Here is a 113,943-nt window from a genome sequence, read left to right on the forward strand (position 1 = left end):
TGCATGGTATTGATAAGTGCTATTTCAATGCACAACCTCATCAAAACCAACCAGAACTGCTTTATTATGCTCTTTCTGGGCTGAGAAATCACTGCCTCTGCCTAAATCAGCAACAATACAGTATAAATGTTACAAGTTCTGCTATTACCTTCAACGTTTTATTTGACATGGGTGGATGCATAGGGGTTACAGTTTAATATCTAGCAAGTTAACAACAAGCAAGATTGTTTCTCGCTCCTCTATGCAAAACGAGCAGTTTTCATAAACATCCAGACCTGGCGCATGTGCAGCAGCAGCCGTCAAGGAGTGACGTCACCGACGCCATATTAAAGATTTGCTGCTGTTTTCTCCGTGTCGCTGTTGCCATCTTTCTGTTTCCAGCTGGACTCAGAGAGACCAGAGAGTAGCAAACATACCTCCACAATGGAAATCGACACACTTCTGGGAGCATTTAGAGGTACCGCTATCAAATAACGAATGACAGAAAAGGTTTGGCAAATTCGTTAGCTTGTAAGCTAAGCTAGGAAATCAAACTAGCAGCCAATGCTAGGTGCTGGTCATGCCGGAAAAGCATTAAATATAACTTATAATCGATATCGATTGATTCTCAACAATACCCAGAGAATGTGTTTGAGTTGATCTTGGAGATGTACCACGTCGGAAGTTGATAAAGTCCTCTGCTACCCGGGAACAGATAGAAAGCCGGTTAGCTGTAAGCTACACTGCTGTTACTATGCGAGCACAGAATACACTGGTGTAGTCGCTTATTTACTGTCTGAAACTTCTTACTTGCATTAACTTAGCTGCACAGTCAGCAAAAAAGTTAGTCGGGGCACTTATATGTGTGACTTAACTTTGTAGAGGTGTCTGCAGAAGAGAAATGTCAGTTTCAAAGTGCTTCATTGACATTTTTTGGCTCATGAATGCACATCAAAAAGCAATGACAGGCAATAACAATAAAACTAAATGGCAGACATTTTGACAAACACTACAGAATGAAATGAACATTCCACAAGACATTAATGAAGCAATATTGTTTACTGTGTTGTTCACTGTAGATTTCGAGAAGAAAGGAGAAAAAGAAACCTGCCCTATTTTGGATCAGTTTCTATCGCATGTTGCAAGAACAGGAGAGACCATGTAAGTCCAGCACTCTCACAGACCGATTCCAAGTCAAATGCACTTAAGTTTATTCTAATGTAAAGAGAATATTGCTTTATTCACAAGTATTTTAAAGTCAGCGTGAAATTTGAAGTTCTATTCTGGGGCGGTTCCTCCACCTACCGATGCCTGCACTATTTTTTTGTTTTGTTTTTTACTTTAAACGGTACATGACACTCGCAGTTTCTGTCAGTCTCTTGTTAACCTTGAGTACCTTTCGAGTAGTATTGCATCCTTCATATCTCCGAAGAGTCTTTAGTTTTATCATATTTATAAAAGACAGATACGCTGTACTGATTCTTTCCGAAAACAGCCGAGCTTGTGAAGGCGTGCAGTGGGTATATTCACTATATAAACTTTTAAAAACAGTAAAAAGTATTGTGATTATTTTATTGAGTGATAGGCAGTATCAGTGACATTATTAAAAGATTTGCTATCCAGTGTCTTTTTGTCATCCCCTCAACCTGCTTCCCTAGGTATTTTTACACATATTTATAAACTATAATCATTGGCTTCCCGTAACGGTCGTATGAGAGTAGAGTTATGCCGGAAGAGTGACCTCTGACCCAATCGCAGCAATTAGCAAACAACAACACTCCAACCTTGATAGACAAAATTAACTCTCGCCCGATGTTTCTTCTCATTCGAGAAGCCGTTTCACTCAGATATACAGATAATAGAGAGGAAAAGGTGATCATAATTTTCTTTTCATGCTGCAATTTTACCCATTCAGACTGTGTTGTTAGAGTAAACTGTTAGAATAGATTCTAATTCCCTATATTGAATTGCCTATTTCATCATCTTTATTGAATCATTTACATCATTCCTCAGCATTCAGTGGTCTCAGTTTAAAAACTACTTCCTCTTCAAACTGGAGAAAGTGATGGATGATTTTAAAGCCTCATGTCCAGAGCTACGGGGACCTGCCAATCCAAACGTTGAGTACATTCCCTTCGAGGAGATGAAGCAGAGGATCCTCAAAATCGTCAATGGATACAACGGGTAAGAGACAACAGACATATTCCACAGTTCAGGTGGGGGAAAACATTGCTACAGCATAGTATCTTGATATTTTGAGTAGGGCTATTTTATTGATAAATGGAGGCCGAGTATGAATTGATTCTGGGCCTGAATTTTAGCTCAGGATTGCGATTGTTGTGCATAAATGAGGGAAATAATTATAATTTCAAATCTTTCTCGCAGCTGTAATTTCACAATCAGCACAAGCAAATCATTTCTCTATCGGACACGCACCGTGAAAGCTTTAAGACACCACATTATCACATAAAATGTATTGTAAAAACAAATACATTGGCTTGAAATGTGAGACATTTAATTTGACAACTAATTTCTACTAAAATGTGTAAAACATGAGGAAGGAAAATATTGAATGAAGGAGATGGATGTGAAGATGTGAAATGAACAGACTGAGAACTTTATCTTATTAGATAAAAACGTACATGGACAAAGTTTGGGAACATTTGCAGTTGAAAAAAGGTAATCGCAATGCATTTTATTGCAATACTCCGCATATTGCAAAATGTTTCAAATCACAATATTGTATTGTGGCTTAAGAATCGTGATAATGTTTTGTCATGGGGCCTCTGGTGATTCCCACCCCTAGTTGTTTAGTCCCTGTGGGAAAATATTAACATTTAAAATGATTTTTTCTTTAGGATTCCTTTCACTATTCAGCGTCTTTGTGAGCTTCTCACTGAGCCAAAAAGAAACTACACAGGAACAGACAAGTTCCTCAGGGGTGTGGAGAAGGTATGTTGCGTTTAAGGAAATGAACAATTCTTTGGGAACAGATTATTGTATTTGATAATTGAGGCAGATCATATAATTTTTTATTTTTTTTTATTTTAGAATGTAATGGTGGTCAGTTGTGTGTATCCTACCTCAGAGTGAGTCAAACTTTCTTTCTGCTCTTTTATGGTTTTGTGAGTGGGCAGCTTTCAATATCCGCTTAAAAAAAACACTCTGCTGTCCCTAATATGCATCTTTTATTTTTAAAGGAAAAAAGGGTCCGGTTGTGTTAACAGAATGAATGGTGTCATGTTCCCTGGAAACACTTCAGCCTTCCCAGATAGGTGAGTTTATAATTTGAACCACTATTGTGAAAACTTTTGAAAATAGCCGTGTGAATGTTAGTGCTCACTGTAAAGAGAGACTAGTATTTTACTGTCCGATGGTTTGATCTGTTTTTGATTGTCTGTGATAGAAATGTGAATGGTCCAGGAACACCCAGGCCACTGAACAGACCAAAACTCTCCCTGTCCAGCAGTGTAGCTACCAACGGCCTTCCTGACAGCACAGAAAGCAAAGAACAGGCCTCTGAGCAATCAGAGAGAACAGTCAGGTAAGCCTAGTGTGTGAATGTTTTCACATTCAGCGCTTCACAGCCGTTACATATCACACACCCCGCATTTGATTGGTCCTGGTCAACTACTTCACTAAAACGCTCCCAAACGGTACTTTTTTTGTCTTATTTTTAAAGGGGCTATATGCAACTTTTTCCCCAAAATAAACGTAACAATAGCCTTTTTATTTTACCATTATGACTCAAACATCTCCTGATGAGCATACTGACACCTTGTCCGCTCACAGTGGGTGCACCTATAAGCCTGTATCCTATTTTTCCTATTTTCTGGTGGGTCGTCTTTTCCCGCGCTGTCTGCGGACGTGACGTCACCACCGCTGTGAGAGCGAGCAGAAAATGAGAGCAGTTCTGTTTTTTGGCCACAGGTGTCAGTCGCGAGTTTAAATTTCAGAAAAACGCATATAGCCCCTTTAATTCTTCTTTTTGAAAATTCTCTCTGATTTGTTTTGCCTCCATTGCTGCTAAAACAACCGGAGCCCGCAACTGTGTAGCTTAATGAGAGTCTGCAAATTAGTGCTTGATGGAAAAATGAAGCTTTAAACACATTAATATTTCCATCATGTTGGAAAACACTTAGAATAATTTCTGTTAAGCTTGTGTATATTTTTAGTTAAAGCTGTTAAGTTATTAAAGGGATAGTTCACCCCAAAATGAAAAGTCTGTCATCATTTACTCACCCTCAAGTTGTTCTAAACCTGCATGAGTTTCTTTGTTCTGCTGAACACAAAAGAAGATATTTTATAGAATGTTGGTAATCGAACAGTTGCTGGTTCCCATTGACTTTCTATAGTAGGGGGAAAAAAAATACTATGGAAGTCAATGGGGACCAGAAGCAACAAATTTCAAAATTGTGTAATTTGAGGGTGAGTAAATGCTGATAATTTTAATTTTTGGGTGAAATATCGCTTTAATCAATATATCTTGCATTGTTTTATATAATGACCACTAGGAGGTGTCCTAGGCATATGTTTTTCTTGAAGAGATATATTGGTTGTTGTTGTTGTTGAAGAAAATGGAAGTAAAAGAGTGAGTCCTGTTCGTTGCGTTTCACCGTGTAATAACACATTAAAGGAGTAGTTCACTTCAGAATTAACATTTCCTGATAATTTACTCACCCCTACGTCATCCAAGATGTTCATGTCTTTCTTTCTTCAGTTGAAAAGAAATTAAGGTTTTTGTGGGTAACATTCCAGAATTTTACTCCATACAATGGACTTCAATGTGGTACAACGAGTTAAAGGTCCAAATTGCAGTCTCAATGCAGCTTCAAAGGGCTTGACACGATCCCAGCTGAGGAATAAGGGTCTTATCTAGCGAAACGATTGGCCATTTTCTAAAAAAAGAATAAAAGTGTATATACTTTTTAACCACAAATGTTTGTCTTGCTCTGCTCTGCGATGCGCCACATATTACGTAATCCCGTTGGAAAGGTCACGTGACCTGGGGGTGAGTACATTTATCAGGAAATTAATTCTGAAGTGAACTACTCCTTTACTGATATCTCTCGTCCACCCACAATTAATTGAAATGTAATTTTTTTTAATTACTTGGCCACCCGACCCACAGATTATTTGTGGATTATAACCGCAATCCATGCATCACTAGTTTGCATGTGACTAGGGATGAAACGATTACCGGTTTCACGATAAACCACGATAAAATGTAGTGACGGTTAGTAATATCGCTTAATTTAATTATCATTAAAACCGCGTGTGATTATAACGATTTTGAAAACTGGCGGTAAATCCTGTCGAGTCAGCATCAGTCTGGCGCAGCTCTGTTTTTTGATTGAGAAGAAATGGCAGAAGGCAGTGACAGCGCCGGGGAGATTTTTCAGACTTCTAAAAGGACCAAATCTGAGGCGTGGTTAGGGCTGTAACGATTTGCCCAAAAATAAAAACCTCGATTAATTGAACATTTTACCTCGATTACGATTAATGAACGATTATTTTGCTCTTTTTTTTTTTGCCCTCATAAAGGTTTTTGAGTAAGTTCACTGATAAGGTTTGTACTGTAAATATGTTCTACATATTTATATATAGAACAGGTGGATTTTTTTTTTCTAATGAAAAAGTGCATTTCTTTGTGATTTTAAAATACTTGAAGGAAACGGTTCACTTTCAGCAGTTATTGTCTATGGGGCAGATTCCTGCTTGTTGTACATCAGATACAGATAAATTAACACAGTAGGCCTACATTACATTTATTTGAATGCATTAATGAGAGAGTGATTTGTGTGTGTGAATTACTCATACCGTCTCTATTCATTATGAAGCTGTGGTTTGTACTTCAAAGGTATTCAACTATATGACTATAACGGTTGAGTTTCTAAGCTCCTTTAGTGACTTTACTTTAGTCACAGGACAGCGTTGAGACTGCGTTTTTTGCGCGCGTGATGTGCGAGCTTCTGTCTGAGTGTTCGTTTGTCACAATATATCAGGCATTAGTTCAACACAATACACATCTGATGGCCGAAACTTTAATGTTCAAACTGGCAGGGCTTAAACCACATACAAATGACAAGCTCTGTGAGGACGCAGGTGACAGAGGTCTGCCTTCAGGGCGCGCGCGTGTTGTCAGAGACGCGACACGGCTCGGCTCGGCTCTCTCTGTCACAGAAAAAAGCTGAGCACTGAACGGATACGTTTTCCGTATTGTTGTTTTTGAATAGTGCACAAAAAATCGCTTTAAATGTTGAAACTGGCAAGCCTTTAAATGCATGTACTTGACAAACTTTATGAGCACGAAAGTGAAAGCGATCTGGCTTCGGGGCTTGCACGCGCCGTCTTTGTGTGTGTGTGTGTGTGTGTGTGTGTGTGTGTGTGCGCGCGTCAGCGGTAGGCTATATGAAGAACAGCAATAAACTGACCTGTATAAACTGTGTAAAACATGCAGCTACTATAGTGATTCTGGGCATCTATAAACACAGATAACTGCTCCTGCATCTCTGTGTGCCTGAAAACTGCACTTGATGTGACTGACGGGGCGGAGTCACGTGAAAACCGAAATAACCGACATGGGAAAAATACGTCGGTTAGAGGTTCTGAATGTCGGTTTTGGTTATTTTTCGATTAATCGTACAGCCCTAGGCGTGGTCATATTTTGGCTTTTACAAAAGTCCTGAGGGAAACTTAATCGAAGATGGTCACCCTGTCTGCAGAACATGCCAGAAGAAAGTCAAAGTAATAGGGGCAAACACTTCAAATCTGCGAACCCAAGGCAAGTGGACTTTGACCTCAATACCAAAACTATGTCTTGGAAATAATAACATGAAGCGAACGAACAAATTCAGTCAAGACTAGGGTGATAATCAGGGCTTGACATTAACAACCGCCATTTGCGGGTGTAACGTTATTTCGTATGCACACTTTGGCGGTTGAACTTATTATAGTCTTCTCAAAAGCCATCTGTTATAATCGCGTTGCGCATTATAACCACTCACATGTGTTTCTATTGAGTTTATGAATGAAATGTCTCATAATCAGATCAGCCAGACTCAATTATGTTCAGAGCGCACTCTCACTCGCTGAAATCTGCACTCAAAGCAGAGATAAACGTGCGATGTACGCAGGAGATTCACTCATCATACAGTGGTTGACTGTTTTTGTTCTATTTCAGCAGCGAAAATGGTTTCAAACAAACACAGCAGAACTACAGCACATCTGATATGACTGGCATAACGCTGGCGAATTAAAGAGCACCTATCATGGAATTTTGAAATTTACCTTTCATGTAGTGTGTAACATAGATCTAAGTGAACAAAAACATCCTGTGATAGCTTGAAATATGACAGTGCACCGTATATATAGTTATTTTCTTTCAAAAGTAAGAGTCGACTCGGAGTCATTTTTAAGAATCGTTAGAAGACCGAAGCTTTTTCTCTGACTAGATGACGTCAACTTGTCAAGTTATTTGAATACGATACGCCCACTTATTGCGCTCCAAGACGCCAGTGAAAACTAGAAAACATCATGGCGACGAGACGCTGTGTTCTGAAGTGCGACTCAAAAGCAAACTTTTTTCATCTGCCCAAGGATGAGCATTTGAAGACTAAGTGGCTTGAAGACAAACCATACATCGTCGCGATTGAGTGTTTATTATTAGTCGTCAAATGTATGTTTCGCGATCTCAGGAAGCTTTTATTATGGACTTTTATTATGGCACATGGTATCTTCTTCGTCTGTCTGTACCATATATGGACTACATGTGCACAGAGCGCCCTCCGGCTGCCAGGATGAATTGAAAACAACACATAAGAGACTCAATCGCTCATGATTAGGCTATTTCTGCCCATTTTGAGGAAGTATTGAATAAAAAAATACTCCTCTGTTTAGAAATTTGACACAGACATATGAGAATCTATCAATATGTCTCCTCATCTGCACACTTTTGAACTAAAAGCCCTGAGGGATGTTGATTTGTCGCGAGTCTTCGTGAGGAGTTTTTTTATGAATGAGATCAGCTGAGGCTCATATTACAATCAAACAGTACCGACGCGGTTTTCATATTCATAACTCCTGACACATATTAACAAATTACTGTCATTATAAGACTTTGATGGGCGTTCCGTTTCCGAGAATATCTGCACAGACTATACCAATCACAACTGACTGGGTCATCTGACCAATCACCGCAGATTAGCGTCACGTAAAGGCGGGGTTTTGAAAAGTGAATCACTAAAGGAATCATTTGAGAATCGCTGTCAAAACAGGTAAAAATAAATGCATATTATAAGAAAACTAAAGTCTTTTTTGTCATTGCATGCATGCAAAACTGTTGTTGGGGACTTCTAAAACAATATTTGGAACATTTTAAATGCCATGATAGGTGCTCTTTAAGGGACCGTCTCTAAAGTTACATACAACATTGGTAACGTTATACACGTTTCAAACTTCAATAGCATTTGAAGAGAATGACCTTCATAAAACTGTAAAATGTTCATCTAGGTGTCAGGTATGATGCACACATTTTGATATTTAATAAAATAAACTGTCAAATCATATGGAAATATGGATATGCATCATTTCACCAGGATACTGTTTGGGCTCTTACACAAAATATGCTGATTTAAGTGCATCATTGCTGAACACTGATGAGAATATTGCTTGAGAATATATTTACAGAGATGATATTAGAGATTATATTTCCACAAAATGATTATTATTTATGCGTTGCTATTGACGACGTCCATTATAAGGAAGGAAATCTCACAGAATAGAATCTAGCTTAAAAAAGTGCATAGAGCTGCTTTAGTTATTTGTTGTTAACTTGTTGAAATGTTTTAAGTGTGTGCATCTGTTCTTTTTGAACACTTTCATCTCATTTGAACAAAACCGTGATAATATTGATAACCGTGATAATTTGGACCACTATAATCGTGATGTGAAATTTCCATACCGTTTCATCCCTACATGTGACCCTCTTGATCAAACCGTGTAGCCCCACTTTTTAAAGACCATATGGAAGATTTGATGAATGCAGTGTTTTTTGTTGTACTAATTTCACTTATCGTTTTACGTATTTACATTTGCACACTTTTTGCATAATTTGACAATTTAAAGTGACAAAATAATAGTCAGTTTAACTGAAAAGATATTTACCTTTCTCATTGACTGCCACTTTCAGGGATGTTTATTTATTTATTTATTTATTTTTTCTTTCTTCGAATTTAAACTGATTTCCATATTTTCCACCCTGAAAAGTATAAATAAACCTGCATAAATCAGAGGGGAAAAAAATGGTTTTGGGGGGGAATGCTGATAACCGTATGATGATTGAAATCTACTTTAACAATAACAATAAACTGCAAAATGTTAAGTTTCCTATTACATTTATTTACTGCATGGATTGCTCCTGACAGCGCGGGACATTATTAGCATGGTTTCAAAGCGCCAAATCTGAGTCAGCCTTGAAGTGGTGTTACTCGCCAGTTGCCCGGAAACTTTTTTTTTTTCTAATGACTTTTGACACTGCATGGTGATGAGAATGTGATATGGCTTAATGTGATCATCAAATCGCAACGGTTGTGATGTAATTATAAATATGTAATCTGACACATAAGTTGCTTATTTCCATTTGGGAACGCAACATTCATCATGAGAATAGTTTATAAATCTGTTGTTTTTCAACAAAGAGAAGCGATAAGCTCAATGGGTTAACGATTCAAAACCATAAATGTTTATAAACCTCAAATTAATAATTGTTACATCAATAACAATTTTATTTATACGTTTATTACAGCTCATACTTTTATTATAAATTCATGCATACCAGGTCACTTTGTGTTTTCTCTAAACGGATAGCTATCCAATTTTTAAAAGGCTGAAAGAGGGGGCATTTTTTTCGCATCTGGTTGTTGAAGACACAAATTTTACTCCTCCAAAAATAACTACATATACGAGAGCGTGTTATAACAGCTCCCGGCCCAGTGAAACAGTCAGAAACTTAAAAATGACACTTGACCCCTGTTTTAGATTATCATGGTTTTAGATGTGCAATAATTTTTAGGATAGATTTTCATTGTTTAAGATTCAAGTTTGGTAAAACAAAGGTATAACAAAATCAACACTTAAAGCATTTGAAAGTTACTAACAAAAATAAAATGAAGGCATAATGAAAAGTTTTCAAGTTTAAATGGCACCTTTTATATATATATAAAAAAAAGCTGAAATCTGTTAGTTGTAATGCAAAAAATGAGCCCTTTGATATCAATAAATGCATGACTTAGGCAGTTAACTTGCCAAATAAAAGCAGTGAAACTTGCATCGTAATTTCATGGATCTGTAACTGTGTGCATTTGGAGTCTTAAACTTTTTCCTTTTCTTTGTTTTTTTAGTGAGTCGTCATCAGAAGCAGAAGGTTCACACAGTGGTCCAGTGAAAAGTAAACATTGTGAAGATGAGGACGCAACGAATGCTGAAATGCAGAAAGCAAAGAGGCTCAAGTTTGAAGAAGAAGAAGATGAGGAGGAGGAGGATGAAGATGGAATGGAGAAAGAACCAGATGAAAAGCAGTTGTCCTGCATATCAATAGCAGAGAGCTCATCGGATCTACCGCAGTCCTCATCAGACGTCACTGCAGAGGTGAAGGATAATAAACCTGACGAATTAGTCGCTGAAGACCAAGGTATGTCCTTTTTACACTTTCAGAACCTAACCTTGTTTTGACTTCTCTAAGAAACCACAAGCAGAATTACCTAGAAAGGGTCTTCGGAGCACATTGGCATATACTCACAGACTTATTGCATCTAACATCCTGTATAGACCGTAGGGGTGTAACGGTTAAAATTTCCCACTTTTTTTGGGGACACGGTTTTTACCGTACCTTTAGCAATGGCTTCCACAGACAGCGTCCCGGTTTCAGCTCGCTCAGCGCCCTTACTTCGTATCAGTGCGACCATCCGCCTCGGTTATTCCACCGTAGATTATCGGTCTTTACCCACACAAAAGTAATCCAGGGAGCACCTTCACGACACGCTGAAAACAACACCTCACTTTCCTCCTTGACTTTTCCGCACGCTGCTTCCAAAACTTCCCCACCATGTCTCAACAATAATGATGGAAGACGAACCTGACAGAAGTGACTGTCTCATGCATAATAACTAAATTATATTTTATGCATACTACAGCGCAGTGATTGGATTGAATGAGCTTTGTCGAGAATCGCTCGAAACGGTCGACGTCAGCATGTTCGAGCAGCCCCATACTTGGGCCTACGGTACACGCTGACGTCAGCTTCTGTGACGTTGCTCCGACTCAGCTTTTCAAACCGGAAGACAGAAATCGCTCTGAAAAATAACTATTTTTCTCATATGAATAACATTAATGAGTACCTTTAGTGTTTTCGATGATGTGCAGCCTACACATATCTGTTTACATCTCAAAAAAAGTGTTTTGGGGTTTCATGACCCTTTAATGTTATGAAGCGACAAGAATACTTTTAAGACTTTATTCAACAATTTCTTCTTGTCTGTGCCAGTCTCCTACGCAGTTTATGTTGTAAATACAGTACAAAGCTATGGCGGAAAGCTATTGGGCTTGTTTTTGGCTAGTTTTGAATAGCAATTGGGCGGGTTTTGTCGTAAAACTTGGCAACCCTGTCTGCACGCACGCTGGAATAAGTAAGATGAGTGTAAACAGTCTTTGCCGGTGTTGTAAAAAAGGATACACAGAGTACTACACGACAACACGATCATTTCTGAGAGAAATAGTAAAGGTGACTGCATATACGAACAAGTTCTCCGTTAAGGGTTAGAACAAATTCAACCCAAGCGCTCTTTAGTGACTTGGATTATTACGTTACTGTTGATCATCTGTCAATCATCGTATAAAGCCCGCCCTGACAATTTCATTGGTCCGAACAGTTTCTTTTTGGGCATAATTACTCCCCTATGGAAAAAGTCCAGACCGAACTGCCCGAGCAGGAAGTGCTTACATTTTCATACCCCTAAACATGACGACGCGGAACAAAACAAACTGTGTTTGTTTTCTTTACATGTCAGTCAAACGTCCTTTTGGGGCGGTCCTTGACCAATGAAAGCTGCAATTGAGTCCAGACTTGAAGATCTGGCTATGCTAGACTAGCCCTGGGCTATCGGGCAGTCCTTATTGTTGAGTCCTGCCCAACGCTTTCATTATGGTTTTGTGCCTGTCTGAATTAGTGCCTGTTTAAACAAAAGGTGATTGTGTGCTGATTCGATCAACACCCAGGACAGGTAATGATGACCTAAATGACTGGTCAAATAAGAGCATACGTCCCTCGCATCAAACACAAAGTTTACAAAGATTAACTGTTTTGTCCACGTTTTTTTGACCATCGCTGTTGTAACAGATTGGCAAGCCAGAATATTTCCAGACAGGAGATTTCTATGATGCAGGCAGCAGCTCTATCAGCAGCTTGTCTCTTTGCTTGCCATGCTGAACTGCAAAACACACCCCAACATGTGAGGAACCGTGAGTTCAGCAACAGATTTACATGCCAACAATTGATTGATCAGCCACTGGCATGTGAAGCGCACGCAGAGTGTATCCATCGACAGAGACATACATCAGCCGAACTGTCTGTTTTACGTGCATTCCAAACCGTGAGTGGAGAACGGTACGGTTAGTGTGTTTTTTACACTGTTACACCCCTAATAGACAGAGATTGAGAATGTCAGGTCAATTTTAATTGAAGCATCTACACTGCTTTATTGCTGTTGGATTATTAGCGTATGAAACTGTCTTAGGCTGTTTTCAAATTTGGTTTGATTGTTTGGTCCAAACCCGAGTCTCATTTCCCCCGAAGGTCTTTTGAATATTGCATTATGTGGCTCAGATCCACAATGCATTTGTATTATCAACATGAGTACTAGCAGCAGCTGTTTACCACTGTAGCTAGGTAACCGTTCATGCCAAAAATGGAAAGTGCTATTTGGTTCATTTTTTTTTCTTTGCTAGCAAAACTAAATCCTGACATGCATAGCAAAAGCAATTTCTGCAGAAAATGCATTATACTATAATAGGCTTCCACATAACAAACCAGATTACTTTGATGCCATTTGCTAACAGTATTGGAGTTCACATGAACCCTCTGCAGCCTCATTCAGAAAGCATACTTGTCTGGTGGGGTTTATACTGGACATTTAAAGGAGTAGTTCACTTCAAAATGAGTTTCCTGAAAATCTACTCACCCCCCCATCTCATCCAAGATATATATATATATTTCTTTACTTTGGAGGTCTAAAAGCAGAGAAGCCCCCTCCTTCAACAAAAGGAGAGATGCTCTGCAATTATACACAAACGGAAAAAATGACACATTATGAATTATTACTATTACCGGTGTTATACACATTTTACAATCTTAGAAAGTTTGTTAAAACTAAGAAATTACACGCATGAAAGTATGGGAATACAATTTTGAATATTTATAATATTTGTATTTATTATGATTATTGATGCTGGGGCTGAAAATCGGCTTTGCCATCACAGGGATAAAATGCATTTTAAAATATATTTCACAATATTACCCTTTAAAATAACTCCTTTTTATTTAAATAAATGCAGCTTTCATGAGCATAAGAGACTATAAAATCTTGAATATTCCAAACTTTTGAAATGTATATTCATAGTATTTGGGCGCAAACCGTGTAAAATAAGTCCCTAATGTTGGTCATGTGAGTAACCGCTGTGCTAATATTATCTTTGCATATCAGCAGCTGTTGAGCATGTATTTGCATACTTGACATTTCCTGCTCCTCTCTCTACAGAACCCTCTAGTACACAGTCAGAGGTCGTAGAAAACGGGGTGGACAAATCCGCTTCGGAAGATTCACCCGACCCTTCCCACAATCAGGCGGCCGTCAGGGACTCGGACCTATCCGAGCAGCAGTCGGAGAGAGAAGAGAGCTCCGAGGCTCAGGAAGCGGAGGAGAAAAACGACCCAGTCAGCAGTAGCAGCAATAACAGCAGTGACGAGGGAGTGTCCAGTGCAGAGACTCTATCTGCATGTCCCAGCAGTTCCACAGAGCCGGCAGTAGAGGGCAGTACCACTGCAGAAATCAGTTCAGACAGCACAGAGACTGCGGACGACACCATGGAGCAAGACTGAAGTGGGGCACCACGCTGTTGATTTTTACTCTACTGTACAAACACCCCAAAAATCACTTATCCTGCAAGTTTAGCAGATCCTTTATAGACCAGGAGAGGAGGGTGACGTCCCTAAAGACCTCTCGTGAAACATCTCCTCCTCATGACCCTTCTCAGGGCGTCTTCACTTAATATGGGTTCTTCAAAAACTGGAAGCTCAACTTTCTGGTGGTTTAGTGGAGCATTTGCCATTGAATAACAAGAGAGCCTTGTGTACATGGCATTTTTTTTTTTTTTCCCTTTCTGTAATTCTGTTCTAATCATGAGCGTCTTTCACTTCACATCTCTCCCCTGCTCTTCTAAGAGTGAAAATGTGGCAAATCTTTGGTTGAATTTGTGTGAATGTGTGCATATATTTGTAGGGGAAAGGGGGTGCGTGCGCACTTCCTTTAGTTTTGATTAGTCAACGAATGATCTCAGGATTCCCGTTGACCAGCAGACCAGTGTCTAAACATTCCAGGAGAACACCCCTTTTCTCCCAAATTGCCTTCTGTATTCATCTGCTCAGCAGCAGAATTCGACAGATTTTCTTTCTTTCCTTTCTTTTTTATTTTTTAGATCCTTTGATTTTTAACTGCCTTCCCAGCATAGCACCGAAATGTATTAATCCACTGATGCTGGTAAATAGATTCTAAAACGGACTAATGTGATTTTCCATGCACTAGATACTCGAGTGCTGTTGGTTGCAATGTGTAACTTAATATAGTGAGCTTGTCTCTTCAAACGACATAATGTGCTTAACCACTATCGAGCCATCCTTATTTGTCATGTGCTTTTCATTTTGTTTTATCAAACAATGGCAAACCGTTGTATGAAGGTTTAAACGAGCAACACTGTCAACGCCCACATCTCTTAAACTGTACTTTACATGCTTCCCACAGACATGTATACAGGCTGTCCTACCCATACTTATTTCCACAGCTCCTTTTTGATATGTAGAATTTTTAAATTAGATTTTGTAGATTATGATAAATGTTCACTGCTTTTGTGAAAAGTGAAATTGTATGAACTCCATGTGAACTGAATGCTTGGGCTTTCAACAGTATTCCTGAAGAGCAATAAAAGTTCACGTTAAAAGCAGCGATATGCTTAATCTGAGGCATTTCTAACCTTTTATCTGAATAAAACTCTTTGGAATAATCAGGTCATAGACACACAGTTCATTTGCACTACAATATTTGGTGAGGGGGGGAAACCTACAACTGATAGCCATCACATTTGAATAAGATTTGCATCAGTTCTTAAATAAACTATGATCAGTCGTTCAATGAAATTTCATCTTATAAACTGATGTGAATTTTTGCTGCGGCCTCAAGTTTAAGATAGGAAATCTGTACTTAGTTTTTTGCTATAGATTAAAGTCCTTAAATGACCCACCTCCTTAAATGAGGCAAGAATTCCCACACCAACCTGCACACAATTTTACACGGTAAACTAGTAAAGTGCCCTAAACCCCAAAAATCCCTTATACTGTAGTCACAGAAAGAAAGGAATTGTATAGTCTAGTCCCATCTGTGGGCTTTGTGCCATGTGTCAGCAGCTCCTGAATGGTCATCCAGTTGTCAAATATCCTCTTGTTCCTCCTTTTCATCATCTTTTTATGGCCAAGCTGGATAATATCAGGCTCCTCCTTGTTCATTGCTCCTGTTAGTCCCTTGTTCTCCATGTGGCACTGCTTCATGAGTTCCCTCCGTTGACGCTGTTCCTTGGCTTGTGCCACATGTTGTTTGCGCTCCTCTTTGTTCCAGTATCGACCCAGCTTTAGTTCACTTGCTGCGTCGTCATCTGTAGTTGCGCTGCAGCGTTCCTCTCGAATGCGCGAAGCGCGCTCCTTCAGCAGCTGATCCCTGATGGGCCTTTTGGTGATGTACCTTGTTCCATCGCTACGGATCTTTACCTTCCACCCCATCTTGGGCCTGGCATTAGTGGCAGTGGTTTCGGGGTTCTTGCACAGGCTGGCCAAGCTGACTTGACTTTGGATGTACTCCACAGCCGACTTCTGCTGGATGAGTTGCATGTAGCTTTGGTAGTGTTGTGCATGGGCTGGGATGTAGGTGTTCTTGTATGAAGAATGGTGTAAGGAAGTCAAAAGACTCTTCCTTGGGTTCTTTTTCTTACTCTGCTTTCTTTTCCCCTGATTTGTGACCTCTGGATCTCCAGGTAAACTCTTGGTGGGGCTGATCTCCTGAATAGGGGAGAGTTGATGTTTGGAGCATGCGGTTGTTGAGTTGCGTCTATGCAAGGGAGATCCTTTAGTCTTGTCTCCAGGAACCATCCTTTGGGAGTCAGGAGAATCGGACTCCAGAGCGGGATGTAAGCTCCAACAGCTCTCTCCAGTGTTGTAAGCACTAGTGGAGCCTTCGTTCTCCACCTGGTTATGGATGAGGTCCTGATGGACTTTAGTATTTATTTGCTCCGTTAAGTGCTTGGCTTGTTGATCATCACCTTCAGTATGAAGCCTGTGTGCTCGTATGATACTCAGGCACTCCAGCTCAATGTTCAGCAACTCCTCATTAAGCATCTGAACCTCCTGGTCATCACAGTCTAAACCAACCAACTTTCCGTATAGTGTGTCGTCGTGCTCCTGAAATCCCTGAAGACCATTACCATTGACCAGGTATTTCAGCTCAAGCTGTTTCTGGAAACGTTCACATGCCGTTCCAGGTATACCAAGGAAGTTTCCACTCTCTCCATGGTCAACTGAAAGGAAGGAGTCGTTGCTTAAGTGCATGTCCCTACTTTCAAAAGTGCCTTGACTATACTTGTGGTTTTCTGGGAGAGTGTCACAAAGGGAATTCTGGTCATCTCCCAAGATGTCCTGCTCTGAGCTTTCATCGTTACGAGTGCTTTCATCAGTGCGGCCAACGCCACTGTCTTTCTCGTGATGGTTGGACGGCAAGGTTGCCGTATCAGTTGTGCCTCCATCTTCTTCATGTGTGCTCTGTTAAAGTGAGTGGGAAGACATGTTAATAGGTTGCAAATCACTTTTATAGTGATGTTAGCACCTTTTAATTGGATCAAGGAAGCAATTTCTTGTTGACTTGACCCTCATTAACTTATATGCTGTGTGAACTCCCTGACCTTATGCTGTTGCTCCAGCTCCTCCATGTGCAAGTCATCTGCCAGGTTGTTTCTATCCTCCTCCAACCAGCCAACATCCTGTAATCCAAACCAAAATGCAATGTCATTCTTTTACTCAAATCAGGAGTCTCCAAACCTGCTCCTGGAGGGCCACCTTCCTCTTGAGTTTTGGTCCAGTGGGTTCTGGCGTGTTTAAGGGTGTGTTTGCACTTGGCATGTTTGGTTCGATTAAAATGAACTCTGTTGCAATTGCTCTGTTAGTGCGGTTCATTTTGAATAAGTGTGAACACTGCAATCCAGACCCTGGTGCCCACCAAGCAAGCAGACTGAGAACGCTGAAAAGATCGGCCTTGGTTCGCAAACAAACTCTGGTGCGCTTCAAATTATATATGAATGCAATACGGACCAAATACATGTAAATGAACCAAAAACGGGACAAGATGTGACCCTACAAAGGACCGAATGCTCAAGCAAACCTTCACAGTCCGGTACAGGCATCAGAACCGCGTTTCCTCGCAGCAGATCTTGGTTTGTGTGTGTGTGATGGAGGGATTCCACTACAATTGTTTTGACTCTTTTACATATTTTATAAGGTCTTTACGAGTTCTCAGCTGGTAAAAATACCATCATATGTAGGCTACATACATACAACAAGTGCATTTAGCCCGGCACACAGCACTGTTTTGGATGTCCGGTAAGTTCCGTCATGAAAAATATGTCATAAAAGCTGACCAATCAGGTTGTGAACATATCCCTGTGCCTTAAGGTTCGGTATCTTTAGGTTTGGTGTTAAAATGCCAATGTGAACGCTAAGCGGACCAGGACTAAATGGGTTTTTTTTTTGGGTCCGGCCAAACAAACCGAACTACAAGTGTGAACACACCCTAAATTGGATTGCTAAACCTTGTAGAAAGGTGGTCCTAGAGGAGCAGGATTGGAAACCCCTGACATAAATCAAATGAAATTGATCAAAATCATCATCTGCAAGTTCACAGAACCGTTAGCAGACCTGACTTTCTGGTCGAGCCACTAGCAGGGTCACATTCTTACTCTCCATTTTGGTCAGAAGTGTCACTGCCTCCTCATGGCTCTGGATGTCCACTCCATTGATCTTCAACATGTGAAAAGTAATATCAATTTTATGTTTTAGTCCAAATATTCCGAAAAACAATATGGAATCAATTCTACCTGGATAATCTGGTCTCCTTCCTGGACTCTGCCATCCTTTGCTGCAATTCCTTCTGGATCAATCTAAGCAGGGACAGAACCGTTTAGCATAAACATTTGATCTGTAAAACACTGGAATCCTAAAGCTGAGCAAGTCTGGTAAATATATACTGAGTGTATAGTAAATCAAAGATGTAATTTGACATTGCCTGATCAATTACTGTCCTCCATTTAAGAACACTACCTCATTAATATAGATGGCAGTCGTCTCGTCTTGTCTCGTATTGTAACATAACATCAGGCCAAGCTTATCCTGACTAGTTTTCCTCTGCAGATCCACTTCCTATGAAAACACAGATTGATTTTGATGACAAAGATTTAGCATTTTAATTGTTAACATAAAACATAAGCCAAAGCATGTCTGAGAGTGTACAGTGCTTGATGTAATTACATACTATACATACTATAATTTGCAAGGTAAATCCATGTGCAATTAAAGAGGTCTAAAGAGGAAAGTATATGAAATCAAAATTAAAATGACCTCAGGAGACAGAGAACATGATTTAAACATGCATCGTTCAGCAGCGTGAGTGCCAACACAATACCTCATATTCCAGTCCTCTACTCTCAATGTCTTTCTGTACGCCATCATGTAAGTCTGTGGGGTAAGGGGATTCACATCTTGCCATTTGACACCTTCAGTATAATGTAAAAATGAACATTAACTGAAGCCTCTTTGACAGCAAATCTGATTTTAATATGAAAATTGCTCTCAAGTTTCACTGTTATGATAAATGCTGACTAGCACTTACTGTGAGGGTGAATGGAAACTGTCCAGCACAGCCATACACAGTGGTGATGGTAACTTAGCCATAGTCTCCATGTGTTTTAAATATTTCAGAGTAATGTTAGTCTGAGTACTGTTCTCCACTCCGCGGGCCGGTTCATGAGGATTGCGAGTCTTGTGTGCCACCCTGCGCAGTACCTCAACCTCAATGGGGTCTTTGGCAGCTTGGAAGGCCTCTACTGCTTGGTCATGGGTTGCGACGGAAAGGCTCCTTCCATTTACCTATGCAAAATTGAAGTTTAAATGAAAAAAGGTGAGACGTTTGGAACATTGTTTTCAGAATAATAATGTATAGTGCAGTGTTGGGTGTAATGCATTGCTAAGTGATTAAAGGGATAGTTCACCCAAAAATTTTAATTATGCCATACTCGCCCTCAAGCCATCCTAAATGTATATGACATTCTTCTTTCAGACGAATACAATCTGAGTTATATTTAAAAAAATGTAATGTCCTGGCTCTTCCAAGCATTATAATGGCCGCCAAAAATGTTATGTTATGAAGTAAAATATCTAGCTTCCGGCTGACTGCCTTCCGTATTCAACTTACGAAGAAAGTGTAACGCCTCTCGCAGTTCAAAGCGCTAATGCTACGCCCGACGTCATCGTCGCGCCATGAACACTTTTTTCAGAAGTTGAATACGGAAGGCGGTCTGCCAGAAGCTAGATATTTTACTTTATAACGTGCTAAATATTGATATTTTTCAAAAACCCATCGATACGCTTCAGAAGGCCTTTATTAACCCTCCGGAGCCGTGTGGAGCACTTTTATAATGGATTGATGCACTTTTTTGGGCTTCAAATTTTGGGCTGCCATTCACTGCCATTATAATGCTTGGAAGAGCCAGGACATTTTTTAATTCAACTCTGATTGTATTCGTCTGAAAGAAGAATGTCATATACACCTACACTGTAAAAAAATTAAAATGGAAAATGTACTGGTAATTTTCTGCCAGGACATCATCCAGTAATTTTATGGAAATTTCCGTTAACCATTAAAACGCAATGCAATGTGTAAAACACCTGTAAAAAACCAATACACAAAATTCCTTCATATTTTATAGAGCACATTGTGCCCTATTTTTAAGGACTTTTTTACAGTGAAGGATGGCTTGAGGGTGAGTAAATCATGGCATAATTGTAATTTTTCGGTGAACCATCCCTTTAATTACTGTCATTTCATTACTTTTCCCCTTGAAAAGTAAAGGATTACTCTTTATTTTTTCTGTAATTTAATTACAATTACTTCTGATGAAATTGCATTAAATACTGTAAACTATTGAACAATTAAATAAACCAATTTAACATCAAAATGTTAAAATGAATGTTTTTCATGTAACCTCTCTTTATACTTTGGTCAGTTCAAGAATAATTTATGCAATGTTTTATTTGAATTAATTAAAAGAGTATTTCATGTCTGTCTTTGTATTGTTCAAATGGTCGAGGATGATATGGGTATGATATCCCCGATTTTGGATATGAAAGGGAATTTTTTTTAGGACAGTAATCTGATTAGACTGTTAAAGATGTAATTAGAAGCTAGCAATGAATTACTCTTTTAACCAACACTGCTGACAGGTCCTCATTAACTTTTACTTACAATAGTATTTTTGGAACCTTATTAGTGATATTGTAACTTCTTTTGTGGGTCAGTTTGTGTTTATTTATGTGTAAATAAACTGAACCCAAAGCATATTGAGTTTTCCCTGGGATTCGTACCCATGACTTTGGCATAGCTTCTGCCAAACTCCACCAGTTGAGCTACTGTACAAAAGCAGACTTTGCATTCTGCATGAGCTCTGCTTTTGCCAGGTTCCCTTCATATTATAGTCTTCTACAAGCTGACATGTTCATAACGTATAAGGACTCAGGAGAAAACACATTTTATATATTTCTATGAAATTCATTCTGAGCATTTCATTATATTTTAGAGAATACATTTAAAATATGACTTTAAAAACTCTTAATCTTATGCACTGCGCTTGTATGTATTGTCATCCCTCCTTTACAATATTATACACTGAACTTGAGTGCCATGGATGGCTGTACATTAACCTCAAAACCAGATGTGAGGTCAAAATCCAAAAACCTGTCTGACTCGATCTATATTTTGATCATTGTTCTGAATCCAATCCGGACGTAGTCTCAGCTTCTTGTTTTTTTTACTGAAACTAACACACATTCAAGTGTTGATAAAAACAAAAATGCATGAAGCTATATTTTGATATATTGCAAGTTCAGATAGTCAACCAACAAAATATTCTGGGGGCCATGACATTTTTGTGAAAACATTTTGCCACTGACTGGCAACTTAAAAAAAAACAGAACACAGGTGAGGAGTACAGTTAAAGGTATATTTCAAGTGTAAAAATTAATACCTATATAGGAACATAGTAGTATACTTAAAGTGCAAAAATAATATACAAATAGTAAACTATAAGTATGACGTTAAATTCACTTAAAGAAAACTTACAAGTTTACTTGCAGTATAAAACTACCACACTAGTAGTTTACTGAGAGTATACATAAAGTGTACTTTCATAAACTGAAAATGTGATTCAAATATTTAACTAGTAAACTATCAGTATACCTATAAGTTCACTTGTAGTACAGATGTACAAATTAAAAATCTAGTTGTGTACTCAAACTTTACTGCTGTAACACTTAAAGTATACACTTTTATACACTAAAAAGTGGGCAAATTTAGTCCCAAGTAGTATTTAAATAGTATACTTACAATTATACTACTAGTACATTGATATCATTATACTTACTAAAGTATACTTAAAAATATACTTGAACTTTACTTAAGTATTGAAGTATACTTATTTTTTGTGGTACAGAAAGACAATGCAGACAATGCATTTAATAGGCATATACATATTTATTTTGAAATGATTCAACTAGCTGACTGGAATGAGAAAAGGTTGTTCGAGTTGCAAAACAACCTGCAAGACACAAGTTAATGATTTGGTGACCAAGAACGAAAGACTCGGGACAAACGTTGTCATATGAAACACTGACTTCTTGACCTAAAACCGTTCATTAGGCTAAACATTGCAAAGTCGGTCCTGAATGTGCAAGGGCAATACACCGAGATATTTATGTCCGGAAGCTGAGTTTTAACATTATCACACAGTTAGTGAGATTTCATTCATTGATTGAAGTCCAACAGGGTGTGTAAAAGCTTTTAAATCACACAAGGAAATGGCTATGTGCCAGACAGCTAATGGGAGAGAACTTCATTTATCAAAGCGCTGTAAGACTCAAATCTCCAAGCTAATGTCCTCGGGGACCTCGACTCAATCTGCTGTCTGTTCTGGAATCTTGCAGTGGCAATAACACACATGGGAACTTTGTCAGTGTGTCCATTCATGTGTGAGCTGACAAACTACTTTAAATTCACTCACTCACACTGTTTCTCTTAGGCCTTTTGGCACACGAGGCAGAAAATTCACTGAATATACGTGAGATTAATTCAACGAGACACGCTTTGTCTGACTATAGCGACTTTTAAAGTTGCAGTGAAGCACGTTCTGGTTGTAGAGTTGTAGTTGGATAACTGATTAACCTGTTATTAATGAATTCATCAAACTCAAACTTTCAAAATTTATTTCCAACGTTTTATTTAAAAGTATGACATTCTGTATCTTGTCCAATTGAGGGGCTATAAACCAAAAATGTACGCAATTGTTTGAATAAAAAAATTTACGCATAAAAGGCTTATTTTTGTTATAAATTTAATTGATTGGGAGCTGCAGCACTAGCACATTAAAAATGTATAGATGGAAAAACATTTTTTTTTTTTTGTTACATCTTATTTACAACCGGTATTGCTAGGAAATTTCACAAATAATTACAAAGAAATGCATTGAATTAAATATTACATTTTGAAGTAGAAAGACTAAAATAGCATTTTCGTGTTGTACACTGTACATTTTTTGGAATACAATTTACAAGAAAATGCTATTTCAGTCATTCTACTTCAAAATTTCATATTTAATTCAATGCATTTCTTTGTAATTATTTGTGTAATTTACTAGCAATACCAGTAGCAAATAAGATATTTTAGTTTCTCCACAACTTTTTGTTTGCTTACCGTATAAAAAATTCATATTTCTATTTTTACCATCTGTTCATGTTGCCTAATTTGGCTAGTTTCTGCAAAGTGATGCACCAAAATATAATAAAGTTTGTTTTGCTGCACTGCCTGTGATATGAAGTTAATAAGCATATTCATTTTGTCATCATAACTATGTGCAAATATAAGTTTTATTATTATTATTTGCATTTAGCATTTTGGGCAACACTTTACTTAAAGCCTTTATATACAATGCATTACAAAAGTATTTTTAATGCATGAATTATGCCATGTAAAGCACCTTTTAATGCATTGTAAGGTCTCATTAATACTTAATAATTGTAACCACAGTTATAACACACCTTTTAAATAAGTATAATGCATTAAAACACATGACAAACAACACATTTCAGCTATAACAAGGAATCGGCTAATATTACAATGCATTATAACGTACATTATGAATACCTTCATAATGCATTATACATAAAGGCTTTAAGTAAAATGTTAGTGTGTCACATATAGGTCACACTTTCAGCCATAGGAGGTCAGCTGGAGGTTAAACTACAGTGGAAGCTAAGCACACAGGGATTGTGGGAATGCTACTGATCTATATTAAACCAAACCACATAAACAAACAAATAAACACACAGTCTGTAAGCATTTTGACGGGACCTCAAACATTTCTCGCTCTTCTTCAGTAGAGTGTGACCCTCTCGTGACCCTGCCAAATGCACACAGTCTCCAAAACACATTCCTTCCTTCGGCAAAATAACCTTTCGCAACCTTTTTAGCATGCAAAACAACCTGCGTAACCTCAAAGGCATTTGAAATGTGTTCATTCAATCAAATTATAATGAATGCAATAAATATGAATGACATTTCTTAAATCACTTTAAATTTAATCAGGCATCCAGGGTATGTTAATGAAGAATAAACAAACCAAAATGACAGCGTGACAAGTCAACTGCAACACAATGTAGCTTCACTACTCTATTTGTACTATGTCTTTTTTTCTTTGCTTTTTTTTTACCTGACATGTGGCTTGAAGTAGTTTGTAGTGCTCATCTGACCGCTGTATAGTACAGAGACTGCACCCCATGGTGGAAACACATCAGAAAATAATACACCGGCTCCAAAACGGGATCATAAGAAAGTATCTACAGAGACTGAAGCTACAGACACAACAACAGCAGCGTGAGACTCTGTTTGTGTCTGTAAGCTGGACGCATGTGAGAGCTTGTTCCCTCCTCCCATTCAGTGCAACCATCTCTCTCTCTCTCTCTCTCTCCCCCTCTCTTTAAAGGAGTGCGTTTTCTATATCTTCAACTATGTTGTTTTTATCATCATAAAAATAATTCAACCCCATAATCAACAAGCCACCACATTACCAAAGATGATAATAACCACGTTCCTCAGGTCTGTTTCGTAATGTGCGGAAACAAGTCGTGAAAATGTTTTGTTGCAGGCCAATTAAAAAGCTCACTTCTCCAATTACTGGCACGAGCACACCGATAGGAAAATTCTTGCAATAAAATGAGCAGCTCCAGTTATGTCAGCCAGCTCAACAGCAGTACAAGCACGACCGGAGGGTGTTGCTATTTGTTATTCCTCCGAAAGTGCACGAATGCTCAGCCTGTGGGCTCCAGCCTGTGATGTAATCTGACATGTCACAGACAGGGGAAAGGTTACTGAGGAACACCATGGGCCCTATCATACACTCCGGCGCAATGCGGCGCCAGGCAAGTGTTTTTTGCTAGTTTCAGCCCGACGCAGTTATCCAGTCCTTCCAGAAAAATGCGGCTTCTTTTTGTGATTGTTGCGGGCAAAAATCCTTGATTATGTGGCACATTTTCTTAAAAAATGCGATGGAAAATGCTGGATATTTATGCAATTTTATGCGATGAAATTGTGGGAACTTGCAAAAACTGCGGTTTGATGAAAAAGAGAAAAAAAGCACTACATCACAAAGTGCTGGGAATATTTAAGTTCTCATCTTGTTTTATTGAAGAACTTAATAAACACATGGCTCAAATTTACAAAATATTGAGTCAAACAAGTTCTGTAGCTTTACAAAAGGAATATGCTACAACTTCTGAAAAAATGTATAAATAACTTCCTGTTTTACAGAGGTAGCTATACAAAACAGACATTTGAGTGCTTCCAATGCACAAAGTGCAATCTCTTAAAGGGTTAGTTCACCCAAAAATGAAAATTCTGTCATTAATGACTTCCCCTCATGTCGTGGGACACCCGTAAGACCTCCGTTCATCTTCGGAACACAAATGAAGATATTTTAGTTGAAATCTGATGGCTCAGAAAGGCCTCCATTGGCACAATGCACTGTTCACTCTCAAGACCCATAAAAGGTACTAAAGACGTCGTTACAAAGTCCATCTCACTACAGTGGTTCTACAATAACTTTATGAATCGGCGAGAATAGTTTTTGTGCGCAAAAAAAACCTAAATTATTACTTATATAGTGATGACCGATTTCAAAACACAGCATCATGAAGCTTCGAAGCGTTATGAATCAGCGAGTCGATTCATGATTTGGATCGCGTGTCAAACAGCTGAAATCACGTGACTTTGGCGATCCAAACCGCTGAATCGACTCACTGATTCACAACGCTTCATGATGCTGTGTTTTGAAATCGGTCAACACACCGGGAAACTGCTTTGCGCGGTCTTTGCCTGTTATTTTTGTTGGCAAATGGGAATTTGAAAAAATGCGGCCCCCGCATAAATATGCGGACTTTGGCTGATTATGCATTAAATCATGCGATCGCGTTTTTCTGGAGGGACTGGTTATCATTTTCACTTCCTGCGTCACGTTGTTTAAATAGCAAATGCATTTGCACCCATTTGTGCGCCCAAGGGTGTGCTGGTCTGAAAACGAGGTATGTTCAGGCGCATTGTTGGCGTGTTGATATTTTGAGGCAACTGAAAACGACTGCGTCATTGACCAACAAAAACCTGGTCTAAAGTCAAAGGCACAATATTTTTTTTTGTTATTATGCATTAGTAATATGTGACCCTGGACCACAAAACCATTACATTTTTTGATCTTGAGATTTATACATCATCTGAAAGCTGAATAAATAAGCTTTACATTGATTTATGGTTTGTTAGAATAGGTCAATATTTGGTCTAGAGACAACTATTTGAAAATCTGGAATCTGAGGGTGCAAAAAAATCTAAATATTGAGAAAATCGCCTTAGCAACATCCTTAGCAACGCATATTACTACTAATAATACATTTTTGATATATTTATGGTAGAAAATTCACAAAATATCTTCATGGAACATGATCTTTACTTAATATCCTAATGATTTTTGGCATAAAAGAAAAATAGATCATTTTGACCCATACAATGTATTGTTGGCTATTGCCACAAATATGACTGGTTTTGTGCTCCAGGGTCACATACAAATAGTATGGCACCTAGGCACAAATAGGTGCCTAGGTGGGTCCACAATGCGCATAAACTCTGATTATTACACATGCAGCAGCACACAAACATTTTTAAATATGAAAAATAAAAGGATTCCTCTCTTGAGAAGCGTTCAGTCTTTCCGCTTGCAAATTCCTCAGATTCGTAAATAGCAAATCCGCCATGGTGCAAGCACAACTGGCTTTTGAAGGGAATGGGACAAGGGCCCATGTGTAAAAATAGGGCCCCATGTGTTCATTCATTTGGACCATTACACCAGAAATTAACAGGACTTAAATTATTTATTATATTATTATGAATCAAAATTTCCTTTATCTTGTCACATAAGAGAGCATTTGTCTATTGAAACCAAGCTGTAAAAATGAAAGTGAGATTTTTTTTTTTTTTTAAGAAATTAATACTTTTATTAAGCAAGGACACATTTTATTATGGAAGCTTGTTTCCGACACGGAATAAAAAGTGAAAAAGATAATTGCAACTTTTCCCCTCAGAATTGGACTTTATAACTCGCAAATGCGAGTTTATATCTCACAATTCTGAGAAAAAAATGTCCGAATTGTGAGATAAAAAGTCGCAATTATCTTTTAAATCGTTTTTAAACATTCGTTTAAACATAAACAGTAAAAACATTTATAATATTGTTACATAATAAGATTTTGTAATATAATTTGTTACAAAAGATTTCAAACAAATGCTGTTCTTCTGAACTTCATGTTCATCGAAGAATACTAAACAATTATGTCATGGTCTCCACAAAAATATGAAGCAGCACAACTGTTTTCAACACTGATAATAATAATAATAAATGTTTCTTGAGCAGCGAATCAGCATATTAGAAGGATCATGTGACACTGAAGACCACAGGGATAAATAATGTTTTAAAAATATATTACAATAGAAAACTTATTTTAAATCATAATAATATTTCATAAGATTACAGATTTAACTGTATTTTTGATAATGCAGCCTTGGTGAGCACAAGAGACTTGCAAAAACCCTTAATTTTTTGAAAGGTTGTGTTTTTTAAAATAATTATATTTGAATAGGCTATAGAAACTTATATTTTTCATTAAATAGTTTTCTTCACAGTTGTTTTTCTCAGATTGATTCACCGCCCTGACTGAATCACTGCGTTCAGTTCAGTTCAGTCAGTGAAAAATTCATCTGACTGATTCAAACCAGTAACCAGTCGTCTTGAATGATTCGTTAAAAGATCCGACTCATTTGCATCGATCAGATGTCACTGGTGGTTCTGTACACTTGTTTTTGAGTACGGCCTGCAAGAACAAATCAGCAGAAAGATGTGTATTTGTGACATTTTTTGATCTTTATCACATTCAGACTGCAAACTCACATTGACCACTGGAGTAAAATTTCATTTTTCTTGCAATGGCACTGAAGATTCAGCGGCGGTTGGAGATTCACACTGAGCTCTGGTGCTCATCTGGGTGATGATCTAACATGGGATGTTTACAGATTATGTTCCCCCTCATCATTTCCTGTCTCATCTCATTATGCTACAACTAAAAAAAGGTGAAAATGCATATTTACAATTTTACATATGAAAATACGATGTTCCACGCAACATCAAGCCCCTTCCAGATCCGTGACTGCACACAGTATGTTTGAGGGACGTACTTGATACGTATGTAAACACTGAGGCAGCACATGGTAAAAGCCACGGTAAAGGGCTGAAGGTCCCTTCACACTTATGCGTACTGATATCCAGATATCATTAAGCTGTTCCTCAGGGTCTATATAATCCCCTCATATGGTTCAGTGCTCCGTCAGGCTAATGAAAATCTCAGCTCGAGGTTGTGTATCACTGAGCTGCAGTGTCTTCCGCAGTGCATACGGCCAACTTACAGCTGAAGTGTGCTATTTAATGTGCACTTTCCTCAACCAATGGCGTTAGTCATTATTTCTGCCATTACGTTTGCTAATGCAAGTGGTGCAGAAATTAAACATTCCACTTATAATTTAGTGGCAGGAACCTCCAGTGTGGAATCAATATAAAACATTTGTCATGAAACTCACAGCACTGGCTTGTAATTGAACCGATTTCTTACAGAAATAGAGAGCTTTTTCTGCTCTACCGAGATTCATAATGTCTTTGGACAGCGGTGTCGGTGCTACAGTTTAGTGTGCTCATACATCTTCTATTTCTGCCTGTAAACTGAGGAGAGATGATTCAGTTTGTGGAAGAACACAGTGTCAGGACTGAGTCAGCTTTCGTGCTTAGAGAAGCTCTGTCTCTTTTGGACATCTTAGGAAAACCGTGACTCACACACTGACTGCTCGGCTCTGCTCCGCTTTGTTCTATTCTAATCCATCTGGATGTTTATATAAATGTGTACAAAAGCCTGTTGCGGTATCTGTTAGGAGTTATTAAGTAATAAAGCACACGAGACAGGAGTAGCGAATGTCATCTATTTGGTTTACTACTTTAGGTCCGTTCTAGGCCGTGAGGTCACGACTCGCAGTAAGCATTAGTCAGTTGGGGTTCATGAGCGTAAATAAATCAATCTATATTCATTCAGTAGTTGTCTTAACTGGGGTGGCAGATCAGCTAACCTGGCAGTGGAGGGTGGCAGGTCATGTGAACTGCCAGCTGAAGACTGACTAATGCGAGTCGGGGTTCAGTTGAACACCGGTGACTGCTATAAGCCATATTAGCCATACATTGTACACAAACAAATAACTTAATAACTCAAGGTTGTGTGATATTCATCACATAGCGTTCCAGTATATCAAACAGTAGTGCATGGCGCAAGCAATGCCAAGGTCATGGGTTTTATTCCCATAATGTGTAAATATAAACACATTATGTATCCGATTTTACCATGTCTTTTTACTCTTAACTAGAGCTGCATGATTAATCGTCAAAAGATCGCAATCTCATTCCTAAATGACAAAGAGTCGCCGGTGTGTATTAAACATTTGACAAAATCACAGCGGAACATTCAAATATGTGTTTGCGTAACTTCGTGCTGCTGCTGAGCCAGAGAGAGCAGTTGTCATGTACAGAGTAGACATGAAACAGCTTCATATGCAGTCTTTGCCACGACACAGTTTCGTTATTTCTGTGTTACAAATATTCATATTATCACAGAAGTACTGGGACGATTATAGTTCTGATAGAAACACTGATGTCTACGGAAGCGATCAAAATCAAATCACCTTTTGAAAGTAACTTTGCGCTTCAAATAACGATTGTATCATTTACAATCAATCATTTACAATGTATGTCATTGAATCATTGCGTCAAGAGATGCGTTCACTTGTTTCATCACTGGATTAATCAGCGGCTGTGCCCAAAATCACAACCTATACCCTTAAAGGAACACGCGACTTTTTGGGACTTTAGCTTATTCACCGTATCCCCCAGAGTTAGATAAGTCCATACCATTCTCATCTCTGTGCGTGCCATAACTCTGTCTGACGCACCCACCGCTAGCCTAGCTTAGCACAAAGACTGGAGGTAAACGGCTCCAGCTAGCCTACTGCTCAATAAGGGCGTTTTCACACCTACCTTGTTTGGTCCGGATTTTCGGACTTTTCAGTTTGGTCCGAATAAAAACACGGTCCGGACCAAACAGACGAAATTTGGTCCGGCGAAAAGAGGTGGTCTCGGTCCGGATCAAACTGATCAAAGGTTCGGTTCGTTGTTAGTGTGAAATAATTTTCTGTATGGTTCGGACTTTCAGACCATTTACAGGAAGTTTCTGTTTATGTTTAAATATTATAACGTTATTTTTAAATTCAATCTAGGCTACATTGATTATGAAAAGTGAAAATATGCGCAATATGTCAGTAGACAGAAAGTCAGAAATAATTTTGAACGAAATTTTGTATGATTTTGCTTAGAAAGCATTTCTTTAATGGGAATTTCGTTCTGTATAAATTGTATCTTAATTTTAATCAACGTTTAATCAGATAATTGCCTGGATTTAATAAATAAGAAGCAAATAGTATATAGCAATAATCACGGGAGCGATCACATGCTTTGCACATGAACTGGACCGCATCTTAAATAAACCCAAACTCAGCAGCTACTTGCCTCACAAACATGAGAAATATGTGTATATAAAGCTTGAAATGTCATTTTTTAAACGTAACGAATAAAAAAATAGTCAAGCGATGTGCACTGTTCACTAGTGGCAACGATATGCGTCCGTTCATTCAACTTGTCAAAGACGCTGACGTCAGACGCACGTCCGTTTACAAACCAATCAATGTCCAGATGCAGCCCACATAGATGATGACGAGTGGACGCAAGTGCGTCATGTAAAGTTCTTTAGTCCGCTCACATAATTGCAATGTGAAACCAAACCAAAACTAACCGAATATATAAAAAGTATCAAAACATGAACTTCGGTTCGGACCTTGGTGCGGACTTTCAGGTGTGAAAACGCCCTAAGTGACAAAATAACGCCAACATTTTCCTATTTACAAGGTGTGATGTGTATAGTTACATCGTGTACTAAGACCAACGGAAAATGAAAAGTTGTGATTTTCTAGACCGATATGGCTATGAACTATACTCTCATTCTTGCATAGTAATCAAGGAACTTTGTGCCGTACCATGAGTGCAGCGGCGCAATGATATTACACAGCGCCTGAAAATAGTCCCCAGCACGCTCTCTCACGCTCAGTCTTTGTGCTAAGCTAGGCTAGCGGTGGGTGCGTCAGACAGAGTTATGGCACGCACGGAGATGAGAATGGTATGTATTGACTTACCTAACTCTGGGGGATACGCCGAATAAGTCCCAAAAAGTCGGTGTGTTCCTTTAAATACGACACTATTTGAGGGGACAGCCATTTATAGTGGTGTCCGAAACCATAGTGGACATAGTTATCGAGTTCACTCATTCAATCCCATAATGCACCGCAATAATGAGTGTACAACCGATGTATGCTCAATGGCTAGAAAATACCCATAATGCACTGTGAAGGTCATGCTAAATGAATTCCCGCATCTTGCTAGAAGATGCCGTCCGCAGCTGAATCAATCCATCCATTTTCCAAAACCTGTAATATCATACAGGAATAAATTCCTTTTTAATTGATTATTAAATAGTTTAATTGCGGTTTATACATGCTAGTTTCCATGGCAGAGTTCAAGATAAATCTTTACTACTGGAGCTGCCAGTTTGCTACGTTTCAAATGATAATTAAACGGCAAGCACAAACTATGCAAAAGTGGCACACTCAGTGTCTGAATTCACTCACTCGTTTTCATTCAATCCTTCCAGTGGACTATATTAGTGGAGTAATGTAGGGAATAGGGAATGAGGGTATAGGGGGCGATTTCGAACACAGTAAGTGTTTTAGAAGTATTTATGAGTGAGTCATTGAATCATTCATTCAAATTGTTATTTTTTTTAAATAATTCATTCAGATTGATTAAACATTTTAAATAGACTGCAGCAATGAATATTTGTCAGAACCTCTAGTAAAGTGCATGCATTTTGTTTAGTTGTCGGTTTAGAATCGTGGGCGAATCATGATCTCTGTTTGAAAGCAAACAATTGTGATTCTCAATTTAACCAGCTGCAGCTCTACTCTTAACTGTGGTAAAATCATTGTAACACTTGTGCTCTCATGGTTTATTGCTTTTATTCTAATGAATCATGATTCAAACAGTGACTAATCTTCCTTGCAAAGGAGCTGCACTCTCCACAATCACTTTCTCCCTCACCACCATACTCTCTCATCACACCAACACAATTATCATAATTACACAGTCGCACAGGATTTCCACAGAAGACAAGCCAGTAAACCTGTTTTCAACATCTTGACATGAAAGCACTTGCCAAACTGACACCTTGTTGTGCACTTTTAGGACAACTTGTACAAAAACAACCACAAATAAACCCTTCAAACTCCTGGGGTCAGGAGTCGCGCGGCTTTAGGCTGCATAGCTTCCTTGCAGAATTAAGCATCAATATTTTTGGAAATGAAACACAGAGCTTATGAAATAAAAAAAACAGTGTTCAAAACACTGACAGCTGACCCTTAGTACAAACCCAACAGACGGCGAAACAAACTGAGGTGTAATAACATTCTGCTCTTTGCATTTGTCTTTCTGGTTTATCACGACAACATTTCAAATGCTAATTCTACTTCTGTTAAAGGGAAATAATATCTGCAGCAAATGAAAAGCAGCAGTTTGGGATCTCAAAAAGGCGGACAAAACGAAAGAAATGATATATAGTATCTCACTGAATATTTTCCATTGAAGGGATGGTTCAAAATGCTTATTTTTGGGTGAAATATCCCTTTAATATTCGCTCCAATTTATTTTCAATTTTATATTCAGGCATTACATTATACTGAGTAGAATGTGCAAATCTCCAAATACGTACATACACATACAAATCACTGCTGTTTCCAGCTGAAATGAGCACCAGAGGCAGTAAAACACCAACAACTTGTATTCCTTTATACCTTATGATAACAGAGGCAGATTATCGATTAATGAAGACTTATTTTCACACGGTTTCTCACAAAGTTATGTTATGAGCGATCGGTATGTTAATGGTTTAATGTAGGTGGTACATTATTTTCAAACGCGATTAAGCATTAACCTTCCCAACAAGCAATTTTGCATTTAAAAGGCGTCTAATAGGCGTCCAATCACAGCCCTGACGTCTAGGCTAAAACAATCAAAATTTGGGCTGTCTGTGAAAATTTTACAGACGTCTAACCACAGCCCAAGATTAGACTAGTCATCATGAACATGAACATGAACATGTCAAAGAAATGAAACCAAACACCTTGTAATCACTTTGCTTACATGATGGAATATCATACATCAAGTTATTTGGGCAAAAACGACATGTAACCAAATTCAAGGTAATTTTGGCTAGAAGTGGGTTACTCATAGCTGGACTACTATTGAACACCTGTTCAATTTCTCATTACTGCAATTATCTAATCAACCAATCACATTGCAGTTGCTTCAATGCATTTAGGGGTGTGGTCGTGGTCAAGACAATCTCCTGAACTCCAAACTGAATGTCAGAATGGGAAAGCAATTTTGAGTGTGGCATGGTTGTTGGTGCCAGACGGGCCGGTCTGAGTATTTCACAATCTGCTCAGTTACTGGGATTTTCACGCACAACCATTTCAAGGGTTTACAAAGAATGGTGTGAAAAGGGAAAAACATCCAGTATGCGGCAGTCCTGTGGGCGAAAATGCCTTGTTGATGCTAGAGGTCAGAGGAGAATGGGCCGACTGATTCAAGCTGATAGAAGAGCAACTTTGACTGAAATAACCACTCGTTACAACCGAGGTATGCAGTAAAGCATTTGTGAAGCCACAACACGCACAACCTTGAGGCGGATGGACTACAACAGCAGAAGACCCCACCGGGTACCACTCATCTCCACTACAAATAGGAAAAAGAGGCTACAATTTGCACAAGCTCACCAAAATTGGACAGTTGAAGACTGGAAAAATGTTGCCTGGTCTGATGAGTCTCGATTTCTGTTGAGACATTCAGATGGTAGAGTCAGAATTTGGCGTAAACAGAATGAGAACATGGATCCATCATGCCTTGTTACCACTGTGCAGGCTGGTGGTGGTGGTGTAATGGTGTGGGGGATGTTTTCTTGGCACACTTTAGGCCCCTTAGTGCCAATTGGGCATCGTTTAAATGCCACGGCCTACCTGAGCATTGTTTCTGACCATGTCCATCCCTTTATGACCACCATGTACCCATCCTCTGATGGCTACTTCCAGCAGGATAATGCACCATGTCACAAAGCTCGAATCATTTCAAATTGGTTTCTTGAACATGACAATGAGTTCACTGTACTAAAATGGCCCCCACAGTCACCAGATCTCAACCCAATAGAGCATCTTTGGGATGTGGTGGAACGGGAGCTTCGTGCCCTGGATGTGTATCCAACAAATCTCCATCAACTGCAAGATGCTATCCTATCAATATGGGCCAACATTTCTAAAGAATGCTTTCAGCACCTTGTTGAATCAATACCACGTAGAATTAAGGCGGTTCTGAAGGCGAAAGGGGGTCAAACACAATATTAGTATGGTGTTCCTAATAATCCTTTAGGTGAGTGTATATCGGGTCTATAGTTAACCGACGGTAAAATGACGGCTATTGCTTGCTGGGTTTTTGTGCCGCTTAACGTACATTACATTTCTGAACTGCCTCAATATGTACAACAACCAATTTCATGTTCATCTTTTCAGATAAAATTGAACACGGGCGTCGGATATTACCTGGATATTTTCATTTCCTAATAAAATTTCACAATGAATGTCAGATGAAATGTAAAGTTAGTGTATTGGCTGAATAACTCATTGACTGACTACATTTTGTATACAAAAAAGTAAAGACTATCTAAGGTCTCACGGTCCCACCCATTGCTAATGCGCCAAATGGTTTAGTGCATCTGCACGCATTTTGTTTATGCTAGTTAGTTGAGCATCTGGTGGAGCGCAAACCTCTGCTGTAGAAATGTCTTTCTCAAAGAAAGCCAAATCAGGCCACCAAAAAGAAAGGAAAGACAAGAGAAGGAAAGAAAACAAAATGAGGGGAAACAATTGGTAACTGACTTCTTTTCAAAGAAAGGTGATCAGCTTAGTGCTAAAAATGAACTGAGACAACCCATTGTTTACAAGTCCCCCAAATAATTAGAAATGGACAAATTGTCCCCTCCCTCAATATTTGAAATTATTGTACTGCTCTCCTTCACTCCATTACGCAGCGCTCTGTATGTTAGGATGACAAAAAGGTTTAAAAGTTACATTTTTTGTCTGGACTGCCCCAGGTCTAAAGGCGCTCGTCAATGTCAAAATGATTAAGATGGCCAATCAAATCAAAGTAGGTGGGGTTTACGTTCTCTTTTGGCTCGTTCACAGTCTTCACACAGACAAGCACGTCAATCTATCGCTTAATGCCGTTGCAGGGACTCTATTCTTTCCGGTGAAATCACAAAACAAAATGCACACAAACGTATCCCGGCTCTTAATATACAATCATTGAACATCTTTGATTTTTAATGAAGAAAAAAAACTATATGAGGGCGGATTAGAACCTGCAACTTTCGACAAGGTTTACAAAAACTCTACCACCTGACCACTAAGGAACTTAAGTGATAGCAGCGGATCTATGCATTTATTCACTAACGGGAGGAATCTCGAGACTAGCGATATTTGACACAAATTAATGCAAATATTATTTGCAAATAGTCCCAAAATGATTATTTCCCAACTAGAATTAGACCTAGATTTTCGTTCACTGTTCTGTTTCTGTATGCTTTACAAAAATAAAAATTGGTCCCCCCAATACATAGTTACAGCCTTGGGTAAAAGCTAAATAAATAAACTGTACATAAGTGCCTAATTTGAAACATGTTTAATTTTTAATTAATAGGCTATAATATCTAAAATTAGCAATAAGACTAATCAGTGTCATAGGTGGCTTGGTAGCTCATCGTTAGCAACATATCATGTCAACATTATATTTATGTCAGATATGGCATTAATAGGCTACCTTCAGTTACATTTTCTCGGGGCGGTTGGGGGGGTTGGTGTTTTGACTGGCCCCTGGCACCACTCACTTTGACATTTCACTTTGATACTGTCAAAAAACCAAATATCATTTTGCCATGTTTTTCCAATGAGCCTGGGTTATGTTTATAAGGATTTTATTTCGATAAGACACGTGGCACAGGGCACCTGAATCTACAAAAAGATCTTTGAAATCACAGCGATATGAAATTACAAGGCTTCTTGTGGTTACTGTCATGAAGGAAGGAGCATCAAGCACTGTGTAAACAACTTGCTGTCCAACTCTATTCCCCTCAGATTCATAGACTGCGGCTCAGGAGATGCCTATCGCTTTTGATTTGACCCTCATCACGTTTGATGACAGATAAAACCGTTTGGAACAACACGATGGATAGTAAATGATGTATTTTCAGTACTGAATGATGTGCATTATATGCGAGTCATCATTTGTTAACACCAGTGAATTCAGATAATGCTGTAGTTAAACAGGTTTGGTCTGTTTTCTGGCTATTTATATAAGATGACCTTACAAGCTGTAAGAAGGAAAAGAGGTGCTTCGTGTTTTTATTAAACCATGAAAGCATGGCTTTATTACTTGAAATGACTTGCAGAGAAGCGCTGTAACGGTTTGCTTTGCCTTTCCGTTCAGTGCTCCTATAAAAATAACGCACATTCACAGAATTCAAAAGAAGTACACGGTTTCAGGCGGAAATGGGCTACTTTTAAACTGTTGCTGTGGGTTGACTTTTTTTCTCCCACAGGTTAAAGGTTTGACATGTTATATCTGACTGAAATACTTGAAATATTTTATATTCTACCACTGATAAAACAGTGCTAGATATTAAGTAGGGCCATTAGTAGGGAGCCTTTGAGCTGTGTTTGTGATCACTACAATATAGTGGTTTTCTATTCGCATAACAGTGACTGTAAAATATGTATTTTAGGATTGGGGCATATTTTGAGTTTTGATATTTAAGATATGGCCATTGGGCTACTTTTGATTGGCCATTGGGCTAGTTTTGTTACGCAGTCCTGGTAACACTGCTTCATTTGAGACTAATCGCGTGCTCAAGTTTTAAAATGGGCAGAAAGGAACAATAAGAATTAACAATTGGGCAATTGTTCAGCCTCCTTTCCACAAGAGAACAGAGGATGCCAAAAAAAGCAGACCTGAACTTAAGACTAGTGTCACATTTCACAGGAGGTGAATGAAGGCCACTTGAACCTGTAAATGGATGATCTATACAGGGGTCATTTGCAACTCTCCATACCTCTATTTATCCAAAGAAAACAGATTTATAACAGCTTTCAAGATGCACTCAGAACGTGGGTTACCATTCATTGACGACGGTAATGATGCTCACAGAAATAAATTATATTTTAAAGTATATTAAAAAAGAAAACAAATTATTTTAAATTGTAATAATATTTCACAATATTATTCATCAGATCATCTCGATCATCAGTGAATATAACCACGAACCGTACACACACACACACACGCGCATGCGCCCGTCGGCTGGCCGGTGATAGCCCGTCTGAAAAACACATAGCCCCAGGGCTTTGCGAGCTGGCGTTACAAGTCCAAGTCTGATCACAAATGAACCAATAACACCTTCTCCAGCCTGTGACAGCGTGCTAAGGTATGTAATCAATAGATATCAAACGATTTGTAACAATGCAATACTAACACATATAAAAACATGTTTTACTCACATAAGTGTGTTGCACCGTTCCTGTCGGATCCAATATAGAAGGCACAGCATTGTGTTTTAATCTCAATATGTCTGCAAATCCAGTCTCGACCTCTATCTTGTTTACAATCGATTCCACATCGTTTAAACGATGATATCGTAAAACTTTTGATATATATATATATATATGGGTGGGATATATTAGGCAGCAAGTGAACATTTTGTCCTCAAAGTTGATGTGTTAGAAGCAGGAAAAATGGGCAAGCGTAAGGATTTGAGCGAGTTTGACAAGCGCCAAATTGTGATGGCTAGACGACTGGGTCAGAGCATCTCCAAAACTGCAGCTCTTGTGGGGTGTTCCCGGTTTGCAGTGGTCAGTATCTGTCAAAAGTGCTCCAAGGAAGGAACAGTGGTGAACCAGCGACAAGGGGCATGGACGGCCAAGGCTCATTGATGCACGTTGGGAGTGAAGGCTGGCCTGTGTAGTCCAATCAAACAGACAAGCTACTGTAGCTCAAATTGCTCAAGAAGTAATTAAAAGAAAGGTGTCAGAATACACAGTGCATTTGTTGCGTATGGGGCTGCATAGCCGCAGACCAGTCAGGGTGCCCATGCTGACCCCTGTCCACCAACGAATGCGCCAACAGTGGCATGTGAACATCAGAACTGGACCATGGAGCAATGGAAGAAGGTAGCCTGGTCTAATGAGGATGGCCGGGTGCATGTGTGTCTCTTACCTGGGGAACACATGGCACCAGGATGCACTATGGGAAGAAGGCAAGCCGGCGAAGGCAGTGTAAAGCTTTGGGCAATGTTCTGCTGGGAAACCTTGGGATACCTGTCATAGAAACGGTATTCCCTGGTGGCTGTGGCTTCTTTCAGAAGGATAATGTGCCCTGCCTTAAAGCCAAAATGGTTCAGGAATGGTTTGAGGAGCACAACGAGTTTGAGGTGTTGACTTGGCCTCCAAATTCCCCAGATCTCAATCCAATCGAGCATCTGTGGGATGTGCTGAACAAACAAGTCCGATATGGAGGCCCCACCTCGCAACTTACAGGACTTACAGGATCTGCTGCTAACATCTTGGTGCCAGATATGACAGCACACCTTCAGGGGTCTAGTGGAGTCCATGCCTCGATGGGTCAGGGCTGTTTTGGCAGTAAAAGGGGGACCAACACAATATTAGGACATAATGTTATGCCTGATCATTGTATATACTATACATACAATTTGTTCGATAGTTCTAGGTTAGTTCATTGTTCTATAGTTCCATCAATATCATCTAATATATATTGTCCAACATAATTTCTGGAAAATCATATGTTGTATGATAACATGTTTGTAGGTAATCCATGCTAAGTGAAATTCAATTAAAATAATGGATTTTTGAAGCACAAGTATTCTGATTGCTAGCTCAGTTCAAAATCACAAAGTGATTCTCTGTTCATTTCAGAATGGCGCTGAACCCTCATTCCATACTGTTTGTGCAATCAGTGACACCTTACTGACACACTTTAATTGTTGTATCCTTGGCATCATTATTAGTAAAGCAAAGACTAAATTACTTAAAATAGGATTATATGATTAAAGCAATGCCTTAATATAACTATTTGAGTAGTCCAACCAAAAGCAAGGAAGGCATGTGACATTTGAACTCATGCACACACACACACACACACACACACACACACACACACACACACACACACACACACACACACACACACACACACACACACACACACACACACACACACACACACACACACACACACACACACACACACACACACACACACACACACACACACACACACACACACACACACACTAATGCAAATTAATGGCTGGCTGCCCAATACACTACAGTATGAAACTTTTTATTCAAACTCTCTCTGAGAGGCACAAGCAGTCAAATCTGTGGAGCACAAGAGCTTCTCTGTGCCAGACTTTTCAAAGTGAGCGTGCCAAGCCTACAGTTTTGGCCCTATAAACGCATGTCTAAAATAATCATCATTCCACCAAGTTTTTTAGTATCTAGGTATAAAATTTTGTAGTGCTTATATGTTTAACATTATGTGAATCATCCAAATGTATTTTATACACATACAGAACAATATTCTAGGGCAATGTTTTTCAAGGTTTTGGGTTAAGACAGTTTAATAATATGCTGTTATTTCTGTTTGTATACACTTTGTTCACAAAAGTAGCCAATGTGCTTTGATTTTCTTGACAGTTTATTTTTTAAAATATCTTTCATATCTTCTGCCAACTATACTGCTATTATTGTTACGAATGTAAAAAAAACATTCAAATGACTGTTGTGTTCCAGTTTAACACAGTTGTATTGCAATAACAAGGAATTATGGTATTTTTGGCAGAAATTATGGTTACCATGGTAAATTCCTGAAGGCAACATATTTTGACATAATTTCAGTTGACTTCAGTTTTAGTTCAATTACTGTTTAATCAGTTTCTAACATAGACTTGTATCTTCATATCCATGATGTGTGAGCATATTTGTGAACGTGCAAATGTTATATTTTAATTAAAATGTAATTTTGTTTGTGTCTGTGAAAGAATAACGTATTTTTTAGGAAATAATTGCCCTTGCCTTAGACATACAGAGCAAAGCATTTAACCTATAGAGGAAATATAGCATATTACATGGTTTTGTAACACAAAAGGCCCAAGAAAGGTTAAGAACCCCTAAATTAGAGAATTCACTCTGGCGTTAAATGTGACTCCTAAAACTTTGCGTGTACATGTGGCCAGTGACACATAATATTTACATCAGATTATCTCTTACACATGACAGCACAAAACAACACATGCATAATTTGATGATGAATTACCAGAGGAATGTTAATCGATCTGCTTGAAAGACATACATTGGATCGCGTGAATGCCGACTGTTGGTAAAACTAATCTCCCTGGTTTTGTTTATGGTTGTTTTGGGATTACCATATCACATTAATCATCTTGTGTCAATTCGGATCTTCATTCCATCTGAATGTTTTATGGCGTAGGTAAACAGTCAATGCACATCTGGTCTTAAAGGGCTAATTCACCCAAAAATGAAAAGTAGCCCATGATTTACTCGCCCTCAAGTCATCCTAGGTGTATGTAACATTCTTCTTTCAGACGAATAAAATAATAACTAATTAAAATAATAAAATAAATACAAATACAATTTCCTGGCTCTTCAAAGCTTTTATAATGGCAGTGAATGGTTATGTTGTTTTTAAAGTCCATAAAAGTGCATATATCCGTCATATAACTGCTCCACACGGCTCCGAGGGGTTAATAAAGGCCTTCTGAAGCGAAGTGGCGCGTTTGTGTAAGAAAAATATCCATATTTAAAACTTTATAGACTAAAATAACAAGCTTCCAGCGGTCAGCGGTGCGCGAGTCGACTGAGACAGAAGAGTCTAAAATAGGGCAAAGCTACCGCATGTCCCAGCCATGAAAATCATGAAAATGCGTATCTATAGCATAAATTGTATTTATTGTGCGATTTATACGGCAAAATGAGTTTTCACGTGTAAAATGTAAATACAGAGGTCCAGACCTCATATCTGGCTACGGCCATCGTGTAGGCAGCCTAGTTTACCTCAACACTTCAGTTTACATGGTCGGAGCTATTCAGTCTTGTTCAGCTAGTTTCTCCACAGAGCCTTTACTGTACACAATATGTTGCGCTTGTATCAAATTCAAGTGGATAAAGCGACTGCCTGGTGCTCGTAAATCGTTATCACTTCAATAGAGCGGCAAAATCACAAAAAAAATTGTTCGTCAGCGCTGTGCGTGAGACGGACGAGGGTGATCTGCTAATGACGTTTATAGGCAACCCGTAGTGGGAACGCCCACAAGCGACATAAATCTCTGGCGCTGGCGACATGCAGCGACATCATCGCTGCTCTCGTGCTTCGAGTCTGTTGGATGTGCTCGCGGTTTAATCAGGTAACGCCATTTCTTCACCTGGCTTTTGATGCTTGTTCCCAGTCCCATGCATTTGCACCACTCGAGTAAATAACAGCGCTTAATATGTGGGGGCGTGGTGGGGTTTGGCGAGCGGCGCTCCAGGAAAAGTTTAGGTTCTCCCGATCGACTGTCAATCATTTCCTCGGCCAATCATGGGCCCCCTCTGTGCTCGGGTCCTGGGGATTCAGCCCCAGCTAGCCCTTATGTTAATCCAGCCCTGTACATATATACATCCGAGTCCTGATCGGGAGGTAACGTCCGATTCCGATCGAGTCTCAAACCACGTGATCGGGCCCGATTTCCGATCACATGATCGGATCGGGACATCCCTACTAGAAATGGTTGTGCGTGAAAATCTCAGTAACTGAGCAGATTGTGAAATACTCAGACCGGCCCGTCTGGCACCAACAACCATGCCACGTTCAAAATTGCTTAAAATCACCTTTCTTTCCCATTCTGACATTCAGTTTGGAGTTCAGGAGATTGTCTTGACCAGGACCACACCCCTAAATACATTGAAGCAACTGCCATGTGATTGGTTGATTAGATAATTGTATTAATGAGAAATTGAACAGGTGTTCCTAATAATCCTTTAGGTGAATGTATATTTTCAAATGTAATTTATGCCTGTGTTGGCAAAGCTGAATTTTCAGTGTCACATGATCTTTAGGTGAGTGTATATGTCTCGGTTTCATGCAATGGAGGGGGCACGGAGAGTTGACATCATCGCTGGCTGGCATCTGGTTGCCTCACTTCGAGATCTATCATTGTCGGCATTTTTGCACTTTGTAAACCCCTAGATTTTGTAATAAATTCCATTTATTATATTAATTCAGTGTTGTGGTTGTCCCATCTTTGTTGCGGTCACGAGCGGGCCGTAACAAATTGGGGGCTCGTTCATTCCTTTTGCTATTAGAGAGAAATGATATGTTGAATAGATATTTTTTCTCTTTATTTTTTGTACTTCACGTAATAAGAGTTTTTTTCCCCCGTTTGTTTTGTGCGGTAGCATTTGGTAACATTTGTTTGTTTGACTGATAAAGGCAGTTGAGATTGGTTGTCGTCGTACATGTAAGAAGGTTGTTTATAATAACTTTTGTGTGTGGTATATGTACGTTGTTTGGTAGTCTCCGTTAAATTTGTGTGAGATTATAGCGAGGTTAAATTGATTGTCTTCTCATATTGGTGACTTTTTCCTTGTTAGGCTGAAGCAACGCTTGCGTTGACTCTTTATTATTTTAGTTTGTTGTTTTTGTGCTGACGCTGGGCTGAGGGCACTGCCGCTGTATCAGTCTCTCTCTGGTTTATCCGAGAGAGGTCTGTACTGACGGTATTAGTGCTTAAAGTCACTTAGCTCTTGGTGGAAGCACGAAGCTTAGAGTTGAGGTAGTGTTGTGTGTAGGTAGTGGGGGAAGTCACTAAATGTGAGAAGTTTGAAAAGAGTTGATATTGGAATTGTTGTTCTAGAGGTTGATAATTGTGCTTTTTAAGATGACTACATTGTTAGATGAGTTTGAGCATCCGACTGAGGAGAGCTTTAATAAGCTTTCTAAAAAACAGTTATTGGAAGTAGCAGAAAAGTATAAAATCGGCCTTACTACTAAGGAAAAGAGTTTAAAGGAGGGAGTGGGATTTGTTGTTAAAGCTGCTCTTATTGATTTGGGTATTCTTGTGGTATCTGATTCAGTTGTTACTGGAGATCAAGGAGAGAAGGATGTTCCTGTTCGTACATCTCTCTCTCTGTCGTTTGAAGAGCAGAAGGAATTGTTGCTCTTGGAAATGGAGAAGAGTCGAATAAGTCAAGAAGTTGAGTTGCGTAGGTTGGATATTGAATCTCAAAGGTTTTCTCTGATTAGAGAAGGCAAGTTGGTATGCCACTCTGAGAATTTGCAGGCCCCAATAGTTAGTCCAGCTCCAAAAGCTTTTGATGTTTCTCGTTCCCTTAACCTCATGCCAAAATTTGATGAGGACGATTTAGACACTTTCTTTACTCTGTTTGAGCGGCTGGCAGACCTTATGGGATGGGAAGATTGTGAGAAAACGCTACTTTTACAGTGCGTGTTTTGTGGTAAAGCTCAAAAAGCCTACTCGACTCTTAGTGTTCGCGACAGTCAAGTTTATAGTAGGGTAAAAGACGTGGTGCTGAAGGCATATGAGTTAGTTCCGGAAGCTTACAGACAACGGTTTCGGACTTTACGAAAAGGTACGCAGCAGTCTTTTACAGAGTTTGCAAGAGAGTTAAGGATTCAGTTTGATCGTTGGTGCTCTGTTTCACAGGCAGATGATTTTGATTCTCTCAATGAATTGTTACTGTTGGAACAGTTTAAAAACATCTTACCGGAAAATGTGGCTGTTTATGTGGCTGTCTGAGCGTAATGCTCACAATGCAGAGGCCGCTGCGGTCCTTGCTGATGAATATGTGTTGAAAATCATTGGCGTCGTTTAAATGGCTCTGTGGAAAGTGCTCCTATGGAGACTCATTCTTTTTTGCCTGTTAATGTGAAACTTGAGAAAAAGCAGAGAAGTTCGGTTGATAACAGTGATCAGTGTGCTTATTGTCTGAATAAAGGACACTGGAAAAAAGATTGCCCAGCTCTTAAAGCAAAAATGAACCGTTCTAAATCTGAACCAAAATCTGTTCTTGTTGTGTCTTCAGTTATCGAAGTGGTTGATGTTCCTGATGTTGATTTAGCCTGTGTTCGGGAAAGTTTGGTGTCGAGTAATGAAGAAAAGTTGAACTATGCTCCTTTCATTACCGATGGCTATGTGTCTCTGGTCGGAAGTGATGAAAAAGTTCCCATTAGAATTCTTAGAGACACTGGAGCTTCTGAGACTTTTATTTTAGAGCCTGTTTTGTCTTTTTCTGAGAGTTCCAGTACTGGAAATGAGGTGTTAATAAAGGGAATTGGGTTACAAGTTCTGCCTGTTCCATTACACACCACTGTACTTGAGTCGGACTTAGTCACTGGTCAGGTTACTGTAGGCGTGAGACCTTCTCTGCCAGTGGAGGGAATTTCTGTTATTCTTGGTAATAATTTGGCTGGAGGGCGTGTCTGGAGGGATGTGCCACCTCCTCCTATTGTAACAGATTCTCCTTCCTTACCAGCACAAGCTGATGTTGATCAACAGTTTTCTGAAGTGTTTGTGACTTGTGTTGTTACTCGGGCAATGAGTAAAAATGTGTCTGAAATTCAGAGTCTTGAGTTTAAGTCTGATTGTGAAAAAACGAGAACGATTCCTGGTCTTTCGTATCTGTTTCCTTCTGTTTCTCAGCAGGATTTGGTGGTGGCGCAACAGGAGGATTCCACCTTGAAGGAAATGTTTTCCACCACGTTGTCCGCAGAAGAGGTAGCGAGTGCAGCAAGTGGCTGTTTCATTGAGGACGAGATCCTGTTAAGGAAATGGCTATCTGGTAGTGAAGTACCCTTGGGTGAGGCCTGTATTCAGGTGGTTGTACCAATGTCTCTTCAAGATACTGTTTTACGTACTGCACATGGCGACGTTGCGGGTCATTTTGGAGTTAACAAAACTTATAATCATCTGTTGCGTTACTTTTATTGGCCTCGTATAAAAAGAGATGTGAGGAAGTATATTAAAACTTGTGAAACCTGTCAGCTTACAGGAAAGCTGAACCAGGGTCTAAAACCAGCACTGCTGTATCCAATACCAGCAATTGAACCACCATTTCAGCATCTGATTGTAGACTGTGTGGGTCCATTACCCCCTTCTAAATCAGGTAATGCTTATCTGCTTACAGTAATGTGCCAGAGTACTAGATACCCCGCTGCCTATCCTCTTCGTTCAATCACTACTCGTTCAATTGTTAAAGCATTGACACAATTTATTTCTGTGTTTGGGATTCCTAGGGTTGTTCAAAGCGACCAGGGATCCAATTTTACTTTTCATATGTTTCAGGAAGTTTTGCGGCAGCTTGGTGTGAAGTGCAACCATTCTAGTGCTTACCATCCACAGAGCCAGGGAGCTCTGGAACACTTCCATCAGACATTGAAGTCCTTGCTTCGGGCCTACTGCGTGGAATTAAAGCGTGACTGGGAGGATGGTTTGTCCTGGTTGTTGTTGGCAGCTCGGGAGGTGGTTCAGGATAGTCTAGGCTTTAGACCAAATGAGTTGGTCTTTGGTCATAAAGTGCGTGGACCTTTGGCTGTTCTTCATGATGGACTAAAACAGGGGCCTGATCTACCTCAGAGCTTGTTACAATATGTTGACGGCTTTAGACAAGGTTTACTCTTAGCTGGTCAAATGGCTAAAGACAACTTGTTAAACAAACAAAAGAAGATGAAGCGTTTGTTTGATCGACGCACAGAGACTCGTGTGTTTTGTCCAGGTGATCAGGTGTTGGCCCTGTTGCCTCTTTCTGCTTCTCCTTTCTGTGCCAAGTTTTCAGGTCAATATACGGTGGTACGTCAGGTTTGTGACCAGAATTACTTGATCTCGACACCTGAGCGGAAAAGACACACACAGTTGTGCCATGTTAACTTGTTAAAACCCTTTTATTCTCGTTTGTTGGTGTTAGAGAAGGCTCCTGTAGCGGTGGCTGTAGCTTCGTCTGTGGAAGTTGTTGAGGATGTTAAAGTACCTGAGGATTGCATGCTGCAGCCCCAGCTTAAAAACTCTGAAACGCTTAATAACTTGGAGGGTTTTGTACAGCATTTGTCCCTGCACCAGAGAGCTGAATTGTTGTCTTTGATTTCTGAGTTTCCTACATTGTTTTCAGATTCACCTTCACACACTCATTTGATAGAGCACGATATAGATGTTGGTGATGCGAAACCAATACGCCGGCGTTTTTATCGTTTCAAGCTGGGCATCACCTTGCTTACTGGTGGGGAAGTCAGATGGATTGTACCGTTTCTGTATTCGTTACCGTTACCGTACCGTTATCTCGTGCCCCGTGTGAAAATCTTTGCGGCCAATCGAGTTGTTTTGTTTCTTTTTTCTGTCTTCTCTCATTGTGACCGTGGCTTTTCCTAGGCGCCGAGAGTTGCTGGTTCAAGTTGCAGAGGGGGTTCAGATTAAGAAGGACCATACTGGGTTTGCTGTGGTTTATAATGATTTTGGGTTAAGTAGTTATGTTTTTGTTTTTCGTAACCTTATGGAATTAATTAATAATCTTTTTCTCACGTTTGTTTTAGAGGTCCTTTGTAGGAATCCCCTCTCTTAAGAGGGGAGGTGTTATGGGTATGGGTGTGTTTCTCTTTTCTTGGTATTTGTTGGTTTTGTTTTTCTTGTTTTGTAGGTGGCCGCAGAGATGCAGGACACCTGACTCCAATTAGGAGGCGGAGATATATGTCGCGGTTTCTTGCAATGGAGGGGGCACGGAGAGTTGATATCATCTCCGGCTGACCTCTGGTTGCCTCGCTTCGAGATCTATCGTTGTCGGCATTTTTGCACTTTGTAAACCCCTAGATTTTGTAATAAATTCCATTTATTATATTAATTCAATGTTGTGGTTGTCCCATCTTTGTTGCGGTCACGAGCGGGCCGTAACACAGTTGACTGTGGAATATTTAGTAGTGAGGAAATTTCACGAAAGGACTTATTGCTCAGGTGGCAACCTATCACGGTACCACGCTTGAATTCACTGAGCTCCTGAGAGCGACCCATTCTTTTACAAATGTTTGTAGAAGCGTCTGCATGCCTAGTGCTTGATTTTTTACACCTGTGGCCATGGAAATGATTGGAACACCTGAATTCAATGATTTAGAGGGGTGTCCCAATACTTTTGGCAATATAGTGTATATATGAATGAATTTCAATATGAGTAAAATGGACTTAAATGAATGATAGCAGTATGATACACTCTAAAAAAAAAAATTTCTATATGGCACTAAAAGTGGTTCTTCGTCGTAATCATAGAGGAACCACTTTTGGTGCTACATAGCACCATATCTTAACATGTTCTGTATATGGTAGTGGTGCTATATAGCACCTTAGTCAGTGGTGCTATATAGGACCTTAGCAAAAGAACCGGTGAAGAACCGCTGAAGAACCACTGAAGCACCAAAATTGGTGCTATACAGCACTTAAAAAGGTTCCCCTATGATTACCAGCCAAGAACCAATTTTAGTGCCATATAGAACCATATAGAGTGTACTGACTAAATACAATTGTTTTGTCAAAATAAAAAGAATGAACTATGTGTCAAAAGTCGAAAACCCCTCATGCAAAATATTTGCAACTGCAATTATGTAACATAATAGTCTATACAAAAGCACAGCTTTCATTCCTAAGGCCCAACACAGTTTGCATTAACTTCATTCACTGAGCTTCCATTCAACACAGTGACCATTGTCAGAGCCCTGTTTCCTCACTCCTCTAATCTTTCCGTGATCCTTTCTGATGTTTTTCCCTGTATCTTTAATCTAATTCACCACGTGTTGTGATTATTCTAAGCAGCAGTTGGAAATCTGAAGTCGAGGAAGGTGGTGTCAGGGTTTAACTCGCATAAACACGGCACACCGAGATCAAAGACTTCTGTCTCATTAACACGGTTTCTCAAATGAGATAGACCTTAAAATAAAGCACCCAGGTCATACATGAACATTAGGCAATCACATAACAAGGACATATCCTAGTCTCAAAGACAGTGTCCTTTTGGTACCACAGGCTTTCTCTGATGGATCATGAGTTTTCTGAAAATATACAGGCACAGGAGAGATTTTCTTGAGAACCTCTTTCACATTTTAAGGTCTGTCAGGTTCAAAGACAAGCCTGAGAATTATTATTTTCCTAAGAGAAATTTTTAAAAAAAAATCAAGTTCTAGAGAGAATTTCCGTCCAAACATATTTCCTATTTCTCCAGATCGCCTCCTTCTAACTTAGTTTCCTGTAGGATGCAACAGACCCCCTAACGTGAAATGCGAGTTCAAAGCACCTTTTATAAACATCGAAGGCTAAAATATCATTGCTATCCTGCTGAGACTGACCTCCCAAGCTGGTGGTCTTAACCTCTGAATTGGCTCACCGCAATAGTTTTCACCACACATTGGTGTGCTTAATGAAAGTATGAGTGGAGGAATGCTTTCGTAACCCCACAACCTGAGGGAGGAATATAACATGCTTTCAGCTGTCCTGCCCGTAAATATTAACATTCCAATAGTTTGTTTATCCAGATTTACAGGATGTCACAAACATGCTTACAGTATGTGAATCACCTGGGTATGTCTTTAAGCAGATGCAGGAAAGCCTTAAGGTAATCCATCCACAGGCACATCTAAATGTCACTGCAGCATGCAGATTTTCCTGCTATACCACTCATCTAAAAACTAAGACCCAAACAGTAAACCAAGAATCAAAATCAAAAATCAAGATTTTTGAATATACATGCATTTTTATACTTTGCAAACATAAACATTTGGTTTTCTGCGACAGCAACATTTTCTGTGACAGTTTGAGTTTTTTCTTAAATTGTCAGCTAGGTAAAATTATCTGAGCACTGAGATTTTGTCAAGAAGAATGAGTTGAAAATCACAACAAAAAAAAAACAGTAATGTTTTGCATAATTTTCAGTCAAGTGTTTAAGAATTTATGGCTAAAAAAAAAAAAAAAAAGACAATTTATATGTGCGAAACATTTTATATACACCAATCAGGCATAACATTATGACCAGGTGAAGTAAATACCTAAGCATTGTTGCAGACCAATCTACACCCTTTCATGGAAACGGTATTCCCTGGTGGCTGTGGCCTCTTTCAGAAGGATAATGTGCCCTGCCACAAAGCAAAAATGGTTCATGAATGGTTTGAGGAGCACAACAACGAGTTTGTGGTGTTGACCTGGCCTCCAAATGCCCCAGATCTCAATCCAATCGAGCATCTGTGGGATGTGAACAACTGAACAAACAAGTCCGATCCATGGAGGCCCCACCTCGCAACTTACAGGACTTAAAGGTTCTGCTGCTAATATCTTGGTGCCAGATACCACAGCACACCTTCAGGGGTCTAGTGGAGTCCGTGCCTCGACGGGTCAGGGCTGTTTTGGCAGCAAAATGGGGACCAACACAATATTACTAATATTACAATATTAGTCATAATGTTATGCCCAGGGCTGGACTGGTAATCTGGCATACCGGGCATTTTCCCGGTGGGCCAGCGCACTTTGGGGCCGATACAAGGTTATTTATTTATTTAATTTTTTGCCACGGACTGGCCCATCATGCAGGGACAGCGGCCCATTGGTTTGTCTTCTGAATTGACAGGCCAAAGCGAGAGAGACCTTCCCTCCTCCATAGACTGTGTCCATATTAGGCGATGTTTAAAAATTTGGGCGCATGAAACTGCAAAAGGCGAATATCCGCGCAACAGCGCTGCCGCCGACGAACGTGCGCTGCGTTTCTGCTGCTCTATGAAGTGATGAACCGGCACTTTGACTCCGAATGTTGTTTTATACAATCGTGTGATATGGGAACATTAAAGGTTCTGTGGTGAATCAGCTGAAAACAGCCGCGACCATGTAAATACATCACGAGGTAAATTGGAAAACAGCAATAGAGATCGCTAAGACATGTGACCAAATGGGCGGCAACGTCATCAGAATGCAAAGAATTATGGGTACGTTTGGCCCGTTTACATGGCCTGGCATAGCAGGCTAGTGTTCTGGCATGAAAATAATTAAACATTAGAGAGAAAAACAGAATATAATCCAACAAAATGCAGCGGGCTAAAGAAAACATTGTCGGACCATATTGCCTAAAACTAAATCCTAATGCAAAGACGAGATCTGATGAGAAAAAGGGAATCAAATGACTGGATCCTTACGAGCTGAGCGACTGGTCAAGGGACGTCAAACTGTTGCCCAACTTCCAGCACCCATATATATACAAATACATGATATTAAGTGTTGTTAGTGCGTACACACACACACACGCAAAGTTTTCAGAATTCAAGTCGCTTCAGTCTTTTTTACAGATGGATGGGTCTAGGACCTGGAGATTGTAAAAGTGGGGCAGAAAACTGTCGTCCGTTCAAAGTTATGCTACTGTTTTAAGCACCACACTCCTCGCTCTCTCTCATCTATCTGCATGCTGTCCGAATTGAACAAACCTGTGTGTGTGTGTGTGTGTGTGTGTGTGTGTGTGTGTGTGTGTGTGTGTGTGTGTGTGTGTGTGTGTGAGTGAGGGCGGCTACACACTGCAAGGGTGGCGTGTCCGTTTTTATTTCGGCTCCCATGTTAACAGGTTAGAGCGTGCACACTGCCTGCGTGAGACGCGGAAAACGCGTGCATGCTGGAAATAGAACAGACGCCTATCTTTCACGCGACACGCACGCGTGTTGGAAGCGTTTAACATGAAGTATAGGCCTTCCACTTCGTCACCTAGCAGCAGCATCGCCGCGTCAGACACGCTTCTGGTGTGCAGATACAGAAAACGCCACGCTTGCACACGCTTGCAGTGTGTAGCCGGCCTGAGAGAGGGGGGAGCGGGCGCAATCGAACAGTGGACACTAAAAATATACTCCGTCATTTTGTTCATACAGGACATCATTCAAACTGCAAAGTGTTAACTTATATTTGTATATCCCGTTCTTAAGCTTTATGCCACTTCTATCGTGAGATCGCCTATTGCAGTTTATAACACAGCAGGTAGACGGCATCTTGAACACTGCTTTCTTCCCTCCATGCAAAGAAGTCTGGCGACCGGCGCCCGTTGTGCCGCGGATTCCCAAAATGCTTTGCGTTTACCACTGGGAATACGTCATGATGACGACACATTAGCAATCTCTATACACACCACTACAAACTTGTCACTCTAGCATAGTGTTTCTCAACGGGGGGCGTTCAGAGCACAACGGGGGGCGTTGGAAGCAAGATTCTTGAAAGGGGGGCGTTCAGGTGTTCCTGGGGGGCGTTCACAAGTTTATACCAAAGATCCTATGCAAAGATCCAGGCAAGACAAAATTAAACATGTATGCTAATTACTTGCAAAATAATGCCTACCACATTATAAAATCTGCCTGTTTAATGCGACGTAAACTATATCGTTTATTTTACAATGACTAAAGCGCTCAATCCGGTGGTGGCTAGAATCCAGCGCTTACTGGAATCACGCAGCGGAGGAATGGGAAGTTGACAAGCCATTAAAAAAGTATTGACTTAAGAACCACAATAAATCATGTTCATATTCACTCCGGTGATGAATTTTATTTGTATAAAGGTAAAACTTTTACATTTTTAGGCATTAATCAATGCAATGCCTAATGCCAAAATGTTTTCTTAAAAGCCCTATTCGCACGGGATTTATTGCCTGGTGACCTCTAGCCATTTGTAATAATTGCGGAGGTTGTTTGTGATCTTAATCCAGTGCGAATCGGCCATGTCTGTAATTTATAAAATTACCCCGCGAATGACCTACCATATTCCGCCGAACACACCCTTTGATAATATTAGTCCTATGCGAATCGCCATCTCTGTGATTTGGCCAGGATTTGGAGGGTCGTATATAACTTTTGCAAGGTTTTTGTTTCCTGTGAGCATTTGTATCCACATTTTGCGAAGAATGAAGGCTGCATTCATAACGCACACCGTTATAAATCCCTGTGCGGCTGTGCACATTATACTTTCACTTTAGAATTAGAGCCAATTTGGGAGCGAATTGCTTGAAAGGTGTGTTCAATATTATTATTAATGAAAAACACAAAAACAGAACAATACAATGACAAGCTCGCTTAAATGGGAGCATTTACATTTAGCTTTAATCTTCTGCATTCATATAGTCAGTTCCTCACTCTTGTGATAAATGAAATCTCCTGCTGCTGGTCTGTGCTCAGTTCAGTTTTTAATTGTAACTTCTGTTCTCTAACTGAACTATTTTTATTACTAGGTTATACAAAATCAAAACGACGGTGGAAAAGTGATGTAACCGGTGTAACACCGACTATCGCAACCAGAGGCGAACCAACATTGATTGGGGGCCCCAGGCAAAATTAATCAATGAGGCCCTATTTAAAAAATTTTCTAATACAGCCTATCTTCGTTATCTAATTTTACAACATACAAAAAGTAGTCAAAACACATAAAACCAATATATATATATATATATATATATATATATATATATATATATATATATATATATATATATATATATATATATATATATATAAAAAAACTAAATAAAGTTACCTGAAACAGCGGCCCATTTTACCTGAAACAGCGGCCCATTTTACCTGAAATAGTGTCCCATTTTACCTGAAACAGCGGCCCATTTTACCTGAAACAGCGGCCCATTTTACCTGAAACAGCGGCCCATTTTACCTGAAACAGCGGCCCATTTTACCTGAAATAGTGTCCCATTTTACCTGAAACAGCGGCCCATTTTACCTGAAACAGCGGCCCATTTTACCTGAAACAGCGGCCCATTTTACCTGAAACAGCGGCCCATTTTACCTGAAATAGTGTCCCATTTTACCTGAAACAGCGGCCCATTTTACCTGAAACAGCGGCCCATTTTACCTGAAATAGTGGCCCATTTTACCTGAAACAGCGGCCCATTTTACCTGAAACAGCGGCCCATTTTACCTGAAATAGTGGCCCATTTTACCTGAAATAGTGGCCCATTTTACCTGAAACAGCGGCCCATTTTACCTGAAATAGTGTCCCATTTTACCTGAAACAGCGGCCCATTTTACCTGAAATAGTGTCCCATTTTACCTGAAACAGCGGCCCATTTTACCTGAAATAGTGTCCCATTTTACCTGAAACAGCGGCCCATTTTACCTGAAACAGCGGCCCATTTTACCTGAAATAGTGTCCCATTTTACCTGAAACAGCGGCCCATTTTACCTGAAACAGCGGCCCATTTTACCTGAAACAGCGGCCCATTTTACCTGAAACAGCGGCCCATTTTACCTGAAACAGCGGCCCATTTTACCTGAAACAGCGGCCCATTTTACCTGAAACTGCTTATGCAAAAAAAGTTGGCACAGCTGATGTTTTAAAGCAGCACTAGGTAACTTTTCAACCTTCATAATATATTTTCAAAACTCTTGTGATGATACATCGACTTACAATAGGTTGAATGACACGTCTGCCATAGCCTGACGGGGTCTGTATCGTTTTTAATCGTACTTTTAAACTTCGGGTTTCGGGTAGTAACCCGAGAACAAAAAGAACTACAAAATTAGACTGCTTTACGGCATGTACGTCACTTCCACCACCATCCCCACTTCCTTAAATTCGGACGTGCGTGAAAAAATCGCTCGCAAATCATTTGTTTGCCGAATGTTATAGTCATGGCCGAAGCAGCACAGAAAAATAAGAAAGCAAAGGTTTTGTCTGAGGAAAGCAAAAAGAGAAAACGAGAAAGTGATCGGATTAAAGGCAGGACGAGGATCAACATTGGGCCAGCGTTTGCTCATTGACGTGAGCTGGAGGAGGAGGGGCTACATTCTTGCAAGAAAATACGTAATAAATACAAAATCATATTTTAGGATACCTAACATGTCTGTGATATTGGTTTATTTGTCTTTCCTCAAGCTTTAATGCAAATCGATTTTTCGAATTTGCAGATTCATCTATGGTAGCTTGATATTATAATATTGACGATATATGGTTATTACCTACCACTCAAACATTGAATTGAAGTATCATATAGATTCTGTAAAACGGGAACCAATAGACTAGGCTACTATAATGACGCTGGCTTGTAAACGTGAGCATCGCGATCATTTGGCGTTTGAAAAAAATAAAACCCATGAAATTGTATTCATATGACATGCTGAAACATATGCCACTGTACCTGGGATGAAGACATTTCACACGCGACGCAAGCAGAACACCTGCATGTGAACTCCTGCAGAGTTCAGGGCTATCATAGTTGTCATGTCAACAAATGCACGTGCGATGCATCCCCTGATGTAGAGTGACCGTTTACGACAGTAGTAGAGGACAATACTGTTTCACAACTGTAGGGGGAGCCCGAGAGCAAAAGTTACCTAGTGCGGCTTTAAGAACTGTAGGGCTTAAATAATTATATATTTTTTACATAATTTCAACACAACATTATCAAAAACAGTGATTAATAATCATAAAAACACATGGAAAAGGCATATATGGTATTGTATTATTGTCCCAAGCGATTTACCAAAAAGTGGCCCAATTTAGCTGATATTGCGTTAAGGGACCTGGATAATGGATAGGGGGCGCTGGCCCAAAAAAGGTTGAGAACCACTGCTCTAGCACAACCAAATTCAATAGTTTATTATTTATTTATTTTCGAAACCATATACCTATGATTATGAGGAGCATGATTTTACCTGTGACTACCATGCCCATACAGTTAAATGAAACTGACCTACAGTTAAACTTAGTTAAAATGTCATTACACTCAAAAAAAAAAAAAGGTTCTATATGGCACCAAAAATGGTTCTTGGCTCATAATCAGAGGGGAACCTTTTTTAGTGCTATATAGCACCAATTTTGGTTCTTCAGTTGTTCTTCAGCGGTTCTTCAGAGGTTCTTTGACTAAGGTGCTATATAGAACCTCTGAAGAACCGCTGAAGAACCACATGAAGCACCAAAATTGGTGCTATATAGCACTAAAAAAGGTTCCCCTATCATTACGAGCCAAGAACCATTTTTGGTGCCATAAAGAACCTTTTTTTTTTTTTTTTTAGAGTGTAGTGTAATTAAATTATAATTCAACAAAACAGCTTTAAAGCCTGGATCCCATGCATTAAAGGGATAGTTCACCCAAAAATGAAAAAGATGTCATCATTTACTCACCCTCAAGTTGTTCCAAACCTGTATGAGTTTCTTTGTTCTGCTGAACACAAAAGAAGATATTTTGAAGAATGTTTGTAACCAAGCAGATAGAGCAACTATTGACTACCATAGTAGGAAAAAAAATACTATGGTAGTCAATGGTTGCTCTCTCTGCTTTGTTACAAACATTCTTCAAAATATCTTCTTTTGTGTTCAGCAGAACAAAGAAACTCATACAGGTTTGGAACAACTTGAGGGTGAGTAAATGATGACACAATTTTCATTTTTGGGTGAACTATCCCTTTAATGACAAAGCTTTTTTCTCTGTAAATGTTTTATGAACTTTTTAATAGATCTAATGAAATTTAACAAAATGTTATTTCAATGAGAACCTCATGAAAGATAGATATCATATCAGTGTGTTACATAAATTCCAACATTTTTTATTGTTTTTAAAGGGGTAGTTCACCCAAAACATGTGAACGTTTACTCACCCTAATGTCATTCCAAACCTCAATGAATTTCTGTCTGTGTAACATAAAAGAAAATCATTTGAGTCTTTTTTTGTCCATACAATAGGCTATTCAATGGTATAGCCTATGGTTTGGTTGACAACATTCTTCAAAATATCTTCTTTTATGTTTCACGGATGAGAGAAAGTCATACAGGTTTGGAACAACTTGAGAGTGAGTAAATGATTTTAAAAGCAGTAAATTCACTTTAATGTATCCTAGATCAAAATCAGTGGTTTACTGTCAAGTGCATTTCTGTGTGACAAAAGTGCAATATTACGTTTGTTATCTGCATTTGCAGTAAATTCGATAATATCCATCATTAGTTGTCCCTGTCCTAGATTTATTTATTTACTCCAATTTAAGGCCCTAACCCCAGTTAAAACATTCAAGAGGAACTCATGGGCCGGATGGGCTGGATTTGCCAGGGCCGAATTTTAGCCCCAGTCCAGCCCTGGTTATGCCTGAATGGTATATATATATACCAATCAGGCATAACCAGGGCTGGACTGGGGCTAAAATAGATATATATATACCAATCAGGCATAACCAGGGCTGGACTGGGGCTAAAATAGATATATATATACCAATCAGGCATAACCAGGGCTGGACTGGGGCTAAAATAGATATATATATACCAATCAGGCATAACCAGGGCTGGACTGGGGCTAAAATAGATATATATATACCAATCAGGCATAACCAGGGCTGGACTGGGGCTAAAATATATATATATATATATATATATATATATATATATATATATATATATATATATATATATATATATATATATATATATATATATATATATATACAGAGATATATATATATATATATATATAGAGATATATATATAGATAGATAGATAGATAGATAGATAGATAGACAGACAGACAGACAGACAGACAGACAGACAGACAGACAGACAGACATATATATATATTAAATGCAGTATTAAATATAAATAAAATTATACATTTAAAATATTAAAATAACATAAAACATTTGTGTAAAATTATCATATAAAATAATAAATTATAAATCTAATTAGAATTTTTGTATGTTAGGGAATATGACAATGCTGACAACAGTATACACAGTGCCGAGTGAGGTAGTCTAATATTCATTATGTTCATGTAAAAGCACCATAAAAGAACCCTAAAAGCAGTCCATTTAACTTTGTGAGCTGTATATTCCAAGTATTCAATGCACCGTACAATAGCTTTGTATGAACTAAATTCAAGTCAAAATCCAATCTCGTGAAGACTTCTATGCTGTATTGCAGGTTATTTTTTAAATTTTATTATCATAATTGATCATTTCGCTTTTGTATTTTTTGAGAAACACAGCATACAGATTTGAAACGACAAATCAGAACCAACTGTACCATCTCAGTTTATAAAGCGGAGCTCTGAGACCACAAAAGCTCCATGGCTGACTTCCTCTTTGAAACGAGCAGTTGTATCATGCATTCTTTGGGGAACAACTCTAGTGTGTGATGCACAGATTTCAAAAGGCTCAGCCGGCATTGTTATGTTCATCACGTCAGACAGACAGCAAAGAGCCCACATGAGACAAAGCGAGTCAAGAAAGAAATCATCATGCTCTGCTCTGCTCATATAAGAGGCCACTCGATAAAAACCGGGGCTTTTCTTAGACATTCAATGACAAGATGTTGTTGTTTTTGCTCCTTTGTTGATATTTACAAGCTACTAAATCTTGATGTTGTGTTGCCATTGTTACATGCCCTTATAGGCAATGTTCTCTTTTGTTAGATGAAACATTTTGTTCCTGTTAAATATGAATAACTGAAACAGTACTGCTGGATGAACAGACTAACACCCTTTTTAAAGGAATCTGCCCAGTGTGAAATCAACCTACAGTGGCGCCAACATTGTTAGTCTGACTAGATCTGACAAATCTAACAGACAGACTGTGAAAACATTGGCACCAGTCGAGGAGCTCAGACTAGCGGTATGATGTCTATCTCTTTTGGCTTTCATCTGTCTAGTGGTTGTCTTAGTGACCCTTTTGAGTTTGATTGCATCCAGCATGTTGGCCTTCATCCTGTCTAAGAAAAAACTTCACAAACTGTGCAAATGTCCTGAGCTTTCTGAAATTTAAAAAGTACATTTTGCACCCATAAAAACTCATCCCCATCACTGACAAACCTCAATGATCCTGTCATGAACATGCAGTCCGGCCTTGTCAGCTGCTCCGTTTTCCACTATCTTGGATATGTAGATCCCATCACTGAAATCTTCATGCTCCTCCAGTTCCTTAGATAGAAGCAAATGAAAATTAGACAAGCTAAAGGTGTACTTCATCGCTGGAAAAATGGCTTTCAATAAAACGTAGCTCCCTATAGTAAAAAGGTGAAAACATTTTTGAAATCTGTGCTACATGACTAGAGAAAACAGAAAAAAGCTGTAGTCTTCCCTTTTGCCAAATAGCTAGAAAACAACACCAATAATGCACTGGGCATGTTGCTGTCAAAGGCCACCCCCACTAGGGGGTGCTATAATATTGATATAAGTCAATGTCGCCGCAATAACAGACCAGCGTGCACCTATAAATTATTAATTCAAGAACGTTGTGCAAGTTTACTGCAATAATGGAGCTGCGAACTTTTGAAAATCCAGCATTTAATTGATCATGGTAGGAGCTCATTGTCACAAGGGCGTTCTTCTTCAACAAGGGGGTTTGGCATCACAGCATTTTTTCAGCAGTTTCCAGGCGGACAGCTAAAGAACGCACACGTCTCGAGGATATCCTGTAGAATTCAACCAATCAGATGACAACTTTAAAATGCCATATGCATCAGCCGTTCAGCCAACGGTCCATAGGCGTGACGTCTGAGGCTGAGACTAAATACTGCCTTGCTTTAGTAGGGAATAATTCTTAGCAAACTCTTATTGTTCCTGCGTTCAAGAATTGAAAAATTAAAAGTTTAGTGGGAGTAAGTTATTTTCAGTTTCAGTGAAGGATCCAGCGCATTGAAAGAATCGTCAATACGGAGAGAACGGCACAATGGAAAATCGGAAAAACCTCTGTGTTTGTAGTCAACATTTCAAACTGGATGACCACAAACAGTGTTTTAGGCCAAACGAAGGGGAAAAACTGAAAGAAACTGGCGTTCTGTCAGTTCCGCCCAAAGCAAAACGCCATCATGTACAGGTAAGAAAGATGTTGAATATAATGCTGTTAAAAGAGTAGACATAGAACGATACAATTTTCAGTGATAAACCTACCCTTACAATAACTGTTCTGTTAATAACGCTCTGACGATCTGACTGATACAAACTACTGATCCGATACAACGACTGAATCGATTTGTATCCGAGGATACAAAAATGCAGAAGTACAATCTGGAGTTTTTTCAAAAGAGCTGGAGCAGTCAAAAGTAAACATTGTTCATTTACATATACTACCGACACCGTATCAATACAAAGCGGGTTGAGTAACAATCTGCAAAGTTACACTAAGTATTTTTTTTCAATAGCTTCAATTCAATTTGCATGTCAATTCAAGAAATCAGTGTATTGTAGATATTCTTTCCTTTACGATAGTGGTTCTCAATCAGTGGCAGGGACCCACTAGGGGGGCTCAAAAAATTGCCATAGAATAACTTAAAAGTATTTCAATTTAAAAATGATAAATATATTTAATAAAACCTAGTTCTTGACTAAACTATTAATGGTAAAAAAAAAAAAAACTGTCAATAACTTTTAAATAAATAACTAACAATAAAAAATAAAAAAAAGCTTTTTTTAACTTCTTGAAACTCCTGGAATCACAAAATGAATTGTGGTTCATTCATTTAATATATTAATACTCAGTTTCTGTTAATAAAGAAGTTCGAAAACAAGCCGATTTGACATTATTACATAACTACAGCAGAAATAACAGAATTATAGGGGGAGGATTCAAATATTGGCCTTCGAAGCGAAGCAAAGCAAAACAAAACATTTGTTTAATTGGACCTTGAATTTTTTTAATAATTTAACTAAATGTAACAGAAGACTTTAATTAGTGCAACAAAAAATGTTCAAGGACTTTTCTGTTTTTATCTTGTATGCCCCTTGTTTGGCTCCATAAATTCTGGGAATTAAATTAAAATGTAAAGTCATTCAATTAAATTCAGAATGGAGCATGAGCCTGACTCAAGGGCACGCTCTCTATGCATTAATGTATGTACAGCAAAGATAAACTTGCATGGAAAAAAGGTTAACTATGACTGTCCATTAAGAGTGAACAGGTGGTAAACAGACTGTGGTGATTCGCCACTAGATTAGAGAAGAGAGAGTGATATGAGTGAAAGCCAAACCCACAGCTTGCTCTCTCCTCTCCACTTGGACACAATCTATGTGAGAATTTAATGGCTCCCACGCTCGCATTTCACACAGTGTACTCGAGAGAAATGTGTGGAGCTCAAATAGTGCAATCTGCAATTATCTTTTTACATGTGGCTTAGTGGCTGATTTTGTTTTTCTTTCTTACAACGGGTTGGTTGAGTTAGAAATGACTGCAAAAAATGGTATATATAGTATATATACGTAATGTACATTTTAGAATTTTCTTTTTTTATGCTTGATAGCCCCTGGGCCCCATTCATTTACATTGTATGGATAAAAGCAGATTGGACATTTGCTAGATTTCTGCTTTTATGTTCCACAGAATAAAGAAAATGATCACTAAAAACGACATTATACATGGTTCTTTGCACAGTAAGCTTACACACCTCACACGATCTTCCTCCGATGATACTGAATCCAAGAGATCCCGATGTTCTGTGGAGGGTGACTTTGAGGCTCCTTGTATCTTCTCCCTGGGATAGAGGGATAGGACAGAAAGGAGAAAATAAATATTTCAGAAACAGACTGCTCCAGCAGGTTTCAACACAGCTTCACTGACTATACTAACCATCTCTCCCCTAAAAAGCGGGACTCTCTCCATTAGTTACCCAATGAAACGGCAAAGCCACATGAGATTCAGGGTATTTTCATATATCAAGCAGTGAAGACAGATCACACCCTCAGAGACACCTGGCAAAATCACAGTTACGGTACTATAAATGTCTAAAGATAATTGATCAACACTTAGCCAGGTGTACACCACACTCACAACACAGGGAAGTGTGCAGAAGAAATTACAGAGGAATTAAACAACATCTTTTTCCTTCAGATCAGGACAAAAAATACAAATATCTGGTATTTTATGGTTGGTAGGAGATTTGTTTTAGCAGCAGGTGTGGAAATGTTTATTTAATTGCAGCAACTTGTTAAGTAGAATGGTAAAAAAAACGATTAAGTTAAATCCATATTTGTAATACTGCTTTATGACAGACATCAAAACGTCTCGACAGCTGTGTTTGATCAGCTGTCATGAAGTAGATGTGCCCGAGTGAAAATCAAGGCAAGGCCTGTGACTTTTCAAGAATGACAGACTTAAGATGGCCTTAAAATATCTGAACTTAAGTGAGTTGTCTATCAAACATTCCTAGCAGTGGCATCCCCAGCTGAAACAGCAGCTGCAGGCGGAAATCTGTCACAATGAGTGAGACAAACATCACGAGCTCTTGATTAGAGTCTGACTCAACCACAGGAGCCGAGAGAACAAGAACACACTCTTTTGTTAACGCATTATGTCCCTGAAGTCCACAAGACATGCCTCCTGTCAACTCAATTAGACTTATGTCTCAAGTTTGTTGGTTTCAAAGACTATCCACTCAGATTTCTTGGCAAAATGAGAGATGCGAAAGCATCTAAATACAGAATGAAGACGTTCAAGTTTTGTTTCTCTTGTTCAGATCTAGATCATTCAAGCGTGAATGCTTTAACTGACATGAAAATGAACAGACAATGCGGTGACATGAATAACACTGATTATTTCTTCATCACGGCACCTGTTAGTGGGTGGGATATATTAGGCAGCAAGTGAACATTTTGTCCTCAAAGTTGATGTGTTAGAAACAGAAAAAATGGGCAAGCGTAAGGATTTGAGCGAGTTTGACAAGCGCCAAATTGTGATGGCTAGACGACTGGGTCAGAGCATCTCCAAAACTGCAGCTCTTGTGGGGTGTTCCCGGTCTGCAGTGGTCAGTCTCTATCAAAAGTGGTCTAAGGAAGGAACAGTGGTGAACCGGCCACAGGGTCATTGATGCACGTTGGGAGTGAAGGCTGGCCCATGTGGTCTGATCAAACAGACGAGCTACTGTAGCTCAAAATGCTCAAGAAGTTAATGCTGTTTAAAGCAGTTTGTTGCGTATGGGGCTGCATAGCCGCAGACCAGTCAGGGTGTCCATGCTGACCCCTGTCTATCGACAAAAGTGCCAACAGTGGGCATGTGAGCATCAGAACTGGACCACGGAGCAATGGAAGAAGGTGGCCTGGTCTAATGAATCACGTTTTCTTTTACATCATGTGGATGGCCAGGTGTGAGCGTCGCTTACCTGGGGAACACATGGCACCAGGATGCACTATGGGAAGAAGGCAAGCCGGCGGAGGCAGTGTGATGCTTTGGGCAATGTTCTGCTGGGAAACCTTGGGTCCTGCCATCCATGTGGATGTTACCCTGACATGTACCCCCTACCTAAGCATTGTTGCAGACCATGTACACCCTTTCATGGAAACGGTATTCCCTGGTGGCTGTGGCTTCTTTCAGAAAGATAATGCGCCCTGCCTTAAAGGGTTAGTTAACCCAAAAATGAAATTTCTTCCATTAATGACTCACCCCAATGTTGTTCCACACCGATAAGACCTCCGTTCATCCTCGGAACACAGTTTAAGATATTTTAGATTTAGTCCGAGGGCTTTCAGTCCTTTGAATGTAAGTGTAAGCACACTTTGCTGTCCACGTCCAGAAAGGTAATGAAAACATCATCAAAGTAGTCCATATGTGACATCATTTGGTTAGTTAGACTCTTTTGAAGCGTCGACAATACATTTTGGTCCAAAAATAACAAAAACTAAGACTTTATTAAGCATTGTCTTCTCTTCCGGTTTTGTTTGAATCCGCGTTCACGCCGCCACAGTGACGCTGCTGACGTAAGACGCTGTGACGTGTTATCTGGTGCGACAGAGCTTCGTTTGTAGTCTGAGGGAGACGCACGCTGTAAACAAGCTGTTCTACATTGTTTGTATTACTAAAAAAAAATTCAAATGGTGCGTAAGTGTGCATGTCCCGGATGCCCTAATCGCCAAAGATAACCAGATAACACGTCACAGCATCTTACGTCAGCAGCGTCACTGTGGCATTGTGAACGCGGATTCAAACTAAACCGGAAGGACTGAAAGCCCTCGGACTAAATCTAAAATATCTTAAACTGTGTTCCGAGGATGAACAGAGGTCTTACGGGTGTGGAACAACATTGGGGTGAGTCATTAATGGAAGAAATTTCATTTTTGGGTGAACTAACCCTAATGAGCAGGCCAATGACGATGAACTGATTCATCATGTGGCTTGCAATTGTACCATCGATTTAATTATGTTGGTATGCAGATTTTGGTATGCTAATATTATAAAACTTCATGAAATATGCTGTTATGAGTTATAAGATATACAGGCCCCAATATGCCATCTCATACTACCTGAAAACATGAATGAGTGAATGCAATACATCTGCTTGAGGCTAATGTGTTAATAATATAACAAATAAGTAATAACTTTATACAACATATTAAATGAATAGTTTACCCAAAAATGAAAATGATCCCATAATTCAGATCACCCTCAAGCCATCCCATAGGTGTTTATGAATTTCTACTTTCAGACGAACACAGTCAAAGTTATATTAAATAATATCCTGGCTCTTCCCAGCTTTGTAATGGGAGTGGATAGTGCCAGAGTTTTCGAAACTCCAAAAAGCACATCCATCCATCATAAAAGTAATCCATACGACTCCAATGTGTTAATAAATGCCTTCTGATGCAAAGCAATGGGGTTTTTGTAAGAAAAATATCCATATGAATAGATAGAATAGAATAAATGCTATTCTACAAATGCTATTCTATTTCACAAAACGCATGCAACTTGTATCTTGTGAAGTTGTGTACGGCCGTTGCCGAGAACCAGTGATTATAGTTTATAAAGTTTTAAATATGGATATTTTCTTATAAAAACCCATCACATTGCTTCAGAAGGTCTTTATTAACCCATAAAGGATAACTTTTATGATGGATGGATGCACTTTTGGAGCTTCAAAAACTCGGGCTCTATTCAATGCCATTAAGAAGAGCCAGGATATGATTTAATATAACTCAGATTGTGTTCAGCTGAAAGAAGAAAGTCATTTTAGGAGTAAATTATGGGATAATTTTTGTTTTGAGGTGAACCTTTAACTGCAATTTCTATCAGCCTTCAGAAAGTTTGGAAATACATTTGTTTTCAGAAATTATATGAAAGCCTTTAACTAGTCTACATTACATGCTGTAAATCAAAAGAAAGCTTTTTATTTTAGATGATATTCCATATTTCAAAAGAATCGTTCCTTTGTTTTCCTCAAAACATTAATAGGCCTTGTCATCAGTTTCCAAAAATTAATCTGCACTTGCCTCACTGTCGAAATGTTCACATCATGTTATGACAATATCTTTGTTTCATCCACTTAACTTGTCACACAAGTTTCATACACTCGTTTTTATTAGTCTTCTTTTTATTTTTGTATTAGTATTCAAAGTCTCAGCTTGATCCGTGATTCAATTAAAAGCGAAAAGGTAATGAACTTCACAGCAGGTTTTCACTTTGATTTGACTTACAAATTTAAACACGGTGTTGTTCACTCCACGATATACTGACCTTGTCGAGAGGCATCCATGTGTTCGACAGCGCGTCAATCCTGCTCTTGTACTCGGTGATTTTCTTCTGAAATGTGAGTGCTGTGATGTGCAGCTCGCAGTGGAGCGCGGAGAGTTTGGAGAGGAGACATCGCTCTATCTTACTGAAGCTCAGGGACTGACGCTTCAGCTCTTTCTCCAAACTCAGCACTTTGGTTTGGAGGAGACCGCTGTGTGTCTTAAGTGCTTGGAGACAGTTGTGGTCGTCCGACCTCTCCTTGAGGGCCAGCACCAGTCCACATCCATTCTTACAGACCTCCACCGCCCTGTGCTCGCATCTCTCCCGCATGTGTGAAGCCACGTCCTTCAGGTTGAGCACCGCGTCGCATCCTTCGTTCCCGCATCTGACCGGAGAGAAGTCGCACATCTCCGCGTGCTCTGAAAGATGCTGGAGCTTCATCACCCGGTTGCAGCCTCGTTCACGGTGGTCGCATTTGATGTCCAGCTTGAGAATGATTTTTTTTAGGGGCAGGACGTGGTTCAGCTCTTTGGTGGTGATCTTTTGGCATAGGACAGGGCAGCTGCTGACTTTGGAGAGCCACTGTAGCGCGCACGCGGCGCAGAAGACATGTCCGCACGGAGTGCTGAGAGGATCCTCTAAAACTTTCCCACACAGTTTACAGATTAACTCCGGGTCCACGAGACCCTCAAAACGCTCTAAATCAAAACCCATAATATTGACGTGACGTACGGGAACGACTCCGACACAAGGAAAGTGCTGTCTTCCCAGTTTCCACGCTGATGAAATGAGTGAATAAACTACCAGTTTCACTCAGTAGGCTACTAGGCGCGAGCTACCGTAAACACTAAACGAGCAGAGCAGTGTGCGCGTGCGCGCGTGGATGAGCGCTCGATTAAAGAAAACAGAATACATTATCTTGAAATAGAAATCTTTTAAAATGTTATAAATGTGTCCTTTTGCTAAATACAATTATTACTTTCTTAAAATAAAATCTCCCAAGAATTCTCTTATACTCACAAAGTCTGCATTTATTTGATCAAAGATACAGTAAAAACAGTAATATTTGTGAATTGGTTTAACTGTTGTCTTCATGATCCATCCGAAAGCATTCTAATGTTGATTTGGTGCTCATTTCTTATTATTGTCAATGGTGAAAACAGTTGTGCTGCTTAATACGGAAACTACAATTATTCTTTTCAGGATTCATTGAGGAATAGAAAGCACAAAAGAACAGCATTTATTTGAAATATAAATCGTTTGTAACCTTATAAATGTCTTTGTGTCCCTACTCAATAAATGTTCTTAAAATAAAATCTTACTGACCCAAAACTTTCGAATATGAAATATATATATGAAGACAAAAAGTTTTTGTGTATTTAGAGTTTTTTTTTCTTCTTCCAGTTGATTAATACCATTTATGACATCTGTCATAAAGAGAAATATCAGAAGTAAATGAAAACGAATTAGGTGAGAGGGTTAAGTCTTTTCAATGCTTCTTCTTCCTGTTTAAAGTAAATGAGGAAGTGCAATTTTTCCCCCGAAAAAAATTCTCAAGACATCCCGCCCTGCATTTTTTTATTGGTCAGATTTACAGTGACGTGTAGGTTTAGGGATCAGTGTTTGGTGTAGGCAATCTGTACTGTGATTGACATGACCAATCAAATTTTACGAATGGGCTGCAGGGGCGGAGTTTCCATATGGATTTTATAGGCCCTGTCCCAAATGGCACCCTTCATGTGCACTTTCGGTCTTGTGTACTTACAATGGCCACTGCGTGCGCGTGTCCGTTAAGTCCACGAGACTGCAGGGTGTGCCATTTCTCATTTTAGGTCTCAGAAGGGTGCTCGCGAGCGCCCCCTTTGAGGTCGATATGCGCCCTCGATGCGTACTACTGCCAAGCCCACACTGGTGCGAGCTACGCAGCGGACTTCTTCCCGGCAGTCAAAGCGGCATTACGTCGTGAAAGTGCGGACTCAGAGGAAGACTGTGAGGGTTTAGGGTGCCATTTGGGACAGGGCCATTGAGTGCACTCATTCAATCCCACAATGCACTGCAATAACGAGTGTACAACTGATCTACGCTCAACCACAGATATTTATACATATATCTATGGCCCTGTCCCTAATGGCACACTTCATGTGCACTTTCGGTCTTGTGGACTTACAATGGCCGCTGCGTGCGCGTGTCCGTTAAGTCCACGAGACCGTAGGGTGTCCCATTTGCCATTTTAGGTCTCAGAAGGGTGCTCACGAGCGCCCCCTTTGAGGTCGATATGCGCCCTCGATGCGCACTTCTGCCGAGCCCGCACTGGTGCGGGTTACGCAGCGGACTTCTTCCCGGCAGTCAAAGCGGCATTACGCCGTGAAAGTGCGGACTCAGAGGAAGACCGTAAGGGTTTAGGGTGCCATTTGGGACAGGGCCTATGTGCACAATGGCTAAATAACACCCATAATGCACTGTGAGAGTCACATGCTGAATGAATTAACGCCTCTTGCCAGAAGATGCCGTCCGCAGCTGAATCAATCATCCATCCATTTTCCAAACCTGTAATATCATACAGGAACAAATTCCTTTTTAATTGATTATTAAATTGTTTCATTGCGGTTTATACATGCTAGTTTCCATGGCAGAGTTCAACTAAATATTTTCATTACTACTGGAGCTGCCAGTTTGCTACATTTCTTATTAAATGGCAAGCACAAACTATGCAAAAGCGGCACACTCAGTGTCTGAATTCACTCACTCGTTTTCATTCAATCCTTCCAGTGGACTATATTAGTGGAGTAATGTAGGGAATAGGGAATGAGGGTATAGAGGGCGATTTCGAACACAGCACTGGTTTGGGGAAAAAATTCACGCTAATGAGAATGTGACGTATTTTGACATGGGCGTGGCTTCTGACGTCACACTTGGATGTGGGCCGACGCTTCTCTGCAGTTTTGTTTACAGATCACACATAGTGTAAAGTTACATAGTGTTCCTTTAAGCCAGCTGGACATTGTTAAGCTGGAAGTTTGTAACCCGCTGTGGGAGCTCATGTCAGCAATGCACTGCTTCTTATCAGGCCTGCATTTCTAAAGCATCAGCACTTGCCTGATCCCCCCGGTGTAGATATAGCAGTGTTAATATATTTCCCAGCACAGGGTCAAATGGCAGAAAAAGTGTTGTGAGAGGCTGCCTTATCAAACTCCTGAAGATTGGGAGGTAAATCTTCAGCGTATTACATGACAGCTGGCTGTTTTTGCTGGAGGAAAAGGAAGATGGAAGAGTGCGTAATAATTAAAGACTATCTGTTAGGCATAGGCTATGAGGAACAACAACGCTATTCATTAACATCTCGTTATTTTTTCAGCACCTAATTAAAGGGGAGGTAAAGGGCACTGTTTAAAGGCATGTGTGGGTAAACAGCATTTATCTCAACCTATTAGGTTTATGTGATTCTCTGACAGGCCATTTTGACAGTTCACCTTGTAAATGAACGATATTGAAGTCACAACACCGCTCTGGATCTTCATAGTTATGATGTGTTCTGCATAGTTATGATGATGTCTATTGGAACGATTCATAATAAAGGCAAGGTTGGGCAAAGCAAACATTCACACCATAAAGAGGGTGCCTGTCATGGCTCATTCAACACAAGTGCTGATAAGAAATCGTTAAGCAAAAAGCTGAACAATCAAAACATTTTCAATTATGTGATTATATTCTGGTCTGGCATTAAAAGAAATTAACTGTTAAAACAACAATGACCTTTTTTTCATATTTGCTTGATCTAAATTGCTTAAAAAGCTAGCGCAGAGACTGCAGATGTTTTGCTTTGTGTTCTCATGTTGTTATCAGCACTTGTGCTGAATGAAGTTTAGGCAAAGATGACAAATCAACTGACAACAGACCACATCTGACAGCTAATAGTGAAAATTAACAGCCATTGTCTGCGTGAAGCCTGCATGACAGGATAGATAAAAAAGGAAACATCTAACAACTTAAATTGTGTGAACTGTCACTTCATTAGTGTGATTTAATGCCTTAAAGCTCAAAAAATGTAAATTCTGTCATAATTTTCTCACCCTCAAGTTCCAAACCCATCTGTGTTTTTATTCTCAAAAAAAAAGAAGAAGAGTTTTAAAGAAAGTTCACGCTGCACTTTTCTATATGAATGTGTTTGTGTCCTGCCCAGCAAACACAGAACGTTCCCCAAACGTTTGGTTCCAAGTTGGTTATTTTTTGGGAACCAAATAAGAATCTTCTAGGATTGTTCTCTGTTAGTTCTTATTTTGCAACTTAAAGAGAATCTTCCTAGAACATTCCCTAGGTTATTTATAGGATTTATGGTCTGTGGGTCCTAACGCCCCATTATAGAGATGGGACACTACTGTAACAAGCACCGTCCTTCGGATTAGATGTAAAACCGGAGTCCTGTTCAGATGTATGCTGGAGATTAAAAAAAAAAAAAAACAGGATGTCCATCAGAAAAAGAGTAGGGGTTTAACCCCGGCATCCTGGTCAAATTTGCCTATTGGCCTCTGTCCATCATGGCCTCCTAATAATCCCCATATATATACTGATTGGCTCAGTATATATTGACTCATCACTCGGTCTCCTCTCCACCAATCAGCTGGTGTGTGGTGGGCTTTCTGGCACAATATGGCTGCCGTCACATCATCCAGGGGGATACTGCACATTGGTGGAGGTTGAGGAGATTCCCCCTTCTGTATGTAAAGAGCTTTGAGTACCCAGAACAGCGCTATATAAATATAACAAAATATAATTATTATTTATTTAAAGAACCTCTCCAGAACGTTCCCTGCAGGCTATTTTTTAGGTTTTATTTTGTATAACCTAAAGAGAACCTTCCAAGAACGTTCCCTGCAGTTTCTTTATTTGATAATTTTAAGATAGAATCATCCCAGAACGTTTCCCGCACGTTGTTTTGTAACCTAATAAATTGTACTATCTCCCGGAAATTTGTTTTTGCTGGGTGGGATGTCTGTAAATATGATGTTAATACACTCTAAAAAAAAAGGTTCTAAGGCACCAAAAATGGTTCTTGGCTCGTAATCATAGGGGAACCTTTTTAAGTGCTATATAGTACCAATTTTGGTGCTTCAGTGGTTCTTCAGCGGTTCTTCAGCGGTTCTTTGACTAAGGCGCTATAGCACTGCTACCATTAACAGAACATGTTAAGATATGGTGCTACCAAAAGTGGTTCCTCTATGATTACAACGAAGAACCATTTTTGGTGCCATATAGAACCTTTTTTTTTAGAGTGTAGAACGTCAAGGGAACATTTTGTGAACGTTACGGGAAGGTTAGGGGAACATTTTGCAAACCTGAAAAAACTTTCTATTTCTACAACAAAATCTTTCCTGGCTAACCAAAAACAAACGTTACAAATACATGCTTTAGGAACGTTCCTTTCTGTGAATCAAAAATTGTTCTCTTAAACGAACATGTAATGCTGTTCTGTATAATGCCATTATTAAAATGACAAATGTAACATGAATACAGAGATGCAAGCAGTCAAGGAGAGATTCTTGCCACGGGCTAATGCTTGGCAACCTCTCAGCATCTGCAAGAGGAAACAGCTGCTGAATTATTGTGTGACCTGATGACTCACGCGCTGTTACCACACATTAAAATCATCAGCCCTGAATTACAGCCAAATCAATATATCCATCACATCCACAGGCAGTCACTCACTCATGGCCGATGCTTTGTGTGAAATGACAAAGAAGGAGAAAGAATATGAATTTTTGTGTGAAAGGAGATTGTCTGATAGGCCTTCTCTCTCTCTCTCTCTCTTTCTTTAAACTCCATGTCTCTGCAGATGAAAAACTGCTAACTGCATCTCTGGTTATCTGAAGCGCCTGGGCTTGATTTAGGTCTTATAGAGTTCTAGATCCAATTAGTTCCCTAAAAGCCCATTAGAATGAGTAAATCAAGCTAAAAATCTGCAGAGCTCACAGTGCACTTCTTAAATTAACAGTTTCAAATGCTTGAGCATGGTATTTTTTCTCTTAGGGATCTTATCTCAGGTAATTTCTGCTCCTGATTACACAGCAAACGCTGACGATTAGCTACGCTGGGTGCTTGAATTAAACTAAGATAACCAATTTTCCTGTCTTTCACAAAACACATGTAGAGGAGGTCTCTAAAATACTGCTGATGAAATCATTTTAGCTCACCTTCAGAGCGCAAGTTGTCATGACTGACCTGCATTTTCGTGCAATAGCGCCATCTATTGAAGAGGCAACTGGACGTGTAAATCCCATCACACACTCTGGGTGGCACTGTTTTGCTAAATATAAGCACCTACCTGCATGCATGCATGCTGCAAAAAAAAAGATCTTTGCTTTGTTTTAATCCTACAGCAAATCATTGGCTCACATATCAAGAATCCACAGGCTTAGGAAACATGAAATCTATGCATTGTTTTTCTTAGTAGACACGACAGTGACATCTTTGTATAATTCCACTATTATTTATTCAACCAACTGTCCGTCCAGAGTTATGATTAAAATGTCAGCTTGCAAAAGTTCTGCTTCAGTGAGATTTCATCTCAGATATTTTCATCTCCATGACTTTTGCAGTGCACTAAATGCAAAATCTTTCAAGATATTCAGACAAGATCATTTGTGTTGCTTGGTAGAACTACATTTAGTTTTGTAGACTGATTTAGCACTTAAAAAGGGTGAAAAAAGCTATGTTTCAAACATAATAGCACAGTAATACAATAACATACACATTTAAATGCGCATGACCTTTCACGAGTGCTCAGACCAACTATCAAGCATCTCGTCCATGTCTCTTTGCTGTCTCATCCCTGTCTTGTTTTGAGAGCACGGCCAGACCTTCAGGTCAAGAAAGGATGATATTTTCAATGCAGACGCCTATCTTCACGAGCAATAAATCATGAAGTTTTAGTTTCACCGTATCGCATGTTGGAGCAGATTTCAAAAGCGTATTGATTTTTTTGGACGATGGCAAAGCACTGTCACACTGTCATCCATTTGAGGTGGGACCGAAAGTGTCAGGGAAAACAGAACCCCCCCACCCCCCACCCCCAAAGAGGTGCCATTTCAAGATGAGGCCTCTTGAACTGAAACCCATTATAGCATTTTTCTTGCTGAGGAGGTAATAGGATTTATCAGTGAGCTCAGTTAACGCAGTTCCCATTGCACTTTTTACATAGAAGACCGCACATGGATACTCAGACACCAAGTGTGATCAAAGTGAGAGCAGCTCATTTACCATATCCAAACCATGTTTGCTTGATGCTTGCCCTAATTTATGGTGGAAAATAGCATGCTTAAACCTCCTGTAATTGAGCTGATTAATCAGCCTGGGTTCAAATTTAGCTTCATTAAAAAGAACTAATCTCCAAATAAGTATTTGATTAAACTAAAAACCTTCAAAATCCAGTGGTTGGCAAAAGAGAGGAGTGACTAACAGCACCCAGAGAGGTAATAATATAAATATGAACTGACTGAAGTGTTGTTAATTACAATAAGATAAATTGCTTGATAATTTTTTCCATCAAGGTAGATGTTTTTATAAGTAGGATTGCAAATGAGACTGTTCTAATTCACTGATGCCTTTTTAAAGAATTAATGATCACACTTTATATTAGGTGTTTTTGTACTATGAACTTGCATTTCAAAAAATAAGTATGGTGTATTTATTGCATTCATGTTGTATTGCAAAACACTTATGCTGCCATTGAGGTGGGATACAGGTAAGGTTATGACAGGTTTGGTGGTTTGGGTAGGTTTAAGGGTGGGTAGGTTTAATTACCGCAATTACCAGATGACAAGCTGGACATCCTTCTTGGAGCTGTTGACGTGTTTCTATGGCAAAACTATTAACATCAATTTAAGTAATCGGTAGAAAAAAAACTAAATACAGCAAGTAGGCTATTTGTTATTTATTAACTTATAGCCTATATATCACTTATTTGTAATCTTATTATTTAACAGGAAATTAGATAGCTGTTTAACTCTGCTAGTCTATAGCTACATACATTTTTGTATGCCTTTATTTTCAGATTCATCTAATTAAGACATTAACAATAGCCAATTGTTGTATATATACGTAAGACAGACATATGTAAGGAATAATTGATGACGGGCCATTGAAGTATTATAAAAATAATGCACACCCAAAGTAGTAATGCGACCAAGACGCGAAGCGGATGATGTATTTCATGAAATATGTTATGTTTTTGTCCTTAAAACGCTCTTGTGTGCAGGACTAATTTCTTACGCATCTCATCCCAAGCTAATTCCAAAACATAATTTTAGAGCTAGTAACCCAGCAGGCACCAGACATCAATGTAACGGCAGATTGACATTGGACCCCAACGTTCTGGTTGAAAATGAAAATCGAGTTGATGTCAGAACCCAAACGTCTGTCGTTGGGTCAATCTGATTTTTGGTTGTCAATCTGACGTCAACCAGATTTTTATTTTCAACCAAAATGCAATGATTATTCAACCTTGGAGGTTCACGTCAATCAGACGTTGGGTTGTGACGTCAACCCGATTTAAATTTTCAACCAAAATGCAACTGTCCACTGTTCGAAGTTGACGTCAATCTGACGTTGGGTTCTTCTGATATCAACCTGATAAACATTGCATTTTGGTTGAAAATGTCAATCTGACGTTGGGTTTTGACGTCAACCAGATTTAAATTTTCAACCAAAATGCAACGATTATCCAAAGTTGGAGGTTCACGTCAATCTGACGTTGGGTTCTGAAGTCAATCCGATTCTCATTTTCAACCAAAATGCTACGTCTGTCCAAAGTTTGAGGTTGACGTCAATCTGTTGTTGGGTTCTAAAATCGATTTTCGCCAACCTCCAATGTTGGACAGACATGGCATTTTGGTTGAAAATTTAAATCGGGTCAACGTGAAGCGGATGATGTATTTCAAGACATCATGTTTTTGTCCTTAAAACGCTCTTGTGTGTAGGACTAATTTCTTACGCATCTAAACCCAAACCTCCATTGCTAATTCCAAAACGTCATTTTAGAGCTAGTAAGGCTTAAGCCATTAGCAGTCTAATGCAGTTATTGGAGAGAGTGAGAGAGAGAGAGAGAGAGAGAGAGAGAGAGAGGGAGAGAGTTATCAAGTGTGTATGACATATTTACCTGTGCATCTCTTGACAGTGTTCAGCAGCAGAGTCTCTTCAAATAACGAAGCTATCTAAGAACAGAGCCATTATTACATCGCTAGTGAGAAATGTCTTGTAGATTTTACATTGTTAAACTATTTTACTGATAAAATTGTCAGAGCAGCCCTGAAAACACGTTTCTGTGCAAGTGTTTGTCCGTACTGTATGTGTGTGCGTTTGAGTGGGAGTGAGCGGTAGAAGTCCGTCCATAATAAAACATAATTTTGTGGCAAAAAACATGGAAATAATATGACGTTTTTGTCCTATTGTTTACTATATTTATTTGCTTGTTCAGTGTTGTTGTGGGTTTTTGGTTCTTTTGCTGTTGTAGACTGTAAAGACGATTCAAATAACTGAAATCATTTGGCGAAGTGATATGGAACTGTAATGCGGTCAAGACTTGCCTGGAACTACTTTAGTCGTTCATTTCCCTGGAAATAATTGCACACAACAACAGGAGCATCTTCTGAAAGAGTACAGAATCTCTGAACTCTGAATCTCTCAAAACACAGGCGAAGAAGAAGCAGAAACAAGAGATAGAATGCATTGCTTATGCACATGTGAAATAACATAATCATCATACATTAAACAACATAGAAATCAAAACTGCCAAATGTTACAGGATGAAATGTTGATCCAGGAAGAGGTAACAACTGTTAGAACTTCCATTAAGGGAACATAGAGAGCAAAAAACTGTGGTTTCCACAGTGCATTGTGGGACTTTTTAGGGAGCAAACGTTTCAGTGCACTGGAAGGATTTTGTGATTTGAGATAGCCCCTTAAAATGGTCGACTTCTTGATCAGTGCCCTGCCGACTGAACTAGGGAACTGATTGAGAAGCACCCTCTGGCTCTGAATGTCATTGGCCATTTCATCTACTACAACAGACTAATTTTTATACAGTGGAAGGAAGTGGTGACACGCAGCGTTGGGGAGGTTACTTTGGAAATGTAATACAGATTACAAGTTACCCTATTTAAAATGTAATAAGTAGTGTAACTATTTCAATTACTTTATTAAAGTAATGTATCTGATTACATTGGATTACTTTTTGATTACTTTTCTAAATTTCTAGTTTTCAACTGTTAATCATTTTCAAACATTTAACCTCTAAAAAGCAGTTATATTTAGTTATGTTTAAGAGAAAACACACACTTCTAGAATTCTAGATGATGTTTTTCTTCTTACTGATAAATAAAAAAAAAAAAATCTGCATACTATTCTCTTTACCACTATGCGTGTGTGAAGGGAAAACATTATACCATATAAGGCCTAATATTGATTTCTCATTAACAGCAGCAAGAATAGATTCTAGTTTCATATTCACTTGCAACCCAGACTCCCCCAGTGTAGCTGTCATAACATGCATGGTATTTGTTTTTTAATAGTTATAGTTACATTTATTTTGTTATTAAATTACATAACTCCGTTACATGTCAGTTTCTCTCCAACACTGGTGACACGTTATTCTTTTTTACAGTCTATGGCAGCAACATACGCTCCCCTATTTACATACATTAATTGCTTTAACAGTAGGTAACTGATTTTGCATGCAGTGAATTATCATTGTATTGATGCATTTGATGTTATTATAAATATCATTATGTAGGTTATATAATGTATGCATAGAGATTTTGATATAGGTTGTGTTAGTTATATGCTATGTGTTAGTTGGACTAAAATCTAAGCAGGAATACATTTTTATTTTATGAACGTACAAGCAAACCTCCCGCTGCTCCGATTGTATTGTTATTTTAGCAGAAGCAGGAGGTTCCTTCAGCAGACAAAAAACCGGAACCTCTGTTATTGGCCCAGGTCTGCATATTTTATTTAACAGTGAGGGCAATAATAATGTAATGGCCAGAACAACAATGTCTTAGTTCAGCACATGGCCTACATAAGCATTGCTACCAACTGTAGAGAAAAAGTGAAATGAAAATTCTCTGCAAGTGGCTAAAATAATATGTCATATAGTAATAGTACACATTTATTGTAAATATCAAAGTAATTTTTTTTTTTATTTACACACATTGACAAAAAAAGAGTTGTTCATTATGTGAGCATAGACACATTTGGTCAAAGTTATCAAAAGATACAGCGTTAAAACTCAAGGAAGTGATACCTCAGGCAAATCAATGGCTTTAATCATATCAAACATAACACACAGCACACTCTATACATTGATATAGATTACATTTTCAATCTCATATTAACTTTGTTTGACGCTGAAACATAATTTCCAGTCCATTTCTGTTATTGTGATCCAGTTAAAATGAATTTTAACGCGTTGACATGAAAAACAGGCAAATCATGAATATTCATGTATGCTCCGCCCAGTGCATCTGAATATCACAGACACTGAATATTTCAGAACAATGGACAAATAGTTGCTTTTACAGAATTGTTCCAGGTTAGGACACCTTGTAACATATACTTAGATTGTAGTATTTGATTAATTCATGGACTCAACGCATCCGTTATGTTTCCAAAAAATTAACTTCATTAGGAAACACTCTAGACTCCTGTTTTTTTTATTCATATAGCTGATCTAACTTGCTTTTCCCATCCAATGTCCTTCTACTGGCCTTCACATAAAACCATCATTTCTGCTTCTGTGCCTGCAGGATAATCAATTATTTACTTCTCATCACCGTCTATTGTCCAAAACTGATCATCACCATTACAGCATGCTGGGAAAAAAATCTCATTAAACAGCTTTCTCATCAGCAAAAACATCATTCTATCACCTGCCTGACTAGACCGTAGGCCGCGGGAAATTGAACACATTTCCACATTGAACCTATTTCTCCTAAATATTTGAGACTTCACCTTGCAGAACACCTTAATTGGCAATTCATGGTCAGTCCTTCAGAGGTGAACCTGAGGCAAGGTGTTCTGGGTCCTTCTGTGCTGCAGCGTCTGACTGAGGTCTGAAAAAGCTATTGATCTGCACTCTTAAAATTAAAGGTTCCGAAAGGTTTTTTTACTTTCCAGCAATAGGTGCTTTCGCACCAGGTAGTAGGAACTCAGTTCTTCCCCTAGAGCCATTTTCCTGGTTGCATTCGCACCGCCAGTAGGAACCCTGAAGTGATGTTACCGAGAGGCTGCTCACTGCAAAGCAAATGGGTGGAGCTTATATCTAGCTCCCCCTCGCTAGATGTCCAGTGAGGAGGAGGAGCGAATGTAATTTGCTCCTAATGGGTGGAGCTAGAATATTCAAACACACCCTAACTCTACCCACAACTCTATCACTCCAACCCATTAGACATCCAGTGAGGAGGAACAAATGTAATTTAGTCCTAATGGCTGGAGCTAGAATATCCAATCACACCCTAACCCTACCCACAACTCTATACCTCCATCCCCTTAGACATCCAACGAGGAGGAGCAAATGTAATTTGGTCTTAATGGGTGGAGATAGAATATCCAAACACACCCAACCCTACCCACAACTCTATCCCTCCATCCAATAAGACATCCAGTGAGGAGGAGCAAATGTAATTAGGTCCTAATGGATGGAGCTAGAATATCTAAACACACCCTAACCCTACCCACAACTCTATCCCTCCATCCAATTAGACATCCAGCGAGGAGGAGCGAATGTAATTTAGTCCTAATGGGAGGAGCTAGAATATCTAAACACACCCTAACCCTACCCACAACTCTATCCATCCATCCTCTTAGACATCCAGCGAGGAGGAACAAATGTAATTTAGTCCTAATGGCTGGAGCTAGAATATCCAATCACACCCTAACCCTACCCACAACTCTATCACTCCATCCCCTTAGACATCCAACGAGGAGGAGCAAATGTAATTTGGTCTTAATGGGTGGAGCTAGAATATCCAAACAAACCCTAACCCTACCCACAACTCTATCCCTCCATCCAATTAGACATCCAGCGAGGAGGAGCGAATGTAGTTTAGTCCTAATGGGTGGAGCTAGAATATCCAATCACACCCTAACCCTACCCACAACTCTATCCCTCCATCCAATTAGACATCCAGCGAGGAGGAGCGAATGTAATTTAGTCCTAATGGGAGGAGCTAGAATATCTAAACACACCCTAACCCTACCCACAACTCTATCCATCCATCCTCTTAGACATCCAGTGAGGAGGAGCAAATGTAATTTGGTCCTAATGGGTGGAGCTAGAATATCCAAACACACCCTAACCCTACCCACAACTCTATCCCTCCATCCAATTAGACATCCAGCGAGGAGGAGCGAATGTAATTTAGTCCTAATGGGAGGAGCTAGAATATCTAAACACACCCTAACCCTACCCACAACTCTATCCATCCATCCCCTTAGACATCCAGTGAGGAGGAGCAAATGTAATTTGGTCCTAATGGGAGGAGCTAGAATATCTAAACACACCCTAACCCTACCCACAACTCTATCCATCCATCCCCTTAGACATTCAACGAGGAGGAGCAAATGTAATTTGGTCCTAATGGGTGGAGCTAGAATATCCAATCACACCCTAACCCTACCCACAACTCTATCCCTCCATCCCCTTAGACATTCAACGAGGAGGAGCAAATGTAATTTGGTCCTAATGGGTGGAGCTAGAATATCCAAACACACCCTAACCCTACCCACAACTCTATCCCTCCATCCCATTATACATCCAGTGAGGAGGAAAAAATGTAATTTAGTCCTAATGGGTGGAGCTAGAATATCCAATCACACCCTAACCCTACCCACAACTCTATACCTCCATCCCATTAGACATCCAGTGATGGAGGAGGAGGAGCGGATGTAATTTGATCCTAATGGGTGGAGCTAGAATATCCAAACACATCCTAGCCCTACCACAACTCTATCCCTCCATCCCATTAGACATCCAGCGAGGAGGAGCAAATGTAATTTGGTCCTAATTGGTGGAGCTAGAATATCCAACCACACCCAACCCTACCCACAACTCTATACCTCCATCCCATTATACATCCAGTGAGGAGCTGGATGTCATATGACTCTGCAGTGAGTACAACTCGACGTTAGCCGTGACTTACGTCCTGCCACTCTGGTTGTTTTGCTGGACTTTTTATTTTGATGATATTAAAATTTTTGTTTTGCGCCTGAGCACATATCGCTCTCATCGGTCAATCTGTCGCTGTTTTCCATGTTTTTGTCGAATTAGTTTGTGGAGTAAATATATAGGCTCAAAACTGTGTGTTTACATGGCTTTTTAAAAAGGGCAGGTGCTGGTGTTTCACAAGCATTCCGCCAATCAACGTACACTTACTTCCCTGTAAGCTCCTGTTGTGCTGGGTTAGACCCTACTCTGAAGTAGGAGCTAATTTAATCCCCCAAAAGGTGTTCCTATAACTAAAATCATTCCCACTTCCTTCTGTTCGAACAAGGCAAAAAGCAGGTTCTTGAAAACGTTCCTCTGATGCGAAAGCACCTATTGTCATAGAAGAACCATTTTGGTTCCCCAAAGAACCTTTCACAGCGTTTTCACACCTAAATCGTTCGTTTTGTTCCGAAACAAACTTCGCTTTCACAAGGCAACCTTTCAAAGCGTATCAAAATATGTTCACGTAAAGTCACTTGCGAGTACAACTGTCCTGTTTTTGGTCAGAGTTTCCTCCTCTATCATCTAGATCATCAAGATGATAGACAACTTTCTCCATGAGCTTATTGTGGCTTTATTTGTAACTGTCAAGACACATGCAGACACTATACAAATGTAGCCGTCATTCCTGCAGTTAAATGATATACTACACATACTTCGTATTAATTGTTCAGCAAGGCTTCATCGGGATAGAATTCAAGCACTGAGAAGTGCAATTACACAACATTTTAAGATGAAGAGGTGCTCTTTTGGTTTTCAACTGTGATAAATAATGTGCTCACTCACCGAATATAGCTCATTTCCCATTATGAATTGGTTCATTGGTCCGTTGGGTCAGATTGCTTTCACACCTCAAGCGAACCTTCCCAGAGTTTGTTTGCAATTGGGCCTTGGTTTCGGATCCGAGCGCGATTGCCATGTTCACATATGCCTAAATGAACCGAACCAAGGGAGAAAACGCATCAGGTTCCAAAATAAATGCTTAGGTGTGAATTGCACCCTCAGAAGAAGAACAGTGTTTTTTTTAGCGTGAATATATTATTTATATGCTCTGTATAGCTTTTTATTCAATGAAAGCTTCCAAACTTTAGTAAAATCAACCATTTATTATGTTTGCTTCTGTTTAGATCTTGATCTCCATCTTGCAGACCTTGAATTTCCTCAGCGGGCTACGACACCATGCTTCAGTTATGAAGCCAATGATAGGGCGAGTGTCTCTTGAATTAAAGCAGCCATGTTACAGGAGCTATCAGTCCAGAGCTCATTAGAGAGGATGTGATCTGACGGTGTGTGTCAAAGCCTGAACACCGCACACAAATAAAAAGTGAATGTGCTGCCTCAGCAACCCTCGTGGTCTCTCCTCTCTGAAAGCGGGCTGACTCAGTGAGAGGGAGAGCCGCGGGTGGAATTAAAGGCCCTGTGTTCATCTTCCAGGCAGGTGGACATAAAGACCAGCAGCCATCACAGTGCACCCATTAACCACAGTATACTGTGTGTGGAAAAAGAGTAATTAAGACAAAAGACATGCTGGAGGTTTGTTTCCTTTGTTTTCTTCTTTTGGGGAAGTGGAATGTCATGTAAACAGCTTAGAATTGTGAATGCTGGAGTTATCAAATATCTTTCCCATACGGCAGTGTTTAATAAAAAATTGGTAACACTTTAAGATAGCGTTCAGTTATAAGTCACTTACAAGTTATTAGTTAATGATGAACTAATCATTTACAAAACCTGACTATACAAATTGATAAGTGGTATACTAACGAAATACAAATGTGCTGTAATGTAAATCATGAAATGAATCAAACAGCTCAATAGTAAATGTTTGATGAGTTATTAGTTATCACTTATAAATCATAGAAGTATTTATGTCAAACTTGTTTTAGGATCATCTCAATAAACAATGGTTAAATTATGAACAGACCATTAGTAAATGATCAGTATAAGCTGGTCCGTGTTCAAAAACACAAACATGCAGGATGCTAAAACAGCATTTTGTAAGAAGAGTAATGTATTTGTTTTCAAGGGGATACACATTCGTAAATGGCTTACAGTCAGGCGATTGTATACAATTTAGTAAATACTTTGGGTTTAATTAATACTTTGATCTGTGATAATGTGAACTGGTTCCACCTTCCACTGAAGATCACATCAGCTGCACAGCAGTTAAAGACTCCATGTGTGTCAGAGAAGACAGTAGTCTATAACCTCACCAGTCAGCACTTACACTGCAGTACACACTACAAAGTGTTCAACACCTGTTATAGATGATGTGTTAACGCATTAATAAATAATTTACAAAGCGTTCTGCATCCCCTAATCTAAAGTGTAAAGTAAACCATTCATCCAGACTGCCCTCCAAAAAAACCCGACTCTATAGGTGTTTTTTTAAGCACCTTATTACGACATTTATTCACGTTTTAAAGTCATGCGCCCTCTAGCTGGCGTAAAAATAATGACAGTGTCGTGTTACGTCTGTCATCATGAAATCATGTATGACTGTCGTTACCAATCAAAATGCGTGTTCATTTAAATGCAATGTGTGGAGTTTTTTTACCACCATTTGTCATATTTCCATTTAGCAAAAATACTTTTTTTTATTAACAACTACATACACCCACCCCACCCCTAAACCCACCCAGTGATTTATTATGGATATACACTTTATGAGCACATGCGTTCCCTGGAATCGAACCCACGATTGCATGATCACATGATGTTGTATTTTGCAATGCTCTATCAATTGAGCTACGCAAAACCCGAAATATGATGCAAATAAAAGGAAACAAAGCATTAAAATGAAAGTGTCCTGTTGTTGATAGGGGTGCAACTTTAGTAAACGTTCCTATGGGTCGTATTTCAGGGAAGTGACAAACGACCTACTGTATATAGGCGTATTGGTTGGAGGACATGTTGCATTCATCTCTTGTAAATGTGTTATATCATTTATAGATCTTTGTTATCTTTTTTACATTGCGTGTATGTGTATGCAAGTGATTTACAACACTTTCTGCATATAGTGGTACAGCATACCACTTATTAATAATTTATGAATGTATTAACTAATAATTTATAAATGTCTGTAACATATTCCACTCGATGCGAGTGTAGATTAACACAAGTTGTTGCCAATAATTCAGTGAACAAACAGAAACAATGACTTGATTTTGACTTGACTTGACAAAACAAAGAACTCACCAACAGCAGTTTACATGAAACAATACTCGACAAACTGACTATATACAGAGACTAGGGGAACACATGACTATGACAACCAATGAACAGCCAGAACTTAACCACATCACAAGACAATGAACCAATGAGAATTATGGACACATGATTTGACCAACTAATGAAAACATGACACATAGAGAAGGGAACCAATCAGAACAAGACACATGAAATAGGGAAGCACATGACATGATCACATAAGGGCAAGGAGGCCACATGACAAGAACCAGGAAACATGAGGCAAAATTACAAAATAAAAGATATGAAAACATAAACGTGAACCAAATCCCAAAATCAACCGTGGCATAGACTTATAACTGAATTAACAAAACATATCACTTATTACTCATTTATGAATGCATAGTCATGTTTTGTGAATGATTAGTTCATAATTTATAAGTGACTTATAAGTGAACATTATTATAAAGTGTTACCAAAAATTCAATGTGTCTTATCATCATTAAACATTTAAACAACAATTGTAAATAATGCATGCTACTTATTGCACAGCAGCACATGAGTCTAGCCTTAAAAATGTAAAACTGTAAAATCTGAAATGTAATGCCCAAATGAGTCATTGCATTTGTTTTCTTTCTTAAACACATCAATACATTTAAACACATAAATATATATATATATATATATATATATATATATATATATATATATATATATATATATATATATATATATATATATATATATATATATATATATATATTTAAATTAAATTTCTTAAAATAACATCACACAAATACTATGGAATCTTGTTTCCGTTACGAAATAAAAAAAGTAATTGCAACTTATAAGACTTTTTCTTGCAATTGCGAGTTTATAACAAAATAAAAGTTTGTTTGGTTTCAGAATGTGAACCAATAGATAACTCAAGACAGGAGCACTATTCAATCGGTTCAAAATGAAGACACGGTGTCTTGGACACATTCTGGTTGTCAAACTTTGTGGAACATGTTAATATATTACACTTTACTGGTGATTATTCTGCTGGGACACCTGACTTCATACATCCACGAAAAATGAACTTGAGATCATTTGATTTCAAATAACTGAAAAAGCTCTACCAGCATTTGTTTACTGATGCCACTTGGTTTGATATGTGTATCTTATGAAAGCCTGTTTCTGGCACTGAATAAAAAATAAAAAAGGCAAAAGTGAGTTATAAACTGCATTTTAAGGCTCACCATTGTTAAAGTCACCTTTATTTATATAACCCTTTATACAATACAGATAGTTTCAAAGCAGCTTTACAGTGATAACAGGAAAACTATACATTTCGACTGTTCAGCTGAAGTCAGTTCAGTGTTGATTCAGTTCTGTTGTAAATATCATCAATTATTAAATGAGTTCATCTCATCTATAAAGCAGTTCTGCAAAAAATGTCATCGTCCAGCTCAGTTCAGTCCTCATACAGCAGCATTAGTGCAGTCAGATTAATAATATTATTGAATATTTAGTGTCCCCAACTAATCAAGACAGAGACGACAAACTGAAGTGTCCAAATTGTTTGGCTAAAGCTACGTTCAGACTGCAGGCAAATGTGGCCCAGATCCATTTCTTTTTTGCTCACATGTGACTCAAATTTTCTCATAACAGTGTGAACAGCACAAACCACCTGGAATCTGATCTTTTCAATTCTAATTTGTGCCACTTCCATATGTGGTCCTAAATCCGATAGAGGTCAGATGATTTGCAATGCGACCTCAGTCTGAACAGTCATATCGGAATTCATGCGACTTTTACATCAGTCTAGAGCAACACTTGTCACAATTATGCGCTCATGGGAGTCACTTCAAAGATTTTACATAAGTTATCAAGACAGTTGCGAAAGGTAGTCAGTGAAGGACAGAGATGTGTCAGAGCTCATACTGTACACTCTAAAAAAAAAAAAAAGGTTCTATATGGCACCAAAAATGGTTCTTCGTCGTAATCATAGAGGAACCACTTTTGGTGCTATATAGCACCATATCGTAAATTTTTCTGTATATGTTAGCGGTGCTATATAGCACCTTAGTCAAAGAACCGTTGAAGAAACTCTGAAGAACCGCTGAAGAACCACTGAAGCACCAAAATTGGTGCTATATAGCACTTAAAAAGGTTCCCCATATGATTACGAGCCAAGAACAATTTAGACCATATAGATATAGCCATATAGAACCTTTTTTTTTAGAGTGTATTACAGAGACAGCTCTACAGCAAAACATCATAAATGTTTAAAATCTGGTCCTCGTCTTTGTTTTTTTATATTTCCGACGCATAAATTCGCTGGCTTCCTTGTAAACGCTTACTTTACTGTTTTACATGTTCACTTCTGTATGACAGCGTGCTTCGTGACGTCTTTTTAACGTTCTCTTGCGCATGCAGGTCAGCATTGATAATACACGGGGCAACTTTTTGAGCAGTGTTGCAGAGCGATGTTGCTTTGGCACGTTCCCATTGAGAATGGGCCACAAATTTCTTTTTGGATACTTTAGATTGGTTAATGGGCCCTTTGTCTCACCTGGTTGCCTATTGACGGCAACATTTCTCAAAAAGTTGCTCCGTGTATCATCACTTTTAGAGTTTTTAATAAATTAGGTGCATTTGATATCAGTAAACCATATTTTAGAGCATTTAATAATCTGTTCTTGAAGGGTTAGTTCACCCAAAAATGAAAATAATTTTTGAAGCTTCGGAGCACCAAAGTCATGTGATTTCAGCCGTTTGGCGGTTTGACACGCAATTCGAATCATGATTCAATACGCTGATTTATAAAGCTCTGAAGCTTCATGAAGCAGTGTTATGAAATCGGCCATCACTATATAAGTCGTTATTTAGTTTTTTTGGCGCACCAACTAGAACTAGATATGAAAATTTACATTTTGACTCTTTTACTGACAAAGTTGGCAGTTTAAGAAGAATAAGCTGCAAAGGGCCCTATCATACACCTGGCGCAATGCGAAGACAGCCGTGACACAAGTGTTTTTTGCTAGTTTCAGCCGATGCAGTTATCATTTTAAAGGTCCCATGGTGTGGATTTTGTATTATTATTTTATAATGTTTCCTGAGGTGTACTTATATTGTTAGTATGATTTTTACATCATAAAATGTCATAATTTAGAAATAAAAGGCATTTTTTTTCTATTCTGATATTAGTCCTCCGGCTCTGGTTTCAAGGGGCGTGTCTGCTGTGAGACTTCAGTGTAAACGCCCACTGTTGTGATTGGCTGACATCTTTGCATTTGAAATGAGTATTAGATTATGTGGCAGAGGGGGCGTGGTTTAGCGAGATCTGCAAGCGCTGTCAGAGAGAGACAGACTGGGCACTTGTGGACCAGAAAGACGAAAGCTGGAGGAAGATTGCTGAGAAAATGATATATTGTCTTGAGTTGTTGAGAGCGCTGTGAGCGCTAGTTTATTTTGTTTGTATCTGAGAGTTCTGAATAAACACGAGTCCCAGTCACGCCGACCCTGTCGTCTTCCTCCTTATTCTACAAACTTTTTAACATGTGGAACCCCTCTCGAATACTTTTACTAAGTTTTTTTTTTTTTTACCATTACAGCTGTCAAGCTTTATTTTTGGATCTTTTCCCATCACATGAAAGGCTGCAGTCAGTGATCAGGATTGAGTACACAGACAGTCTGTTGATCGCGTGAATGCAGCGATCTCGTCATTGCAACGCGTTTTCTCTCACAAAATGCTTTGAGCAAACACGACATTGATATGAAAACAGTAAGAGCCTCGTTGTGCAGCGTAACAGCGTCATTCTTTATAACGGCAGTTTGGGCAAGTGTGCAGATACACTCGCGATGCGTGATTGACAGCTCCGAACATTACAAAGAGTGTTCTTTGATCGCTAATCTAGCGTCTAATCACAATTTAAATAACAGATTTGTTTCATGCTACTAACAGAAACCATGGGAAGTTGATCGTTTAGTCACTGGCTTGATTCACGGATGCATAAACGATTTAGAAAGAAAGTCTGTGTGAACTTGAATGATTAGCTACACATAAGAAATCACTGATCATTAAAGAATACTGTTACTCAATTTGTGGCGGTGCTGTCGAATCCATATCGTTAAAGCCTGTGCTGACATTGCGAGTAAAATACAGAATCAATTTTCTCCAAATTCTCTGGGCTGGCAAAGCAGAGGAAGGGGAGGTAACCTTTTACCCATATGACGACATAGAGGGAAGATTCCAGATCGGCTCGTCTGTACTTTCATTTTCTCAAAGGCAGAGCAGGACACCCAGAACTCGGTTTACACCTATCAAAATTTCTAGCCACTTGGGGACCATATACAGGCTAGGGGAACTCATATTAATGTTAAAAAACCTCATAACATGAAAATTATGTTACTTACGCCCATCTGTTCACCCATGGGCGTGCTGGTCTGAAAACGAGGTATTTTGAGCAAAACTGAAAACGACTGCGCCATTGACCTGCAAAAACCTGGTCTTAAGTCAATAGCGCAGTATTGTGTAGGAGCAACTGGCTTTTAAAGGGAATGGGAGATGAGACTCTATTTGGTTTATTGCACATTACGTCCAAAACACACCCATGACTCATTAAGAGACTAGGTACAACCCTTTTGGACCATGTGCTTGGCTCGCCAGCCGTTTTTTCATTCATTAAACCAGCAAAAGTGGATTCGGACACGCCCTAAGTGCACCTGTGCCATGCGCTTCAGACCATGCGCTCAGATCGTTAAAATAGGGCCCGCCCCAAAGTGGACCAGATTTTTTGCCGATAGTCAAAAATCTGGTTCCCTAAGACCAGTACTGAAAATCAATGGCGCTGATGTGGGAATAGAGATGATCAGGCCTACTTTTGCAGTTTTACAATAGCGCTTACAATCTGTGACGCTTGAATAGTGCTCCTGCCATGAGTTACAAGCAAAAAAGACATTTTCAAGCCGCTTCCTTCTCTGCGTGCGTCCCACTGTTTTCTCTGAAGTGGTTGTCATCTCTGATTGTACAAATTAACCGCTGCAGCTAAAAAATCTGGAACAAAGGCTTGAAATGTGGTATACGGAAAGGTGATAAAGCGACAGGCTTGTGGAACAAGATGCTCAGCTTCGATTTAATCCACCAGGCACATCATGCTGCCAGAAATTCACACCTCATAGTGAGAGAGAGAAAGGGAGAGATTGGTGGAATATACTAAAAATAACCTGAATGCTAACATGTAGCCTATTTATTTATTAATTTCTCTCCCAATTCAAACATCTGTTAGTTTTGCCACAACAGGCAAACGCTAAGAAGGAACAGAAAACGCAATCAATAGTAATTTAGCATGGACCTTAAGGTTGTTCTCAGTTTAATCTGGAAACATTTCAGGATGTGTCTGTGAATTTACACACACACACACACACACACACACACACACACACACACACACACACACACACACACACACACACACACACACACACACACACACACACACACACACACACACACACACTAACACACACACACACACACACACACACACACACACACACACACACACACACACACACACACACACACACACACACACACACACACACACACACACACACACACACACACACACACACACACACACACACACACACACACACACACACACACACACACACACACACACACACGCACGCACACACTCACAACAAAGTCTATTATTCTGAATCACAGGATCAGCATTGCATTGAGACTGTATATTATGACTCAAAGATCAATTTTAGTCCCTGCAATAGCCAAACCTCCAGTGAGACATTATCTTAGTATCTGGTTGGTGTTAGAATGCTGGTCATTTCTCAAGTATGATGATTATCTTCAGCAAAGGGCAAGCCATGAATTTATATATCAAATTGTGTTTTATTCTGCTACAGAATCTTGGCGGTGAAGTGCTTATCTGAACAAGAATGTTTAGCGGTTTGTGAGATACACATTTCATGGCGGTAAACTGTTGTCTGCTGACACAAAACATCAATCATGCTTTATAGCTGTGATTTATTGTTTTTGGCAAATTACAGGCATTTATTTCGTGTAATACAATTATTTTTTTCAAAGACAAATTTGTGAGAGAAAAAAAAATGGCTTTGAAACTATTTTCACTCTGAAATTGCAAGTAAATTTCACAAATAATTGCAAAGAAATGTACACATCAAATGTACAATCTTGGTTTTATTTACATCTTTACAGTTGTTTGTCATGTAACAAATCATATCATCTTCATTATTATAAAAAATAAATGAATACAAAAATGAATGTGACAAAATCTTAAATAAAACAAAAGCGCTGTTGAGGTGAACATTTTAGAGTTTTTCCAATCATGAGTTACAAGACGGAGTGCACGCACCAGACATTTTAATATGTCTCCGCATTGATTTGGAAGATAAAGAGTGGCTCTTCATTACAAGCCGAGACCCTGAGGGTCTGTGCACTGTTAACTTCAGACGGAGACAGATATGGATTTCCGTGCCTGTTCTCGCCCAGGTCACTCAGCTCAGATATGTTTCAGGTTTAATATGTTCTAGGACCTCTGTTAATGATGTGCCCCGAACCCCGACTAATTCATTTCCTTATCTTCCAGCCGGGCAGGAATGCAGGTTGCGTTCAAATGAAAATGCATTAACTGGCGTCATGATGGAACACTGGCCTTGATAAGGTGAGAACATCCCCGTCTCACTACAGAGCTGATACATTGTTGAATTATCAGTGCTGTTTGCCGTGATGCCAAATAAAAATAATTGCTGCATGCTAAGACAGTGTTATCGTGTAGGATAATTAGTGGTTCTTGTTGAGGCAGACATCTCTATTTGCTCAAATGCTCAACAGAATTCAACTTCCCACACTGTTTTCCATGTGGCTTCTTGAGGAGAGGAATTGATTTCAGTTCAGTCTGGAATTTAGTCTGGGATTAGCATGTTGCTTAGCTAAAAACGTGGTATTCTAATAAGCCTAAACAAATGCATAGCAATGCCCTTGTAACCACCTAGCAACACCATGGCAACCAATCAGAACAGCTGAGCAACTGCATAGAGTGCTCACTTTTTCAGCGGAGTTGCTTCCAGAAGTATTTTTCCCATAGGGATTTTAAAGTGCACCTAAAGGTTACTCATTTTGTTAGGTTTACATGCATCCAAGGTCAGATGACCCAGTCTGTTGTGATTGGTCTGCTCTGCTCTGATTGGTCTGATGGCCCAGTCTGTTATGATTGGTCTGATTGGTCAGAAAAAATATGCACACACAAATATTTAAAGTCACCATGAAATCAAACTGCCTCATAATCTATAATCAAAAGCGTTAACCTCCCACCCACCTCGAAACGATATCTGTGCTCTTCATGACGCGTGTCTCGGCAGAGAGTGAGACTATAGGCCCTATTTTAACGATCTGAGCGCATGGTCTGAAGCTCATGGCGCAGGTGCACTTAGGGCGTGTCCAAATCCACTTTTGCTAGTTTAGCGATGGAAAAAGTGGTCAGCGCCAGGCGCATGGTCCAAAAGGGTTGTCCCTAGTCTCTTAATGAGTCATGGGTGTGTTTTGGGCGTAATGTGCAATAAACCAATCAAAGTCTCATCTCCCATTCCCTTTAAAAGCCAGTTGCTCCTACACAATGGTGGATTCGCTATTTACATGGCAGAATTTGCAAGCAGAAAGACTGAATGCATCTCCAGAGAGGAATCTTTTTATTTTTTATATTTGGCATGTTTGTGTGCTGCTGCGCGTCCCTGTGTGTGTAATAAGCAGAGTGTACGCGCGATGTGCACCCGCCTATAGGCGCATATTACTACCATACTCTTTAAATAACACAAAAAATACTGCGCAATTGACTTTAGACCAGGTTTTTATTGGTAAATGGCGTTATATGACGTTATCAGTTGCTTCAAAATAGAAACGCGCCAATAATGAGCCTGTACACACCTCGTTTTCAGACCAGCACACCCATGGGCGAACAGAAGTACATTTGCTATTTAAACAACGTGGCACAGGATGTTAAAATTATAACTGTGTCGGGTTGAAACTAGCAAAAAACACTTTCGTCGCGCCTGGTGTCGCATTGCGCGTTTGATAGGGCCCAATATTTCCTCCACAACCAACCGCAAACTGACATTCAGCTTTGCCTCCATTTAGTTAGCAACATCCAACTTCCTAAGATCCAATCAATTCCTGAGGACGGAATCAAGTTCCACCCTACATTTTTCTCATTCCAGAAGCCATTTCACTTGTTAACATAAGTCAAAATAGGGAAGAAAAGACTATCACAAGACTGTCCATTTCATTCTAACTCTGTTGTTTGAGAGCATAGGGAGATTGACTATCACATCATTAGCAGTGCTTCATGGGGGTTGGCCAGTAAAGAGTTTTTTTTTAGATGATTTGCTTGATTTCTTTGCATGGGCCATGTAGTTTTTCACCAGCATTTACATTGTTAAATGCAATCAAATAAGTTGAAATAAGGCTGGCTGACAACTTTTAAAAAACGCCCATTCAATCGATTGACAACCTCGGATCTCAGTACGTCTTATGCTTATAAGTTATCTTTCCTGTGGAGAAGTTTAATGCACCACTCATGTTTCTTTAAATATGTTTATCTAGTTTAGATTTTCTTCTTCATGTTTGAGGTCTAGAATATTGATTTCAATAGAGCATGTTTCTAAGCTAACAGCATGATACTCTAATAAAAATAAATAGCACGCAAATATTGAAATACAACTTTTTAATGACATTAAACTTTTGTATTGATAAAAGTGTTTTATCGTATCGTGAGAAAATGTATCTTGCCTAATCCATCTTTTTTTTTTTTTGCTCGGTGTAGTGCATTATGGGATTGCCTTCTCCACAAAGAGTACATGCAATGTCTTAACAACTGGTAAACACAACTCACACTTTCTTTAGAAAATGTTTTTTTTTTTTTATATATAATTTTTGGTAACACTTTACTATAAGGCCCCATTTGTTAAAGATGCTAAAAATGAGCAATACATTTGCTACAGCCAATCATTTAGCTTTAATTAGTCTTTGTTAACGTTGTTAATACTAACACAACTGTTCATTGTTAGTTCATTAAATAATGCTAACATACAACTTTTGATTTGAATAATGTATTAGTTAACTATAGAACCTTATTGTAAAGAGTTACAGAATTTTTATTAATAAAAAGTCTTAATCAAGACCCCAAACATCTGTACAGAAAGAGCATTCAGGTTGCAGAAAGAAATTTGTAGTATACCATGACTGATTGAATATCAAAGATGCGAGGGTGATATAAGAGAATCAATCTTGCATTTGAACATCAGAAAGCCTAAAAATGTTGAAATGCTGAGCGGTTCATGTTTTGTGGTACTGCGTGTGGCTCATGCATGTCATAGGACAGTGCAGACATGCTGAAGATGCTGCTGGCTAATAGGCAATGAGATGTCACATCAGCTGTCAGACGAGCTTCCTGGTGTTTAAAGAGCATGGAGCACAGGCCCTGCTTGTTTCTGATTGCATCGAGGCATCATGCATTGATTGCGTCGACCCCCCCGCCCCTCACAGCTTCCACAGAGCCGGATTAGCTGGAACTCTGCAGTCTTGTGAGGGACCTGATGAAAGAGAAGGAGAAATCACCCGTCCTTCCTGCCCTCCCTTTCCCATTCTTTTGTTTTTACAGTGAGAGTCATTAGTGCATTACTGGCCAATTGTGTTGGCTCTGAACACGTGCCAGCCCTCTTGCTACTTTAGAGAGATTTTTTGGCATACAGTGAGCATTTTATTTAAAGAGTGCAACAATTTATATTACATTAATCTTGAAAGAGGCAGTATGCACTCTTAAACTTAAAATCAGATGTCAAATTTACGAATTGACAAATCAGCACACTACTGTAATTAGGCCACATTAAGCATGCTTCAGGATCTAAACCAGATTAAGAGCATTTTGGCTATAAATATCCATAACAAGAGTCCAAATTGAAAATCTTTAAACCTGTTAATAAAATGAAAAGAAAATATTTTAAACAGAAAATGTTTTTGTCGATAAGTGCAGTTAATATTTCAGCTTTTCATTGAAGTTGTTATGGTGATAATAATGCATAATGAAGAAAGTGTATTACAATAAAACTGTCAGTTGTGGTCTCATCTCAGCACATGTAATGTGATGATAAATTATTTGATAATTAATACAGTGTCTTTAATATTCTGTGACCATAGTTCCAGAAAATTATGTGTAACAATTACATATTCAATAGTCATATTTAATACGCTCGCAAATTCCTTTGAATTGAATAATTATAGATATATCAGAAGGCAAATAAGACTGCAGACTTTAAAACAGGAATATAAAATGGAAGTTGTTTCTTTTTAAATAAATATATGCCTTAGGCATCGTCAAAATCCATGGTGCTATTCATCACATTTGCTCTGGTGTGAATTTTTGGTCACAGTTTTGCTGGTTTCATAAAGTGTAATTTGTAAAATTTCTTACACCCTCACAAAATTAGAGGCAATTAATACAAAATACCTTGTGTATAAACTTAATGGAACTGGCTGCTATTAAATGCTTGGCTGTGTTCCTGAAGAAAAAGAAAGTAACAAAACAACACATCATTCTCCTTCGTCTTTTTCGCCTGTGTATTATATATATATATATATATATATATATATATATATATATATATATATATATATATATATATATATATATATATATATATATATATATATATATATATATATATATATATATATATATATATATATATATATATATATATATATATATATATATATATATATATATATAGCCAAATGTTTTGGGACATCTGCTTTTACATGCACATGAACTTTAATGACATCCTGGCCTAGCACACCCTAGCAAATGCATAGCAACTTCCTATAAACCATAGGGTTCTGGGGTCGTTATGCAGTTGCTAGGGTGTTGTGGGTGGTCACCAGGAAGTTGCTATGCAGTTGCTAAGGTGTTGTGGGTGGTCACCAGGAAGTTGCTATGCAGTTGCTAGGTTGTGGTCTAACAACCACCCCAGTAACTTATATATGGTTTATAGGAAGTTGGTTGGGTGGTTGCAAAGAAGCTGCTATGCAGTTGCCATTGTGGGTTAGTGGTTGCCAGGGCATTGCTATGCAGTTGCTAGGTTGTTGTGAGTGATTGTTTGACTACCCACAACAACCTAGCAACTGCATAGCACAGTTGACTTATAGGAAGTTGCTATGTTGTTGCTAGGGATTACACTACAGTTACTAGGGTTTTGTAGGTTTTTGATAGGAAGTTGGTGAGGTGTTGTGGGTGGTTGATAGGAAGCTTGTATGCAGTTGTCATTGTGGGTTGCTGCCAGGGTGTTGCCATACAGTTGCTAGGGTATTGTGGGTGGGTGCTAGATCCTATTTATGGTTTATAGGAAGTTCCTATGCTGTTGTGGATGGTTGTTGGGGTATCACAATGTTGTTGCTTGGTTGTTGTGGGTGGTTGATAAGAAGTTATCTAATTGTTATTCTGAGTGGTTGCCAAGGAGTTGCTATGCAGTTGCTAGAGTGTTGTGGGTGGTTGCCAGGGAGTTGCTATGCAGTTGCTAGGGTGTTGTGGGTGGTTGCAAAGAAGCTGCTAATCAGTTGCTATTGTGAGTAAGTGGTTGCCAGGGCATTGCTATGTAGTTGCTAGGGTGTTGTGGGTGTTTGCAAAGATGCTTCTATGCAGTTGCAATTGTGGGATAGTGGTTGCCAGGGCATTGCTATGTAGTTGCTAGGTTGATGTGAGTGGTTGATAAGAAGTTGCTAGAATGTTGTGAGTGATTGTTTGACTACCCACAACAACCTAGCAACTGCATAGCACAGTTGACTTATAGGAAGTTGCTATGTTGTTGTTAGGGTGTTGTGAGCAATTGCCAGGGGATTACACTACAGTTACTAGGGTGTTGTAGGCTTTTGATAGGAAGTTGGTGAGGTGTTGTGTGGGTGGTTGATAGGAAGCTTGTATGCAGTTGTCATTGTGGGTTGCTGCCAGGGTGTTGCCATACAGTTGCAAGGGTATTGTGGGTGGATTGTGTTGTCTTGTGGGGGGTTGCAAAGAAGCTGCTATTCAGTTGCTATTGTGAGTAAGTGGTTGCCAGGGCATTGCTATGTAGTTGCTAGGTTGATGTGAGTGGTTGATAAGAAGTTGCTAGAATGTTGTGAGTGATTGTTTGACTACCCACAACAACCTAGCAACTGCATAGCACAGTTGACTTATAGGAAGTTGCTATGTTGTTGTTAGGGTGTTGTGAGCAATTGCCAGGGGATTACACTACAGTTACTAGGGTGTTGTAGGCTTTTGATAGGAAGTTGGTGAGGTGTTGTGTGGGTGGTTGATAGGAAGCTTGTATGCAGTTGTCATTGTGGGTTGCTGCCAGGGTGTTGCCATACAGTTGCAAGGGTATTGTGGGTGGATTGTGTTGTCTTGTGGGGGGTTGCAAAGAAGCTGCTATTCAGTTGCTATTGTGAGTAAGTGGTTGCCAGGGCATTGCTATGTAGTTGCTAGGGTGCTGTGGGTGGTTGCTTTGTACATGCAAGGGCTGATAAAAGCAGCTTAAATAGAGTAGAAGAAAACATCTACATCTTAGTGGGACATTTTTGGGCAAAACCTTTAGTTCCCAAACCTCAAAACTCACCATGCTATCTAGATTCACTGTAGCGCTTAAAGATAAGCAGTTGAGTCAGGTGTTGGAGGTTTGAACCGTGAGCATTGACTGTGCAGGCAGATAACAAGTTTTAGCAGGGTGCTAAGGCACTTACAACCCTCAAGATGAGAGGAGATACATTCATTAGTCCATGACCTGCAAGGTCCTTCGTGTCACTATTCCCTCAGATCCAAATCTCACGTTATTGAATTCTTCTCCAAAAAGCAATAAGCAGCAACCTCTTTCAGAGCGGCTGGGGACATGGATGTTAGACAACACGCCAATATTAAAGAATCACAGCCCAAGCAAATGAAATTATGGAGCCTCTTGCTTGCTACAAGTCACCACCAACCGAACATCTCAACCAAACAACACAATGACCTCCTCAATCTCAGATTCACCTAGCCGATGCTTTTCTTCCTTTTGCTCCTCTGGAATTAATGCTCCTCATATAGTGAAAAAACAAAGATGACACTCATTTAGAAGGGCAGAGGAAAAACCACACAGTATAGCTCTGAGAGGAAGGACGAGGATCTTTGTTTCCTTGAGACCATCTTAAGACTCTAGATGCTTCTCAAACTATTATTTTAATACTAAAGGGTTGAAAGAGCAAATGAAGCAATATTCTTCAGATGTTTCTTCTCCTCCAGTACTAATCGTTCATGCTTTGATAAAAAAATAAGGGAATCGACTGGTGTAGACACTCATACTATTCATTCCCAAAGGGGTTTTGAGTGAGTGCAATGCAATGTTAGCCAAAAGAGCTTCTTTAAAGATAATTCAGATACAAACGGATTTGCTGGACTTTGAGAGGAGCAGGGATATAGTTTTGTCTGTATACATTCTTGGATTGTTATCAATATATTACTGTGCTGGACTGTGTGGCATTGGACAGTAAATTGGCTCTTTTATTGTCCTGGAATATCTTTATCTGATTTTTCTGTTCCATCTTGTCAAAAGCAGTGTTTTCTTGGACTTTTCTCTCTCCAACATCCCACACACGGCAAAGCCAGACTTTCACGTTTGAATGCAAAAGAGAATAATTTGAGGAACTAATAGATTTTGTTCCAACCTTTTTGGGATTGTGCTTATGTGAATTTATTGTAAGCAATCATATTTAAATTCCCTGAAGGCAGATTACTTTTGAGGCTCTGGTGCTAACGCACATTTGGGAAACCCACACAACACATGTATAATGTGAAAATATAACAATAAACTAACCTTCTTCTAACCAGTAATTTCTTTTCTGGCAGAGACTGTGTGTTAACTTTAAAAGTCGTGTCTAATACTGCTCTCATGGGGTCTCTATATTCTAGTACTATATTCTCCTGGGGGAGGGACTATATTTTTGTCCTGTTTCTTCAGGTATGACAAAGTGTCCCATGAGTCTTACTGGATTCTTGTCCAAACATACTCCAGGGCTGCTTTGAAATTTTAGTCAGCTTTAGTCAACATGAAATCAAAACGGACCCTGGTCTCTTTGTGCATGAATCATCAGTGCATGTTATAAAAAAAACAATAAAAAAAACAATATATAGCCTGCCTTTACACACACATGAACTTTAATGACATCCCATTCTTAATCCGTAGGGTTTAATATAGAGTTGGCCCACCCTTTCCAGCTATAACAGCTTCAACTCTTCTTGGAAGGCTTTCCACAAGGTTTAGGAGTGTGTTTATGGGAATTTTTGACCATTCTTCTAGAAGCGCATTTGTGAGGTCAGGCACTGATGTTGGACGAGAAGGCCTGGCTCGCAGTCTCCGCTCTAATTCATCCCAAAGGTGTTCTATCGGGTTGAGGTCAGGACTCAAGTTCCTCCTCACCAAATTCATCCATGTCTTTATGGACCTTGCTTTGGGCACTCATGTCATGTTGGGACGGGAAGGGGCCATCCCCAAACTGTTCCCACAAAGTTGGGAGCATGAAATTGTCCAAAATGTATTTGTATGCTGAAGCATTAAGAGTTCCTTTCACTGGAACTAAGGGGCCAAGCCCAAACCCTGAAAAAGAACCCCACCATAATCCCCCCTCCACCAAACTTTACACCTGGCACAATGCAGTCAGGCAAGTACTGTTCTTCTGGCAACCGCCAAACCCAAACTCATCCATCGGATTACCAAACGGATAAGTGTGATTCGTCACTCCAGAGAACATGTCTCCACTGCTCTAGGCGGCTTTACATCACTGCATCCGACTCTTTGCATTGCACTTGGTGATGTAAGGCTTGGATGCAGCTGCTCGGCCATGGAAACCCAATCTAAGAAGCTCTCTACACACTGTTCTTGAGCTAATCTGAAGGCCACATGAAGTTTGGAGGTCTGTAGCTATTGACTCTAGTTGCCGACTTCTGTGCACTGTGCGCCTCAGCATGTGCTGACCCCGCTCTGTGATTTTACGTGGCCTATACCACTTCTTGGCTGAGTTGCTGTTGTTCCCAATCGCTTCCACTTTGTTATAATACCACTAACAGTTGACCGTGGAATATTTAGTAGTGACGACATTTCACGAATGGACTTACTGCACAGGTGGCAACCTATCAAGATACCACGCTTGAATTCACTGAGCTCCTGAGAGCGACCCATTCTTTCACAAATGTTTGTAGAAGCGTCTGCATGCCTAGTGCTTGAATTTTATACACCTGTGGCCATGGAAGTGATTGGAACACCTGAATTCAATGATTTGGAGGGGTGTCCCAATACTTTTGACTATATGTATTATCAATAATCATTGTCCAGATCTATTTTTTAATTCCAGCAAAAATATGTAAAACTGTAACTTATACAAACTTACTACTATTGCTGAAGACTTACTGTACATAGGCCTACAATTAATACATCACTTCTATGATGTGTTAATTTCTGAATTGAAATTTTTCTTGAGAAACAAACATAAAACATAAAAAATGATATCATATAGAGAGGACCCCTGAATGCTCTCATTACTGTGTGTAAAGATTAATAAGACTCTTAAAATATGTGCTTTTTATGACAAGGCAAGATTAGTTAAGGTTGTAAAATGTGTTGTGACTCCCAAAACAAATTTTTTTCTTGAAAATAATGATAAAGATGTGTCACGTGTATTCTATGCGAAAGGATTTTTCTTGTTAAAAAAACCCTAATTGTTACTTTTTCGGACGTTCGTATTTCTGCTGTAATTATGACAAAAACGCTTGTTTTTTTATCAACAGAAATAGTATTTGTATATTAAATGAATTAACTACAATTAATGTTGTGATTCAAGAAGTTAATAATATAATCTTATAATATAACTCTAATTTAGAATTTAGATTATTTTGATATATTAACACTAATTTATTAATTTAAACAATTTTTAGTAATCCCGAGGCACCTTAATGGTTGAGATCTGCGTCTTTATGTGATAAAAATGTATGTGTGTGTGTATCTATCTATCTATCTATCTATCTATCTATCTATCTATCTATCTATCTATCTATCTATCTATCTATCTATCTATCTATCTATCTATCTATCTATCTATCTATCTATCTATCTATCTATCTATCTATCTATCTATCTATCTATCTATCTATCTATCTATCATCTATCTATCTATCATCTATCTATCTATCTATCTATCTATCTATCTATCTATCTATCTATCTATCTATCTATCTATCTATCTATCTATCTATCTATCTATCTATCTATCTATCTATCTATCTATCTATCTATCTATCTATCTATCTATCTATCTATCTATCTATCTTCCTTTCATCCTTCCACTTAGGTCCATTACGCATTAGCACTTGCGAACACACACTTAAACACACAGCATTACACTACGCAGAGGACACATGGAAACTGCGGGTGTTTCACATATAAAAGAGATAAAGTTGAAGTTACCAAGTGAAGCGGACAGCATGAGGAGAAGTATGCATGGCAACGGCTGTATTAAAGCCACGGGTCATTTAGATCAGGGCTCAGGAGACACTTTTAATTGACAAATTTTATCTAATAAGGTTCTGCGCACCGCTGGCTTTCTCCCTTTAAATCACCTCTACCTGAGCCAAGAGGTTGTAAAATACTCGGTGGAGATATTGATCCAAAAGATTTACTTAAATGTCAGGTGGTTCTAGAGTTAAATTTAGAGAGACTCTTCAATAAACCCTCAAGGCTTTTTCCTCATATAGGCCTTTCTTATGAATTAATTGAATGGACACGGAAATGCATATGCATATATAATGAGGTCATTAAAAAAAAAAAACCTGTACTTTGTGATAACATTTCATTTTATATTTAGCATAAAATAGGCCCGCGCCGTTCAATATTTCCCAGTGATCGTAAATGTGTTGATTTCAGAGTGAAGCAAATTAGGAGCAAACAGATTGGCTGAAATGGGAGGCATGTTTTTTGGCTGACACGCGGTGCATTACACTGTGGTTGACTGTGGACTTTGTTTGTTTGTTTTCCCCGTGACAGCTGTTTCGGACTCGACCACACAGCAATTTATGAGGGCACTATGGACAGTTTATCATAGACAGAGCATAGAGCATACAGCATTCATCACAGAGGGAGCCAGGACATAGCCAGGAGAGCAATTCCAGGGGCTACCAGTTTGCAAGGCACGGCATGAATCACTGCCAAAGCAAAGGAACAGAAAAGGAAAAGAAAAGAAAAAACACTTTCAAAAAATATAGTTCACCCCAAGATACATAAGAATGGATTGCAGTAAATCCTTCTGCACATCACGGCTTTAGACACGAATAGAGACTCCGCAAGAATAGCACAGGGATGATTGCGATGCACAATAAATTTCAGTAATAACACTGCATGCACAACCCACTCACAGTGGCCATATGGAGCTATATGCAAGCACAATTCAGCCCTACTCCCCAAATAAAGGAAAGATGCACAACCGATTAAACACGGACATATCATTTTTTTTGAGTGAATATCAAAGTGTCTTGATTTTTACCGTTTTTCTCGTCGCTTTGATACATTTCTTGAATCATCCGTAACATTTGCAAACCAGTAAGTTCATTTCTCAAAATAATTCATACGAACAGCACCTGCAAATGCCTAACTTGCTCAAAATCCTTAGCTCATCTCTCAAAAGTAAGTATTCAGTGCCATCCGAATGACAAGTACTTGTGTCACAATGTATATATGTACGTGTCCACCCAGTTTGCTGTTTGTTTACATATGGTTTGAAGTCACTCTTAAAAAGCCCATCCTTTATAATAATGTCTGACATGTGTAGCCTTCACATAAAATGTATTGCGTCGCATTAGCTTTTTCCATTCCCTGTTATATTTATCAAATACCAAATAAAGACATATTATACCGCATGGGTGTTCTGAATGTCACTGGCGGGCCTTCATATAAGTCTAAAGCCCTATTCGGACGGGTTTTGAGTTACAATTCTTATCACTCGACTTTCATGTACAGATATGGACTGGACTAACATATCTGTGTTTATAACAGATTTGGGAGTGTGCGTCTTCTATGTGACCGTTACAGAAGGCCATGTGCTGTGCCAGCGTGCATCACATACAGTGGTGGTCAGAATTATTGGTAAATATGATCAAAGATGCCTGTAAACATAAATCTGCATTGTCTATCCTTTTGATCTATCATTCAAAAAACTTGCAAAAACCTTTCATTGAAGTAAAATAATTGAAAGTGGGGGGTAAAGGACGGTACAGGAATACTTTTGTTCCAGCAGCAATTGAAATTTTAAATAATATGAGTAAGAGAGATGTTTTAGTATTTGATAGCTAATTTGGACAGAGGATATGTGTGTGTCATGGTGCAGCTTGTCATGTAAATCTGTATGTGAAATGTTATTTATATGTCTTCAATGTCTCTGTTTTTGGATGACCGAATTCTTCTTTTATCTGCAAAACAATTTTACCTGTGGGTATGAAATAAAGATACCTTACCTTACCTTAAATCACATTATGAAATACACTCACCTAAAGGATTATTAGGAACACCATACTAATACTGTGTTTGACCCCCTTTCGCCTTCAGAACTGCCTTAATTCTACGTGGCATTGATTCAACAAGGTGCTGAAAGCATTCTTTAGAAATGTTGGCCCATATTGATAGGATAGCATCTTGCAGTTGATGGAGATTTGTGGGATGCACATCCAGGGCACAAAGCTTCCGTTCCACCAGATCCCAAAGATGCTCTATTGGGTTGAGATCTGGTGACTGTGGGGGCCATTTTAGTACAGTGAACTCATTGTCATGTTCAAGAAACCAATTTGAAATGATTCAAGCTTTGTGACATGGTGCATTATCCTGCTGGAAGTAGCCATCAGAGGAAGGGTACATGGTGGTCATAAAGGGATGGACATGGTCAGAAACAATGCTCAGGTAGGCCGTGGCATTTAAACGATGCCCAATTGGCACTAAGGGGCCTAAAGTGTGCCAAGAAAACATCCCCCACACCATTACACCACCACCCCCAGCCTGCACAGTGGTTACAAGGCATGATGGATTCTGGATGTTTTTCTGGATGTTTTTCCCTTTTCACACCATTCTTTGTAAACCCTAGAAATGGTTGTGCGTGAAAATCCCAGTAACTGAGCAGATTGTGAAAAACTCAGACCGGCCCGTCTGGCACCAACAACCATGCCATGCTCAGAATTGCTTAAATCACCTTTCTTTCCCATTCTGACATTCAGTTTGGAGTTCAGGAGATTGTCTTGACCAGGACCACACCCCTAAATGCATTGAAGCAACTGCCATGTGATTGGTTGATTAGATGATTGCATTAATGAGAAATTGAACAGGTGTTCCTAATAATCCTTTAGGTGAGTGTAAATGCTTTTCTCCAAAACACGTTGGCCGTAATTATTGGCACCCATTTATTAAATAATTTCTGCAACCTCCTTTTGCCAAGATACCAGCTCTGAGTCTTCTCCTATAATGCCTGATGAGTTTGGAGAACACCTGACTAGAGATCAGAGATCATTCCTCCATACAGAATCTCTCCAGATCCTTCAGATTCCCAGATCCATGTTGGTGCTGCTTCTCTTCACTCCAGCCCACTCAATTTATATTGGGTTTAGGTCAGGGAACTGGGACCGCCATGGCAGAAGCTTCATTTCGTCCTCAGTGACACATTTGTGTGTTTGTTTTGGATCATTGTCCTGATGGAAGATCCAACCACGGCCAGTTATAAGATTTCTAGCAGAAATTACAACTGAATACACAAATTTCACGTGCCCACGCCATCTCCATGTAAACGAATCCTGTCCGAATGTCATTTAAATTTTTTTATTTAGCTTTAAATTACTAGATTGTATGAATAAATAATAAATAAATAATAAGTACTTCACATTCTTTCCACGTCAATTCTAAATAACTCTCAATTTCATGCATTTTTCAGCTCAAAATATCTTACATTGGGTGTCTTTGCCGACCTCTTGTGGGAAAAAGATAATATGGCATGATGTTTCATGACTCTAGCCACTTGATGGTCTTAAAGCTCTATATGGAGCAAATGAGCTGTTCCACTGGGTCCTAAAGGCATTTCTCCTCAGCATGCAATCAGATACACCTATAGACATGATAAAATAATTTTAGGTAACGTTTCACATTTTAGTTTGAATTTTTAGCATTTTTAGGTTTTTCTATGTGTACTGAAGCATTCCTCTCATCCCATTCATTTCTATGGGGGTCAAATTAACCTGCGAGGGTAGGATTTTTGATATATATATATATTTTTTTATTTCAAAACTCCTCTAATCCAGTCAATAGTTTTTTTGTGTATTCGTGGTTCAAATGCGACAAAAGTCCTAGGGTCTTGGAGCACTCCGATGAACACTCAATTTTTAAACATTTAAAAAAAAAACACGTTTTTTAGGGCAAAATGACCCAAGGGAAGGATGAGGGTTGACACTGTAAACTGCTAACATTTCAAAGATATTTAAGCCAAGATTTCAAAACCATATGCTAAATAAATGAGCAAAAACTAAAGCCGGTCACAATTATCCCAGCTCCCCCTTCATTCAGAACCATTATAATGTATGAATTTCATCATTGATAACCTGTGTGTGTATTGTATTATCCTCTCTATAATCAAAACCAGCTGTTAATTGTTCATCTGAAACTGGATCAGTGGGTAAAACAACTGCCCCATGGCAGCCAGGGTCATTTTTTACCATAGTTTGTAATAATTGTCATGATCCTGGCTCTTTCCTTTCTTTCTTTTCTCTTTTCTCCCTCTTCTGGTCACACTCATTATTACATTCTATTACGCACACACATTAGCATTCATTTACTCAATCGTTTTCAGCTGTCTCTCATCACCTCATTTCTTTCGTACTCACAGTCTTGTTCATTATCTCTATTATTCTCATCTGTTGCCCACTTTCTCTGATTGGCTTCTCTATTTCTTGTCCTTCCTTTCTCTTGTTCTTCGTCGGATTATTGCCTTAATGTTACGTACCTATTTGTCTATCACTGTCCCGTCTTAGTCCCGTCCGGTGCATGTTCATTCCTGACTGATTTGTTATCACCTCGTATCTGCTCTATTCGAAGTCTCCAGCTACGTGAGTGGTTTACGGCTTGGCATTCCTTGCTCTCTTCGAACCCAGCCTATCTCTCTGCCGCCGAGGGTTTCCCATAGCCGTTCCTGACCGGGCGGCTCTGTTCCTTACGTTTGATGAACTTTCTGTTGGATTTATATGCCTTGTAGCTTCCTGAGTAATTCTGCCCTGAACTGAATTAAAACTTTGTCAAATCACCTTCTGCTTTTGGGTCCTCATATCCTGCACGTGACAGAATAATCCGACCAAGAGGAATGGACCCAGCGAAGGAGAGTCATCTTCAAGCAGCGCTCAGACTTCAGGGAGCTTTTCTGGGCCGTCATGAGGAGGAGCTGGCTGCTGCTCGTGAGACCATGGATTCCCTTGCAGCTCGCATGACCGAGATTGCGCAACAGCTTCATCACCTCCGTGTTGAGTTTTCTTCTTCCAGTGGTCAGGGTGTTCCAGAGCCCAGAGTCAACAACCCGCCGTGTTATTCCGGTGAGCCAAGGGAATGCCGATCATTTTTGACCCAATGTGAGGTGGTTTTTTCTCTGCAGCCTTCCTCGTACGCGTCCGAGGGCTCTCGCATCGCCTTTGTCATCTCACTGCTGACTGGCCGCGCCCGGGAGTGGGGAACAGCGGTATGGAATTCTGAGGCCAACTGCCTTAGTCGTTATATCAGCTTCAAGGAAGAGATGCTGCGGGTCTTTGACCGCTCCGCGTTCGGAGCAGAGGCTTCCCGGCTCCTGTCCACGCTTCGCCAGGGGAGAGGTTCAGCAGCCGATTTCTCAATTGAATTCCGCACCTTATCTGCCTCCTGTGACTGGAACGAGTCAGCCCTGGTAGCTCGTTTTCTCGAGGGGCTTAATGGCGAGATTAAGGACGAGATCCTTGCTCATGGACTACCGACTCGACTGGATCCTCTTATTGACTCTGCCATTCGCATTGAGAAGCGTTTTGAGATTCGTCGCCGCAGTCGCACTCTGGATGGATCACTTATTTCCTCTCCGGTGCTTTCATCTCCACCATCTCCTTCGGCTGATAAGTCCGAGCCAATGCACCTGGGTGGTCTGCGAATCTCTGCTGCTGAGCGCCAGCGCCGCATCTTGGGACGCCTATGTATGTACTGTGGGTCTGCATCTCATCGAGTCGCCACCTGCCCGGTAAAAGCCAGAGCTCACCCGTAGAGAGAGGGTTACTGGTGAGCGCTTCTACTTTAGACCCTCCGCCACGCACACGCACTACCTTCTCCGCTCTCATCCGCTGGTTGGGAGATTCCGTTTCCTGCCCGGTGTTGATCGATTCGGGAGCCGAGGGAAGTTTTGTTGATGAGACTTGGGCTCGTGAACAGGGGATTCCCCTCATTGAACTTAAAGACTCCACCCCTGTACACGCTCTTGATGGTAGTATCATCTCTAGAGTGCGCTTTGCAACAGTTCCGGTGAGTCTCACCATATCAGGCAATCATCAAGAGACAATTTCTTTTCTTGTTTTCCATTCTCCTTATTACCCTGTTGTTTTAGGACATCCCTGGTTAGTAAAGCATAACCCTCAGATTGACTGGTCCAGAGATTCCATTCTTTCTTGGAATTTGTCTTGTCATGTTAACTGTTTGTCGTCTGCTGTTTCTCCTGTCTCTTCTATTTCTGTTTTCCAGGAGGAGCCGGGTGATTTGTCTGGGGTCCCGGAGGAGTACCATGATCTTCGGGCGGTTTTCAGTCGTTCTAGGGCCACTTCTCTTCCTCCGCATCGACCTTATGACTGTAGTATCGACCTTCTTCCCAGTACCACTCCTCCTCGTGGGAGACTTTATTCTCTGTCCGCCCCCGAGCGCGAAGCACTTGAGAGATATTTATCTGATTCGCTTAACGCCGGTACCATTGTACCTTCCTCCTCCCCTGCCGGTGCGGGTTTTTTCTTTGTTAAAAAGAAGGATGGTTCATTGCGTCCCTGCATTGATTATCGAGGCTTGAATGACATCACGGTCAAGAATCGCTATCCCTTGCCGCTGATGTCATCTGCCTTCGAGATCCTGCAGGGGGCCAAGATTTTTTCTAAGTTAGATCTCCGCAATGCTTACCACCTTGTACGCATAAGGGAGGGGGACGAGTGGAAGACAGCGTTTAATACTCCGCTAGGGCATTTCGAATATCGCGTTCTTCCGTTCGGGTTGGTTAACGCCCCTGCCGTGTTCCAGGCGTTAATTAACGACGTTCTTAGAGACATGCTGAACATTTTTGTTTTTGTTTATCTCGACGATATTTTGATTTTCTCTCCCTCTCTCCAAGTACATACTCAGCATGTTCGTCAAGTTCTTCAACGTCTCCTAGAGAATCGATTGTTTGTTAAAGCAGAGAAGTGCACTTTCCACGCTCAGTCTATTTCTTTTCTCGGTTCTGTTATTTCCTCGGAGGGGGTTAGCATGGACCCTTCCAAGGTTCGTGCTGTCACCGATTGGCCGGTACCCGACTCGCGTGTCGCCCTTCAACGTTTTTTGGGTTTTGCTAATTTTTACCGTCGGTTTATCCGCAATTTTAGTCAGATCGCCGCTCCTCTTTCGGCGCTCACATCCGTCAAGGTCCGTTTCTCCTGGACTGATGTGGCTCAGATTGCTTTCGATCGCCTCAAATCCCTTTTTACGACGGCGCCTATTTTAAGAACTCCAGACGTCTCCAGACAATTCATAGTAGAGGTCGATGCGTCAGAGGTGGGTGTGGGGGCCGTTCTTTCCCAGCGCTCATCCTCTGACGATAAGGTTCACCCTTGCGCTTACTTTTCACATCGTCTCTCTCCCGCCGAACGCAATTATGATGTGGGTAACCGCGAATTATTGGCTATCCGTCTCGCTCTCGGTGAGTGGCGTCACTGGCTTGAGGGTGCTTCGATTCCGTTCATTGTCTGGACTGATCATAGAAATTTGGAGTACATTCATTCTGCTAAGAGACTCAATGCCCGTCAGGCTCGGTGGGCACTTTTCTTTACACGTTTTGATTTCTCCATCTCCTACCGTCCTGGTTCTAAGAACCTTAAGCCAGATGCTCTCTCGCGACAGTTCGATTCTCCAGAGGTTGTTCCTACTAACGAGGAGATTCTTCCTCAGGGTATGGTGGTGGGCGCAGCTGTCTGGGGAATAGAGCGTTTGGTTAAGCGATCTTTGGCTCATGCCATTACTCCTCGTCTCTGTCCAAGAGGTCTTCTGTACGTTCCTCCATCTACTCGTCTCGCGGTTCTTCAATGGGGTCACTCTTCTAAATTATTCGCTCATCCTGGTGTTAGGGGCACCGTCGCTGCCATCCGCCAGAGGTTCTGGTGGCCCTCTCGTGAACGCGACATACGGCGTTACGTCGCTTCGTGTGCTGTCTGCGCTCAGACTAAGTCTGGTAATGCACCTCCGGCGGGATTGCTGCGTCCTCTTCCGTTACCGTCTCGCCCATGGTCGCACATCGCCATGGATTTTATCACGGGTCTTCCTGCCTCTGAGGGGAACACCGTGATACTCACTGTCGTGGACCGTTTTTCCAAAGCTGCTCACTTTGTCCCCTTACCAAAGCTTCCGTCCGCTAGAGAGACCGCACAAGTAGTCGTCGACAAGATTTTTAAGATTCATGGTCTTCCCTCCGATATCGTGTCCGATAGAGGTCCCCAATTCTCTTCTTTGTTTTGGAAGGAGTTTTGTCGTCTCATTGGGGCTTCGGCTAGTCTCTCCTCCGGTTTTCATCCTCAAACCAATGGCCAGGCCGAACGAGCCAATCAAATAGTCGGGCGCATCCTTCGTAGTCTAGCTTTTCGCAATCCGGCTTCCTGGTCAGAACAGCTTCCCTGGGCAGAGTACGCGCATAATTCCGCCCCGTCCTCTGCGACGGGTTTATCACCTTTTCAGTGTTGCCTTGGTTACCAACCTCCGCTTTTTCCCTCACAAGAGACGGACGCTAGGATGCCGTCTGTTGAGGTTTTTATTCAACGTGCTAAGCGTACTTGGAGAGCGGTCAGATCTTCCCTTTGCAAGTCTCGTTCTCGTACACAGCGCGCCGCTAATAGGCGTCGAGTTAAGAGTCCTCGGTATTCTGTTGGGCAGAGGGTTTGGTTGTCCACCCTTAACCTACCTCTTCAGTCCACTTCGCGTAAACTGGCACCTAAATTTATTGGACCATTTCGGGTCCTTAAGATCCTCAGTCCTGTCTCTGTCAGACTCAAATTGTCTGCCAATCTCCGACGCATTCATCCTGTCTTTCACGTGTCATGTATTAAGCCCGTTACCCGTATTCCTCCTCGTTCGCTTTCTTCTCCGGTTCGTGTTGAGGGCGCCCCCACCTATAGGGTTCGTAGACTTCTCGATGTTCGCCCTCGGGGTCGTGGTCATCAATTCCTGGTCGATTGGGAGGGATACGGTCCGGAGGAGAGGAGTTGGATTCCGTCCCGGGACGTCCTGGACCGCTCGCTGATCGAGGACTTCTACCGCTCCCGTCAGTCCTCCTCGGTTGCGCCAGGAGGCGCTTCTTGAGGAGAGGGTACTGTCATGATCCTGGCTCTTTCCTTTCTTTCTTTTCTCTTTTCTCCCTCTTCTGGTCACACTCATTATTACATTCTATTACGCACACACATTAGCATTCATTTACTCAATCGTTTTCAGCTGTCTCTCATCACCTCATTTCTTTCGTACTCACAGTCTTGTTCATTATCTCTATTATTCTCATCTGTTGCCCACTTTCTCTGATTGGCTTCTCTATTTCTTGTCCTTCCTTTCTCTTGTTCTTCGTCGGATTATTGCCTTAATGTTACGTACCTATTTGTCTATCACTGTCCCGTCTTAGTCCCGTCCGGTGCATGTTCATTCCTGACTGATTTGTTATCACCTCGTATCTGCTCTATTCGAAGTCTCCAGCTACGTGAGTGGTTTACGGCTTGGCATTCCTTGCTCTCTTCGAACCCAGCCTATCTCTCTGCCGCCGAGGGTTTCCCATAGCCGTTCCTGACCGGGCGGCTCTGTTCCTTACGTTTGATGAACTTTCTGTTGGATTTATATGCCTTGTAGCTTCCTGAGTAATTCTGCCCTGAACTGAATTAAAACTTTGTCAAATCACCTTCTGCTTTTGGGTCCTCATATCCTGCACGTGACAATAATGACAACATGGACATTTACCAAAAAAAGTTGAATTAAGTTAGTTTCATAGACAAGTCTTAAGACTAGTCCCAGACTAAAATGCATGTTTGAGCTGTTTTAACTGAAAGCAACTTGCACTGAAATATCTGATAATATGTCAGTGTCATTGTTTTGTCTCAAGATGCACTGCAGTAATGATTTGATGACCACTGCAAGGCATGCTTATAAAAGCTACTTAAATGTCCTAATTGAACTAAGACCTTCTGGCCTAATCTAAGCCCTGCCTGTGAAACCAGGCATATAAGTCTCCACAGAGACCGTGTAAGCAGGTACAAAAGGTAAAAAAAAAAAAGGTTTAATCCAGTCCGGCCATTGATCTAAAATGAGTGTGACACCACTGGGTTAGAGGCTGTCAGTGAACTGCTAAGATGAATAGTGCAGTTCCACTGAAATCTATTAGTCATGTAACAGGCCTAAACAGCTCATGCATTATTTCTAACTGGTTTAATAGTGAAACAATAGGACAAAGGACAAATTCACAGAAAGGTAGCTGTGGTGCCTTTTTAAGGCCAACCTTATAATTCAGCATTTGTGACAGATATTTCAAAATTAACCACAGTTAAACAGCGTGCGCGAAACTATTTCCCTGTCAAAATGAACAAAAATGACTAATTATTGAAAGCATGTGCACTATTTTGAAATTAGGGTGAAATCCAGCGAATGTGACACTAAGATGTGCTAATAATGCTATAGCTTTCCTGTGTTTTTATGTGGGGCTTGTAGACTAAGCTTATGATTTGATTTTTGATATTATAGAAGGCAGTATGATCACATTTGGCACTGAGTAAACTTTATGTGGAAGAATCACACTCACTTGTAGTGGTACCCTATATATTTAAATAAAGTGTGTGTTTGATGTTTTTGAAATACGTTTTGAAACCGTTATTTTAAACTGTAATAATATTTCACAATATTACCGTTTTCCCTATATTCAAGAAATGAGACTATGGTGAGCATAAGAGACTTTTTCAAAAACATTAAAAATCGTATTGAAACATTTGAATGGTAGTGTATATAATATACATATACCGTTCAGGCATAACATTATGACAGGTGAAGTGAATAACACTGATTATCTCTTCATCACGGCACCTGTTAGTGGGTGGCATATATTAGGCAGCAAGTGAACATTTTGTCAAAGTTGATGTGTTAGAAATAGGAAAAATGGACAAGCGTAAGGATTTGAGCGAGTTTGACAAGCGCCAATTGTGATGGCTAGACGACTGGGTCAGAGCATCTCGAAAACTGCAGCTCTTGTGGGGTGTTCCCGGTCTGCAGTGGTCAGTATCTGTCAAAAGTGCTCTAAGGAAGGAACAGTGGTGAACCAGCGACAAGGGGCATGGACGGCCAAGGCTCATTGATGCACGTGGGGAGCGAAAGCTGGCCTGTGTGGTCTGATCAAACCCTCAAGAAGTTAATGCTGGTTCTGATAGAAAGGTGTCAGAATACATCGTGCATTTGTTGCGTATGGGGCTGCATAGCCGCAGACCAGTCAGGGTGCCCATGCTGACCCCTGTCCAGTCAGAACTGGATCACAGAGCAATGGAAGAAGGTGGCCTGGTATGATGAATCACGTTTTCTTTTACATCACGTGGATGGCCAGGTGCGTGTGCTGCCTACGCATTAGTGCAGACCCTGTACATCCTTTCATGGAAACGGTATTCCCTGGTGGCTGTGGCCTCTTTCAGAAGGATAATGCGCTCTGCCACAAAGCAAAAATGGTTCAGGAATGGTTTGAGGAGCACAACATTGAGATTGAGGTGTTGACCTGGCCTCCAAATGCCCCAGATCTCAATCCAATCGAGCATCTGTGGGATGTGCTGAACAAACAAGTCCGATCCAGGGAGGCCCCACCTCGCAACTTACAGGACTTAAAGGATCTGCTGCTAACATCTTAGTGCCAGATACCACAGAACACCTTCAGGGGTCTAGTGGAGTCCATGCCTCGATGGGTAAGGGCTGTTTTGGCAGCAAAAGGGGGACCAACACAATATTAGGAAGGTGGTCATAATGTAATGCCTGATCGGTGTATATAATGCATATATAAAACATAAATGATCAAAAACACGTTATCAAATATATTTGAAAAGAGAAAAATAATAATAATAAAACAGAAAATGATTGAAATTTTGAATTGAAAAGAAAGTACATTTGGTGAGACAACAAACAAAAAACTCTCCCTATAATGTTTTGCCAAGACATTTATCCACCCCCCCAGCCACCAAACTGTCAAACAAGCATTTCATTATGTAGTTGAATATTACACAAAAAAGGCTTGCTGGTGAAAATCGTTTAGCTTTAAATGGCAGTGAAACATATTACAGATCAAAAGGACTCAGCAATGTGACATTATGGAGGCAAATCTCCCATAAGTGTTTTTTATTAAATTTGCTTTAGAAAAATGTACACACATTAAACAATCAACATGCACAGCTTTACTATACACAGTCCAATTCTTTTCAATATGAAAACGGTATTCAGCTTGACTACATCATCTCACAGAGATAAGTATTAAATAAACAATGTATTAATACAGAAATATCAAAACATTAGGTCAAGTGTTGTTACACGTATTCAACATATGGAAGGCCGATGTATTTGAATCTAACACACAAAGTTAATCTTGATCTCGTTGTCATTTCAACCAAAAAGGAACAAAATATCGTCTTACATTCCACTACATAATCTTTCCGCAAATCAGTCATAATCAAATTGCTTTACTTTTAAAGGACAACACTTGACCTTTAACAAAAAAGCCATTACAAGTTGGATGTCATAAAACGGAACCGACAAAACAATACTTACAAAATACAAAACACTTTGAACTCTGAAGCAATCACATAAACCAATGATATTTTTTTGTTGGTTTTACATTTATAATAAGCACTTAAGGATCTCAGATGAAGTACTCTAAAGCAACTCCAGAAAAAATATGAATAATATCCACAAAATGGGCTGACAAATAATAATAAGCACTTAAGGATCTCAGATGAAGTACTCTAAAGCAACTCCAGAAAAAAAAAAGCATGACAATCCAGAACAAAATACACAAGTCCCAACAGGCACCTAAATGTCAGCAGCCATTATCAAAGGTTAAATCAAAATCATGCAGCAGCCTTCTTCCCGGACACAAAAAACATCCAAGAGTTTGATGTGACATCTATATTGTACGGCAAGTCTGCGGGGACGACGCAAAGCGTTTTCATTTACTCTCACTTTCAGACTGCTTCTTATTTGACCTTACAAATCAAAACCAAGGCCGAGTGTGCGGGGCGGCCTTGAACAACGCCCTAGAGCCTCCTCAAATGTGCGTAAGTGAGAGTCGTACAAAGGCCCTTTGAGTGCGGTCGTCCTAAAATGAGACCGAAAGGTGGCTACGTCCCTTTCGCGAGGAGAAACAAAAGAACGAATAGCAAACCTGCTCCTCGTCAGCTGTCCTGATACAACTCGCCGTGCTGTTTATCTCACATCCATCTTGTCTCAGCTGTCCTAATAACCATTATTCCCTTGCAGATTTGGTCAAAAGCCCCTGCAGGGCGCACTGTAATTTATTAGCGCGGTTTAATGGCTTTCTAAATCACGGTAAGGATCAGTCAAATTGTGCGCTTTCAGGTCAAGACTCTCAATTTTTCATTATTCTGGTGTTTCATATCTTTTGGCAGTAAAGTGTGAGGCCATATGCGTTTAAGGATTGTGATACACAAGTGTAAAAATGAATTACCGGGACCGAAAGAGTCAAAAGCGATTCGAGTGCTACTGTGTAAGCAGATTTTCGCTTCCAACTTTCCTAAACACATCTGATTCAGCTGATAAAGGCCCTGAGGAGCATCTGGTGAGTGGCCTAGAATCTGCGCCGCAGTCCAGCACAGCGAGAAAGTAACAAATAAAACACAAGCTATTTATCTGAGCTACGCTAAACAAGTACCAGAACTTTTAACAGTCACAGAAGGACAAGTCACAATGTACAAAAACAAACAAACAAACAAACAAAAATGCAAGTGGCTTTTAGCAACCATTCAGCTAAGATGCAGAAGAGGATTGCAGTATCCAGCGCTGCCCGTCGGTTTCAAATGAATAACAATTAGAGATGTGCTGATATATCTGTACTATCTATTCGAAAAGCAACGGCTGGTCCGACGCTGTTGCTGTTGAAAACGCTCGCTCAGATGTAACAGCGTGCGGCAAAGAAAATAACACAAGCTGACATCTAATTTGATGTTATATATATAAAAAAACTACTCAAGAATGTTTTTTCAGTTTATGCTGTTTATGCCCAATCAGTCTCACTTTACTGTACCTGAAAATTGCAGCTCTATCAAAAATACTCATATTGGGCACTGGAGGAGATCATTTTTCAAAACTGAAATCTCAAAATACATATTTAAAAAATGACACGACAAAAAAGTATACTTGAGCTATCCCTTGTGAAAAAGAAGTACACTTAAGCATGCTTTTAAAAACACTATTTATTTTGGAAATGAGATGTAATATTTGTTCATTAATATAACAATATTAATAATATACTTTAAAATAATTTCATAATTACTTCTATTATCTTTGAAATATAGAGAAATGTTCTGCCGATTGAATTGACGAGCATTTATGATAAACTAACATATACTTTAAAGTCCTTTCTATTGTGTCTTGTATTTAAACATATTTGCCAGCGCAAATTTTGTAAGGATGAAGTTGCAATTTAGTGCATTTAAAATATATTATATGTAATATTGAACAACACACTACAGTTAAAATTATAATCAAGTACTTTACATGTGCTTTAGTATGTTAGTCAACAACAAAATAAGTGTATAATGCACAACAAAGTATTATTAAAACACAATTAAATTGTACTTTAGTAAAACGTTTAATTGGACATTTTGACAAAGTGCCTTTTTTAAAAGTGTGTTAAGAAACAGTAGCCTGGTTTCCATTACAGATTTGCGCAAAACTATTTTCTCGAATCGTTTTTTCTCTATTGTCGCTAAACAACGATTGTGAAATGACAGCGTTTCCATTAACGACTAAAATGTCATAACTTCCATGTTATGCGGCTAAAATGTATTTTTTTTCCTTTCGCGATAAGTCATTCCAAAAATCATGGCGACGGA

At 39.6% G+C, this 113,943-nt stretch overlaps 2 protein-coding genes across 2 annotated transcripts; one reads left to right on the forward strand and one right to left on the reverse strand.

The window, feature by feature from the left end:
* Window positions 1-294: 294 nt before the first annotated feature.
* ppp4r2a (protein phosphatase 4, regulatory subunit 2a) lies at window positions 295-15,453 on the forward strand. Its single transcript, XM_079802542.1, has 9 exons — window positions 295-457; window positions 1,059-1,140; window positions 1,993-2,163; window positions 2,838-2,931; window positions 3,031-3,068; window positions 3,180-3,254; window positions 3,386-3,523; window positions 10,380-10,669; window positions 13,791-15,453. The coding sequence occupies exons 1-9, from the start codon at window positions 424-426 to the stop codon at window positions 14,129-14,131; spliced, it is 1,263 nt and encodes a 420-aa protein (XP_079658668.1). The 5' UTR covers window positions 295-423; the 3' UTR covers window positions 14,132-15,453.
* Window positions 14,726-65,917, reverse strand: pdzrn3a (PDZ domain containing RING finger 3a). The gene is made up of 10 exons (XM_079802541.1): window positions 65,050-65,917; window positions 60,995-61,081; window positions 58,425-58,532; window positions 19,230-19,486; window positions 19,023-19,113; window positions 18,662-18,760; window positions 18,439-18,501; window positions 18,260-18,361; window positions 17,251-17,328; window positions 14,726-17,110 (listed from the first exon to the last, which is right to left on the reverse strand). The coding sequence occupies exons 1-10, from the start codon at window positions 65,758-65,760 to the stop codon at window positions 15,635-15,637; spliced, it is 3,072 nt and encodes a 1,023-aa protein (XP_079658667.1). The 5' UTR covers window positions 65,761-65,917; the 3' UTR covers window positions 14,726-15,634.
* Between the last annotated feature and the right edge of the window lie 48,026 nt (window positions 65,918-113,943).

This window comes from Gobio gobio (genome assembly GCF_949357685.1).
Source record: "Gobio gobio genome assembly, chromosome: 21".
In the NCBI taxonomy this organism is placed as follows: Eukaryota; Metazoa; Chordata; class Actinopteri; order Cypriniformes; family Gobionidae; genus Gobio; species Gobio gobio.

Excerpts from the sequence above, each read along its gene's own strand:
- ppp4r2a (XM_079802542.1), top strand. The coding sequence starts at position 424 with ATGGAAATCGACACACTTCTGGGAGCATTTAGAG. Across the intron at positions 458-1,058 it reads ACTTCTGGGAGCATTTAGAG|ATTTCGAGAAGAAAGGAGAA; the intron begins GTACCGCTATCA and ends TGTTCACTGTAG. Across the intron at positions 2,164-2,837 it reads ATCGTCAATGGATACAACGG|GATTCCTTTCACTATTCAGC; the intron begins GTAAGAGACAAC and ends TTTTTTCTTTAG.
- pdzrn3a (XM_079802541.1), bottom strand. The coding sequence starts at position 65,760 with ATGGGTTTTGATTTAGAGCGTTTTGAGGGTCTCGTGGACCCGGAGTTA. Across the intron at positions 18,761-19,022 it reads GTAGAGGACTGGAATATGAG|GAAGTGGATCTGCAGAGGAA; the intron begins GTATTGTGTTGG and ends GTGTTTTCATAG. Across the intron at positions 18,502-18,661 it reads CTGCCATCTATATTAATGAG|ATTGATCCAGAAGGAATTGC; the intron begins GTAGTGTTCTTA and ends GTCCCTGCTTAG.